General features: G+C 43.4%; 4 protein-coding genes and 1 long non-coding RNA gene across 16 annotated transcripts; 1 reads left to right on the forward strand and 4 right to left on the reverse strand.

Annotated features, from left to right (window-relative positions):
• Window positions 1-10,150: 10,150 nt before the first annotated feature.
• On the reverse strand, window positions 10,151-12,322 carry LOC144407983 (uncharacterized). Of its 2 annotated transcripts, XR_013467720.1 has the most exons (3): window positions 11,966-12,304; window positions 10,620-11,409; window positions 10,151-10,508 (listed from the first exon to the last, which is right to left on the reverse strand). It is a non-coding gene; the product is annotated as an uncharacterized LOC144407983 (long non-coding RNA). The 2 variants fall into 2 exon arrangements; XR_013467721.1 differs by lacking the exon at window positions 10,620-11,409 and having other exon boundaries at window positions 11,966-12,322.
• A 1,803-nt stretch (window positions 12,323-14,125) lies between these two features.
• frmpd2 (FERM and PDZ domain containing 2) lies at window positions 14,126-33,288 on the reverse strand. 8 transcript variants are annotated; one of them, XM_040177356.2, is made up of 29 exons: window positions 32,977-33,288; window positions 31,385-31,509; window positions 31,108-31,271; window positions 30,800-30,865; window positions 30,517-30,696; window positions 30,297-30,372; window positions 30,072-30,159; window positions 29,711-29,867; window positions 29,553-29,624; window positions 29,213-29,387; window positions 28,880-29,012; window positions 28,654-28,792; window positions 28,388-28,540; window positions 28,092-28,277; window positions 27,843-28,002; window positions 27,521-27,713; window positions 27,351-27,436; window positions 27,170-27,250; window positions 26,714-26,821; window positions 26,438-26,554; window positions 25,643-25,824; window positions 25,282-25,380; window positions 24,909-25,002; window positions 24,120-24,205; window positions 23,365-23,548; window positions 21,711-21,925; window positions 20,884-20,950; window positions 20,282-20,466; window positions 14,126-17,297 (listed from the first exon to the last, which is right to left on the reverse strand). In XM_040177356.2, exons 2-28 carry the CDS (start codon window positions 31,503-31,505, stop codon window positions 20,429-20,431), a joined length of 3,420 nt encoding a protein of 1,139 aa, XP_040033290.1. In that variant the 5' UTR covers window positions 31,506-31,509; window positions 32,977-33,288; the 3' UTR covers window positions 14,126-17,297; window positions 20,282-20,428. The 8 variants fall into 8 exon arrangements, with proteins under 8 accessions (XP_040033290.1, XP_040033291.1, XP_040033289.1 ...); XM_040177357.2 differs by having other exon boundaries at window positions 31,385-31,506; window positions 32,977-33,160; XM_040177355.2 differs by having other exon boundaries at window positions 31,385-32,559; window positions 32,977-33,137.
• A 5,878-nt stretch (window positions 33,289-39,166) lies between these two features.
• Window positions 39,167-54,178, forward strand: mapk8b (mitogen-activated protein kinase 8b). Its single transcript, XM_040176410.2, is given in 13 exon segments — window positions 39,167-39,358; window positions 40,551-40,731; window positions 41,727-41,856; window positions 42,314-42,372; window positions 43,975-44,113; window positions 45,481-45,646; window positions 46,612-46,683; window positions 47,618-47,800; window positions 48,429-48,553; window positions 49,257-49,320; window positions 50,094-50,171; window positions 50,567-50,587; window positions 50,590-54,178. Coding segments are annotated over 12 exon segments (1,431 nt in total). The 5' UTR covers window positions 39,167-39,358; window positions 40,551-40,609; the 3' UTR covers window positions 50,862-54,178.
• A 1,778-nt stretch (window positions 54,179-55,956) lies between these two features.
• arhgap22b (Rho GTPase activating protein 22b) lies at window positions 55,957-82,953 on the reverse strand. Of its 4 annotated transcripts, none has more exons than XM_040177174.2 (10): window positions 82,712-82,953; window positions 75,924-76,123; window positions 72,035-72,122; window positions 63,343-63,471; window positions 61,245-61,452; window positions 61,021-61,153; window positions 60,865-60,938; window positions 60,666-60,787; window positions 59,480-60,473; window positions 55,957-58,527 (listed from the first exon to the last, which is right to left on the reverse strand). In XM_040177174.2, exons 1-10 carry the CDS (start codon window positions 82,752-82,754, stop codon window positions 58,305-58,307), a joined length of 2,214 nt encoding a protein of 737 aa, XP_040033108.2. In that variant the 5' UTR covers window positions 82,755-82,953; the 3' UTR covers window positions 55,957-58,304. The 4 variants fall into 4 exon arrangements, with proteins under 4 accessions (XP_040033108.2, XP_040033110.2, XP_040033111.2 ...); XM_040177176.2 differs by lacking the exon at window positions 82,712-82,953 and adding an exon at window positions 78,967-79,071; XM_040177177.2 differs by lacking the exons at window positions 72,035-72,122; window positions 75,924-76,123; window positions 82,712-82,953 and adding an exon at window positions 68,075-68,414.
• Window positions 82,954-98,061: 15,108 nt separating this feature from the next.
• Window positions 98,062-99,686, reverse strand: LOC120819483 (uncharacterized). Its single transcript, XM_078103077.1, has 3 exons — window positions 99,551-99,686; window positions 99,145-99,406; window positions 98,062-98,605 (listed from the first exon to the last, which is right to left on the reverse strand). The coding sequence occupies exons 2-3, from the start codon at window positions 99,400-99,402 to the stop codon at window positions 98,201-98,203; spliced, it is 663 nt and encodes a 220-aa protein (XP_077959203.1). The 5' UTR covers window positions 99,403-99,406; window positions 99,551-99,686; the 3' UTR covers window positions 98,062-98,200.
• Window positions 99,687-110,066: the final 10,380 nt, after the last annotated feature.

A 110,066-nucleotide genomic window follows, 5' to 3' on the forward strand; every position in this document is an offset into this window, starting at 1 on the left:
TCCTCCAAAAAAGTAATAGTTCTGAGAGCTTTTTGAATAACGCTGGGTTCACATATGAAATTATTCTACATTTTGTTTATAGACATATATTGCATTCCAATATACGGTATAGCATGTGGGATTCCAGCATTGGTACATATATCACATTTCCAATGACAAAGACAATAAAACAAAAACAGTATTTTACAACACCACATGGCGTGCATTTCAGTGTGCCGTGGCAGATTTCCTTCATACAATATCTCTGGTCTGGTCTCAAACAACTTTTGCCTTCCCTGCACTTCATAGCTATTTGTTGATTGAATTGAAGATAAGTCATCCTCATGAATGCAGTTGTTGTCCTGTCTTCTGATGTCCACCACTGTTCAGTAAAATTCTGTTCAGTAAAATTTCTCAAATGAAATCACATTACACATTACTGTATATTCAGTAACTGCAGTAGAGCCCTGAATCCCATCATTTTGCTTTGATGATATGTGGGTTGGCTATTGTATATGGAATAACTCAAGGTTATCAACTTGGCCTTAGTCAGCCCAGTGGAGCCAATAATTATGGCAGTTTAAACATTTGTTGAAATAAATGACCCATCACTGTCAGCCCAGAGTGCTAATGTATTTGGTTCAAGCTAACATGAAGTCACCTAAAATTCTTTGCCCATTTTGACTATAGCATCAAATATACAACTCGGGCCCTCAAGATCCAATCATCATCCCAGCTTAACAATTTCCAGACCTTACTAAAAATGTTGTTACAATTACAGGTCAATAATCTGGTTTTATTTTTTTTGTGGGGGAGGTCTTTGAACTCTCCAACATTCCTTCATGGCCCCTGTAGCTGTAGCTCTCTCTCTTTCCTGACTCCTGGGGCCGGCTGGCTGGTATGAAGGGAGGGAGGGTGCCGTCGCTCTCGTTAGCATTTGGGTCGTTTAAAGCTGATTATATGGAGCTGGCTGTGCCATAAAGCTTCCCTTTATGAGGGATCGGCCGACAAACCGCACGTCCGACTGACAATATGACGGCTGTTGCCTGGCAGGCGGAACACAGTTCATTGGAATGTGAGTGTTTAAGCAATAGACAAATGACATATTTTGAGCAGTTTGTTTTTACGGCCCAGCCACAGTGTGTGTGTGTGTGTGTGTGTGTGTGAGAGTGTTTCCCTTTGATTTTGTCCTCACTACGACTCACTACTAACATACTTTTAGCATGAGCAGATTATTTTTTGTTTCTGTGTATTTACTGCAAACTATTTGTATTTGAGATGCTTGTTATTGCAAAGTAACAGTGGTGTGTATACCCGTGAACCTGGAGAAATTTGAGAATTTTCCTGTAAGGAAACCTGCAGGAGAGCGATCATCAGTGTCTATACACTTTTCCTCTCATGCGTTCTAGTCTAGTGTGCATGAAAGAGAGAGAGAGAGAGAGAGAGGTTGTGTTGTACACTCCAGGGCAAGTTAGCATTTATGTGTGCTGTGCCAAGGGCCCGGTGGGGCCACCCATGATGGTTGTGGCGCCTCAGAAAAACACAGCTTGAATCAAGAGCAAGACAAAAGCCATTTGAACCCTGCTGATTTTCTCTGCGAGGGGCCGGTAAATGGTGCTGTACTGTAAGTACAAACAGCACACAAACACACGGATCCACTCGCAGTACCAACCACTCTGAAGTCATACGGCAGGAATTCATGCTGTATATGCTACTGTTTTTGAAATGCATGTTATTTTTCCGCGGGTGGCGACATTAGAGCCTCAATATGCTGGTTGCTAAGGACTCTTTTAGTTATAGAAACAGTCAGTAGGATTTGTTGGTTGTGGTTTTTAAACAAAACTTCAAAAGTTGGCCCCTCCCCCGGCTTAATAAGGATTTTACGGTTCTCGTCATTGTGGGAAAATCAACCCTAGATTCCCTTTTGCTGTAAAATGAGCTTTTCCGCCTTGCGATATTTGAGTTATTTCGGAACTGCTCCGTCAATCTTCCTCCTGTGTGCCTGCTAACACTTGGGCAATTGGCCGTTACGTTTTTTAGAATTGAATTCCCAAATAAGTGGGATACTCCCAGGGATAATAGCAAATGATCATTTGTGTATTGATTGCCTTTTTTCCAGACAAAAAGCTAATATAACAAACTAAAAGCTCACAAATAACTTCTATTGAATTATATGTTAATGAAATGCTGTACAACAGGAACATTAAATTGACCAAAATCACTCATTGGAAAATGTGCAAACGGCATTGTAAACCCGTCTCTGCATCTAAAATAGAGGAAAAGAAACTGACAGAATTAAATTAAATCGTTTTTCTGATTTGAGTAAAATTACTTTTAACAGGGGGCATCTGTCTAAATGTGGGACAAAATGTGGGAGGCAATTTGTACTCATGTATTATTTGTTCTCTAATGATCTAAGACCGATTTTTACCAGATTCAAATAGTACTTGACTGCTGCAATTACAACATAAGAGCTGGGCTATTGGCAGAGACGTACGTAGAAGACATTTGTGATATTTTTGTCCAGCTCATATGAACGTTGTGGGATAAATAAATGTACAAAAGGTTTTCATGGCAGGTTTTCCTCAAACAAATATCAAAGTTTGAAGGGCGTGGTGCCAGCCAGCCGGGGCTTGCTTCTGTAGATTAGAAGTCCTTGTTATGTTTTGCATGTTTGGCTTTCAAGCAGTATAGCTACATTTGTTGTTGTTGATTAGGTTGATTTGAGGCAGGCTTGGGATGACAACCTGTAGAAACAAATAAACTTGGAACGCCAACAAGCATTTCAACAACAGCCACCATTATTGCAGCCAAGGACATCGAGAAAATATGCATCTAAATAAGTTCGACATCTTATAAACAGTATTTAGCGTGATTAGATACAACAAACCCAGGAATGTATGTGGATCATGCTTGGCTTCGCCCACTGAGGTTGCTCTGACCATAAACTTTGCAGTTCATATATCTGTATATTCTGATAAGACCCAATTCTGGGAAATTATTTTCCCAGAATTTACCATCCTCTTTGGAAGTGATCCGAGTCAGTCGGTTCAGTTAATAAGTCAATTTAGCTCTTTTGCAAGAATGCTCTTTTCCTCTTCCTAACAGACTTTAGTAATCTCTCATTGTGTATTTCTGTACATGTGTGTGTGAATAAATAGTTAGGTGTTTTTGTGTGACTGGATGCGTCGAAACCCCTGGCCCGAGGTGGAGCTCGCTCCAAGCCACAAAAGGCATGAATCAAAAACCACGGGAGTTCAATCTGATGAACAATAATGCTGACCGTAAATATAGAGACGACGACACACCACAAAAACACTTTGTTTGTGGGTTTACCCTTTGGCTTTTAAACTAGAAGGATAAAACATTTCTGCATAGTTATTATGCTATTACTGTATTTCAAACCTTTATTGTAGATTTACTTGGTTTTCCAGAAGAAGCCATTTGTTGCCATTCGGTTTTGTCCACTGCAAACTAAATGGACATAATCCATTACAATAACCAAAAAGAGACCTTGCTTATCCTTACTTCACTGTGCTGAGTTGTGTTTTCATATCAGTTCTCCATAACGTTAAGCTCTGCTTCCTCCCAGTCACCCCATGCACACAGGAAGAAATTGTTTTGCAGGAAATTATCCCCTAAAAACAGTTTTTATGTCTTCATGGATTTTGGCACATTGTGGATCCAAAAGTGTGATTTTCTTTCTTTAAAGCAAGCCTTTAAAAGTTATCAAGTCACTACCAAATGGGTATTGGCCCCGGATGCGGTGAAATAGTCCATGGGAGAGATGGTTCTTCCTGCACAGAGAGACTGAGGCTGGCTTAATACTTGATGTGAGGACTCAGCAGCACAGAGTGATTTAACCTGCTGAGTGAGATAGCACAACTGCATCAAGTCTCAACATGCTTCCATCATGTTCCCCCGCGGTAAACACGTACGTTTGTTTTCTTTCTTTGACGTTTCGACAAACTGTCGGTGGGCCTTGAATGTCGTAGAACAGGAGCTCTGTCCAGTAAACTTTTATTTAGCCTCCTCCCATCCAACACATTTAGTAACATCTAGTAATAATGATATTCCTTTTGCAGGTATTAGGTCATAAACCAGGGTATTTTTTTGCCGAAGTGGTTATGAATGACTTACGACTTATCCTGGAATATCACTTATAAAAACTAATGCTACTAGCATGCTAAAAGGATATAAAAAGCTAAGTTCACAGCTGGTTATCATACACACAGTATTGGATGACAGCTTGCAACCTTACTGCGAGTAACTTTTACCTGTTTCAGAAACCGTCTCCATGTATTCCTGATGGCCTTACATATGAACTATGTAAGTAAACGTCATGATAGAAGCTATTTCTATAGTCATTTTCCATGCTTGAACTTGAGGCCAGCCCCGGGCAGACTGCCTCCAGCAGTATATCAATATAACATAATTGTTTTGCCCTTACTGTATATCGAGGCAGCACTAAAAGAAAAAAAGCATTAACGCTGTCCACATTGACAAAGCAATCATTATTGTACGTCCATTCTGTCTGAAATTGTGACGTTTTATTCCCAGTTATGTTTTGACATTCATACTTGCATGCATTCCTTAAATTCATTAAGGGTTTTTTTGGGAATCTTTCTTTTGCCGGGACAGCAGTATAACGCAACGCAAGTTTAGTTTTTAAAATGGTACGTGAACCAAAATCTGTGTGTATTTCAAACTGCACGTTGCGTATACATGAGTAAATGGACTGTATCCCTCCCTGACACTGATATTCTCGAATATAAAATAAACAGCTCCAGTAATGTCTATTCAACATGGCTCTTCCTCTCCCTTTCTGTATTTGTTTTTATTACCAAGCCAGGAAAACCACAGTCTATACAATCTAGTCCATATCTAAAGACAATATATCCTGGCCTTCCGACTGGAGCGCCAACAAGGCTTTTGAATGGCAGGGAAGGGAAATCATGTTTTGTATCCCACTTGGCGGTTTGGGAGCTCAAAGGCCCTGGCGGAAATCAAAGATGTGTCTTTTTGGAGACAAAGATCATCTCTCATGGTCTTTTGTCTTCTGACAGGAAAAAGGATGTCTGAGTGTTGTGATTGATGAAAATATGGCAAGGATACACTAGGTTGAGAAGCATGCATACACCACACACAGACTTGCACACAGTCAAACAGATCTTTGGCTCCAGGAGAAGGCATCGACATACTGACCGTGGCGCATGGAGTCGAGTGGGTGCACCGCAAATCGCAGTATTGGCGTTTCGAACCACCAGGTGCTCCATGTCCCATGTCAAAGTGTCCTTCAGCAAGACACCTAATGCCCAACTGCTCCCATAGCGCATTTATGGCAGCCCACTGCTCCCATTTTGTGGGATAGGTTAAATGCAGAGAACAATTTCCTGTATGTGTAAAATAATACATAAAATAGGCTTTTTTTTCTTTTCTATCCATCACATAGAGAAAAAGATGAGACATTATCTGTAATGAAACGTTAGCCCCCACCAACCAGCTCAGCTGTGTGTCCTGTGGCATTGGTCTGGGAGGGAAACACACACTGTGAAGCTGGACAAGCATCAAAATTTGAGGATTGAATCTTAGTTGGTGAGAATAATGAAGTTTCAATTCAATTCATTTTATTTTGTATAGCCCATAATTGCAAATTACAAATTTGCCTCAGAGGGCTTTACAGTACACATACAACATCCTCTGTCCCGAAACCCACCATCGGCACAGGAAAAACTCCCCAAAAAATGAAAAAACCCTTCCAAGAGGGAAAAAATGGACGAAACCTTAGGGAGAACGTCAGAGGAGGGATCCCACTCCCGGGATGGACAGACTACAATGGATGCCATGTGTACAGAATGAACAATGTATAATACATGCAATTCCTATGACAGAAATGATTCAAGTAATTGTGAGTAGTAAGCCAGGCGCACAGCAGGACCACTGCAGGGGCAACCACCATCAGATAGAATCACAATCCACAGAAGCCTGTGGGGAGGGAGAGCACAGAGACTTTAGGAGAGGGTAATGTTGGTTTACGAGTACAGTAATATGATTAATATCTAAAATAATAATGAAATGACAGATGGAAGACTGATGGGAGAGCCAATCACTCACACACACAATGTACGCACTCCAAGCATGTTCACATTCAAACACACACATATACACAGCACTTAACATGCCTAAACAGGCATTCATAATTTCACTTTGTATTGATGCACATTTCTACAAACAGAGAGGCAATGGAAGTCTACTTTTTATTTCAATTTAGTGGAACCTCACACGACAACGTCCAGACCACTGAGCCACCGAGCGCGCTCACAACCACACAACGTGTGCATGGTGTTCGGGGCAGGGTTTGGAAGAGAGCTTCGCTCCGCCACAGTAAGCAGAATAGAGTGTAAATATACTGGACGCTGAGTTCCTCTCACCACTCCGTCATTATTCAACACTTTTTAGAGTTTGAAAACTAGATTCAAAAAGCCACTGCCCGCTCTGTTGTCGGCCTCCGAACACGGAGGTAGGGGTGTGGAAAAGTGGTGAAATGGGGTCGAGGAGGTCCGTGAGACGACAGGTAAGATCTGTAGTAAACCGTTAGCAGTTGATGATCAAACAGACAATGAAGGCATCATTTTCTCTGACAGATGTTTTCATCAGACTTTCGTCATGACTAGGTAAACTTGATGTACAGATTTTGGAGAAAAATAATGCATGTAATCTTTTCTTACAATATAATGCTGAAAATAATTACCATAAAAAAGATTATTTACCCATACAATACAATTACATTTTTCTGTAAAAAGATGGTGTGTTGGCCCTGGTCAGTGAACCGGCTCTCTGGTGCGGTCTGTGGAGACACAGTTGCAGTGGTGGACAGATGCCTGATATCGGCAAACACACAGGCACACGTATGCAGTTACAGCCCAACATCCAAGCAGACTTACCAAGAGGAACACACACACACTAGCAGGGTGCATTTTAGCAATCTGATGGTCTGTCTGCTCTGGTAATAGCCAAGAAGACACAAACAGAGGTAGACTGATTCATCTTTAATGACGGAAACAGGCACGCACACACACACACGCACAATGTGATGAATCAAGTGTACTGAACATAAAGAACAGATAATTTATTGGAGAATCCTCTCCCAGAACAGCAACAGGTTGCCTCAAAGACTCAAGCGATCGAGTCCAGTGAGCACAAAGGTTACTATGAAATAAGTCTCAAGCCCTGAAGGGGGGGGGGGGGGGGGGGTCGTGTGGCTTAAAGTCGACTCCTAGCCCAAGGCGAGACCCCTGATCCAACTATGAAGCTCTGGCACATGTAGCGCCATGTCATGTGGGCACAGGCTGAAGCTCTGCACTGCCATCTTCTGGCTCTGCACGTATCGTGCTAAGCTAACAGCCTCACCAGCATTCCCATAACACACAGTAATATCCAGATTTATACATCTCTTTAGTGTGTTGAAGTATACACCGTGAAGCAAGCTGCATTCCACATGAGACTATTTTTAAAAGTCTCAAAAATAACTTCATATCACTTACACACAGCAATGTAATAGTATTTTATCACAGTATGGGTATCTCAGCAAGCGGATGAGGCTCATATCTCCTGCTAATAGCATTTACATGCCGCTACTTTGCAAACGTGTTTTATCAAGGCTCACGTCAACGGCTAACATATTACAATTGTCTTTGTCAACCTAATAAGGAAAGGAAATTAAAGTATGTAATAATTGTTCCTGCAGATCTTACCAGACCATAAGCCAAAATGTTCACCGACTTAGATTAGATTAGATTCAACAGGGGCGACTGTGGGTGAGTGGGGAGCACGGTCGTCCTCCCATCAGAGGGTTGTGGGTTCGATCCCAGGCCTGGCTAACCCGCATGTCGTTGTGTCCTTGGGCAAGACACTTAACCCAACATTGCTCCTGTAGCTGCGACTACAGTGTGTGAATGGTAGTTACTGATGGCAGGTGTCACTGTGTATGGTTCTCCTGTCATCAGTGTATGAATGGGTGTGAATGGGTGAATGATGTCATGTAGTGTTAAAGCGTTTTGAGTGGTCAGAAGACTAGAAAAGGGTACTTTGGTACTTGTTGCACAGGGTACTAGTACAGAGGCAACAAAATGCAGTTTAACGTCCAACCAGAAGTGCAAAGTAGCAAAAAGTGAAGAGTATGTGCATAAAGTGTAATAAGTGAATAAATAGATATGTACAGTAAGAAATAGTTGTGCAATATGAACAGTAAGAAATGGATATACAATAACAGTGCAAATGTTCAGTGGCTGGAGGAAGGTGTGTGGCAGTCAAGCCAGGGTGGAAGTACAGTCACTGAGGGAGATGTGTGTGGGGGTGGGGGGCAGAGTTCAGAGTTCAGTGGGGGCAGAGTTCAATAGATTGACAGCCGCAGGGATGTCACGCTGTCACGCTGTTCCTGAACGGAGCACCCTGTAGCGCCTCCTAGAGGGGAGGAGGGCAAACAGTCCGTGGCTGGGGTGAGAGCTGTCCTTTTCGATGCTGCGTGCCCTCCGCAGACATTGCTCTGGACAGCCTCAATGGTGGGGAGTGAGGAACCGGTGATGCGTTGGGCAGTTTTCACCACCCTCTGCAGTGATTTACGGTCCGCGACAGAGCAGCTGCCATACCACACTGAGATGCAGTTTGTAAGGATGCTCTCTATGGTACAGCGGTAGAAATTCTCTACTTCATATTTATAATGTCTTTTGATAAATGTTTTTAGCTGATCTTGCATTACAACTAAATTATAATTGATGGGTTTAGCCTCTCATAAAACTCAATTAAAGTCACGGAAAGATGTAAAAGTTGACTATTTAGGGAGAAGCAGAAAACAAGTTCTGAACATTGATATTGTCCGATATATATTTCTTCTTCCTGTAGCGCTTTTTTTGGTCACTACCCACTCCTGATGCAAATATCTGGCTGCTGAATGCATATAGTACAGTTTTGATAGCTTCTTTCTCTGAAAACAGCTGCCTGATGAGCCTTGAAACGACCTTTGTGAGGCCTGAGAGGTGACAGTGAACCACAACAGTAATCCTTCTGCCAGACAGCAGAACAATGAAACACACTTTAAAGTTCAGTGAGGTGATGGGAGCTGCACATTCACATGATCATTTCCTGTGGGTTTATTGCTACAAGCAACCCCTCTTTTGACTGTACTTATGGGGGAAGTGGGGGGAAGATTCATGAGGGATTCACAAAATGCCGTAACGATTCGTTGTAGCGTCAAATTTGGAAAAGCAACGTGACACAGGTGGTGACAATTTGAGCCACAGGTCAACATGCATTATGCACACACAGTATTCTAAATTCCAATCTTCAACAATCTGTGCATCAAATCACCCGCTCCGAGCGCTGATTGAAACAAGATGGACGTAGTACTCGGAGGATGATTGAAAGATACATGGCAACAAATTATTAACAGGGATCCCTGCCAAAATGTAAAACCACTAAGGAAGGATCTTGAGTTTTACTGGGACGAATAAGACTTTTATGAGAAGTGATGGACAGATAAAGAGTTGAGCTTCACGACTCTGGTGTGGCCTACACGTCTGAATGGACACATAAAGTAAACAAATGAATGGGAGTGATAGAAGAGGAGGAAGAGGAGAATGGAAGAGAAAAAATAGAAGTGCTCTTGTTCCCTATTGCACATCTCTGCAGATGATCGCGTGGAATGCTGCTCCATCCATTTTAAGGGAACCGTGAAGCACACTGGGAGCTGCTGTGAGCGCAGAGACGATCGTTGGTTGGTTTACGATACGCTGCTGAGGGATTTATGCGGACTGTTTTCCTTGTCTCAAAGTCAGTGTTTTTTTTGGCTGGATGACTGAAATAAAGTTTGTGGTTAACACAACCTTAAGAACTTAAATAAACCATGCTGTAGTTTGTTTACAGCCAACCATAGATTTTTAATTGCTTTAGAAATGATAAAAGTGGTCTTAATTTGTGATGATTAACAAAAAATATCATTAACCCTTGTTAATAGACTTGCAATAATTCAAAAGCCAATGTAAAGGTCTGCATGTGTGTAACTTTCCCTCCTCTTCTGACAGACTGAAAGCACACACCAAACATTTCAATACAGCCAGAAGCTGTCTAGCAGTTTGAATATTTTTGGCATTTAAATCAGAGAACAAACCTCAAATTTAAACCTCAAGTCATATATTTGTTGGTTAAGATTCCAAGTTGGCAAAGTTGTAAATATTGCTGATCGTTAGCTCCTTCCCGTTAAAATGGTTTCTGTCTCTGGAGCAGCTGTCCGTAAAAAAAGAACAAATTTCTGAAAGTAAAACCTCAACCCGAGAGTGCCAATGGGTCCTAGGGGAGGGTTCTGGGATGGGGAACGTTGCCTTTGGGAGAAAAGGGGCGGTGTGATGGAGGGCAGGACGGACAGCACAGGGCTTGTAAAAGTTGTCTTGGGCTGATGTGGTTTCGCTGCACTTCACGGAGGCCGACGTTAACTGCTGCAGCGAGGTGGAGGGTCCGAGTCCGGGCTGTTCGTCCTGGACAGGAAGGAATGCAGAGAGAGATACAGAGACAGAGATTGCTGTTGGTGAGCCAGGTTCTGACTGCAGATGGGTGGGCTTCACAGTACGTGTGATAGTTGTACTGACCGCGTGTGTTCACGTGGCCGATGCCTGTGTCACCATACTGGCAGAACCAGCATTACCTTCACAGTGTCTTTTACAATAGCTTTTGCATTGCACAGAAACACATTTCTCTTCCTCTGTTGCTGCTGGATTCACACCCGAAGGTCAGCTTCATGCTCCCAGTTGTATTCTTAGTATTAATTCCATTTTGCAGGATCAGAGCTTTACTCATGCATTTGCTTGCTTTGGCCTTCCACTGTACATCACGATCATCACCTTAATTTATTTCCCTAACTTAATTTCCCTCACTTAATTTGTTTCTCCCCACATATCAGTGCGGTGCACTACATCAGGATCCAACCCATAAAATAGCAATGGAGTTGACCGTACTTCAATCGACAGCACAGAGCATTCGGTCCATTAAAACATTAAAGCGATCAACATGGCAGTAACTTGTTTTACCGAGCCAATAGCTGACCAATTCCATTAATTTACTGGACAGAGTCAATTATGTTTTTTCCTCATTCATTTTAGCAAAACTTTTGGAAGGAAACCCTTCCAATGTAAAAGCTTCCTTAAGCACTGTTATATGACAGCAATCACAAACAGAAAGGAGAATGATTACGTCACAATTTATCCATGGTATTTTTCCAATCACAGAGGTCAGGTGCTCATATATTATTCTCGTGCATTCTTTCAGTCTTCTTTCCCGGTTCTCCATTAAGCAGGCTGTACTGGCAATTAGAAATGTATTGATCTTGACAGCTGTTTTGATGGAGGCTCATCTCGTCACATGGCATGACTCATTTACACCCTAGGAAGAGGGGTTTGTGAGTGTTACATAAATATGAATATGCCCATTTCAAATAACAAATACAAAGTATTCATGTTACAAATCGTGGCATATGACATTATATGCATAAGACCCAGTGGACAATGTCAGTAAATTAGAGGGAAATACTCCAAATATTCTGTGAGAATACACCTCATGAAACACAGACGTGGGCTGATCATTTCTAAATCACATCTGGTCCCCAGGTTATACTACCCGTGCAAATAAGGGGTTTGGAAAAATGTAACTCCTTTCCTTTACACATCGTTATTAAGGAATTTGGAGAAATTACTTTTGACGCTGAGAACCTTCTCCTTCTGGTCATCACTGTAAGATCTATCTCTCATTTTCCAGTTACGATACTCCCTCGTTGTAAGTCAGAAACCCAAATACTGGGCCTCGAACTATGCAGAAAACCGGCGCCGGAGACTGAGCCTCTTTCCTTTGAACGATTGATCCTTTGCACAGATGGTTTTCCTCAGCAAAGAGTGAGAGCTAAAAAACCAGATTCAAGGCACGAAAACAACCTGAGACTTACCGATCTCTCCATCCTGCCAGGAACGGCTTGGGCTCGGGGGAGAATGAGCGAAGCAAAGGGCGCTGGCTGCGTGCAAGGAGCAATATACAGCTATTATCCCATTTTAAATGCTTTTTGGACAATTCAAAAACTCAAGGGATTACAACAGCAGAGGTATAGTTTGTAGTAAGTCTAATCTGCATCAACATGGAAACCAATGCCCTTGCAAATGGTGACTCAAAGCCTGAATTTGTTGTTGTAAAATGTTGTAGAAATATTTTTCAAATTTGGTGCTGCTATGTTTGTCACACATTTGACCACATCATAGTTTATTTTCATCTTCACTGCATGTTATCTAACTCCCCAGTCATTTCAGATCCTCCCAGATCACCAGCTCATTACCCTCACCTGGTTCTCCTTGCTCTCACCTGAAGCACATCCCCTCATCAGCCACTCACTATTTAAGCCCGTCACATTCTGTTGTTCCCTGCCAGATTGTCTTGTGTGTTTTGCCGAGTTTTCCAGCCGTTTTCCCAGTTACCCCGATTTACCTCTGTTTTGACCCTGCCTGCCTGCCTTTCGACCACTGTTATTATCGTTAACGAAAAAACGAAAACGAGGTGTGACTTTTTTTTCTTTTTTCGTTAACTGAAATAAAAATAAAAACGAGCCTTTAAAAAAAACATAACTAACTAGAGAAAATGTCTTTAGTTTTCGTCTTTGTCAATGCTATAGAATCTTCCATTTTCGCTAGAAGAAGAGCATTGGCAGAACAAGCATATACCTGACCGGTGGGCTCTCGCACGCCCATTTCATTGAGGCAGAGGTACTGTTTGTCTCCACTCTTTTTTCACAGCGTTTTTATGTCAGATCAGCAAGACTAAGCATAAGCTCAACCCAGTTTGTGAGGGATTGCGCAATCTGAGACGAGGCACAGCTCGTCGCTGCCTCACCGTTTCGCTGTTTCCTGATTGTTTGAACAGGACATGCGCAAATTCAGCGATTTTGATTATAATAATGCTCAAAATGATTGGAATCATGCAGAAATTACATTTATAGCACAGAGCACAGATCAGTAGAAAAATATTCATATATGCCACCAATTGCCGTTTGAATCATTTATTTTTGGGAAATAGTAACAGAATAACTACCCATGATTTAGATTAGCTATAGCTAACGTTTAATAAAATGGTGGATTGCTTTTTACCTATACGTTGCTTTGTAGCCAAAATAATCTCATGGGTTGAAGAAATGAGAGTAAATGGACTCAAATCAAAGCATTTGTTGGACTGACATGTTCATCTATAAAAGAATTTTGAACACTGAGATTAATGATACTGGCCAGTCCCGAGGTAATTAGTTTATAATACCACAGTCTTGCCAGTTTGAACCAGACAGCACTTATGGCTGGACAGTGGGTGAGTTTTTTAGACCGCCAAATTTAGTCGGTCATTGTCTTTTGTAGGTGTGATATATGCTAATGGTATTGCTAAATTTGAAATTATCTAGCATTGGGTCAGCTACCTACCCTGAATGGCTATTGGGTTGTGAGTGAGATTCGGTTAATTACAAACCTCAGCAGTCGAGTGAAGTAGAAAGAAGCCTTAACCGCTGATATCGTGACAACATTAAACTATTCATACTTCTAAAAGTCACGTCTCTTGAAGCTCAATGCAACCAAGAAGTATTTCATAATGTCCTTTAAACACTACACTTCACTCAGCTCATCATCATCTCCGTGTAGCACAACGTGGTGTCCGTCCTGTTTTGTTATGAAGGGTCACCACTCAAAATGCTTTCCAATGCAGCCCATAAAAGCCGGGATTGGAAGGCTTTGCTCAGTCGCACAACAATTTAACATTAGCATTGTGCATGGTTAGCAGAATGTAGTGCGCATGAGATAGCGGGTAGAATTGTTGCATCCCGAATGTGGATGCTCAACTAAAATGGCGCAGAGTCAACGCAGTGCACTAAAGAGGTAGTCATTTTGGATGTCTAAAGTCAAATGTTTTGCCCATATCAATCACTCTCAATCTGGGGGGCTAATATATTGGTGAGCTAACGTTAATCTTTACAATTTAGGGGGATTATGCCACTGTATGATAGTAGTTGGTAGTTATAAGGTTGTAACTATTTAGTAGACTGTGTCTGTGCATAAACAAAGAAACGTCTCCGCTTTAGTTTGGTGCAATCCTTTTAATTAGTAATGCGGAACAATCCACTCAACACACTAACAGGTGTAACTGACACTCCATCTCCACTGTGAAATCTAGCATCTTATTTCTAAGCAGGAGGACAGCTTGCTATCTTAAAATATTTGCAACGGAGATCACCAACTTTAACAGATACCACGGGAATACATTGTCATCAATAGATGTTTGATGAAGATTTCTTATTTTGACAGAGCCACGTTAGCTGATTGGAGGTGCTCAGCACTGGTGTAGTGGATAGGGACGCCCAGATGTAGAAGGGTGTAACCAAGTGTGATGCAGGGAGTTCCCAATAAAATAGATAAGCACGACACATATTACTGTCATCTTTACCAGGACAGGTAGATCCTACCTTAAAGTTAAATTAATATTTACTTAAAAAAGATGACGAAAGCTGCGAATCTCATCAAACAAAGTAATCACTGCACCTTTTGCCTTCACTCAAAAGCGTTATCAGCCCCAAGCAGTGAAAGCACGCCAAATCAACCATCTAACAACACTTGGATACTGTTTCTTGGTCTTTCAGACACATGAAGTATATCGGATTCCTGATGTCAAAGCGAGTCAGTCTTTCACAATCCTTTCCACCTCACAAACTGAGAAAGCCCTGGCTCGGGCTGCAGCTCGGGGCTCTCGGTTATCTCGTCAGGTTGTGTTTTGCTTTCCTGAAGGATGTGGGATGAGGATTTCCGTTGATAGAGCTGTTGAATTTCGTCAGGCGGCTTTCTCCTGGGGCGACCTCCCATACTGAACAATGTTGACACATCATGTGCTTGCTGTATATAACGCTAGCCTTTCCTTTGATTTTCCCCCATTACCCTAAGAGTGTGAGCATGTGCACACCCATTTACTCCTTCAGTCTATTCATCAATTCAATGTTTTGAATTCGCTTTTCACTTATTTTCGCCGACGTCCCCTCAATTACCTTTTCAGTCTCCTTTGCCGTCTTGTCTGCCCCAGAAAGGTAGAATTCTTTGAGCTGACTGCTCCATTAAAATGCGCAATTATCACTGTTTTCATTTTTAAATATCGACCATCTTGGTCAGGATATAATCATAATCATCCTTTCCCACTCGCCAGCAATAAGTCACATTTGATGATCTCCCCTTCACGTTTCCAATTTTTTTCCAAGAGTCCGTGCCTCTGGCTGGTTGGCCTTGCAGCCACGGTGATGGATTTGAGGCCCTTCTCAAAAACAACATGGCTTACCTTTAATCGTGGCAGTCCATTTTACACATTAGCACAATCAGTTTAATTGGGTAAATTGCTTAGCGAGAGGTGACATCAAAAGACGGAGGGAAAACAGCCCGGCGCATGCAATCATCCAGCATCCATTGCTGCCTCTGGACAGGCCAGTGCGTCACAGTAGCTGCAGTGGAAAATGTGAATCGCTCACAATGTCTTAATACAGAAAGAGGTCTTTGAGGTCTGCCAAACTGCATAACTGCCCATTCGTCTGGATGGTGTTTTTCACTTTATTTTGGGGGTGATGGAACTCTAGCATGTTGCTCCCGAGTATCTGTGTGTTGGAGACGCAGTAGAAAACAACGGATGGCGTTTAAGAGCCAGTTTCTTAAATGCCACATTGCTAATATTGAGGTAAGGACGAGGGCAGACCGGACCACTCGTTTGGATTCCAGTTACTGTATAATGCTGTTCTTTGTAAAAGTGTACAATGCACAGTACCATGTACCTCAGCATGTGGGTGGGAACTCGTCACACCCAGAATGTGTGCTCAAAGTTTGTCTGTGACATTATAACTGTGTGTTTAAGGGCAGACTGGAGACAAATCTTGTTACATTGTTCTGGAGATGATCTTGAGTAAGACTAAATGTTAGGTTTAGGCAGTACCAAATTGATTTTGTTTGTATTCTCACGTTAGTTGATTCGGCCAACATGCGAGTAACCTTTTAGACACTTTGATTGATTTTTCTCTCTCTCTGACCACCTACGAGAAAGATGTGCTGTTGAGCTGCCAATGCTCCACTTTCCCCCACCACCGGATCTGACTGAAGTTGGATGGACGGCTGTTCAAATCCCCACTGCAGAATGGACAGAGCAGCGGCCATTTCATGTGAATCATGGCCATTGCAAAGACCTGTAACTTTAGCAACGAAACAAACTTCATAACTGAATCAAAAGTGAGAAAGTTGCAGCTAAACCCTGGTGAGCTGAGTGGAGCGGTGGAGTTTGATTTATAATTCATAATAATGCCCTTTCACATTACAATTAGACGGAATAAATAATGTGCTTCAAAAAGTGCAACAATTAGGGGATTGAATTACTGGTCAATTTAATTGCAAAGAAATGGCATCAGAGGTGAGTGAGGAGTCAGCAGACGGTCACTGGCAGTATATGCATTATAAATAAAATTGGAAATAAAAGCTGTTTTAAGAAAGTCACCACAAAACCTCCTGCAGTTTGCAGCAGCAGAATGTTTGATTAGCTGTGGACAGACAAAGGGGAGCACACTCAGTCACGGGCTGATAGCATGGGCCTCCTGGAGGAGCTGACGACAAAAATCCAACGGCAAATGGCCAGTGCTCCCCTCTCTTAAAAAGAAAAATTATGCTTTTTGTTGTAGTATAACACTTGGCATATCTAACAGTGGCTCAATTCCAGCATATTAATCTGTGGTGAAGTACAAGAGAATAATATTCTGTTAGCACTTAATAAAATGTGTCCTGCTGTTTGCAGTCACCGGAGAGGCTGTAACAACACAATGCGAGTGGGAACAACCCTGTTTGTGTGCCAAATGCACGGCGAACGGGGTTATCCACACCCTTGGACTCAAACAATGAAACATGTTTTAAACATGATGCACATCTTGAATGCTGAACACTTGGCTTACGAGATGTAAACTGCTTGAATGCAAATGTTGGGTTTGTATCTTTTCACTATGGATCAACAGCTTTCTCTCATTTAAGGCTAAGGTGTCCTTTTTACGGTCAACTCATCCTTCAACCTCAGCCTCCCTTTGGTTGGAAATCCCTTGAGCACAGCAGGAAGATGGCGATGTCAGCAGACACGACCGGTGGGGGGAATCCATCTCTGCACATCTTTCGCTTATCAGTCATCGGCAACGTGCAGTGACCTGAGCAGAGGCTGCAGAGGTCGAGGCCGCGCTGTCCGTCTCTTTTGCCCTGTTCATGAATAAACAGAGGCCAGTGTATGGGTGTGCGTGTCTGTCAGGTCGATTACACACACACACCGAAACACACACAAGCGCTCAAAAAGCCCTGTGCCGACTCTACTGGCATAATTAGAAACATTTGGGATCATTCGCAAAGGGAACACAAGCTCTGATGGGATCCAGATGCACTACTGGGTTTCACTGAAATATAGGAACCTTTATTTACGAGGGGCCATTACTGGCTCCTCACCCAGGGAGGTGAGTGTGTGTGCGTGTGTACTGCTCGTTTTGTTTATTGCTGGATCATCCATATTTAGGTCTGGTTCAGTTTAATGGCTTTTGTTTCGGTGGGAGCATGTGGGGTTGGATCAGAGGTTAACCTGAACGCATAATACTGTGAGCCTAAATGAACTCGAGGAGACTCGAAAGCTGAAGTAGCTGCCAAAAGTTTAATAGGTAGAGAATTGACATTCGCACTTAAAGATGCAATATCTCCATATGTAAGGAACTTCTGTGTCCTCAACAATATTCATAGCAACCGTAAGGGGCTGAAGGGCAGAAGAGGGAAGGGAGGGATTGTACGTTCCAGCCATAAGCCTTCCACCTACTCCATCAGGGGAATTGAGATCAGGTGTGCCAGGAGACACACCTGGACTTGATCTTCTCATCAAGCAGTGGGTGCAAAAAGGCAAGGAGGGAATCCGTCGGCAAAGAGACAGGTTGGGAGAGGAGCAGTGTGGGAGCGCACCGATAGTGGCCCCGTCTGATTTCTTAAGTGTAATTTAGTTTGGTGAACGCGTTGGAGATCAACTGGGTTATCTGTTTTGTTTTATCACGTTGGTTTACTAAAGCTTATTACTTGATCCCATATGCCTCTGCCTCTTGACTGCTGCGCTGACATTTTTGATGGAATCCTCAATGCAATCCAGTTACACAATTATTTAACAATTTCTTTTAGCATTTGTATAATACATCTAATATCATAAATTATCCTTCAACCTACAGATTGAACATTTTTGAATATTTTTATATGTGTGTATACGTTAAGTCAAAATCCAGTGACGTATCACTTCACTGGAACACCTCTTTGTTCAATTTACCATGCATAATCACTACAATGAGTCAATGTTCCACCAGTGCACTGGATGCTTTTTGCCACACAAATGGATCAAATGTCACTTTCAACACTATGCTGCCGCCTCCTGGCTTAGAGATGAACTGGTAACAAAACATACAGCAGTGGTTTACTAAAATTAGACTTATGGCAACATTTTGCCTTGCATTTGCATTGACCATGTTCTTGTCCATCGTATGGGCATGAGGGAGGCTGGACAAGGGTACAACCAAACATCAGTAGATTCACTGTGTCCACCATAATCCGAAGATTTAGAGAAGAGAACAGGTAATTACCTTTTTTGACATTATAGTGCAGTATGTAAATGTTGACAGCAATTACTGTATGACATACCATATACTGTACCACAGTATATCAATTGTTGATATGGTCCGTGAGAACAATGCCATTAAACTGAGTGAAATTCAGCAGAAGATCATTGAGGACCATGTACATTTTGAGGGTATCAATAGTGTCAGCCTCTCTACCGTTGTTCGTGTCCTCAAGCGCATGAAACAGCTATACAGAGTGCCCTTTGATTGCTACTCAGACAGAGTCAATGGGCAAAGATTCCAGTATGTACAGGTTGGCATATATCCAGACACATTGAATGTTGATTACTCTAAGTAGTGATTTACTGTAGTGGCCTAAATCCTTTTTTTCCGTATAACTTACAAAACTATGTTTCTACAAAGGGTTTTTCAACTGGATGCAATGGAAATACCCCATGAATACATCTACATGGATGAAGCTTTGTTTAATCTCACCAAAAGGAGAAGGAGAGGACATAATGTGATTGGCCATCGGGCCATTGTTGGTGTTCCTGGACAGCGTGTCACATTATGTGCTGCCATCAGCAATCATGGGGTTGTCCACCATCATGCCAACCTGGGGCCCTACAACACTCACCAGCCCCTCATTTTCCTCAATCACATGCAAGATTCTCTGTTAGGGCAGTAGGATGAGCATCACATCTATGTTGTTGTTTGGGACAATATGAGTTTTCAAAGAGCCCTGCAGGTTAGAGTGGTTTTATGAACCAAGGTTTTACCAATCTTTGCCTTCCACCGTACTCCCCTTTCCTAAACCACATTGAGGAATTCTTCTCATGGCGGTGGAAGGTATATGAACGCCAACTTTACACTAGGGTAAATCTCCTGCAAGCCATGGGACTTGCCTGTGGTGACATAGGTGTGGAGGAATGCCAAGCCTGGATACGGCATGCCAGGATTTTTTTCCCCCGTCGCCTGGCCAGAAAAAATGTGGCCTGTGATGTGGATTAAGTGGCCTGACCCAGTACGGAGACATGATGCTGTGGCTGAGTAATGCACTTATTTGTATATTTTTGTACTTTATTCTTACATGGGCTTACTGTACACAAGTGGCAAATGCACAAGATTTCTGTTTTGTCTTCTTGTACAAGTGCTAAATGCACAGGTTTTTTTTTGTTTTGCAACATGCATTTAGCCTACAGTGAACAATAAACATTTATTTCTCCAGCTTCATGTCCTGAGCATTGTGTTATCTATTTTTCCACATAGTGTTTAGTGACTGTTCAGTAGAGTTTTAAATTTTGATTGACTCGGGGCACGATTTGACAACATAGTTCAGTTTTGAGGTGAAAGTTTGGTTTTGCAAGAAAAGTCTGAGGTTTTGTGAATGTAGTTTGAAAATTGGGTTTTGTGTTCACAGTTTGGAGAAAAGGAGAGCAGCTTTCAATAAATGGGTCTTAGCAATCGAGAAACTGTAATATGTGGCAATCACAAGAGGCGAAAATATGACAACAGTCAGAAAATCATACTCTTCCATCTGGTGATCAAAGGGACTTACAACAATGTTAAATCCCATCACCTCATGTCCCACTGCAGAACATCACTGACCTTTCAGCAGTATCGGAGTCATCATTAAGATGAGTTTAATGCAGTAGCCCAGAGACACATATCGTTCAGCCATCCGTCGGCCCCCATCACCACTTCCTGGTTGACACGAAGCACTGTGTTGCTTCTGAACATCCCTTGATGTTCCACTCATGTGTCAGTGAACTGATCAATGGAAGGAAGGATCCCTAAAGAAAACAGACAAATATGTAGGTGCTACCCAGTGGATAAAAAGCTGTACAGGGTGCGGACCCCAAAGGATGAGCCTCTTGGCCTTTACCTCCCAAATGTTTGACTTGTTTGAAAACAAGACCACAAAGAGGCTATAAGGAGCCCAAAAAAAAGAAAACAACCAGAGAGACACAAAGAAAATGCTAAGAGGAACAACATGACAACAAAGCAACTACAAAGTGACTCAAAATGACCACAAATGGACAAATAATGACAACGGCTTCCTAACAGGAAAGACAAAAACACTAACAAAGAATTACCACAAAGAGACGGAACTGATGAATTGTAACGTAATTGTGTCCTACTCCCATGCCCATTGTGACAGTGTGTGCATGCACTTTGCTGAATGAATGTGTGCGCATTTCTGTGTGTACCTGGAGCAGGCCGGCTGAGAGTCAGTCGAACCTCCGCCGGGGCATTCTTGAACAGCTTTAGCACCTTCTGCAGGCAGAAGAGAGAACTTTGAAGAGCAATACTACTGAAACGCCCCATGACCAGTGTACAACCCTTAATTAACAAAAGTAAGCAATTATCAGCCATATGATTAAATGACAAGAAATAAAAGGAAGCACTGTGAAGATTAATCCACTTGTGCTTTACTATTATATATGATGCCTATGTATTAGCATTACATTTTACTGTTGTCTAAGGTGGCTGTCAAGAGTTTCATTGCCTCAGAAAAAGACACCCTTTTTTATCTTAAATAGCTTGAAAATATATGATATCCAAAATTCCAAAATCTGGAGATTTTTAGTGGAAAGGAAGATAATCAAAATAATGCAATTAAAAAAATAAGGCAAGTGTAAAAATGTCAATAGTTACAGGAAATAATGAAATAACATGGAAATAATCATGTAAAATTACCAGTATCTCATTTCCACTTAACACAGTACTTAACTTACAGTAAGTAAATGCACCATTTTCATGCAATAAAATAACCATTTTCAAGTAATAACAAAACAGTTCAGATTGAGCAGGCCCATCGGCCAGTCAGAGGACCTGCGGTCCGATCCCTGCCGACACCATTTCAATACGACCTTACCACCTACCCATAGCCTTTGGTTTGTGAATGTTTGAATGCTAGTTTGTACTGCTTGGCAGGTGGCACCTCACATGCGTTATCTCTTCCACAGTCATGTGTCGTCATCATCATCATCATCATCATCATCATCATCATCAAACAGACTAAACGTGCACGTACTGAATAGGACAGCTCCTTGAGGGACTGGCCGTTTATCGCCAGCAGGACGTCTCCCTCCTGGATCTTGCCGCTCTGCAGGGCTGGTTGACCTGGAAAAAGCTCCTTTATCCGGACTAGGCTGCCAAAGTCTCGAGTCGGCGGATCAAGCTCGCACATTAGGAAGCTAAAGCCCAGGCTGTTGTCGCTTTTAGCCAGCGTCACTTCCTGGGTGTTCTCTGAGGGTTTGAGGTTGGTAGAACGTAGGTAGTAATGGGATAATGATAAGAGTAAAAACGTTGTAGGTGTATGGAGGTCAGGAGTTAAAAGAATAAGAAAGAGAAGGTGGAAGGGACGGAAATAAGCTGATTACTTGAGTTTTTTTTTAATTGATTTTGCCGCGATAAAACCTGAAGCGCTATGCTTTGTTTCTTGGGAGAGCACTCGAGCAGAAAACTGATCGATTACATTGTCGTGTCGCCCATGAGAAGGACATTTTAGCAGACTCCAGTTGTCTGCCTTAACCTGCTTGAAGGAAGGAAGTTATGTAATTTAATTTAAAACAAATCTTTTTTATATATTCATGGACTTTAAGGTCACCTCATATTTTCGTTTGGCTAGTAGCTGTTAACTAATAGTAGCATTGAGACTGGAGACTGTCCAAAGTAAAGAATATCAGCTAACCGGGGAAACTATGGACTGCACAGATAAATTGTTTTCGAGTCTTTGTGCTAAGCTAAGCAGGTGCTGAGAAATAAGTAGTAGTATTGGTCTTTTGAGGTAACTCTCGACCTCAGAACATTTTCTTTAATGAGACAAGACGTAAAAGTCAGTTTTCCAAAAAAATAGTTTTAAAAATTTTTTTTAATGAAAGGTGATATGCAAATACCATGTAATGTTAAATGAGTATCTTCGTGACCGTGGGTTTGCCTTTATTTAAGACGCTGCGCTACTTGCAAGTCGCTGTGATCTGGTAGATTGTCAGTGGATGTTCAGCGGCAGCGTGTGGTGTTCATCACGTAACGTTTTGGCTCGGGAAAATCTTGTAAATACAATATTCGTTGTCCTCAGCATCTATAGCGCTCGTACAGGACGTCATTGCGGCTAAACGGGTCTTTGTGATCTCTGAGAACTCTCTCCCTATAAAACGTTAATCTAACTGATATCGCTCCTTCATCAATGAGGAAGTGAGCTGCCCTTTTTTTCCGGGGGAGTGGCGAACTAATCTAGCAGCTAAAATTAACCTGCGCCGGAGTAGGTTCAAGTTTTTCGATGTGTTGCTATGGCGAGTTAGACAAACCTGCTTCGGGGAATCGGAAAGCCTGATCTACGTCATCTCAGCCTGAAAATTATCCGGCTAACTCAGTTAGCCACGTACGAGGAACAGGGCCCAGAATGACTTTGTTTTCTAGCTAGGGGGGTGGTTTTGTTTATTGTTTTTGCCTTTAAGACTCTGATGCCTTTTGCTTCCGTTCAGTTGTCTTTTGTATTAAATAAGTTGTTTACAATAAATTGTATTTACTATTGTTCAAACCTTGTGCACGCCTTATTTATCTCCGCCGTTCCACCTTTGCCAAGGCTACCTTTTTTTCTACATTTGTGCGTTACACCTGTGCACCCCTAGGCACGTTAGGCAGGCCATAAGGCCCTTATTGTACATGGGTTCAAAGTCACCTACCGTCAGTGACAAAGACGTAGTCCTTGGGCCGGTCAGAGATCACGGGTGGAGGAGCACTGATGGAGGAGCAGCTGTTGATCCTCTCCGGGTTGATGCTGGGATTGGATGCACTTCTAATGGTTTCTGAGCCAAAAGAGACCCTGAGCGGGTGTATCGGCACTCTCTCCACCACCAAGGTTACCAGCTAGAGAGAGGGAAATATGAGAATCTATTGCAACAGCTTTGTGCTTAGGGTACGATTCTGAAAAGAAGTTGTGCTAACGTTGATGCAGCTCAAACGCTTCACTAACATTTTGCAGTTTGCCCCTCCCTTTTAAGCTTCAGATTCAAAGTACAAAATGGGCTTAATGCCCATAAATCAAGGTCCTGTCAGGAGGGAACAGGCTCACAATGACGATGCTATCATTAGCTTGTATATTTTTAGCATTAGCCAAAATTGATATTACAGCTGAAAGTTTTGGACAATTGCAATTTGGACCTCACGAAGGTAGGAAAGGTAGGCATCGATAATAAGATTACATTTTTTTCTGTTGGTACATAAATGCGTATTGCAATGCATCCAGGAGTTGAAGCATTTCTCAAAGCGTAGATATCAATCTTCACGGTGGCGCTAGACGAGCATTCAGGTCGTCAAAGTCCCAAACATTCATCTTCTCTGAGCCATAAATGCGATTAAAAAGGGTTAGGGTTTATAGATAACCACTGGCCTCTAATGGTATTCTCACACTGACGTAATACAACGTGGCATCCTTTACCTCCCCAGTTTTACTGAGACAATCCACAGCCTGCCGGTAGGTGAAACACTGGACGCTAATACCATCCACCTCCAACAGTCTGTCCCCTGTATCAGAGAAGGTTTGACACAAATAAACCCACTCAGTAATACTTTTTCTCCTCCATCTCTTAATTATTGATTCCATACCTCTTGAAATGAACTCCCAAACTTAATGAGCAATGAATTATATTGACATGGTGTTACTTGCACTCTGGAAACTGCTATGTCACTGAAGAGGCTTTAAAATAAATCTAATTTATTTCATTTTATTATTTATTGTATGCTCTTAGTTCATTTCACACACTGAATGTAATGTGTTAACTGTGTGCCTGGCAGTTTTCTTTGCTCAATTTCAGCAAGAAGACACATTTGTCTGTCAGGACAAACAGGGTATGCCCCTCCGATGATCATGTGTTCCAGATGCTCAGGCGTTTCTCACTATCGAAAGTTTCAAAGGAATCAATGGGGAAGCCTCACATGACTATATCAGATTACACATACCGTTAATACATAACATTACAGGTCATTTAGCAGACGCTTTTGTCCAAAGCGACTTACATTACACTTTAGACCCATGGCTTTTTCACATTTTTGCCTGGGAAGTGTCTTGCTCAGGGACACTTCGACATGGAACATGGGGCAGCCTGGAATCAAACCAACGACCTTGTGCTTCCCAGCACACGTTCTCTAACCCCTGCGCCACGACGACCCCGTAATAATGCAGTTTGATAAGATTGTTCTCCATCATGTGGATATTTAGCTGCAATACCTGAACATACTCGTCCGTCTCTCTCAGCCGCCCCTCCCGGAACAAGGCTTCTTATGAAGATTCCTCCATTAGGAAGGTTATTGTTGACACCGCCCTGAATGATTAGCAATGAAACTGTAATTCAGAACATATCTGTGAAATGATTCCTGTTGTTTAGTGCTGAGGTGACCAAAGCAGGGAAAAGGGCAGCATTATGAAGGAAAAACCTCCAGATTGAGAAAAGAAGATTTGTGCCTCACTGCTTTATTTTTTATTTTTTACAGAATGTAGAGATTTGTCTTTCTCCAAATGTGTTCTTCCTTGTTGTTGGCCCTACTTCATACGTTGTCGACGTAAGTAAGTCCCCCACGGTCCCCATGTTTCATAAACTTACAGAGATGCTGATGCCCAGACTTCCTGATATCTTTCTGATCTGCACAGGGATCTCCTCGGGCTCCACACAGTGCAGAGGGGCCGACAGTGAGCAGCTGTCCTGAAACCAATAGAGACATTATGTTATAAAAACACTCACTTTAGTCCTATGTCTCAGTATGTCCATACAGCCCCCCCCGCCCGGATCCTTGCACCATACGGATTATTGGCAGATATTTAATAGAGAGAGACTAATTTATCATGGGACAGGTTGTTACATTGCTGGCGTTAATTCTGTTGAATTGATTAGAGATTATTTAGAATCCCTGAAGGGATCATTGAGTAAAGATGAAAACCACCTGAACTGTCAAGCATGACTGTACCTGAGCACCGAGGTCTCGAACTTCTCGGGGGACATTGAGCCGGTTGGCTGTCTTCGGCGTCATCATGGCCGAAACAATCTCGTCTAAGCTGTTGTGTGCTGATCGGACATCCGTCATTACTGTGGTCTGAGACTCGTAATGACGCATTACAGGAGAGCGCACATTGTTGGGACTGAGGCCTACTGTGGATGACAAAAGTCAGTTAACACTACGACAAAATCTATTTAAAGAGGGCGATGAGAAGGTGGTTATACTGCTCAGTCAAATGGTCCACAATTTGGAAAATAAGCTTATTAACTCACAGAATGCTGATTTCGTACAATTACACAGCCCCCCCTTAATTAGCTTAGCAATTAAACTGATATTTATTTTTTGCAACAAGTGTATTTGAAATGTATTTTTTTCCAGATTGCGCCACTATATTGGACGTGATATAAGCAACAACATTGTGATGCATGCTGTTTTTGTGAATAAAATGTAAAGAGATGGTGAAATTTGTCTACACCCCGTCAGCAACAAAAACTGACACAAACAAGTAGGATGATGATATGGAAAAAGAAAATGCTCTAAAATATTCTACATCTATCTATAACAGAAGGCAACTCAATACACAAAGGATAGCATGTTTGAACATAAAACAAGGGGGAAAACACTAAAATAGTGAAGTTATTAAAAACAGGAGTCTTGGAAAAGATAATTACTAAATTAAAACCCAAACAAATGAGGGCATGGGTCACAGCGACAGTAACACACACAAACACACACACACACACATTGACCTCACACACAGAGCACCTTTCGGCTGTGAGATTATCAGCTGCACTTCCTCTGGGCTGCTCTGCATGACCTCTGCTGCCTTACTAAAGGTGACGCCCTCCAGGCTGATGTGGTTCAGAGAGATCAGACGACCACCTGCAGGCAAAGGTCACTGTGAAATTGCGCCGGTGTCCGGTATCCGTGGAGTCTGAAGTCTTCTCCGCCATTTGTGACCCCAAAACCCTGTGCATTTGTTTCCTTCTGATGACACTTAATACATTGGTGCTCAGGGAGTAAGAATGTACACTTCTCTACCTGGTTGGATGCGTCCATCCTTATCGGCAGGTCCACCAGGCACAATGGAAGCAACAAAGATACCCAGGTCATAGTGGCCCACAGTGTCCTCTCCCACGATCACTACACCTGTATGAACACAAACCATGAAACTATTACTCATCCCTTTACATAATTTCTGTCAGAGTGCTTACATGATCTAAAACAGAAAAGAACTGCAAGGGATGTAAGCGATGTCCACTTTGTCAGCAAAGGGGTTATTAAGTTGAACATGTAAGTCTAGTCTGCCTCATTCATTGACTTATTATCTGGCGAGTTAGACGCTGTGGCCTCTCAAATATCCGGGGCCTAACTGATCAGTGTATTTATACATCCATGGTGCTATCAGTTGTAGTGGTGGCCTGTTTCTATACATTCAAATCTTTACTACTCCTCTATTTGATCATATCAGTCTTCTTTGTTGTATGACCAGCTTACCTAGGCCAAGATGTGGGTCTTTCTTTAGGTTAACACATAGGACTTCTCTCTCCGACGATGCCCTTTGTGTCGCTGGGGTTTCTGTTGGACGCAAAGCAGAGTAGCACAAAAGGAAAAGTTGCAGAGACGTTGATTGTGTTCGGTTTCTTTGGGCTGACAAGTCAACCAGCAGTGTGCTAACCTCTGAATGGTGGGGAGCCGGAATGGGCCTTAGATCCACTCTTCTGGGAACAGACAGGGGAACGCATTCCGGTGCTGCTGCGCTGACTGCAATAATAATAATAGATTTATTCTGTGCTGCTGAATAAACAAAAGTAACTAACATGTTTACTGCTGATGATGACTTACTACCTCTGCTCATTAAGCAGCTGCTGTTTAAGTCGCGCCTCGATCCGGGCTGTAACGTCATCACACAGCTTGTTCAGGGACCCACCCTGAGGCGTGGTCAGTCCGCTGTCGTCCTGCGGTGTCTCGGAGCAGGAGAAGGACTTGTGTTGGCTGCTGTGAGCGCAACACCCTGCGGCGTACTGCACAATGTTGTCCTCTGGAGGTAGAGAGTTAGTCAGTCTCTCCAATGATGTCTTCTGAGGTCCGCAGAAACTGGCAACAACACTCTACAAGATTTACAAGTCCAAAAGCTGGTTTTGGTGAGATGAATGGCGCGGCAACTGACCTGAGACCAGGCTGTGGCTGAGCTGACGGGAGATCATCTCATTGTTGAACTTGTGTTGGGCTGAACAGAGGTTACACAGATACTGGGCTATTTTCGAACTCTCTGTGATAAAGATGTGCTTCTTTTTGCTGACACGGCTCTCTACCACAAATTTACGCCTCTGTAGGAAGGAAAAGGCTGTTAGGGAATACCACACACGTAAAAATGCAACACATCTATTAGAAATTCAGTCCAAATCCCTCCACTGACATTAGAGGAGATGGTCGCTGCCTCCCTCCAGTAGAAAGTCTGATTGGTGGATCGGCAGCCATCTTTAACCTCGAAGACGATGACTCCTTTGGCACAAACTCCCAGCATGATCTCCCCTTCTGAAGGCCTTTTTTCACGAATCACACGGTGGAACAAAACTCCATATTCAGGCAACTGTTGACATACCTTAAGGGACAAACGGAGAGGGATGACTGTGTTTTATAATATTAACAATGGTTGTCACAATTGTACCGCTTGATGTGGATTTCCAATATCAAACTCCGGTATTTTGCCACCTTAAGGAACTCAAGCTCTGATTCGTCGGTGAGCATCTGAGCGTTGTTGGCGTGGAGGCGTAGTAGCTCCGCCTGAATGAGAGGCAAGGCGCGTTTCTCCATGACGCTCTTGGAGACATACTGGTTAGGGCGGTAGTAGTTTTTACCGTATACCTAAAGACAACGTGTCAAAACCTTTAATTTAGAGAAACTGGGCTGTTGCCCCTTAAACATTTGTGTCTATTAGATTAATTTGACGTATTTTGTTTCAATTTGTTGTGTACAACCTCCGGCATGCAGTCTCCGCACTCCGACTGCAGGGCCAGCGCTCCCAGGTAAAGAGCAGTCTCCTCATGGCAGGACAGTTGGTCCTCCAAAAGGTCCCTCCTGAGCTGGAGGTAATACTGGTGGCAGGTCTGCTTGTGCCTGACAGGAAAAGGTCACATTTAAAGGATTGGACTTTACAACACGTCTTTGTAGTAACACAAGAAAGAGCAAAAGAGCAATACTTACAAGAGACAAATGTCATTGACAAAAAATTTGATCCTCAAAAAAAGGACGAAGGTGGTTGTAGGCACTTTCTTCCAGCTATCTGGAGCAACTTTGGAAATCTTGGTGTCATTGTCCAGAAAGAAAAACTCATTATCTGCCCAGTGAAAAGCGGACGAAAGAATTCACGAGTTGACAGAAATAATGTATGATTTCTTATCTACCTACACAGGCGTTAAGGTGCACGCCTTTTTTTCCCATCAGCATGTAACGTATCAACAAATGACACTCTCTAATGCACAAGTGTCCAGGACCTTGAAAAAGACTCCCTTGCTCATCAAAATTAAATCTCTTTACCGTCAATATAGGCCAGGGCAAAGTAGAAATGTTCCACCAGATTGGAGTGAGCCACAATCATGTCAAAGATGTCCCCTGCACTGGACTTCACCTCACACTTGACCAGGATGCTTTGGCCATTTGGCATCACCACGCTCAGCTCTCTCTGAGTGGTGGGAGATTTCCCCTTTTTTGACTACAAAAGGAAGAAAAGTAAAGATAATAAAAATCAGATGGTTCCTGAATATGTCCTGGGTGACAAGCCATCCATGAAGATCCCCCCTTCAAACAGTTGTCAATCTGTCCCAAACTGTCACAGCAATACTTGCAATTTCTTTTTTTTCTTCTTCCCAGAACTCACCAAAATGGATCCAGGCAGCTCTAAGACAACCAGCGGCTCCTCTAACGTTCTAATAAACTCAGGACCCATGTCCTGCAACAGAGGACGAATTATAAAAAAAACACGTTGAGATATTATGTTATTATTATCACCTTACATTACATGATATAACTACTCACCTTTGCTTTCTTGTCGTTGAAACTCATTGTGGATTCGAACTGTGCGAGGGATCTTGAGATGGCTTTGCGGTTACCTTCCACGTATGGCGTGCGGGGGCTGCGGTTTAGCTGTTGCCAGCTGCCGTAACTCTCCCTGTGTTGACCTCCTGGGGGAATCCTGGGAAAATTGAGTTTTCCATTCTCAGTCTGACAGGAATTGAGATCTTTCACTTCGGACACAGTGGCTTAAACATCACATATCTCTTTTCATTCTCAACAGGGGGTCTATCTAATGTATCTTTTTGTGTTGTAAACTGTAAATGTGTCAATGACAATGGCCTGTGTGCTACAAACCCTCTGTTATAAGGTGTGTTATACCTACCCTGATGGCCCGTAAGAATAAGATGCACCGGAGAATGTTCTGGAAATCTTCTTGTTCAGCTCCCATGTTGAGTTACTAAAAGAGCCTCCTGAAAACAAGAATTGGTATGCAGTACTCTAATTTGGTCAACCCACCAATATTATGGCTTTCACACGGATGGTAAATGTCTTAATGAATGAATGCTGCAGCATGCACTTTAAATCTGACAGATAGGACAAGTCTTACTGTGCAATCTGTCCCTGATCAATTGACTGCGGTCTGTTAGCCGGGATCCATTTTCAGCCATGGACACATGATCAACCTGCAAAGACATTACTTTCCAGGTCAAGGAATCAAGCACAAAGTTGCTGCAATCAACAGCTACAAAATAGAACGTTAAAAAAAGGCCATTCTCCTCTAAGAAGCTGAAACCCAACCAACAGCATCCACTCATCCAGCCACTCACAGAGTTTCTGTAGACGTCTTCCACCAGCTGCCTGATGAGCCGATCGGCAGGAGGTAGCATGGAGGCCCTGTGGTGGAGCTCGCAGGTCTCCAGCACCGTCAGCAGGTCGGTCCGCCTCACCACCATGTCCTCGCACATGCTGAGCAGCAGACCTTCCAGCTCTGCACTCATCTGGACCGGCTGGGAGGAAACCAGCGCAAAAAAAACGATGGCTCATAGGCAAAGCACTAAGAATACTCCAGAATGATTGGGAGCGAGAAATTAAAGGGGGAGGAAAGTGTACCTGGTTTTGAGGTAGATGATAATCAACACACCAGTAAAGAGTCATCCCCAGTGAATAGACAACCATCTGAGGACAGCAGGGACACGGAAGTGATTCAGACTTTGATTCCTGCTCAAATGTGGCCTCCGGGGACTACTTTTGTGTGCTGAGCTCAAGCTGTTGACTGATTGGTGTGATTGAAGTCAACTTTTTACCCAATCTTAAGCCACAGCGCTATCCAAGGATACTGGAAACAAGTTATGTGGATCTGTCCCAACCCCCGGATTTGAAACCAGTTGCCAACGTCCTGACATAGCTGATGCTCTCACCTTTTCTGCTGAAGTCCTGGTGGAGGCAGCCTGCCCCTGCTGGATCTCAGGAGCTGTGAAGGAGGCCACGTCCTCGTACCGGGCACAGCTCTTGAAGGCCAGACTCCCGTTGCCTGACAGAAGCACCGAGCCTGGGCTCAGCACGCTGCACATGTTGCCCGAGCCTGAAAAGGAAGCACAGTACAAACTCTTGACATTGAATGCTGCCTGAGAAAAAAAGCCCTTTGTAATCAAACAGGTGTAACTTGGAGGGAAATTGGAACTGATGAGCGGTAACCTTTCTTGGAAACGGCCAGTAAGGCCTCAGTGGTGGCGAGCAGCAGACACCAGACCTCATCCTCATCCAGTTTTGAACCCCGGCCCTCCAACACTTCTGCCAGGGTCACAAATGTACCCATTCTGCTGCGACAGACACAGCAGAGACAGACACTTGATGCTGCAGGTGGAAAGACTGAACTGCCGTGTTACATGTGGGAAATGTGTTTCTGTTCTACTTTAGTTGCATTAATTATGCACATTAATAAGTAACCTGTTACCTGGATTAATACTGTTGTATAGCACAACACGGTACACTGAAAGATAAGCCGTGTTATTTCTTAACAAAGGAGCGGAATGTCATCATTGGCTCGAATCCCACCGCTAAGTACAACTGGCACAATTAACGTTGAGACGTCAGAGGTCGGCGTTTGAGATGGACAAGCTTAAGATTGAGTAAACTATCTAATTGTGAGACAATCCAACTGTTTTCTTTGCTTTGATCCTCGGAATACAGCAGTCTCTGCAGTCCACAACCTAGGTTTTTTCTAGTTCAATATAAAATGACCAAACATGCAGAATGGAAAGCAACAGCTCTCTTTTTGTTTGACTAGATTATTGAATACAAGATCAGAGGAAGTTTAAGTTTAAATCTTGAGACAAAAAGAAACATCATATCTGTACTTTGTGTGTGGGTTTTTTTGGTTGTCAGTTTACTCTTATATTCCACATCAACTTGTTCGAGTTCATTCTGTTTATTTGAGCTATTGGGATCATTTATGTCACAAAACAGGAAGAAGAGCAGCCTGATTAACTAATCCCTGATAAGTATTAGCATGGTTCTCGGCAACCATGGTAACCTACAAGGCTTTTTTAAAATAGTTTTACAATCAGATTAACATCCGGATGTTGCCCTCAGAAAAGGTCTAATTATAATCATCCGATTCCTTCTCATAGTAGAAGATACCACAAAAAGGAAGAATCTTTATTGGGTTTGATGTTTTTTTAATCAATGTTATTTAGTTGTCTTTTTCTGATGACTTTACTGCTTCGATTTAATTCAATTACTGTAACTGATTTAAATCCACTACTTTAACTGTGATCTGATAATCCAATGTACTTTTGATCCACCTGGACAACCTTGTCGGCAGGAATCAGAAGAGGTCTTCTTCACAGTAGACGTCTTCACTCGTATAACTGGAAAACCACATGTGTTACAAGTAACATGAAGGATGTTTCTGTTCCTACTACCCTGAAACCACAGCAGCAAAGGGAATTCAGACACCTTTCATTTAGTGCTTTGCCTACTGTTACACGTCAACACATATTGTGTGAAAAAGGACAATAATTTGAATTTATGCACACATAATCATATTAGTAATTACTAACCAGGTTTGAGTGTTGCTGTTTCTCTATTTGCTGTCTTGCACCCTTTTCCACTTCCCAAATGAAAATTGTGTTGTGACAAAAGCAGGATATAAAAAGGCTGCTGCATCTTATGCCCCTTCCAGAACTGTGTCTGCAACACATATCCCTAGGCCTATAGGTGCTTCTACGACTAAAAGTACAGACTACAAACATCACAACTTCATTTTGACACATAACGCAATGTACCTTATTTCATCCGGTTTCTGTAAAGACTCTGGTCAAGTTTCTTCATGCATCCGCCACTAACCTAACCGACCTAATCCTTCTTCCTCTGCTGCCATTCCACCCACCGTTCCCTCGTCCCGGTGTCCTACATGGCAGCTTGTCGCACACGGTTATTTCCTCATGGCAGATCAAACGGCCCCACACTAAGGACACATCAGCTTCGTAACGTCATTTGTTGACAACTAATGACGTGCAGTTTCTGCATTCTGCTTCATTTTCAACTATTTTTAGACCAGGGGACATAAGAACATAATTGGATTTGCAGGGCAAGGGAACGGCAGATGGGGCAGCAAAGGTCGAATTGACTGTGTTAATCGGATGCTTCACATTAATTGTCCCTCTTTTGCTACTAGCACCTCACATAGATTATGTTGATTGACTGATGCAGTAGACGTGGCTTGGAGGGTAACAAGATTACACTGTTTATATAACCTTTCTTCTCTGCTTGAAATATTTTTGAAATATGAGTAACATAATGTGTAAATACTCCATTCAGACATGTGTTCTCTATATATCTACATGCAATAAAGTATAGTATAGTAACTATTTAATGTCAGCCAGATAACTGGTATAGTATGTAGTATAAAGAAGCAGTGACTAAATTGTATTTGGACCGAAAACAAAACTCAATGTTACAGTTTCAAAATCTTCATAAAATATATAATTATTATATTATAAACTGGCTTCTGGATTTACCCAATAAAACTGGCAACTCCAAGTCGCAGGTTACATTAGCCAACCTAATGTATTCCAATAATGCATTTGTCACGGGGTGGACGATTGGGGACAATTCAGGATCAGGAATCAGGAATCAGGATCAGGATCAGGATCAGGATCAATTGCATGTTTTATTGATTGCATATATTTATGATTTATGGATTGCATATTGGATGATTTATGATTGTTTGCATGTTTGATCAACGATTTATTGTGTGCTTTGAGTTTTGGTTTGCATTGTGTCCTCAATTAACAATCGTCCCCAGTGACAATGTCGAAGTGTCCCTGAGCAAGACACCTAACCCCTAATTACTCCCCGGGCAAAAAAAAGCCATGAGCCATGAAAGCCAGACATTACATTACATTACATTACATATCGTTTAGCTGACAGTTTTATCCAAAGCGACATACATTACACTTTAAACCCATGGCTTTTTTTTAACATTTTGCCCAGCAACTTGGGGTTAGGTGTCTTGCTTAGGGACACTTCGACCTGAGACATGGGGGCAGCCGGGACTCGAACCACCAACCTTGCGGTTCCCAGCACACCCCCCTATACCCCCTGCGCCACGACAGATGTCTGAACCAGTGGACTAATTACGCGCAGGACTTCGCTCTACTGTGGTGATAAATAAAGACGGACTATTTTAGCTTCCTTATATATTTTAATCATTGTATTAAAATAAATATTTTGTATTAGTATTCCCGCCCCTGTCTCCTCTTGGGTCATTGTTCCACTGCTCTCCCCCCAAAAAACGAACCTTGTTTTTAATTATTGATAGTTCCTAGGGCTCTTAAGCCTAGTTTATGCTTCTGCGTTTTCAGAGCGACGCAGACGCAAGACCCCCCTGCGTGTCCCTTGCGTGCCTTTTCTTGCGTGCTTGCGTGCGTCGAACCATTTTTTAAGGCTTGCGTCGAAAGCGACGCAAAGCGACGCAAGCCTCCCGCAGCGCACAATGCTGCGATTGGTCTGCTATCTACATCCTTTACGAGACTTACAAACGTCGTTTTGCCGGTCGAGGGGTGAACAAAGTTGTGGAGGAAAATACGGGACAAATGTGACCGCGAGGAAAAGCAGCAGTGGCGATGCACGGGGCAATAATGTCTATCATAAATTAGTAAACAAACCAACGACTTCCACACACAAAGGCGTGACTCTCCAGGTCGTATTCGACAAAAACACGTTACTCCACCTATTGTTCTGACTGTGAATTGCTCTGCAACACTCGCAAGACTTTTGAACCTTAAATTGAAACGAGTGCGTCGACGCAACGACGCAGAGGCAGAAGCATGCGCCAGCCTAATCTAGGTGGCGGTGTTGGCAACACACACACTTTTTAAAAAACCTCGGCCGCTGACACATACAAAAATGGAGTGCCGGATATAATTTTGTTAATATTAACAGCAAATAGAAAAATATACTAAATTAAAGATCTTTATACAACGCACATTCAACACATGTATACAACGTTTGAATACATGCATTTATGTATGTAGTGTCTATGTATTTTGAATCCTCAATAGAAAAACAAATATATGTTTTTGTATATAGCTAAATTCGTAACGCTATTATATGCCGCGTTATTACGAAACGTTGCGAAAGCATCGCTTCCGCTTTACGCGGAAGGCAGTCGGTAACGCTCAAGCGCCGCTGAACGTCCCCCGGTCCTCATTGTGCAGCGGAGCAAACTGCTCAGTGTTTCGACGTCGCTGCTATGAAATGGCAGAATGTGCCTGTGTCGCGGAAGCTCAAAGAATAGCTTACATTGAGGCTACTCGTGTATTTCACGACGACCCAGGCCTGTTAGCGTGAAGGGAAGTGGGAGTGTATCCGGAGGAAAAGGGGATTAAAGAGCTGTTTTCTCCCCACCAACCGTCCCCCAACAAAACGTCCGGGTTGTGTCTCAGCAGGCAGCCAACGGCGACTGCGGGTCGACGCTGTTGGATTTAACCGGATAGGGGTGAGCTCGACGTTTGTCTTTTTATTTCCTATATAACATGGTAGACGTTGTTGTCAACAATGTCGGGGTGGGCGAGGGAGCGACGTATTTGGCGTTACCGTGACTTGGTGTTACTAAAGTATACACGGGGACTACCACAGCAGGACCGGTCCGGCCTAACTGCTAAAAGGCAGCCAGACGGAGCGGCTACACGTCTGTAACGTTAACCTCCCCTGTCACTGCTACACACACACATACGTTAGCACAATTTACACCGTATATCGTGTACCGGGTGCTGTTGCCAGTCCAGACAAAAATAGGAGAAAGCTTCAACCCACAACGCCGTGACCTCCAGTCAATGGTGATCGGTAGACGGGAGCCCCCTCCGGTAAACAAGAGACCAACGCACCGACGCCTTTGAATGCACCCCGTTTCCAAACACCTTCGCTTGGCGGATATTTACTGCTAAAGATAGGACCTGGAACGCGTGTCCCTTTGCTTGAAAGGTGGGCCTGACTCGAGCATAGGCAGGTTCGCACTTGTGATTATAATGTAGCAGCATCTTTGATAACGCAATGACGGCTCGCCTCGGATGGGATTCCGGTATTTGGATACACAGTGTGCATCACGAGCTGGTTGATCTAATGAGAGGTTTCGCGATCCATCGGATTATCAGCGATATGCAAAACGTAAACTGGGTTATCATAATGGTATTGGTGATACGATCTGTCTGACGTGTTCTGTTTGGTTCCTGCTGATCCCATACTGCACCGCACATTGCTGGCACGTTGTCTGTTTTTAAATAACCTTCCAAGAGAAGCAGTGGTCAGCCAAAATCACTGAGAAATTGAAAGTTTTACTAAAAGTAAAATGTAGCCTTCAGAGATGGAACTATGGGTTCTGGCCATAGAACTTTATGTGGAAAAACTGGGCCTATTAATCTGTGAATATTAGTTACTTTTCAAATCTTAAATGGTCAAACCACAGTGCTCACGGTATCAGGCTTATTTAAATGCACTGGGCAACTCTTTGTATCCCTGCAGGTCCTCTTCTTCTACCACACATGAGTATTAACTGGGATTTTTCCTATATAGGTGTAGTCAATGTTTTGGTAAAACACCACACCACACTGACCTGGTTTACAGAAACATCCCTGTCGAGATAACAAAAAAACGACAGCTGGTCACAGTTCAAAGAGTTGAAGGTGGGTGCAAGGAAATTTTCCTTGAGAAAGAATCAGTCGTCATCATGTGTCTCTGCACCTTTTCGGATCATGCTCAAAACCTCCTTTGCAACATGTGCTACTTCATTACTTGTTTTGCTATAATTGTATAAATCTTGTTTTGTGCCCGGACCTGACCTAGCTGTTCAAACAAGGCCCGCTGTAAAGATTTAGTCCTACAGACTATTTGTATCACGTGTGATGACATGAGTGTGAAACTCTGTGATGTGGCAAAAAAATAAAACACTTTTCCCCTTCATAGCTTTCCACATGTTATAACCTTAAGTCAGTGCTGTCGCTGTGTCGGTTAAGATTACCGAAAGCTAAAAACTCTTAAGTGGTTGATTCAAATCCTGAAAAATTACAACAAATTGTGTGAGCGGCATACTGAGATTAAACAAATCACAATCATGCTAGCATAAATAAATAAGAAAGGACACAATGGTGTCGTGTATGGACAGCTTGTCTGGTGCCACATAAAAAGGCAACAGCATGTGTGACGCGTTTATTGTAAGGGACATGGTAATGTTAATGTTTGTTGTGTTTTATATCATTTTGTAGGCCAATCCCCAAAGGCTAGCATCGCACTGGCTCCCTAGACAAAAAGCCAATGCTGTGGTTCAATTATTGGCTTCTTGATTATTTCAGAAGATAAGCTCTGTGGCAAATGCAAGTTTATTATACTTGCTTACTTGTTTTATTCGGTAGCAAAATCCTCACAAATGAATACCACTGTCAAAAGCTACGGTTTGGCTATGAACGAACGAAACGGTCTCCGGAGCACAGATACACACAACAAGGCTGTGATGGCGGACTCCACAGAGAGAAAGTTTTGTAGTCTTATTTAGCCCCTTTTTATCAACCGCGTTGTTGAAGACATCTAAGCTCGTCCGAACCAGACCTCATTTCAACAATGGGGTCAATTGCTTTGTCGTGTTTTATAGTTCGCACATCTTAGCTCAGATTGTCTGAGGCAACAGCTCAAATGCCCCCAGGCCGTCCCATCACACTAGAGGTGTGTTAGACAGCATGCCCGCTGGTATCGGCTCTCATCAGCAGCCATTACTGTGGCTGAATGCGTGCGTGATTCAAAGGTAAAACTAATGCAATCCCAGCGTAGACGGTCTGACACTTGTAGACAAGGTTCCTTCCTGTCTGGTGGTCAAAGACATCATTTCCTCACAGACGGGGACTTTAAAATGGAGAATTGTGGTGGTCGGTAAGTCTTTGATGGAGCCGCAACACGATGCCAGTGTGATATTGCAAAGTATTATCAGTAGCTCTAATTGACCTCTGACCACTATGTGCTCAATAGGTTACGTGCAGTTGTAGATCTGTATTTTTTTTTTGTCACATCTGCTTCACTCTTTCGCAGTGTGTTGGCATCCGGCCCTGCTTGTATCGCGGGCCTCCTGACGCTCTATTTGGGCTTACTGCCTGACACTCACAGTTTCCATATGCAGACCACAGATCCCCCCCAGTCGCACAGATCTCACAGTCACCCTGATGTGTGCCATTCCCTCTACAAACGGAAGAGCATCAGGTCAGGCGGGGTCAGCTGGCAGCTGTTCCTGAGATTGCAGTAAGACAAGGAGAAAAGGTGATGTTGTGATCTTGATGAGCATTGGTATCTGGCATTGTTAGCACATGCCCGATACTCAAGGTATACTGAAGGTACATGCTGCTTTTGCTTTGTAATATTGATCAGTTAATACTATAGACAACGTTCCAGCACGAGTGTTCCTTAATCCATCATCTTCTGTCTCGTTCCCCAGGTGATAGTTGTCTGATATTTATTAGCGAGTGACCAGGTGGGTTCCATTCTCCTTGGTTGCACGGCCCCACATGTTGAACATGTGGAGCTTAATTTCATCCTTTTTCGCAGCTTGGTCTCTCTCTGCGGAGGTGTCACAGGACCGTTTGGATTTGCATGGTGCCATGACAAGTGCCTCCTGTAGATTATTTATGATGCTGTTGGTACATGTGTGCTTCACATATTTGTCAAACTGCAAACCCAAATGGCACCAAGTGGTCTTGTGTTTATGTCGTACACCATTCAAATGGTTTCTCCAACCCCTTCAGAAGCATCTCGGAAGACAAATGGTTGGGTTGGGATGTGTTTGTCTGGGTGAATTTGTTTAATTACAGTGTTTCCCCTACCATTATATCGGGGGGTGGGGGGGATCTGTTCGCCCGACTACTCTCAAAACACTGAATAAGCTTTTGATTTAACTTCACAAAAATGTTTGTTTGTATTTGTGCACCTGCAGGAGTACGCGTTTCTTTTGTTTCTATTTCTTCACAAATACGGCAGCAGGAGCTGAGGCTCCTTTCATCCATCCCTGTGCGTCTGTGTGGTACGGCTCAGCTGCAGACTGCTGTTTAGTCTCTGCAGCGGGAGGACAGAAGGTGATTCGAGTGGGGAGAGTGGAGAGGAGACCAAGATTTAGAAGAAGCAGAAAGGGTAAAACAGGAGTAGAGACAAGCACAGGTGGATACGAGCGGCGCTCAAGTTCAATGTGGACATCAGTTTTTCTGCCGTGTAGAAGAGCAGAGCCATGAAACATGTACCTACGAGCGGGAAGAGTGGTTTAGCACCAGGGAGAAGGATACTGAAAGGAAGGTCTGAGTCAGCGTTAGTCAGAGAAATCCTGAGGTCAGCCGAGTCACGGTCCAAAGAACGTTCAGCTCTCGCCACAAACCCGACCTCCTCAGTGCTGTGCTCCAAATCCCACTAATGAGTGGTGGTCTTCAGACGCAGCATGAAACCTCGCTTCCCGCTTCTTGCTTCCTCTTTGGCTCGTCCCTCCGTCGCCCAGACCTTTAGGAGTCATAATACAGTGGTGATCATAACCGACGACGCGGAAGCTAGATGACATTTATACTGTGCCAGTGTACACACACACACACACACACACACACACACACACAAGCATGTCTGCATTTCAGTGCAGTCGATCACTGCCAGGAACTTGACTGAGTTCTCTCACAAATACACGCAAATTTGGCCGATAACTACACAAGATCCCCGCATAATTCCGACCCGAGTAGTGCTCGATACAATTAAAGAAGTAAATTGGTGATAAGCTTTCGGCGCCTTTATTGTGCACTACTTTGATTGACAGATCTATGTATCAGCATTGTTTAATTGGCTGTTGTCCTAAACGCTGGCATAAATTAAATATATTAGTGCTGGCCGTGTTAACTTGTTATTATTGTGCAACTCATTAATTCATTAACGAAGACAAAAAAATTCATCACACGTTATCCTCCATTCAAAAATTGTTGTTATATTGAAAGTCGGTTGCTTACTGGCTCTGAATGCACACAGAGACAAACCATGGGTCACAGTGAGGGCGAGACGTTGCTGATTATAGGCTTGGCAGGGGCGTCATCATGCGTCTCAACCAATGTGAGCATTTGAGGGACAATCCCAAGACTGCTCTTCAAGCTCACATCAACCCAAACAGAAGAGAAGTGGCAGAGCAAAATGAATAAATTAAAGAAAGCTCTATTTGTTGTTTTTATAAAAATCCCTGCATTCTTTTCTCAGTGTGGATGTTTTGGCGGCCGAAACCAGTGACGTAAAAGTTATTCTCTTTTCTTCTTTCATTGGTGGCAAAATGACCGTGTTGTCTTCTGTTCATGCATTGCAGGTCTTGAGAGGAGAGCCCCACTTGGACGCCCAGTCATTGCGTTCGTCCAAGGCTTCACCATGAACCGGAACAAGCGTGAGAAGGAGTACTACAGCATAGATGTAGGCGATTCAACTTTTATGGTCATAAAGCGCTACCAGAACCTCAGACCCATCGGCTCTGGAGCACAGGGAATTGTCTGGTAAGTCAAAGGACAACCAAAAAAAAGAAGAAAGTTACACAGCTCTTCAACTGCATTCCATCAGTGGCTGTGTTGGCTTTGGTTGTCATGACGATGCTCCCTTTCTTAGGTCACATGATGGCTAAATAACTTGCTTTGTAGGTTAACTCTTAGAGATGAAAAAGTAAGTGGACCTTGAAAATGTGTCCTTTTGTTTGTTCATGTAGATCTTTTATTAGGAGCTTGGCATGAATTAAAAAAAACATGTATACATTTATACATACATTTAAGTATACACAGTGTTTCCCACAGATCCAACGTCAATGTGTGGCGGCTGGGAGCTGACCGGGGGGTGAACGCTGAACTGGAATAATTCGTTCAATATTAATTTGTAAGACAGAACTTGTAACTGTAAATACAAAACAGGGATTCACGCCTAAACAAGCGCTGTACTAAATGCGCAAGTCTGCAACTTCTGTCAGCAACGGATTTTGCGGGGCTTGCTAAAAAAGACACGCAAGGCAGACGTGGTGTGCACTGAGGGGAGGGGCTGTGTGTGTGTGTGTGTGTGTGTGTGTGTGTGTGTGTGTGAGAGAGACGCGTGAGTGACAGACGGAGGCAAGTAATCAATATGCGAGGTAATGAAAAGGACGTTCATTAATAACACAACGTTTTATGTTTACCTTTACACTCGTGAATGTAAAGCAGTCCTGCTGATTTTGATCTGTTCACACTGATCTTACAACCAGACACATGTTTTCTTCTGTCATACCAATCCAAACAGTTTCTCCACGGACACTAGGGATGGGAAGTGGAGAAAATATGTAAACACCCATCAATATAATTCTGTCCCATCAAGCGTCATCCTAGAGTAAAGTCTCCAATCTGCTTACTGCTGACAAATATTTACATCAGTGGATGGAAGAAACTGAGCTGAAGGGAAAGTATTGGAATTCAGTTAAATCTGCACCAACTGCTTTTTTCCCAACTTTTTGCTTTCTCTCCCCTCCCACCAGCTCAGCGTACGACCATAACTTTGAGAGGAACGTGGCCATCAAGAAGCTGAGCCGGCCGTTTCAGAATCAAACTCACGCCAAGCGGGCCTACAGGGAACTGGTGCTCATGAAATGTGTCAACCACAAGAACGTAAGACCTCCAGTTGACATCTTGTCTTTTTCATCATGCCATTTTAATGCTGCCATACATCTATTTTACCACAACGCATCAGGGGTGGCACCTGAACAATTTTTGTTTGTTCGTCTGGTTGCTATGGATACAGACTCATCTGGGTTTGAATGGACATGGTTTTTTGTTTGAATTAGTCGATGAACAGAAGTCTCTGGACAATGAAAAGAACTCAATTGGAACAATTGGAACATCGTTGCAGTACTAGTACAGTACTAACCAGCCAGCTCACCTTGTTTGGTCGACGGATTAAAGCAATACTCATTCCTGCTCTTCTGTTACAGTTTAGCAAGCCAATGCAGTCGCTCCTCCTCGCCGGTTCAGAGGCGCTGGTGGCGATGTAGTTCACTCCAGCCCTTTGTCTCCCCTCCAGACTTGCAGATTAATAACTACTTTCTGTTCTCCTTCATTTCTGCAGATAATCGGCCTATTAAATGTGTTCACGCCACAGAAGACACTGGAAGAATTCCAAGACGTGTGAGTACTACTGAGCCCGAGTATTTGTCAAATCAATCCAGGCTGTGCCCTGACGGGGCTTCCATTAGCTTTTACTGTCAGGGGCTTGTGCAGCTATAACGGGTCTCTGGTTTCTGTGTTGTTCTGCTTTACTTACACATACTGCAGGGGTCGTATTTCACAGAGAACCTACTATACCTATTGTAAATCGACACCTTCCTGCAGGCTGTGCAGACCCTTTATAAGGTGTTTTTTTTAATGAAATAAGTGTACATATACATATAACTGACAAATAAATGTATATAATTGATAATGCAGGTTTGAAAACTGAAAACATGTATCACGGAACTGTGAGGGGCTTGTGCAGCTATAACGGGTCTCTGGTTTCTGTGTTGTTCTGCTTTACCTACACATACTGCAGGGGTCGTATTTCACAGAGAACCTACTATACCTATTTTAAATCGACCCCTTCCTGCAGGCTGTGCAGACCCTTTATAAGGTGTTTTTTTTAATGAAACAAGTGTACATATACACATAAAATGTATATAATTGATAATGCAGGTTTGAAAACTGAAAATACGTATCACGGCACACATTCTAAAAAATAAAAGTGTTTTAGTGCAGCTCATCTGCAATCTGTCCTACGTTGTATTCCTTTGTAAATCCTACATAGTGCCCTCTATGCTATGACCACTGATATGAGGATTGGGGCATGATAAACACCACGTCCACGTGAGAGGAAACTGGCTGTGGAAGCGCAGTGAGGGAAACACTGCACTGAGATGTGGGGGGGGGTGATGGTTTTACAGAGTATAACGGGAACCAACATGATTAATGCCGTCCTTCAGAAGCGCTCGCTCACTCTCGCCTGCAACGCTGTGTCTGCCCGATTGGAGCTAAGAAGGAAAGTGGACAAATCGTGCCAGAGGGCTGAGTAGATAGCACACAGTCTGAGGATGCAGGGTAATACTGCACTCTGAAGTGTTTGTGTACCCGAATGCATACTTACATTACAGAGTGCCCAACTGCTTCATACGTATTTGTATAGTATACAAGATATGTGCTTACTTTCGTCTTTGCACACTATCAAGGTGTATTGTGGCCAGTTAGGGTTTCTGACTTATTGGTGTATGCAGAAGTCTGGCTTCATTTGACGCAAAGCTGCGCGTCAACGTTTCTTTACGTATAACAATATGTCAGAAGGTCCTTACTTTGAGTAGAAGGACTGGAGGGACTGATGATGTAACAGCTGCCAAATAGCATAGTATCATCACAGCTTTTAGAAGAAGAGACATTACTGTCACTTCCTAAATGTCATAGTGAACCAGGCCTGCGTATGTGAGGCAATTAGAGTTCAACATGTAGCTTAAAGGCACACAAGGTTACTACACAAGTAACGTAAGTAAGATTTTTTCTGAGGGAAAATAACAAAAGCAATGCTGAATATCACAAAAGTATAAACTGTCTAAACACTATGGTCCTACTACTTCTTTGATCTGTCATCAATATATGTTAAATACAAGTGATATTGTGAAACTCCAGGGCAAGTCAGCATAGGCAAACTCTGCGTATGTAGGATCCTCTGTGCATGCATGTGCTTTACCTTGTGCACTCTGCTCACAGGTATCTGGTGATGGAGCTCATGGATGCCAACCTTTGCCAGGTTATTCAGATGGAGCTGGACCACGAGAGGCTGTCCTACCTGCTCTATCAGATGCTTTGTGGAATCAAACACCTGCACGCCGCCGGCATCATACACAGGGTGAGGCTCGCTCATGTAACACTCACAAACCTCTGCCAGTTGTCTCGGCAATCTCCATGGTGACGACAGGAGTCCAGGATGTCACTAACGCCGGCCCGACGTAATGCCAGACGTATGTTTTGCATAACAGGTTGCAAAGTGCCTTTGACAGCAATGTGTGGAGATAGACAAATCCAGTCCCTGCACTCATCGGTTTGACCCAGAAGAGACAGGATCGGTGTCTCCGGGGAGACGTTAGTCGCACAGTAATCGGGACAACTACACTGTGAATTTAAGACGTATTTCAGTCGTATTACAGTGTCACATAACTCCTAAAATCTCAAAGGATCTAATTTAATTTCCATTTATCAGTACCAGGACACAAGTTGTCAGGCAGCAGATCTATTGCGCAGGTTTTAATAACTCCGGTGCGTCTTACTTTTGAAACAACAGAAACAGGATGACACACACACACACCCTGAGGCGGTAGCAGCAGCACATTAAGGATCCCTCTTTTATGCACACACACACACACACACACACACTCACACTCACACAGACGCACTTGTGGCACACTGACTCCATTATACTTTTGTTTTATTTTTATTTATTTTTACTGATGCTTGAGTTGAAAAGCCCCTTCTCTAGAATACATGCCTTTTAGGATATGCTGGAGTTAGTGTTGCATTGTTTGCTAGCCAGTTTCCCATCGGGCATTTTGGTGACAGGTGCTGAAGGAGTCTGTGCAGTATTTTCCAAAACAGGAAGTGATCATCATGAGGACAAAACTGCTTCTCATGAAACTGCTGAGTATCTGTATAACAGTATCTGTTATAACTCATGCTAAATGCCTACTCCTCCAGCTAAAACATAATCTTCGTAAAAATAAAATAGGTAGGCCTCCTGTCTGCTGCTGAGTTGAGTGAATTTGAGTTGGCATCTTTATGTGTTGTGTATCTCCATTGGCTGGACCATTGCCTGGCCATTCTATCCCGACGGTACATGTGGAAAACACACAAGACGGAATGGTCCCTGAATTCAGCACCAGTGTGAGTGGTTCAAGTAACTCGGGGTGTCTTTTCCAGTAACTCATCTGGTAACGATGTTTGAAAGCCTTACCTTATAATTTGGGTAGAGTTTAGTCCTGCAGGGTAGAGCAGTGCAGAACACGAATGTTAAGGCACTCGACTCCAGGATCAGTTTGATACAGATCAAATCAAAAATATGACAAGGAAAAGATACGAGAAAGACCATCCTTATCATTCTTTGAACCCCCTTTCTGAAAAAATCAATCATTGTGGTATGGTCGTTTGTCCTTTCAGAGCAGAATGCCCCATATAATAAACCAGTGTCTGCTCTGTCTAAGCCTGGCTTTTAAACTCTCACAGGACCTGAAGCCCAGCAACATCGTGGTGAAGTCCGACTGCACGCTGAAGATCCTGGACTTTGGTCTGGCGAGGACCGCCGCCACCGGCCTCCTCATGACACCCTACGTTGTCACCCGCTACTACCGCGCCCCCGAGGTCATCCTGGGCATGGGATACCAGGCCAACGGTGAGTGGACAAGGAGGAGCTCCTTAGCTGCGGTCTTTCTCTCCCCCCAACCCTGGGATGTTTTTCATTACCTACCAAACACACCTGCACTCCCACACACTCTCCCTGGTGCTGTAGAGGTCACACGCTGGGGGGGCATCGGTGCGTTGTGGGGAACTTCCCCTCTGCCGACTCCAGTCCCCAGCAGGGCTCTTGCATGCTTTTGATGTTTTATTAAGAGGTTGTCTGTCGTGAATACAGGCTTGTGTGCATGCGTCACCAATGTGACCGGGTGCTCCTGCTCGGGACGTATCAAGACTATTAACACTATTACAGGAGTCCATTACCATTTAGGGAGACATCTTTATTGGCCATGTGCTTTGTGGAGGATTGGTAGCACTCTCACGTGGTTGGTTAAAGCTAAAGCCAGGAGACAGTCCAAAAGTAGCAAAGGGCCCTTCTTAAGCTCACTAATTAATATGTGACATTGTGTTGTTTAATGAATTGTGTGCTGTCCGAGGACTGCAGGAAATACAACAGGCATTAAGAGCTAGAGTATTTTACTCCGGACAGAGCCATGCTAACTATTTGTGTGCTGAGCTAAGCTAACTGCCACCTGGTTCTAGCTTCAGGTAGAGCGTACAGAGACGAGAGCGCTATCAACCATCCCATGCTGTTGTCAACAAGGAAAAGCTAAGAAGTGTATTTCCATGAATGTTGAAAGATTCCTGTGATAGACGTGACTGGGGTAAAAATAGTTTGACTTTTAGGTATGAAGTCAGATGCATAATAGTACAGAGGTCATGGGGAGGGTACATAATATTAATGCTGACTTTCTAACATAGCTCAGGAGGACCTTTATTAGTGTTGATACTGTTGAATGCTTCGTCCTCTTGACCCAAAAAGCATCGACAATAATTTCCTGCTGACATGTTGCATTCTTTTGCTTAATCTCTTCTCCCTCCTTTAACGCTGCGCTCATGTAGTGGATATTTGGGCTGTGGGCTGCATTATGGCAGAAATGGTTCGCCACAAAATCCTTTTTCCGGGAAGGGATTGTATCCTTGAGCTGCCTGAAGCAGTGTCTGGCATTCCTTAAGGAACAAAACACAGCACGCAACCGTCTTTTGTCTCCCCATTCTTTATCAAATGGGACCCGTGGAGATCCCCCCGAGCGGCTACGGAGATTCTACATATCTCTGATAAAGCGGGGCGCGAATGAAGGCGATTTAACTACAACTAATCGGGCGAGTGCAACGTTGCCAAAGTTCGCTTTGCATTTGGTACAAGCGCAGCATAAGAGGGCACTCCACTGCATGCCTCATTTTTTTGGTCATGTATCACACATGTCACCTGGCACTTTCCCCTTGTTTTTCTTCATGTTGTGAGGGTTTGTATTTGTTTCTGTTGTGTTCTTGGGTCCCGCATGCTAAATAGGTGGTTGTCATTTAATTTTTTCAGTTGATGTCTGGTCTGTTGGCTGCATCATGGCTGAAATGGTCCGGGGTAGTGTGTTGTTTCCAGGCACTGATCGTATCCTTAAGTTGAACCTCTAGTCGCCCCCCCCCCACCCCCCCTTCCAAATGCCATGGTGTCTCATCCTTTATGTTTCACATTTTGTTCATTTCCTTTTCACACAATGAGTCATTGTTTACAGAGTTAGCATTCATTTCTTTCAGGGGGCGAGCTGTGGAGGGTTTAGATCTTTAGGTGGGTGGGTGTTGCACACGTGTAATCAATAACACTAATAAGCCAATATATGCCAATATATGCCAATATGTGTTTCCAAAAAAACTCTGAATACATATATTCAGCATCACCCGAGGCTTGTGTCGGGCAACAGTTTCAATTGGATGTGATCCAAAAAAGCGTAAACTATGCATAGTCTCCATTTGGCTCTCTTTAATTATTCATCAGTACAGAACGTTACTCCCAAAGGACCGTGGAAGTCCAGACGTTCTTTGTTGCTTTTCTTAACCCTTGAACCGTAAGACATCGACCAGTGGAACAAGGTGATCGAGCAGCTGGGCACGCCGTCTCAGGAGTTCCTGATGAAGCTCAACCAGTCTGTGAGGACCTACGTGGAGAACAGGCCGCGGTACGCCGGCTACAGCTTTGAGAAGCTCTTCCCCGACGTCCTGTTCCCCGCGGACTCTGAACACAACAAACTGAAAGGTAACGGGTCCCGTTTGTCTGTCGTGGTGCCTCTGGAAGCACATGAATGAATGAGGGCGCAAATTCAGTGGCAAGAGTTGAGAAGGCATTTCCCGAGTAGTCCCCTCTTTGACGGGTGCAGCAATTGTCCATCCTGGATGTAAATTGCATGTGATGTTTTTATCACATCCCTCATGGCGTGATGAGAAATGAGGCAATCAATATGCTGAGAGCGGGTTTTTTATGCCTTCATATGCTTCCGGTTTACTCATTGAAATCGGAACAAAAGGCTTTTTAAAGGCTGCTGATTTAGAATTGATCATTGGGATTTTTTTAAATGGCTATTTAAAACGGGAACGAGGGAACTGGAGATGTAGCGCGGAAACGCTTACTCTGACCTCCTCAATTAACTGAGGCAGGAATATGTGTTCCACTTTCCCACACTGTTGATGTTAAACCCTCCTTCTCATGCATTATTCAAACAAGTTCTTTTTCACACTTCTGATCGGTCCCTCCCTACATCGTGTCTACCTCCAACATCCTGAAGCAGAATGTGCATCACATTAGCAAGACACTCCAAATGTAGGTAGAGTTGGTTGAAGCTTAAAGTTTACAATTTCGCTCTTCTTCTGCCTCAATGTCTTTCCAGCGAGCCAAGCCCGAGACCTGCTTTGCAAGATGCTGGTAATAGACGCATCAAAGCGCATCTCTGTGGACGAGGCTCTCCAGCACCCCTACATCAACGTGTGGTACGACCCGACTGAAGTGGAGGCAGTAAGTAGTCACTAAACATCTAGTCAGTTTTTTACTTTTGTTAATCCCTTCAAACGTTTAGTGTCAAAGTATTTTCCTACATAAATAAACAACTAAATCCAATACAAACTGAAGACGTTCTTCTCTGTATAATAGCGAATGTGTTTGAGGACAATTGAAACCCTTTTTTTTTGTCGATTTTGCCGGAGCTGAGGCAAATTGTTTCTCGTCTTCAGCACAAAGGGGCTCGTCAGAACTGACAACACCGCCTTGGAAAGTTCTGATTTTCTGAGATTTAATGCTTGAAATGAAGGTCGTTTGATCCCAACAACACGGTTTGTCGCATCTTTTCCCCAGAAAGAGGGTCGGCGCCCTCTGAAGCAGAACATATCAGCATCAAGTGGGCTCAGTGGGAGGCAGAGTTAGTGCAGCAGGATTCCATCTCGCACCAACAGTTAGCCGAGTCTGTGGGTTTTCAGTTTTAGAGCCGACACAGTGGCCACTGGCTGAAGATGTTCCGACATACTTAGAAACAGCCTCTGTAGCTCAGAGGCATCAGTCATTTGTGTGACCGCAACTCAGCTGGCTGAAAGGGTCAGGTGAATGTGTTAAAAGAACAAAAGGACTCAAAAGGCTGTGTGTGAGCATAATTTACCACAGTGTGTGTGTGTGTGTGTGTGTGTGTGTGTGTGTGTGTGTGTGTGTGTGTGTGTCTTTTTTCCAGCCGCCACCCGCAATCACAGACAAGCAACTGGATGAGAGGGAGCACACGGTGGATGAATGGAAAGGTAGGAAGGATCCTCTTCTCTGTAAAGCCCACACAACTACGTTTAATGTGATGCCGCTCTGTGCTCATCTTTTATTCTCCAATGGATTTTTCTAAATGCACTATACCAATTTACCAACGTCCAAGTATCTCATGCACATGTGTGCTCCCGTTTTTCTGTCTTCACTGCTGGGAGTTACATTATTTGCATCCAAGTCTTACAAACATTATAACGTCTCAATCTGGTGTTTAGTCGTATAATAACATAATAAAGTTGATCAAAAGAACCTTTATTACAGGTAGTATACGCACATAGGGAGCCGTGAGTGGATTAAAGATGTTTAACGGCATTTCAGAGCAAAATAATAGGATTTTAAATATCATTTTTATTTTTATATCTTCACATTACATATTATGTCACTCAAATGCGATTTGTAAACCAAAATGTACAGCAGAGCCATGATTGGCCCCTGGGAATTGCCACAGGAAAGAATTCAAACCTCCTCTTCCTCCTCGCTGCAGGCAGAGTGAGAATGACAGCAGGAGATTATCACACCTGGAGCGTGATTTGTTGTCTCCTCATCCCAAATCCACTGCTGGGAGGCATCTCATTTCTCATATCTTTCTTTCCTCAGAAATAGATCATCAATGTAAAATTATGTCAAAACGCTGACAGCACAGAATTGTAGTTTAAAATCCGGAAAAACCTGCATGGACGCCAGTGAAGTGCACCCATCCCCCCTTTCTTCTCTCCCCTTCTCCCTGTAGTAAATACATGTGTGTGGTTTGTTGCAGAGTTGATATACAAAGAAGTGTTGGACTGGGAAGAAAGGACCAAGAATGGTGTGGTCCGGGGACAGCCAGCATCCATAGGTTAGTATGCGTGCGTGTTAAAGCAAACTTGTTCCGCTGGTACAGTTGGTACAGTTCCAACGGGTATGTGTGTGTGTGTTGTTTCCATCAGGCTAAAGCTTGTTTTCCACTCTTGAACTCCTCTGTGTGTCTACTTATTTAAGGTACTTCCTTTGCTGGACTGCAGCATGTAGAGACTCATTACACCTTCTAGCACCCTGCTCAGGTTTGGTGTAGATATACAAGAGATAAAAGACTACAGAAGATCTTCATTAATGATCAATGACCATTTAAATGTCGTCATGATTTCTGATGTCGTTGCATAAAAGAAAATACTCAAACAAATGTGTGCGTGCGTGCGTTCTCACTCTCTCTATCAGCTGACCACAGGCCTTCTCCCGTATCTCACAGCACAGGTGCAGCAGTGAGCAGTGGCTCCACCAGCACCACCCCTCCTCGTCCTCCCACGACGCCTCCCCCGTGCCCACCGAGCCGCCCCCGACAGCAGTCTGGAGACTGAGTCCCACTACAGCCACCAGCTCCCCCTGTACACCCCTCTCCCCGGGCTGCTGCAGACGATTATCCTCTACACCTCCTCCTGGGCTGGGTCCCCCCCGGCCCTACACTGACTCCTGGCCCTGCCCCCTGCATTTGCCTCCCCACCACCCACTCTCTGTGCTTGTCTTCAGTAGCGTTGCGGTTAACAGCTAGCTGTTAAGAAATATTTTGATTTCTGAAAGGGCAGATTTTTTGTTTTGTTTTTCATTTTTTATTACAGTCGCAGTCTTCTTTTTTTTTTAATTAGAATTTATTTTCATTTTGAGTCCTAGCTGTAATTTATTGTGGTATTTCTTAATTTTTCAGAAACCTAAGACGATTCATTTTTATAATTTCACTACGTTTTTGACCGACAGTGAAAATTGAACAAAATATCTGTAAAAATGTTTAATGTGACCTATTTTTCTGTTGAACTCTATTTCTTTTTACTTGTAATCTACTGCTTCTACGACTTGCCATATAAATGTAGATTTGAGTTTGTGTAGATTTACCTTCGATACAAGTTTGCAGTGAGCCATTGAAACACGATTGAATTGACATATATATGGTCTTAGTGCTCCCCTTATCTGTTTTATTTCACATGATACGGATATTGTTTTAAGTGCATATGACATATCCATTGATGAGCTGAGATCTTTTAGATTTGCTTGTAAAAAAAAAAAAAGTATTTCTTGATTCGCAACTACTTCCTACATTGTAACATTTAATGAAAGCTTTATAATTGAATCCTTCACTTCCTGTTCAGACATGATAGGATTTCAAATTCATTTTTTACTCTTCATGTAATTCATTTTTACTTTGTACTTTTAAACTATGGGATTGAAAATGGCACAGTTGGGTGCCGCAAATTAACCTGGAGCTTTTGTCCGTGTTTGAGAGGAGCTTCACAGTAGCTGTTCCTCTGTAGCAGGTGGGGTGGAGTCACTCCGCAGGACAGGAAGTCCCGGCTGTGTCGTGCTCTGGGAGGTTCATGGAGACGGGGGGGTCGTGGAAGTGGAATGTGCCCCGGTCGAGCGGGGAGATGTTGAGAAGGCGGGTGAACGTGCTGATGGAGTTGCAGGGGGTCTTGGAGAGATGCTGATTCTGCAGCCTTATGGAACAGTGTTGAAAAAATGTTGGCTTCCCGCTTCCAGATCCTGTTATTAGTGGTGTACTTTTATAAATTTGGAAATTTGAGAGGAGATTTTCTGAAGGTTGGCTAAACACTACAAGAAGAAAATAACCTAAAAGTTAGCAGCACAAACAACCGGTTGAAATAACTGATTATTCTCACGTTATGCAATAATAGTGCCCTTTTTTTTTTTTTTTGTATTTTTTTTTCCCATGTGGAAAGTAAAAGTGCCTGTTGTCTGTCATCCATTCCTGAGTAAGTGGGAGGAAGTGTTTTCATTTGATGTAGGTTTTTATGGCATCTGGTTAACAATAGTAGTTTCCATATTGAATCGCTAATGTATGATGGGGTGGTAGTTCTCACAAATGTATTGTATATTTTTCTACTGGTTTGGCTCTCGCCCCCCACCCCCCGCTCCCAGCAGGGTAAGGAGGCGGTGACGTATGCGTCGAGATGCTCAAGCTTGTGCTGGAGTCGTTTCAGAAGAAAAGACAGTTTTATCAAGGTCTTTCATCAAAGTAAAAATACGCCTTTCTTTGCAGTGACAACAACCAAAATTGAGGCTAATAGCCTGGGTTTCTTCTCTTTGAGTTCTAATTTAATGTGATGATTGTCAGAGGGGCGGATGGTAAAACTCCCCCAGCGGATCAAACCACGTCCTCCCTGTTGGTGGCAGATACATATCCGACAGCCAGACTCAAACCCTCAAAGCGGTGACGCTGAGGAATATTGAACGTATTAAGTAACCCCTGTGGTACTAACCCAAACAATGCTCAGACTTATGCTACTCAAGTCCCAACAAGCCATATTAGCCAGACGCTGTCTCCGCCGCTCGAGGAACGGCTTGTCGACTTTTTAAGATCACGAATACCGTGGTCACAAAGGAAGAAAAGAAAGGAGCCCATGCTGTTTTAAACTCTTAACTTGTCCTGCTCACCTTCCACGCAGCAGCTGTGTTGTGTAGCCCCGCTATAATTTTGTTTCTGGGGTTGCAGCACTCAAACCTTACATATTACATATATGGAACATATTTCCATATACGTACAGTAGCAGTCTAAAGTTTGGACACACCTTCTCATTCGGTTGAAACTTTTGACTGGTACTGTATGACCATGCATCAACTCTTTTGAGGAAGTAGTAAATTAACAAGCACACATTAGCTTCACCACTGAGCTATGCAAAACTTAAAGAAAACATAACAGTTTGGACCTCGGAACATGCTCAGCATTCAGTCACCACAAACTTAAGAAGGCAAGTTCAAAGCTGGTCAAGTTCAAGCCTAAATTCACACGATGCATGGTCTGCAGTCCCACGGCTGTGACTCCACAGTGTCACATCTGTAAGGAGGCAAGAGCAGCAGTTGTGACATTGCTGGCGTGGATCCATTTCTCATGTTTGATTAAATAATCAATCAGAAAATAATCGTTTGTTGGCTAAAGTGCCCTTAATTTCCTCCGGCCAACATTAGTGGCTTCTATTGGACTGTTTTCTTGTTAGGTTGTTGCTTTTAAAAAAAAAATCCAATTACTGCATCCTCCAAACAGTGTAACTCTGATTTAATTTGGCTTTGATGAACTACCTCACGCTGAATTTCTGCCAGTTCATGCCAGCATCTACATAGTCGCCTGCATGAGCTATCGAAGACGTGTGAATAACAGATTCCATTATTTATTTATTTGAAAGTGTACTATTTGTCGGTTTCAACAGACTTCTAGTTTTGTACATTATGTATACTTCACCTAGAAGTAAGAGAATTGTTATGTGTTTTTCGTTCCTTTCTTTTGGAGGGGGGAGGGTTTTCTTTTCTTTTGAAACTAAATGTGCAATACCTTCAGCAAACTGTGCTAGTAGTGTGTGATAGGCCTAGCCTCTGTTAACTGTCTCCTGAAGGTAAAGAAAATGTTTGGTACTGTCAATCCATGTTTTCCTTTTTTTTATGAATAAGATCAAGTTTAGTCCGGTGACTTGTTAACAGTCATGCTGTTACGTAATCAGTCTTACCCACCCAACGGGTCGGTCGGCCTAACTCCTTGAGGCGGAGATGAGATGTTCTCCAAGTCTAACGAGGCTGGCAGGTCTTCTGTTGGGGACGTGGTCAGGACAATAATGTTAATGAACCCAAAAAAGACAATTGAATACCTACAATAAATCATTATATGTACTGTGCTGGTTTGTTATGTTTGTTAGTGAATCCAGCCATGCAAGTAGTTTTAAGAAATCCTGGATTTGCGTGTCCCAAAAAAACCCGCAACCAACAAAGAAGTGCACTACTAGAATACATGCACTGGGATCTGATGCCACCTTTAAAAGAAACAAAAAAAATCATGTACTGCAAATAAAATAAAAAAATACACTTTGATCTGTGTTTGATCTATTTTCTCGGTAGTGACCATTTTCATTCAATTGGGTAGGGGAATATCAGATTATTAAAGGAGATGTAAATGTGGTTAAAAGAAAGGGCATTGTTGTTTGGAATGAAATGAGCAAAAATAACTAATTTTGTTCAACTTTTGCGTGATATCTCCGGGGCACCTGGATACAAATGTCCACTTTAACTGAAGGACAAACTGAGGAGGTTTTCTCTTTCACACTCACACTAAAATAATGACAGCGATGATAAATATCGGACGGGAGAGTAAACACAGAATCTTATTTCCTTTTGATGGCACTTAGGCTATAGCTCTTCGTAGTTTGGCTTTCTTGAAGAAATTGTACTTAATGAATGAATGTTAACTGAATGGTTTAAGCCACACGACCACAGGCAGCAAAAAAAGATTTCCCACCAAGCCTTGGTGATTTTAAGTACCACAGACTGCAGCAGGAGGTTGGTGGTACATTTGTATTTACTAGGGGTGTAACGATTCATTCACTGAATCGATTAATCGATTTCTATTCCTGCGATCCAACTGAATCGATCTGTGCTCCGCAAATCGGCATTCCGGACGACATGTATCGATTACAAATCGATTGAAATGGTACATAATCGATTGTATCGATACTTGGAAACTGCACATTGGATTTAAGTACAAAAACGGTATGGATGTGTCATGTGTGTTTGTTTTTTTAGCACTTTAGACACGTTAAATGTTACTGTATTCAGTCTGCCTGTCTGTGACGTCATCAGTACGCAGCGGCAGCCGCGCGAAACTCGGAACAACAACAAAACACAGCGTGGAGGAGACGACTGCGAGCAAGACATTTACAAACCAATTTATCGATCCAGCGCGTGGAAACATTTTGGCTTTTGCAAACGTGGAGGAGGAGTTCCAAATACGCGGAGTTCTAAATAAGTCGGTCGCTGTTTGTAGAATATGTAGAAGCCAAATAAAAAACACGGAGACACGACGAATCTTTCCAGCCTTCTACTAAGGCGCCATGGGATTAAACAACGCCGACAGTCAGGCACCTCTAGCAGCGTTACCGCTGCAGCAGCAGCAGAAGGTAACTCCAGCTCTGCAGACACCTCAGGCCTCGCCAGCACGAAACTCGGCATCACAGTAACAATTGCCAAGTTTATCTGTAAAGACATGCGACCCTACAATGTGGTTGAAAATCTGGTGTTCTGTAAATTGATCCAAACATTGTGTAATTATTGTGTAATGTTTACATTGAAAATGACACTTGATTCAAATAAAAGGTTGATACATTTGCCATTAATTGTTGTTTGCTTGTTTATGATATCCATAATTAATTTAAACCTGATTTCCTTACAAGAAACAACAGGGATCTCGGAAACTTTGCCTGCACTGTCCAGTAAAGTTACTGAATCGATTTCAAGTCACTGAATCGAATCGTTCGTTCTAAATTAACCCAGATCGTCCATGAATCGAATCGGCAACCATGAATCGCGATTTGAATTGACTCGTTGTTAAAATGAATCGTTACACCCCTAGTATTTACACATTACATATCCAGGTGAAACAATTAACATCATTATTAAATATATTTTAACATATTTTACTGGTAGTGCTGCATTAAACTGTTCTCTTGAAAAAGATCAGTTCTTTAAACTCCAAATTCAGTCTAAAATGTAGAATTAATAGCAATATCCACTGTTTGAATTCCTGTCACCTACACCTTTAAGCAATTAGATCATGCTTCTGTTTCACTGTCATGCCATAGATTATTGATATCTAATTTAAACTGTTTTTTATCACCTTTATTTCCATACATGTTAATTCATTACAATAATGGAGATCTATAATAAATAAGCACCATAGATAATCGGTAGAGCAGAAAGGAACATTTATCCTCAGTCATGAGACGTACACAATAGGAAATAAATGTCCCGTTGATGTTGCCCTAGATTTAGACCATCAAATTGTGTGCTGGAGGATAATTACCTTGTAAACCTGTGCAATAAAAGATTGCAATGCATTAGCGTTGCCTTTGTTTCTTTACAAAATATAAAATGGAAACAATACAGTCACATTGTCCACCCAAAAACACACTTTCACTTGTAATTAAACTTTGTGTCACGCCCTGTAACTAAGAAGCATCACTTCAACCACATTCTTCTGATTGGTGAAGACATTTCCAACAATCTAACGACATGCAATCCTCACAAAAGAGATATATAATACATCACATTGGTAAGTAAGACAAGAGATTAAGACCATTGGAGTCAGGGATGCAGGTCAAAGAGCTGAAACCCATCAGCCATTAACATTTTCCCCTTTTCGCTCTGGTAGTCGTTCATATATATTTTTTGCCTTTTTTTCATAGCTGGTTTCATCAACAACATTACATTCACTAAAGAGATACATTCTTAATTCAGAACTTCCATTCAATTCACAATTCACTTTTACAAGAATTGGCACCTTCAAGGCAGATCAAGTTATTCAGCTGTTGCCATAATACAAACAACAACAATGCAGCTACTGTGTGTACTACGGGTGAATATATTCACTACATCCCCGGACAAGCAAGCAATGCTACATTTTTCCTTTTTGAAAACAGTTCCCTGAAGGCACAGGCAGGAAACTCCATTGTTTCTATGAGGGCAGTGCTCAGCTTCATGTGCCAAAACCAACATTGCTTCTCTTGGCTGCAGGCCGTCTTGGTCACAGCGAGAGAACAGCTGAGGCGGTCCAGCTTTGGTATTCACTGTGTACTGCAAAGGGCCCTCACCTACCGGGCCACGTGTCCTGGGCAGAAAATGCTTGGAGTTTTGTCCCTGTTGCATTATCTGTACATCAAAAGGTACAGTTGACATCTGTGCGGGACGGAGGCTTTGCCATCGAATGGACGTGGAGGCCATGCAGATGGTGACGAGGTGCAGAGGCACTGGAAGGGCCTGAGGAAAAAGAAGGTACGGAGACGGCTGATGCTGAGGTTCCCATCCCATCACAGCTTTTTGCACCGAGAAGAAACCGTTTGGAAACTCTAGATTTCTAAACCTGCTTTTGTGTTTTACGATATGCACGTTTGATTCTAAGACGTCCAGGAAAACACATTCTGCAGCACGCATACAGGAGAATAAATGCAAGTGGAGGAACTTCTGCTGTACAGTTTATCGGTCAGTTTACTCTGATAAAAAACCACAGAGACACAGGTTGTGAGATAGCTGAGAACCCACCTGCCCCAAAAACGGATGCAGGGGATTTAAATGTGGTTTCCGATCCATTTCAGCAACATTTTCCTTTCAGAATACGTAAACCTGTTAGTCTAGGTGGTTCACTAAACTTCTTGGTAAATGAAATTGCAGTGAACCCAAGTTCAATTTGTCTGAAATGACTCAAAATGAACAGCATTGCATTTTGGGAAATGCACTTATTTCCTGTCAGGTTTGAATGAGATGTTTGATATGGCTCTTATGTCTGTAGAATGCTTATGGGTAGGAGCGCCTAATGCCCTGGTTTGTCTAGCCATGTTCAGCCATCTTCACAAATATCTCAACCACACTAAAATCTCCCTACAAAATATTAATATATCCAATAGAATTAGCTAGATACAAGGATATATTATTACGAATTAAATATACAAGATATAACATGTTATCAAGTTATTTTTACTCATATTGTTAAGCAAATAGCTTTCTACATATTTTCACACTTTTTGTCCAACTCTCGTGAAGAAAGAAAATATATTTGCCAAAATGCATCAAAGCTAAATTAGTCCGCTGTCTTTCTGCATCAACACAGCTTCTCAGGAGTTCATTCATCAAGTGTACTGTAATGTAGTGATTAGAGAAAGTCAGTGCTCTCCAGGCTAGGGTTAGGTTGCACCAGTCTGCAGGCTCCTGTACCTGAACAGGTCAAGTACAGGAGAGTGATCATGCGATCACAAGGGACATCTCCTCAACTCCATTTCAAGCATGCGTGAGAAACTTAAAACTTGCTTGGTGCTCGATGAAGACGAATCTGACGAGGGCAATGGAGTCCGGGTTCCTTTTATTTTCTTCTTTTCTTTTTTCTTTTAGAGGACCCACTTTCCCCCCCAAAAATAAAAATCCTGACCTCTTTGGCCCACAAACCGATGCCGTTTTAAATATCGCTAGTCCTCGTCCCCAGGGCCAGGTCTCCTAGCGTGGAAAAGAAATCCTCCATCTCCTTCTCCAGGAGACTGTTCCGATTCTCGGCGTCCTGCCGCGCCCGCTCCGAGTTCCGTAGCTTGATCTCCAGCATGCGTTGCTTCTTCCTCTCCTGCTCCATCTCCTGTTCCAAGCACTCCATCTGCGCACACAGAGCCGCACTGGACTCTTCTAGTCTGAGGAGACGCAGCAGACCACGGAAGCAGAGTAGAGGTCATTGACCTTCACACATTACATTTTGTTGACTTGACAAAGATGGTGTCATTTCTATGTTTTTCTAGATAGAAACGACATCATCTTAAAATAATTCTCAGAGAATTAGAACCGAGTCGGTAAAATGGTCGGTAATATCTTACCACCCCCCGTCAACAAATGACTCGAAGGGACAAAACCAGTTGAAAACTCTTGCCCTAGAGGGGTAATATCCTTTTCACCTTTTTTCACCCTTGACCCGTCTTCATGGTGACAGTGTTCAATTTACTCCTACTCCTTAAAACAATCATTATTTTTTATTATTTAAGTACTTAAGTTACTAAGGATCAGTTGACATGACATGAAAATGACCACTCAGTCTATAAAAAAAGTTGTATAATTTCTTCTCTATGGATCTACGTGGGAGAAAATAAGCTCTGATGAGTTATTGCAGTTATATCCTAGAGCAAGGGTACCCAAGTGATCAATTGCAATTGACTGGTTGTTTTGGCAAGGCAGTGCCAGTAGATCCTGCCATTGATTAAAAAAATTACGTCACGTCATGGATGCAGGGTCAACCACGGGAGCTAGCAGAAACTAATGCTAATGAGCGATCCTTGCTTACTAACGTATATGTTTAGTTTTGTTCAAAAGGGACCCTGGCTGACTCAGAGTGCAATTCATTGAGTAAAGTGGCCGAGAGTTTAAAAGTTGTGGACAAACATATATGGTAAAGTGTGGGAAAAATAAAATGCATTGTTGGTGGGGTTGATGGGGTGGATCGGGTTCAATCTCTGTGTTTATAAACATTTTGCTTGGTAACACATGTTGCCAAAATAAGCCAGTCTGTTGCTATTGTAGAGCAATGTTGCTCTTTCATACACCAGGGAAACAAGCCCCATGTTACACATGAGAGACATGAACCCCCAAACTCACTTTTGGATCCTGATCTCGTACGTCGTCTTCTGTTTCCTCAACTCGTCCTTCAGACCCTCCACCAGGCCGCTCAGCATCATAGTCTCGTCTCCGTCCTCGGACGTGACGATGGAAGGCAACCCGGCGGCCGTGGACGCTGCATTCCCATTCTCGCTGCAGGCCGCGCTGCTGCCGCACAGCTCCATGGCCTCGCAACTGTCCTGCTCGGAGCTCAGGTCTGTCGTCAGCCCTCCGTCGGTCTCCCTCTGCCTCTCCATCCACTCAGCTCGCCCCCCGCCGTCTCCCCCTACGCCGCAGCTCTGGTTGGCTGAGGGCTCGCTGCCCGAGTCTGGGACGGAGATCTCGCAGGAGGACGTGGACCACGGCGTGCTGGTGACGCTCGGGACGCTCCCCATGCTGGAAGAGGAAGTTACGTTGTCGTAGGTGGACAGCCTCTGCGAGGAGCCCGTGGAGTCCCGGTCGCGGGCAGACCGCTCGCCAGACGACGTGCGCCGGTGTCCCCGCAACGAGGACAGACCATTCATCAGCCAGTTACCCCCACCTCCTCCCCCGCCGGAAGGTACACTGGCAACATCGGCCATGGAGCCGCCTCCGCCGCTGCTCGGCTTGCCCGAGGAGCTTTTAAAAGAGTACTTCCAGGAGGGTATAGTCTTTGCTTGTTTACTCGGGCTGACCACAGTCTCTCCTTTTCCAGACGGAGAGCCCAGCTTCGGTCCAGGGTTCAGGTTCGCGGTCTGGGTGGGAGAGACGGCCGCACACAGTTTGGCATCCAGAGATGAGGCACTGCTGTGCAGTTCTTGGTCGAGGTTGGACACCGGGCAACTCTGGAGGTCTTCCTCTGAGATCCAGGCTCCCAGGCTGCGATGCTGAAGCTGAGGCCCCTGGGCAGAAACTTCTGTTTGGGGTACGCTGGAAGCCTCCTGGTCCCTGCCTGAGTAAAAACGGTTGTGTTCCCTGATGAGGATTGTCATCAGGTGCTGGACTAGGGAGGTGCCTGTGGATCGCAGTCAGACAAGATATTATAAATGCAGTGTTATCCAGCTTGATAAATATACATTTGCCAATACTACAAGGTGTAGTTTGATGAAATTACATTGTGGTGTGGAATTTTGAGTACACTTTCCAGTTGGTTTGCAGTAACTTGAACCATGAATTCAGCCATTACGTCAGGGAACATGGCCCGTACCTTCCATGATGGTGACCGGGTCCTCGATCTTGGGTCGAAGAATATTTGGTCCAAATACTGTGGCAAGGTTCTGGATGCTCATTTTGTTCTCACTGGAGTGGGACTGGACCTCATCGAGGAATCTGAGCAGATAGCAAAGTTAACATTAGAAACACCCTATTCTGTAGAGCCGAAAACACTGTGTCATAAAAATACATACTTGCATATGTACGTGAGGAGATTGTAGTTAGGGATAGGCAAAGTGTTAACTTGCCTCCCGAGCTCCTGAACCCCCTGACAAAAGAGTAAACTTCTGTTAGTTAGACACACACACACACACACACACACACACACACACAGTGTCTATTACACCCACCTCCTCCTCATCTTTGGCCAAAAGTTGTGCACAGTTCAGAAAGTCTTCGTATTTGGAGAAGGGAATGACCGGTTCAGGCAGCTCTCGCAGGTACAACTTCAGCAAGGATGCCACTGTGTGGACGTCTGTGTTACTGCAGAGGGGGCAGATAGGAGGGGGGGGGGGGGTGTAAATGAGTCAGCTATTGGTTTTCTGAGTATCTTGCCAAAGAGAAGCCGGTTTACCTGTCCAACAGAGGCTTATCGCCGCAGTCAAAGGCCTCCTGCAGCTCTTTCACCAGGTTGGCCTGTCCCGGCATCCGAAAGAGACCCTCCTCATCCAGACCCCTCTCCCTGATGAAGTCGACACACTGCTCCACCAGCAGAGGGGCCAGCCGGGGGCCAAACTTCTTCTCATACTGCACCGTATCCTCTAAACGCTGACCAAATATCCCTGGGTACAGATGGAGCACACACCACGTTGGTCCATACGATTATTTTCATCCACTAAACGACACTGGGCTATATCCATCTGGTAAACGGGGGTTGGGACAATTGATCATATTTAAGATTTTTAAGGCTTTTGAATCTTTAATTGGCTCAGAAGTCCCCGTTAATTGTTACCTGTTGATTGGCTGCAGCCGTCCGACAGCTCGCGGTACTCGCAGTAATTCATTGAGCAAGAGCCACACAGCGCGGCTCTCATACACCCCTAACACACATTTTACCAGATCCAACCACTCTGGTTCAGGCATTTGACTCCGCCGGGGGATCGAGCCCGCGTGACCGTACTCCCGCACGGCGGTAACGAGCTGCGGACCAGAGAACCGGCAGGTGGTCGCTCCGCGTGCTGCTGTTAACGACGGGCTGCGCGAGCTGGCGACGCATCTATTCTAGGCCGAGGAACCAGTGGACGGACCCACCTCCCGGGTAAACATGAGAGACAGGCTGTAAATATGAGCCGCCCAGCAGGGGGGGAGCTACAGCATTTAGGGGCCCAAACCACCCCAGCGCTGGGCCCCCAACCCATGTTTACAATAACAAGCGGCATCAACTAAACTGAAGTAACTTGACAGTCAGGCCTGAAAGAGGATGAATTAACTATTTGGATGACAAAATATTTGAGAATTATGGGACTATTTTGGAAACTTTTTTTAGAAACAGAGAATATAACGCTGATGAATCAGCATGAGACACAATCTGTGGCGGACCTTAAAGTAACTTAACAAAGGATAAAAGTAGCAGCTACTCCATTTGATGACCACTCTTTTGCCGTCATTTGATTCAGTGTTGATAAGAATATTAACACACAAATATTGATAACAAATTAACTGGTAATTTCAAGTAAAAATAAAAAAATGTTGTCCTCCCCTTAACAGCCTTTTTCTGCTTGCTGTAATGGTTGGACGTTCCTTTGGCCTACAAAACTTGAAACTCCCAGAATTTGACATTCATTAGTCACAACTAACAATGAATACAAATCATAGCTTTAGTAGTTGGCACCATGTTCCTCCTCTGCCAAAAGAACTCCAACCTTAAAAAATAAGTGTTGATGTTAAACACAACTGTATATAACCGGTATGTTATTCCACAATTGCCTCCCTATTAATATACCTTCTCCTTTGTAACGTAACACCATGCTGTTCAGCTGCTCCTTGAGTCCCAGTTTACAACCACACCGGTCTCGTTATATTTCTGGCCTCCCATCAAGTACACCAGATAGACAGCCAGACCAGAGTGGACAAGGTGAGAATCAACTACAGGCTCCCCGGTGCATGGAGGACTGTAAACTTCTTAAAAGTCCAAGACACTCAGTTTGACTTTTTTCACTCTTCATCCTCTATTTTTGAATTTCTGGAATAGATTGACTGTGAAACATGATCACATGTCCCCAGTCAGGTACAGTAGTCGCACACTAGAAATAGAGACATCGGGGTGAGAATTTAGTGCCGGGTAAAGAAATGAGACAGTAAGGTGGCACTTTGTGTGAGTCACACTGTCTGATATATGGACACACCAGAGAAGTGGAATTGTAGACTTTGCGGCTGAAGCCTACAAGGAAAGGAAATGAAATCTTCCTCTCTTAGGACAGGGCTTCCTCTATTATTAGTTATATAAAAGATTTGAGTCAGTAATATTCTGTTCTTTCAGTAGATGGACATCATCTTTCTTGTTTATTTCGGTATGTTGTTCTTTCAGGCTTCCTGCTTTCCATATCTTGTGTCAGAAAAGTCTACGGTTTTAATTGTAGCCCATTCCATCAAGGTCAGATGGGCTCAAGGATGAAATTTCTTCGCCATGCTCATTGTGTTTCTCGTGTTTCAGTTCAAAGGTTTAGATTTACCTCCTCCAAATGGTGCCCAGATGACTCGCCGTATGGCCTTGACCCAGTCATCCATGTCCGTCTGTGAGTTGGCCATCAACAGGAAGGACTCATGGCTGATCGCCGCCCGGTCCTTCTCCCCTGTTCCACCTGGAGGGAGAAATGAGGGAGGGAGGTGAAAACACAAGAGGTTATTATTTAGGAGTGGGGACAAAGACTTGTACACTGAGTCAAAATACAAGTTTAGCAAGGCGGTGAGAGATGCTAAATGACTGTACTCTGAGAAACTCCAACAACAGTTCTCAGCAAGTGACTCTGCTTCAGTTTGGAGAGGCCTCAAACACCTCACTAACTACAAGCCAAAAACCCCCCACTCCATGAATGACCTCCGCCTGGCAGACGAGCTGAATGAGTTCTACTGCAGATTCGAAAGACAATGTCCTGATCCCATCCCCCACAGCTCCACCAACCTGCCCCAGTCCCCCTCCCCTCCCTCCCCCAGCCCATCAGGGGCTGACGCCTCTTCATCTATATCACCTTCCCCTCCCCCACCAGCAACGACCCTCTCTATTCTAGAGAGAGACGTTAACCGGCTCTTTAAAAGACAAAATCCCCGGCCCGGACTCCGTTTCCCCTCACACCCTGAAGTATTATGTTGAGCAGCTGTCTCCGGTGTTCACTGACATCTTCAACACCTCCCTGGAGACATGCCACGTACCAGCCTGCTTCAAGGCCTCCACCATCATCCCTGTTCCCAAGAAGCCCAGGATCACAGGACTCAATGACTACAGGCCCGTCGCCCTGACCTCTGTAGTCATGAAGTCTTTTGAATGGCTAGTCCTGACCCACCTGAAGTCCCTCACCGACCCCCTCCTGGACCCCCTGCAGTTCGCCTACAGAGCCAACAGGTCTGTGGACGATGCTGTCAACATGGCCCTCCACTACATCCTCCAGCATCTGGACTCCCCAGGAACCTACGCCAGGATCCTGTTTGTGGACTTCAGCTCTGCCTTCAACACCATCATCCCGTCTCTGCTGCAGGACAAACTCTCCCAGCTGCACGTGCCCGACTCCACCTGCAAATGGATCACAGACTTCCTGTCTGACAGGAAGCAGTATGTGAAGCTGGGGAAACATGTCTCAGCCTCTCGGACCATCAGCACCAGTTCCCCCCAAGGCTGCGTTCTTTCCCCTCTGCTCTTCTCCCTGTAAACCAACAGCTGCACCTCCAGTCACCAGTCCGTCAAGCTCCTGAAGTTTGCGGATGACATTGGACTGGACATTGGACATTGGACTGATCTCTGGTCTGACCATCTGGTGTCCTGGTACAGTCAGAACAACCTGGAGCTCAACGCTCTAAAGACAGTGGAGATGGTTGTGGATTTCTGAAGGAACAGAGCCCCACCCTCTCCCATCACCCTGTGTGACTCCCCCGTCACTATTGTGGATTCCTTCCGTTTCCTGGGCTCCATCATCACCCAGGACCTCAAGTGGGAGCTGAACATCAGCTCCATCACCAAGAAGGTTCAGCAGAGGTTGTTCTTCCTGAGGCAGCTGAAGAAATTCAACCTGCCAAAGACGATGATGGTCCACTTCTACACGGCCATCATCGAGTCCATCCTCTGCTCCTCCATCACCGTCTGGTACGCTGCAGCCACAGGCAAGGACAAGGGCAGGCTGCAGCGTGTCATCCGCTCTGCAGAGAGGGTGATCGGCTGCAATCTGCCGTTCCTGCAGGACTTGTTCGCTTCCAGGTCTCTGAAGCGAGCTAAAAAGATCGTAGCCGACCCCTCTCACCCTGTTTGTGCCCCTTCCATCTGGCAGGAGGCTGAGGTCCATCAGGACTAAGACCTCCCGCCACACCAACAGTTTCTTCCCGTCGGCAGTCGGGCTCATCAACAGAGCCCGGTCCCCCACTGTCTGACTCTGACATTCCACCGGTCACTCCCCTTCATACTGCACATGTCACTTTAACTGTCATTTCTCACTCGTTACTTTGTCGTCACTCATCACTTTGTCGTCACTCATCACTTTGTCGTCACTCGTCACTTTGTCACTCGTTCGATAGTGCACTTTATTTTTTAATATTTTTTAAACTTTTTAAATATTTTTAATTTTTAACTTTATTCTTATTTTATACTAACCCATAGCCTTATTCTACTAACCCATTGCATTAGCATTTCATTTTATTTATTACATGTGCACTGCTGTCTTGTTGTCTATTGTTACACTGTCTACTGTCCCGCACCAACCGCCAAGACAAATTCCTTGTATGTTTGACATATTTTGGCAATAAATGTTTCCTGATTATTGCCAAGAACACTATTATCATAGAAAAATAGCTTGAAAAAGAATCATAAAATAATTGGCATTTTAAAAAACTGGTCTCTATGTGTTAAAGTGCGGTACAAACTAGTCCCTCAGTTTTCAGATTTTAAACAAAACTAAACCACAAATAGGATGGGCATCAGATTAAAACCAAACCGTCTGTGAAGGTTTCTCACCACTAGATGGCAGAATCAGCCTGTGCAGTCTGTATATTTGTACTCATCAAATGATTCCGGCACCATTCTTTTAAGGCATTTAGCTGGTGATCCCCAGCATATTTTCAGCAGTGCAGACGTGGAATGAGCTTCATTGCCTAAATTATTTTGACTTCACAAACATTAGTGAGTCCTGCGCAGCCACAACACATGAAACCAAAATTGTGTGAAACATGATCAGCTGCTCCAAAACTGCATTAACACCGTATTATCTCATCTTGACCCCAACCCCTTTGTCTTCTGCTGCACATTAAACAACCTGGAGAATCTGTCATGTGTTTCCAGTTTGTCATTAGTGCCATTAGTGTTGCATGGTGTTGTTGTCCCAATCATTAAGCTGTGAGGAGGCAATCCAAATATGAACAGTGGCGGCATAAAGCCAAGCGCAATCATCACCCAGCTTCACAAATTCACACGGCCCTGATGAACAACACTGTGGTCTCCTGATGGGCTCCAGTGTGAAAATAGTCAACAAAAGGTTTATTAAATGCCTAATCACTGCACATACTGTATATGCACAGCAGTAGCAGCTGGTGGATTTTTCTTTTTTCAGTTTTGCAGATATCTTATATATATATATATATATTACCGGGTATATAATCCAAATTTCAAAAACACAAACATTGACAAATTTGTCAAATGTATTTTTAATATAATAAACAACAAAGAAACAACAAAGAATTATACTTTTTTTTTCCTGTCGCTCACGGGGCCACGCCCCTATGCCCTCTATGGACCAGCTGCCACTGGTGCACAGTATAATCTGAAATTATTTTGCATTTTTTAAAAGAGGCCAATTAACATACAAAGTGGACGCTCAGACATTAAGGAACCACGGTACGTCAAATACCTCCACTTCAAGGTATCAGGCTCTGATAAGACATAAAGAAGACGTAACACTTATGGGTTGACATCCTTTCTCATGGTGCGAGAGGTAGTACAACTTTGAATATGTTAAACCCCCCTCCTTGGTGCATCGTTCATAGTCTCACTAGGCCAGTCCTCTTCCTCTCATTCACTGTCCAGTAGACCATTAAGTAGTCGAGCACATAATTAAAGCCTGCCTTTGTTCTATTACTTTTTAGACAGAACGCCAATGTGATGTAACCTGGTGAGCTTTCAGATGTCGTACTACTGTTGAGCCAGACTGGCTGCAAAGTCACATGCATGATTCTCGGCCCTTACTGTGTAGCATTTAGGTGCTTTATAAAAACGACTCTGCAGTAACCATTCTTCTGGCCTTGCAAAATGTATGCAGTTTAAGAGCGCTTAGTGTGGGTTATGTTCCTCAGGTACCACCCTCGTTAATAATGTGATTGATGGGGGTTCGAGCCCCAGCTGCTCCATGTCCCATGTCGAAGTGTCCCTGAGCAAGACACCTAACCTCTAATTGCTCGCTGGGAAAAAAAGTTTTTAAAAAAGCCTTGGGTTAAAAATGCAATGTAAGTCGCTTTGGATAAAAGCGTCAGCTAAAAGACCTGTAATGTAATGATTGAGTGCTGTGAATCAGCTCAGGCTTTGCTACCTATGAGCTACTTATTTTTGGTTTGTATGAGACATATGTACACATGTATTTTGATCAAAAAGTGGGACGAACATTCATGAAAAATTGATTTTTAAGCTTGAGTACTTGTTTCTTAACAGAATGTTATAACAGCATAGATGGGATTAGTTTTTAATGGACGGTGGTAGTAAAATGAATCTAATGATGAAAGCTGTTCGGGAAACACAATGAAACGGTGTGAAGTCACAAAAAAACAAGACAGACAAATGTGAGTTTTTCATTCAGTAAACACTGATGTCGACACAACAGGCTACAGCCTGCTAAGTCGTTATAAATAGCTTGGAGTGATAGTAGGATCACGTGATACTAATTTTCAGAATATGTAAACTTCTTAGTAAGTAATTACTAAACCGAATGCTACCTCCTTTCATCCATCCTCACATTCAAACTTTTTGCATAAGTAGGGGGGTTACTGCCAAACTCTGCACATAAAGATTTTGTTGAAAGGTCCAATAATCTCAACAAATGGCTTTTCTTGCAAAAAAAGCATTGACGAGGAGCCAGGACCTTTTAATACCACACAAAAGAAGCCATAAAAAACAAGGTTGTATATCAGATGCTTGCATCAATCTCCAAGCTACTCACGAGTTCTGACTTCAGCCTAAACAGCGCTTGTAAAAACTCTCCAGCATCAGTTTCCTGTTACCTTGGAGATGTTGTTTCTTCAGTCTGTCCAGTTTGCAGCACACAGGCCCCATGTCTGGGTGAGTGGGGCAGGGACCGGCCAAAAGCTGCAGCATGAAGCGGCTCCTCCGTCACCACTACGCCCGCTTGCAAGCAGGTCAGCTTGCAGGTAGCACTAACGGCCAGAACTGGCCAGTGAGGCATGCTCAACGCCAGTGGATAACCAAAACCCGTCAAACGAGTCCCACTCCTCGCTCATTCACTCATTTATTCTATCTATTCATTAACCGTTTTCTTTTGGTTTTATTTCATTCAGCAGTGTGGGCAGCAGGTCCGTTCCCTCAGCCCCCCTGGGGAGAAGCAAATCCCTCAGGAGGAATGTAACAAGGATCTTCTCTCTCTCTCTCTCTCTCTCTCTCTCTCCCTCCCTCCCTCCCTCTCTCTCTCCCTGTGTGTGTGTGTGTGTGTGTGTGTGTGTGTGTGTGTGTGTGTGTGTATGTGTGAGCAGTGGCGGGAAGATGGGTTGTCCTCCGATCTCTGCCAAACAAACTCGTACGCACACTCACAGAGGGAAAACAGACCATGCCGTTCAATCTCTGTCAGATACGGGCCGTGCAGAATCTGGTTTGTTCATATCTGAAGAATACTCCCATAGGCTCCATAGCTTCATCTGAACTAACTAACAGACACAGGCATACTTTTGAAAAGAATTTAACCAACAGGCAGGAGGTGCCACAGGTTGTAATTGATCAGAATCAACAATGGAAATATACTGTTGAAATATTTTGGCAATCATACGTGGACAGACAAAAAACATATATCCTGTTCTACCTATAAAAATGCCATGTTTCAGCTACAAAAGTGTTATTAATCAAAAGTTCAAGAAAACAAAACGATTCCTGCCTTCTCATGCTGGAAGACGAAGTTAGAGGCTCAAAACAAAACATTCTCATTAATATGAGAAATATACAGCTTTTATTTAGTTTTCTGCATTTGTCTTCATAATGTAAATAGTTTGGCAGTGCTCTTGAGGTCTTGAGACATGGGGTCTAATATCAGCCACCAGTAGAAACATGTATAGCTCTAAATCACCAAATCACCACAAGTAGTGAGCTACAAGAAAAGTGAAAATCCCTCTGACGTGAGCACATGCAGACGTCCTTTCCTAACCGGAGCTGGTGTGTGACCTACTTTCACAGACAAAGGATAAGGAAGGTACCTTGAACAGACAGTGTGTCACCATCCTGCCTGAAAGTCTGTGCTGATAGCTGGCATCCATCTTTAGTCTGATCTTCTGATCCTGATAGATCACTGACCCCGCGTCCCCTAGCGCTTCAATCCCTCCACTGTCACACAAGTCCCCAAGAAGCCCTCCATCACAGAATCAGATGACCGTTGCTCTCCTACACTACATGCATTCATTAATTTCAGGGTCGACGTGGCGCAGGGGTAGAGAGGGTGTGCCGGGAACTGCAAGGTTGTTGGTTCCAGCTGCCCCATGTCCCATGTCAAAGTGTCCCTGAGCAAGACACCTAACCTCTAATTGCTCCCCGGGCAAAAATGTAAAAAGCCATGGGTTAAAAATGCAATGTAAGTTGCTTTGGATAAAAGTGTCAGCTAAATGACCTGTAGTGTATTGTAAATGTGTGCAAAATGTGTCCCCACCTGCCCTCCATTCAGGACGTATACACCTCTGGAGTCCGGAGATACGGGGGGAAGAATCCCTGTAGAACAGTCACACCCTAAACACAACCTGTCGTAACTTATCCCCTCAGGTGTAGGTGCTGAAGATGAATCGATGTCCGAACAACCAGATACAGGAACTTCCACAATAAAAAAGGAATGTTTTCATGTGTTAAAAAGTCATTAAAGGGCGTAGTGTGTTATTCTTTGTAAAAAGTTAAATAAAAAAGGGGTATTGAGTTGAAAAAGTAAAATCGAAGAAAGTCACAAAATATGTTGTATAACAAAAACTCATTCTGAATTCATTTTAGCTTTCCATTAAAAATAATCACATTCTTTGGTTTTACCTTTAGTCTGCTTATTTGTCTTTGAATACCAATAATCATGATACATAAGTCCCCATTCAAAAGACGTTACTCAACAGCAAAGTATCCAAAAGTCCTTTAAGCATTTCTAGTAAGACATTTGTTCATCAAACCTCCAGGCACGAAATTACAATGTGTCTCGCCCGAGGACATGTGGAGCCAGGAACCAAATCGCACAACCTGACATCCCATCCTTATTAAACACTAAAGAGTCAAGGACTCATCAAGAAGCCTTCAGAGTCACTCCTCATCTTATCACAATGACTGAAACGTCTCTGAGTGTCAGCCTTTTCTCTGGCTCTCCTTTTTGCTCCCCCTGGGGAGGGAACAGAAGCACATGAGAGCGGAAGGTGTAAGGGAGCTTCAGTGCTTGTTGAGCTTGTTGCTGATTAGTGTTGGCTCAGAGTTTCCAATAAGCTGCTGCCCCTCTGTTTGAAGCTGTGTTGCACAGTAAAAATTGGCTGTAGATGTGAGGAAAAGGCTGCAAGACATGACTGGACACCATAATGACTGTCTTAAAAACGGGAGGAAGGGCCATCCTCTGTGAAGCATTACTTTTAACACAAAGTGAAGTCTCAAAGTCTATTCATACAACAAGGGGTGGGTAAAGCCGATTACATGGAGGCAAAAAGGAGCAGAGGAACTCATGTGGTTCTCCCAGAGAGGCCTAGAAATCTAAAATGATCAGCATCAATTTACCATGCATGGAGAGTAGTCATTTAAACCCTAAAGGTTTCATCAGGTTAATATGAACATGCAAGTCCTTAACGCTTTGACCCGCCGCTTTACCTTCATCAAGTGCATCCTTGCATCTTTCCCCCACCTAATCACCCTCCTCTCCAGCTGACTGTGTCTTCCCTCCACCCTCACCGGGGGTTCTCACCCCTCTGCTATGTTGACTGGCCATAAACAGAACACACAGGCACTCATGGCTCTGTGGGCCTACTCCAAACACAAGCAGAGACCTTGGAGCAAACAGGAGAGGAGAGCCGGACAACCGGGCTGCACGACCACGGAGGTGCCGTCCCGCAACGTTGATCGAAAGACTTGATTTTAAGATGAAACGTTTAGTTCTTGGGTTGTTGAATGGTGGTATCAAAATAAAAGTCCTTGAGATCCTTCCATCCATCTTTTTGCTGTATGTTTTCCTTAACACTGGTCAACACCTGAAGGCATTACATCAACGAACATCAAGAAGGGAGCCGTACAAGTTGAGTGGGAACGATGGGGAGGTTGTGGTTGTAAAACTACTTTGTAACATATGAAGCTGGACAGTTCTGAAATCTTCCAGCACGGAGTGGTGGTGGAGTGGCTGCTTCATTTCGTATTTATTTTATGTCACTCCTCATAGGAATTGTAAGCTAGGAATGTGATACTCATACTTGTGAGACCCATCGCTAGCCCTACGGTCATGAACCTTAAAATAAGGAGATTAACCACCACAGAACATTATCCTGGGTTAAGAGTGCTCTCTGCTGTCTGAATACTGAATAGCAACTTCCTGTTTCAAACAGATTTTTTTTTTTCAGAAATGAAAGAACACACAATATATAATTTAGTTTAGCAGTGCTTGTTTGCATGTGCTCTTTAGCACTTTCAATAAGTGCATATCGCTCAAACGGCACCTTTTATTCCATATTCTATACCAGCTGGGGTTCCTCCATTTACATGCACTTCTACTGCCGTCATCAGGCCCACTCTGAACATTTCTCAACTTTTAGTTGAGGAATGTGATTCGACTGAAACCACAGGACCTTTTACCAAACCCATCCATGTGTGGCTAACATGTATTTGTATGTACAGTATACAGTACAGTACAGTTGTACAGTAAGTTATCAAGTTTACAATGTGCCAATATCATTCATACTGCAACTATAGCATAGAGGTAATTCACAGTGAAGGGCGGATGCATGGGAGGAGCAGGGGGATTTCACCTGGTACAATCTCAAAAAGGTGTCTTCCTGGCTCGTCTGGATTAGCTGTGAGTTCGTTGACCTGGCATCCCTGCAGAGGTATACAGCCCTGAAACAGAGAGAGAGAGATACATTCAAATATGAAATAAATGTAAAATTTCCTGTCTTCTGCTCCTCCTCTCTTGTCTTTTTATTACTGTAAAAACGTTAAAGCATACAGGATATTACGTCACTTTAACGGAGGAGACCCTTTTCTGCCGGAATAAGTCCACTTTGTTGTTCATTTTTCCTTCCTTCCTTCTTAGAATGCCGTGATTTTGTATATTTATTGCATTTTAAACAAATGTTATGAGTGAATCTTTGACTGAGGTTTAAACTTCAGGAGCTCTACATCCAGGACCGTGATACTGTTCTATAAACTGTCCCTCTCTGGCCTCTTCTTCTCCTTCATTTCTCTCCTCCCCCTTCCCTTATGTTCACCCTTCCTATTTCTCCACTCTTAACCCATCTCAGATTTTAAGCAGCTTCTCCTGTAATTGAACAGGGACCCACACAGATTATCAGAATACATTGTACATTAAGATCAATACCCATTTAGCCCTGAGAACCGACGCCAAGTAAGCGGTGAAGAGATGCCAGCGTCTGTGGGTCTGCCCCGTTAATCTGCACGCTGGAATCCTCCATCAGACGGGCAGGGGAGTCTTCCAAAGAGGATCGGTCTGTCGCCAACATTAGTCGTCATGGCAACAAATGGAAGGGGTGGGAGTGGTGCATGGATGGAGCACAGGGGCAGGGCAGGAACCTGGGGGGGAGGGGCCTCCCAAGGGGGCTATGTGCTCGGAATAACACAAGTAGCTGGCCAGGGATACATTAAGGAGGAGGCAAGACGTCAGCCGAGAACACAAATCACGTAGTAAACAGTATGAGATGAAAATGTAGGATTGTTGGAAGAACTGCAAATAATGTCATGTCAAGAAGGGGGGTTTAGACAAAACAAAACTATGTCTGTATCGTTTGTACAATAAGTTGGGTGTATGACATGTCAGTTGAGATAAGATGACCGCTCAGGATATGAAATCTGTGTGAGGTGTATGGCCGGTGTCCAGAAGGCCACTCATGTCTCATGATGATCAGATGTATGTTTCAGGATAAAGAACATAATGGTCCTTGTACAACATTGTGCGTGCGCAAGACCTTTCTGTTTATCATACCTTATCCCAGTATATATGTGGGGGCTGGTAAAGAAGACCTTCAAGTAGCCTTGGCGCATGACTTGTATGTGTGTCAACTCTGTCTCCTGTTTGCAAACATTAAATGTCCTGTTTTTGATGATTTTACACTGGTGTTGAGTATTAATTTTTCTAACAAGGATAGATGGCAAAGGTTGTCCTTCTATTTGCCTCGGTCTGATGACGGAGGGACTTTAAAGTAGAGCTCACGCTCTTTGCCGCTCTTTGTCAATATGAAACTGCCTCTATTACTGAGCCTTTGACGAGCCCCAAACCGATGTAGACACTCCCAGTTTTAACCTGCTTTGCCCATAAACAGCAATCAACATCCACATTCTCTACACCAGTGACGCGCTGCTATTGACTGGTACAATGTGCGTGGGCCGCTAATAGAGACTCATAAACAACTCAGACTACCCCTGTTTAACACACACCATCAAGATTTCCATCAGCTGTCTCCTCACAAACCTGAGCCGACACTGGACCCTGGTCAAAGCCGCAGCAGTAAACCACTAAAGAAGTAAGATGAGCACACCAGAATCAGCGCTCACCTCCCCAAGAGATGGCTCTCTGCAATGGTAATACTTCCAAATGAACAAGGTTGTCCAATAATGTGTAGCTCAGTATGTCAGGACCAAATTCTGATGCACTTTGCCCAGAATCTCTAAATCTAAGGGACAGAGCAGGTAATGTTGTCCCTCTGATTAAATGTGATTTGTAGATCTGTTAATTAATTCTCCTCTGGTAAATAGGAAGTGTTGGGCTTCATGTGTCCTCATTTGTAGTTGTAGAGAAAGAGCGGTCTATAACATGGACAGGTCTCCTAAGCAAGATCGCTCCACCACCAAAACTGCATAAGTACTTTTTGTCTTTAATGAATTGCGGCTGGATTCTGATGTGCTAATGATCCACCCCCCCCGTGTGTTTGTCTGTTACATCTATCGATTGTCCGATAAGTGAAGTCCATTTGCTGTGCACGGGGTTCATCCCCACAAGATAAAAAGGAAAGGACAACCTGTATGGATCCTACCTATAAGTATTGCTCCACCTTCAACCAATTAACACATCCTTTTATCTCGATACGGGCATGTGTGTTTGGGGGTGGGGGCTTGGGGGTCTGGTCTTGTTGTTCTGTTGCAGTGATTTGCAACATAACCCCTTCAGTCCTCCCCTCAAAACCCCCCACGACTCATGGTCTCTCATTTTCCATCGATTAGAAGATGAGAGAGAGAAAAGAGCCAGAGTGACACTTCCTCACACATCCTGCTCTCCAGGAGTGCGGGGGGGTTCTGTGAGTGTATGCACATGTGTATGTGTGTGTGCATTTAACCATGCGTGTAACTTGAATCTACTGAGAGGTGCAAATCAATATAGGCCGGATGAGTATTGGCAAACTCTGATTAAAGACAGTCTGCCAAAGCCTTCTGTCAGTAGTTCCCCATAGAATGGAGACTGTGAGGAGGAGAACACGTCATTCTGTGTGTAGAGTGGGTACCTGTGTGTGTGTGTGCTCGATTGACTCAAAGACAGGGAGGGCAGACTCCTGCCGCATACATGGAACCAACAACAGCCATGCAATGTGAAGACTGATCAATAAAAGTGTCAGGTATTCAGCCAGAAATATAAAGAAACGATTATTACGCAGTAAAGGCTGTGTTTGTGTGTGTGGGTCACAGACCTCCTCCTGCTGTCTTTTGTTGGATTACTACCATGACCTCATGTAATGAAGCCTGTCAGCCACTAGGACTGCCCATCCCAACATGTTTTTTATGGGGGGGGGGGGGGGGGGGGGGGGAGTGAGCAGCCAGCAAGAAACATCCCGCTTCAAAGGAGCAGCGGGATCGATCAGGGGTTTTACTCTGCAAAAACTTTCATGATGGTGTAGTAGTGGAGCACATACTGCAGGATTTTCAAATTAATTACATGCCAAAACTTAATAGTAAGATAATTGGAAAATTAAATACGCATATTTGGATGCAGTGAGCATGCCGTAGAACAAACAATCTTGTACATCTGACCTTATTCTGGAGACAGTCTAAATAGAAAGTCAGATTCATATAAAGCTGAATCCAGTAAAACTTCTGCTGCATATTTTGAGAGCATGGAGTGTTAATGAATGTTGTTCCGCTGGAACACTTTTGAATGGAATATAAAAAACAAGAAAAAAAGTATCCTTGTCTAGGCCTAGAATACCATCAACCAATCCAGCTACTAACAGATCAGTCTAAAATTTTAGTTAATGTACCCTCGAGCCACTGTAAAGAAGCAATGCGCTGCAGATGTTTGTAAGATCACTGCTTTCGAACTCCATCTACAGATTTATTTACATTTTTAAAATTAGTAATCTTTAGTCCCGACTGTCTACTCCTGACATCACTCGAGTCAAAAGGCATCACACTCGCTGCTCCCCCCGGAGCCACAAAGAGCTTTAAACAACTGCTTTTAAAGGAGATAGCAGGGGACCACCGGTAAACAGACATGGATGTGTAAAACCTTTTTAGTTGTGAATTTCGACTGCTCCTATTATAAGACATTATCAAACATGACACATTCTCTCGTAGAAATATGGCAGTCCTCCACATATTGGGAACCCTTGAACCTAATTGTCTAAATGTAATCACACAAGCCAGGGAGCAATGACTGCTTCGTGGTCGACTCATTGGCCCGCTGAGCTCAAACACCTGTGGTTTGGTTTCTTCCTCGTCTTTGTAGAAGAAGAGCTGATCCGAGCGCAGCACGAACCAGCGGAGCTGCCAGTTCTTCATGATGCTGCGCTGCTTCTTCAGCCAGCCTGCTTTCAGCGCCCCCTCCTGGAGGCTGGGGGAGGCTGGCCGGCATGGGCCCCGGGAGACTTCAGCCATCACCATGCTCTTGGACCTGGCTACAAACACACATACACACGAAAAGGCTTTTTAGTCAGTGTATGCACAAGCAGGCGTGCCGCGAGGGACTGGACGGGTTAAAGGTGATTGATTTGGTGGTTCTGCTCGATTTCTTCCGTTGCATTGGCTCGTGTCTTTTCATTTTCTCCCGAACAGAAGCTTGCACTATCCCTCATTGTGTATGCTTTGCCAGGCACTTCTGTCATGAACACACACAACCTTCTGCCCCGGGCTGAGACGTCTCTAGATGAAGGCGGAGTGGGACCACAGAGAGGCAGCAGACCCAAATAATAACAGAAAGCAGATAAAAAAGAGATTGCTCTGGGGGAGGGCACGCTGCACACACACGGGCACACACACAAACACAGACACAGCCTCAGGTGACAGGCTCTCCTCCCTTCTTTTCAGAGGTGGTCGGGAGAGACTCATTGTGTGTTGCTAGCAGATAGAATGGTGGAGGCGTTTGAGTGGGGATAATAGGCCCACATGGGACCGACTGACTGGCTGGCTGCCTGAACCATCCTCAACAAACGCGTGTAACCTGAGCTCAGTCAAGGACAGGTTTAACACAGAGGGGGTGGCAGCTCCAGAGCCATGTCTCAATGTGACATCAGTTTTGTCTCTGCAAGGAGTCCTTGTGCAGCTGTGAAAAAAAAAGATTTAAGAGTGTGTCATTTTTTCTAAAATTTGATCATGATATTTGACCATTTAACACCTCAGTCATCAAAGATAAAACATGGCAGACAAAATAACATGGCATAGATTTTGTACAAAGGAAGTTGTTTACATTAAAGTATTTACATTAAATTACAATATATGTGTGTAATGTGTTTTTTTTTTTTGTCGAATAATCATATAAACTGTTTTCTCAATGAAGAACAGAGGTCCCTCCATAGATGTTGCAATCTAGGAGGCACAATGGAAGACTCAAGTGTATCTGCACCCTTCTTAGTGAGCAATGGCTTTCAACAAGGTGGAAATTGTGTCTGTTCTCTTGTTCTCATGTTCCTAAAAATTAAAAAATAAGAGCCTAATACTGGATGTATGGCAATATTGGCTCATGACTTAGTAGTCATGTCTCTAGTGCCGACTCACAGCAAACACTGGATGATGATCAATGTAATGATCATGTAAGGCAGCTGACTTAAAATACATCATAATGTCTTCAAATTATGTTACTTTAGGGATCTATTGGGTTCATACGAATGAGAAAAGACCACACAGCTGAAACGAGAGCTACCGTCTCGGGAGGCAGAAACAGAGATGCTATTTGATGATAATAATTTATAGAAATCAATTGTTCAGACATTCTCCCTGCTGATGTGTATTACACACACGCGACACACACACCCCCACACAGATGATCAATGTTCTGAGGGGCCACAGTGAAGAAGGAGTGTGAACAGGGAGGGGAAGAAAAATCAATTTTTCTATTTTATTGTCTCATCTCTTACTCCAGCCTACAAATAGCCTGAAGGAAAAGGCTGAAGTCATTTTCATTTCACTTCCCAGTTTGTTCAAGCCTGTTGATCCTCAGAGCTGTAGCTTTTTTATGTTACCAAAGTGGTATGTTTTGGTGTAATGGTTTTTATACGTCAAAAAAATGTAAATCATCTTGCACATTGCAATAGGCCAAGTAAAAACGGACACTTCATTATTCATAAAACAAACAAAACTACTCACCTAAGATATCAAAAACTATTAAATAAAATTCCAAACACAGCGACAGCTTTAATTGAACGGATTGCTCATTTAGCTAGTTTGCTCATTTCTTTAGCCAATGGCTAGTTATTTAGTTGGTCAAATATATCACTCTAAACAAGTACAAAAAGTAGTTCTGCACTAACCCCCGAGGACAACATCTGTCTCATAGTATGCTGAATGCTGCATTCCATTATCATTGAGCTACATAACTACATAACATACGGTCATCTTATTAAATGAGGATGTAAGAGCATTGACTGCAAACATAAAACCTTGCACTCTTTTCTCTGTTTAGCCTGTATTCTGCACTTTGGCTTACCTCGTTTTGTCATTGTGTGAATTCACACGATGAATAAACGAGGTAAGCAGTTACTTCCACAGTCCTTTCCCCCTCCATCTGACTCGCTCTGATTCTTCTGTCCCTCCTTACGTTCAGCGCTGCTGGTCCTGTTGAATCAAAGCTGTGTTATTACCGAGAGCACAAAGGGCACACAAAAAGGATCCCTATTCTCATCTCTGGCAGCTCATCTGATAAGTAGAATAAATTAGTTCAGGAATTAAAGGCACATATCCATGAGATATTTGAAGGTACAATTATTTCCAGTAATTTTGCAAATGATAATTTATGCATTGTAAAGATGTCTTAATTGCCTTTTGCAAATGGGCTCATGCCTTGTTGGTGGTTCTACATCTGCCTGTAAGCCTTAAATAAGGTGTGTTACATTTTCAAGCAACAACAAGCTAATGTTGGAGCTCTCTTGGCTGCGGCCAAGCTATACTGACCATATATGAACTACGATCCAGTGTAAGGCAGATAATTACTCTGCAAGCATACATGTGGCGTGTCCTGTGTCGTGTTTTTCTAATGCATGATATCTTTTGATTACTAGGGTTTCAAAGAAAGGTCACACAGCAATTCTTAGAATCATCTATTTTATAGAAAATCCAAAATTCAGAAATTTGACCTGTGTGATCCTCATCATTATCTGACTCCCACTGCCTCCCTCTCTCCCCCGAGTGAGAACACCCACCCAGATACCGGCCATTTGCTAGTGTCTCCATCTGTGTGAAAGAAACCCCAAAATGCTGACTGTGTCTTTCTCTTTCCATCATCCTCGCAGCTGAAAGCATCACTCACCTTCTTCCCTTTTTGACTCGTCTTTCTTTCCTCATCACATGACCACCTTCATGTCTTTCAATCCATAAAAGAACACCGCTGTTCAACACTTCCGCTGTCTGGATTTCACAGAGAACGAAATATACACGGGCTGATGAGTCATGCCTGAGTCACAACCCTTTTTTTTGAGTATGTGTATGTGTGTCACTACCCAACGCGCCAGTTTGGACCGATTTCTCGGAGTGATTCAGATCTTCCTTCTCTTGGGTGGAGCTGCTCTGTGGTCACTACAATGCTGTAAAAAAGGTATTTTACTTCATGCATAATTACTGCAATTCACCTAAACAGAGTGTGCTTTGTGGCTCAATCAGTTACAATGATAGGTTACTCAACATTATCTATTCCTACACGCGTTTATCATGACGTACCGCAATGAAAATGAACCTCATTGGCCATGGAAGAGTCATTGTGGGTATGGAGGGATGTTCGAACCTTGCTTGGTGGGTGGTGCTGCTGAGTACTTCACACTTTAACTTCACTGACAATTCAGAGGATGAAACTTAAATGTGAATTAGCAGAGTAAGACACAAAAGGCCGTACAGATTTCAATTTGAGGGATTTTAAGTTCAACTTTGGTTAAATTCTACATGCACTGTTAATAAATATGAAGTCATTTTAACATGGTAAATGGACTGTACTTGTATAGCTTTTTTCTTGTCTTCCGACCACTCAAAGCGCTTTAACACTACATGACATCATTCACCCATTCACACCCATGACAGTAGCTAAACCCTAACCCTAACCCATACACAGTGCCACCTGCCCATCAGTAACTAACATTCACACACAGTAGTCACAGCTACAGGAGCAATGTTGTAGTGTCTTGCCCAAAGACACATCGACATGCGGGTTGGAGGACGACCGTGCTCCCCACTCACCCACAGTCGCCAGGGCTTATGTTTGCGGGAACACAGAAACGCAGAGTCCAAACCAGAGGAAGCTATCGTACATAATTAGCTGCAGGTTTGTTTTTTACGGGAGTTGCGTTTTCCTTTAAATTATTTCATTGACATTTCATGACACACTATACTATCATAAGCTGGGGTTCTAGAACTTGTCACTACGTGAGGTTCTGCACCCGCTTAGCCAAATGCAATCTGTTCATGATTTATCTGTCATAGGAAGTGACCAATGAAATGAGACAATTATTGAAATGAAGACAGTCCAAGTGCCTCTGTCCAATGTAAGTTAGGTTACTCTCTCTCTCTCTCACTCTCTCACACACACACGAACACACACACACACACACACACACACACACACACACACACACACACACACACAATGCCCCTGTGATATCACTTAATGTAGTTTGGAGATGTACTTCTATCATCAGCAGGAAATAGAAGTATGGCTATCGTGCACATCACAGAGGAGCCAGTCCATTAGCATGGCGATGCAGGTATACTCCACAGTAGCTAGACAATACTACGTTGAGGATTAGATCACATACACACAAGCGTGCAATTCAATTTCATTAATCTGGTTGTTGTGTGGTGATTTATGGTTTGTGGAAAATGGCAGAGAGAGTTACAGGTGCATCAGTGCACAGCTTCCAGTTAGCCTATCACTGTTGATTCATGTGTTAACCACTGTGTGTGCGGGTTTGCGACAGCTCTCTTTAATGAGCCGGAGGTGTGGCCAATAAAATACAGCCCGTATGTGAAGACTGCAGTGGAGAGGAACCGATGCACACAAATGCGCATATCCGTTCATTTCTGTGCATTTTATCATCTTTTTTATCGTCGTCACATGCTCATTAGCCGAGTGTACCAGTGTGTGAATGTTTCATCCATGCGGCACACTCTTCGAGCCTGCAGTAACTGGTCGTGAGGGTGTTCATTTATATGCCATGGAAAGGCGGGATGTCAGGGTGCTGCTACAGGACTTTGATCACAAAACCATGGCAACGCAGATCAGAAAGACACAGCGAGAGAATGAAGCAGCTGACATGTGGGCAATCAAAGCTGCCATGTATGGCATGTATGACCAAAGAAAAGTGCAACGAAAAAACATTACACAGCTTTAATATGTAGTTGGTTGTGGCATTTATTAAAGCACAGATGTCACAATATACCTTGGAGCAGATATTGACGATACCTTCATTGCTAGTTGGAGAAAGGCTTCTACTGGCATCCTAGATTAGTGGTGTTTTAGCCAGAGAGGCAGTTCCAATAATGAGGTGCTCTGAAAGAACAGCGTAATCTCACAGTAATTTCCCTACTGGCTGGGGGCGGATCCAAATAATCATTTGGGAAATTATGTTCAAGCAATATTCCCACGTTTTGGCCAAAAAAACACATTTGCTTTCTTGGTTTAATCAGAATATTGTTAACACTCTCCGTTATATGTACATTTGCATTTCTTTGGAGAATAAACTACCAACATTTATTATTCTTCAAGTGGAACTCAGTGAAAGATTAAGGCAAGAGAGGCGGTAGTGTCACAATGTAGCCGTTTTAGCTAACCTTAGGAGACAGTTAGCGTATCGGTGCCCAAAGTCAAACATAAGCTTATAAAAACTATTTGTAAGCTTGTGAGCTTTTAACTGGCCTTCACCTAACATGAATATCACAGCTATGCCTATCAATAGAGGAAAAACATTTCTCTTATTGATTCATCATTCATCTGAGTGTCCTCTTAGAAGCAGACAGGGTTGAGTCGTCTAGAATGTCTTACGCTCACTGGTTGGTGTTGTGTCCCTCTCTTGACCTGCTTTAATCGTGGCTGAGTATAAACTACACTACTACATCGGCCACATTCCGTCAGCAGTGAAGGCGCGATCGCACAAGGCATGCTGGGAACGCTTCTCATACAGATTCATAGGTCCACTTTACTCTCTTCACTTTTCAGCGTGTTATCAGAAATGCAGCAGGTCAAAACCTCAAACAAGTCAATACAGTTACATTTTGGATTTAAAGAATGTTTTGTGCATATGGCCGTCTGTAAATGCTAATGAAACACTTAACAAACTAAAAAATGTACCAAAGACAACTGGTGTTTGTTATAATAATTTGACACCGCAATCAATTAAGTGCTAATTTACAAGATATACAGCGTGCATCACACCTAATCATTGAGCCGGTTGAGTCTGTTTTCAATCTATGCAAATACAGATTTAATCCACTTTTCACGGCGCTCCAGCGAGGAGGATTCACACACATTCTCTCCATTCTCAGGAACTATTCATTTAATCCTTATCAGATCCAGCTGTATGATTGCAGTCATGGAGATTAGTGCCATGGATGTAAACACACATACACATGGACTTATTCATACATCCATACACTACAGATACATACACACACTGTACATGTACTAGTATGAGCACACACAGCAGCAGCTGACACCAGTCTGATAGCGATGAAACAAGAGATGCTGCGCACTCCTCTTAACAGAATTGGCACCAGCAGCGCAGGCCAGCTGTAGTAGAATGCTAATGTGCACGGGTGCTTCCATGCGTGGGTAAACCTCCCGCTTCATTCAGAAATATATGTGAGAGGAATAGATGGAATGGGGGAAGAGTGTTTCTGCAGACAGGCTCTTGTGTAAATTCTGAATTCTATGAGATAGAAAAAGCACTTTATTACATCACCATATATTTGTAAAAGTACATGTAAAGCATAACTCATACATCCTCTCATCAGATGAACCAGATGCAGTGTTGATGCAGATGCTGTAGATGTGAAGGCAAATTGAGTCCTACCTCTCCTGGTCTGTCTGATCTTTGGGCTCAGCATGGCTGTCATCGCTCGTCCACGCGCTCTCCTCTCCGCATGTTCGTGTACCTCCACGCACCCCACCCCTGTCTCTCCCTCTGCCTCTCGGTCCTCCTCTTCTCTCTCTGACCTTCTGCAGTGCGTCCGGCAGCTAAGGGGGCGGGGGAGGGGAGGGGGGTTGGGTGAGCGAGAGAGGGGAGGAGAATGGAAAGAGGAGGAGGTGGTGAGGAAGAGGTTGGAGGAGGGGGAGCTACCCCTTTTATTTTCCCTGCACACACGCCCAGTGCCTCCACCCATCCCTGTTACATTATTCATATCGCTACATTCGCTTTGGGTTGTTGATGGTGGAGGAGGTTTCTCTTTTTTGGGGGGAGGGGGGCAGGCCTCCCACCGGCAGAGCGTGGTCCTCACCAGCTAAAAGATGCCTGGTTTTTAAGTGTTGTTATTTTATGTTTTTACTGTTTATTTTATGTTTCAGGAAGCCCTGCAATTGTGTAAAGGGGATTGAAAGGGAATGGGAGGGGTGTGGGTGATCCCACCCCATCCTTCTGCTCCTAATTAAGCTGTGGAGGTCTTCAGCTTGTCTCCACCTCCTTCATTTTCACCCACATCCTTCCTCTGCTCTCTTTCATTTCCTTGCTGCATCTCTCTTTAGCGCTCCCTTACAACACTACCCTCATTTTTGGTGTATCTTTCCATTCTCCAGCCATCACTCTTGCCACATTTCCTGTTCCAATTCCCAATTCCCAGTCTCAATTCTCTATTTTAACCTTTTAATTACTTCCCTTAGCCATAATCATGGCTGTCCAAGAAAGACGCTTCTAAGTCGGTGTGGGGAAATCCGAGCTTGTCCCGTAGGTTGTAATTACATTCTTAAGGCATTCTGTGGCACAATGATAAAAATAAATACTCTTCCTTTTCTATAAAAGACAATGCCATCCCCTTAGTACAGTGTCCTATAATTGATACAAGGCGGTGCATAACAGTGTGGTTTGCCTGGTAGCAAGGGAAGTTGTAACTAAAATAAAAAATAAAGTTCATTTTGGCACCTTTTTAATTCATGTTTTTAGTTTGAATTAGTTTTGTAGTTTTGTTTACGTTCTCTGAGTATTTCAAAGCTGCACCCTTTTTATTGCAATTCATAGTTTTTGCGTAGTTTAGGTCTACTTTTACTGTGGAAGAGTTGCTCTTAGTTAACAAATGCTGAATAACATTTCTTATTTCTTTAAAATCACTTCAACGTTCTGTTACTGTTACCATCATTTTATTTTATAAATCTATTTTCTTTTATGTTCTCATTGAATCCATTGGAATAAATTTCTACATCTTGACCGTAGTTTGTCATAATCTTGTCAGGCTTTCTCTTGTTAAACTGTCTTGCTTTTGTTTTTCTTTGCATTTTAAAGCATGTGGTGAAGTATATTTTTAAAAGTGCAGTATAATAAAGTTATTATTATCATGGTTGGAAACAAGGGCGTAACCACGCATTCTTTTGAGGGGTCGAGTCCCCCCAAATATTGAGAAAATACCAATCTGTCCCCCACCAATATACAGCAGAAAATATGTAAAATAAATGTTCTCCTTTTACGAACCCTGTCAATGGATTGGTCTCTTGTTATGTCTTATCTTTTTTTTATTATTTCCGTTTGTTAAGAAAAGCAGTGTGTGAATCCCCCTTCCTAATTGTACACTGATTTCGTTTGAAACCAACTTGCGTTGTCAGGGTTACCTATCACTTTTTCGTCAGTCAGTTGAGAGCAAAAAAAGTAACTTGTTGGAGAGGAGATAGAGTAATGGAGGATTTGAGGTTACCTAAAAAGCGAAGAAAACTGGACCAGCAGCCAAGCATACGCGTTTTTTATCAGACAGTAAGTAACTTGATACTGAGTTAAATGTGTAAGCAAATAAAACGAGTAGCCTCGTAAAAGTAGAATATTAAATGATCGATCATGAAGGTCAGTTGCTGTTCTGCTAAAATTGTCGTTACAATGCAGGCAGCACAGAGAGACAAGGAGAGGGACAGGCACGCTGAACTCACCAAAACAAAGTGGACGGGCAGTTACTGTACGGAGAAATTACATGATTCCTTTAGATGTGAATTTCAATGGTCAATGTGGTCCTTGAAACTGTGTTGTAAATGTGCGAATTGTCATATTGTAGGCAATGCACTAAACAAAAACAATATATAGGGAAAGAAAGGCATTTGCACCTCCCCCGATGTCTAAACCATGGTTACACCCTTGGTTAGAAGCCTGGATTAGGCCTAATCCTGGGCTCTAAATGGATGCCATCATCTGAAAGCAAAGTAAGTCTGACATCGACAACCTTTGATGTTTGTTAGCATTAGCTTACCTTTATTTTTAGGAAACTTTGTATGTTGGGGTAAATTGATTTTCCCAACTACTTTGTTGGCACATTTCTTATGTTCTTTTTTTCTGTAGTTTAATTTAGTTTATACTACAATAGAAATATCATTAAAATGATAATGTCATAGACAAAATTGACAAAAACAGCTAATTGAGGCTTGCTAGCCTTTTGACTAGTTTACAAACTTCTTCTAACCTGTTCCCTGTAGTTGAAAAGTCGATTTTGATGCTCCATCTTGATGCTCATTACATCTTAGTAATTGAGTTTGTTATACCACATAAATAATTCACTGGCTATATCAAACCGAATTATAGAAAATAAGTAACACAGGTAGATTAACTATACGCATCTTTAATATCCAAAGTAATACTCTTCAGTCATTTTATCAGCCTTTAATATTTGAGTATCAATCATCAATAAAGAAAACATAGGTATCATTTATGTAAAACCTACTAACCTCCTCTGCATTCATTTGTCAACTTAACAAATCCTGTAGTAAATATACCTTTGTTAAACAACTCTTTGTTACTTGTCAACAACCAGCAGCGTCAGCTAATGTTAATCAAAATTCATAAAACAATGTGCAACTTATCCATAAAGGTTGTAGAATAACACAATGTAGTAGTTCAACCAACCATTTGCAATCTTTCATTTAGTCATTTAGTTCTACAGTAAGTGGGAATAAATAAAATGAGTTAAAATATTTCAAAACGCTTCATTGTATTTAAGTTTCGGTATCCAACGTAGACATGTCCTGCTCTCGCTCTCCAGCATCAGAACTGTCAGCATCAGAACTGTCATTGCTGTTTGCAGCTGTGCTTCCCCGCTCCTCCACTGTGCAGGAGATAATAGCCTTAAGTCCTGCACTGCAATTGAATCAGAGCTGGCCTCACAACCACCACAGCTGCTCTCATTACAGCGCAAAGAGGGAGAGGGGCTCAGATGGGTTGGAGGAGTGTGCGTATGTGTGTCTGTGTGTGTATGTACACACAGGCTAATAAGCTTAGCATTAAATGTGAAGACAGATCTACCGCGCGCACGTGCACACACACATGAAATAGAGGCAAAATGAGGCTGACAGAAACAGAAACAGAGAAGCTGAAATTAAATAGAGAAAGAATGCATTAACCAATTAATAAAACTACACACACACAAACACAAGCCGTTGAGTGCCACTGTTTGGTCTAAGGCTGAGGTTGGGTGAAGCAATGCGCCCCACCAAGATGGCTCTTGTTATTTCCCTGTATAACCAAATAATCCTCGGGATGTTATCACAAAGTTGGATGTTCCACAAAAGAAAAAGAGGCCAAAACATGACAACACATGGACGTTTGAAAGCACACTCAGAGATGAATAAGTGTTGTAAACTACAATATAATATTAATTGGCTTCATTGAAAAAGACTCATCCTGTATTTTGGTCAATCTAGCGCAGCGCCTGTTCAGTGAGTGCAAAGGCGCGCTACAGATTTCTCAAATAACCCTCATTCAATGTTGTCTCCAAGTGAAGAAGAGTTTGGTGGCAATGTTTATAATTGTAGTATACCAGTAGTATATTCTTTCGGCTCTTAAACACCATTAGAAGTCTAACTTACTTCTTCCTCTGCAATCCAACCATCTACCTTGTGGCTACACCTCAGCTGTGTCTGAGCTACAACTAAAGCTACCAGATAGCAAATTATAGTGAGAAGCTTAAAGTTATATGCTGGACGTCAGAAACGGGATCTTTGGAATTTTGGGGCTGAGCGGCAGCTTGTCCCGTCACACTGTGAAATCCCATTAGCCCCGCGGCTAAGGGAGAAGAAGGGAGAGCTTTGAATAGGATCACTTTAAATGACATCCAATATCTTTAGCCTCAATTACTATTGGTCATTATTATCATATTTCAATAACTATAGCAGAAGCGACATATGACTCCTCTTTTTAAGATAATAATGAAAGGATACGTTTTAATACTGTTGTCACTGTTGTTGGGAGCGGCTAGGGGGTCGTATTATGTTACTAGCAAATGAGGAACTAAATTATGGACATTAATAGAATTATTAATAATCACTAAGATACTTCTTCAGAATAAATAAATAACGGGGCACCACCCTGAGCTAACAGGGACCAATAACCAATACTATAAATCAAGTCTCATAATTGATATCCACTCCTTGAAAGTGAAGATGTTGGAAGGATTTAAGTTCGAGCACTGGCAATGTATGTCAACTGTCACCACGATATAAATGCACAAGTAAACACAGGAAAACAGTTCTTTAAAGTATAACAGGGTTTATTAACTCAAAGAACTACTGATCAAGATCACCTATAACTGCAATCAACAATCCCCATAACACTTATTTTAAACCTACTCACTAAACAAACAATCAAAACCAGAGTGTGTATGTGTGTGTGTGTGTGAGCACAAAGGGAGGTGCGAGAGGGAGAGACGAGGGGGGTGCTAGGAAGGAACGGCGGTGGGGTTGCGCGCAACAACAAGCGGAGTGCCGATTATCACACTAGGGGGCGAGCGAGAGCAGCGCGGCGGAAGTGAGACATTTAAATCAAACCACCGAGGAAGACGGGAATGCTAGGCAGTCTAATACGACTACTCTACGCGAGGGGCGAGCGGGAGCGAAATGCAGGGAAGTGTTCCACGTAATTAAACAACGAGGAAGACAATAATTGCACTGCTATGGCAACGCAATCTGTTGCTAGGGACCACGGCTTGGAAAAAGGGGGGGGGGAATACGAGATTCTGACCCGCGACCAGCGGAACGTAGATCAGCAATGTGAATCATTATGGTCGGACTTATGTGTGTGCAGTTACGGAAACCAACGATGTGGCTCGCGATACGAAATCAAATCACGGCCGAACGGATCTCGCGGCGGAGACCCGGGAGAAGCGATCTAAGATCGAAAAGAAAATAAGGAACTATTTTGACCATGAGATATCATTCAACAGCGTAATACAGTTGGCACTTTCAATCCCTTGCGGCAAAGCGTATCACAGTATCGGATCCACAAGAAATATTACGACATTTGCAGGTACACATTCTAACATAAATCAAAGGTAGCGGATTCGTTGATCCGGACTATATCGTACCACGTTTTGATTGAACAAATCCAATAAACATCAAGTTTATATAAACACGCTAAATTAGTCTGCCCAGAAAACCAGTCTCTTACTGTTTGATGGGTGTTGCTCATCAGCTTCCAGCTGACTGAGGAAAGTTGAGCTCCGCATAGGGAAACTCAGTGGGCAAAGGCGATTTAGAACTCGTTCTGAACAGAGGCGGTGGGGGGTCAGAGAGCAGCCGTCCCTCCAGTCCTCCGGGGTGAAATGGAGATAAAATCAAAAAGCGGTTTTCTTTCGTACATCCTCTTTTTATGACTAAGGGGGTCTGGACCCCCTCGCAGGGCTCCTGTTATCAGCCCCTGGCATCAGGTCACGGGGGACCCCTATATTTTTGTGTTTTTCCTTTGTCCTCAGTGAAGAAAAACGTGGTACCTCACTAGAAAAACTCAGTCTTCTAGTGAGCCATGTTTTTGCGGGACTATCAGATACAATCCTCCAGGAGGCAGTAGCGCCAGTGACAGTACTGGAGGCTACCACCCTACTAAAGGAACTGCCTACTCCGTCGTCCAGGGCCCGACGGAGTACTCAACTCCGACCTAAAGTACAAAGATACGCGGGACATTGCGAAGTTGCTCAACGCTGTGCTCTACATAGGAGTGCCCTCACACACATTCCTAGAGAGCCGGACCATCCTGATACCAAAGAACGATAACCCAGCGAGCCCTGGGGAATATCGACCAATTTCGATAAACAACGCCTATTGCTGCCTATACCGCCTACGCCCTCGGATCCACAAACCTATGTGGCGACAACCTCAGAATGGTGAATGGTGTACGGCAGGGAGACCCTCTCTCCCCTCTGCTGTTCAATCTGATATGTGAAGTGAATGAAGCCCTGACCAAGGCGGAGGCCATAGGCGTAAGGTTCAGAATGTGCTCTGGATACCTGCTCCAAACGACCTGTTTGCCTTAAGTAAGCAGGGCTTGCAAACAAAAACTGACGAGGTAACATCCTGCCTAGCCAAGGCCGGTCTGCGTGCGAATCCTGACAAGTGCGCTACCATAGCGATGATAGCCGATGGAAGGAACAAGAAAGTGCTGGTCGACGAGAGACCATGCCTCGCTATAAGTGGCGCAGAAGTCCCGGGCATGCAGCCGACCCAACTATACAAGTACTTGGGAATCAAGGTCAGCACAGTGGGAAAAGTGCAGACACCGGAAGCTCGTATATGAGACATGTTGTCTAACCTCCGGAGGGCCCCGCTCAAACCACAGCAGTGCATGTTCATCATGAAACATCACCTGGTCCCGAAGATAGGCCATCAGCTGGTACTGCAGAGGGTCACAGCAATTCTTCAACTTTTCTTAGCAACTTCTCTTAGGAGAGAAGAAGAAGAGGGGAGAGCTGAGGCTCCCCAAGGATACGCCCCTGGGTTACTGTACATCTACGCCCACCCAGCGGACAGAGGACTCGGCGTCCCTTGCCTACGTACACCGATCCCGCGTCTCAGAGCGATGCGGATGGGCAAACTAGCCGAGGCAAACAACGATGACATTCAAGCACTGTTAGGCCACCCGGACTTCCAGTTCTTGACCAGGAACGACCTGCTGTTCTTCCAGCGTGTGCACATAGGTACCAAAGCCAAGGAAAGACAGTTCTGGCCAGAAACGCGGGCCTAAGCAACATCGGGGAAGTGCCGAGAGCCAGCCGATGGGTTATGGAGGGATCTAGACTGCTATCGGGAGCCAATTACATCAAGGCCATGAAGATCCGGGGCAATCTGTGGCATACCCAGGCAAGGGGATCCCGCGGACGACCCATGGACACACCGATGTGCGACGTGGGATGCAATGCAAGGGAAACACTGGGCCACCAGATCCAAAGTTGCACAAGAACGCACGATGAGCGAGGGAAGTGCCACAACACCGTGAACGACTGGGTCTACCGTTGCCTCGTAAAGGGGGGACCAAGATGCACGCTGGAGCCGCGGATACCAACACGCGAAGGCTAGCGTGCACTGCGAAAGGAGTGGTAGTTTTGGACACTACCATCATCGCAGACTCCTGCATCACCACAATAGCGGCCGTGTTCAGTCAAAAGGTTGACTACTATCACAAGAAGGACATTAGGACCTGGATTGGTGGTCAGTGGAATGCGAACCCCACAGCAATAAGGTTCGGAGCGGTGGTACTGATGTGGAGAGGCGCATTACCTGGCCGATCAGTTGCTGGAGGAACTTGGCATGTCCAAGCAGGACAGAAAGCTACTCGCGATCAAAACGCTTGAGGGCTCAATAGGATGTGCGGAAGGAATTGCAAGGCAAACACCCCACAAGGAGGGCCCTACCCTGAGAAGGACTTCAAAGAACAACTAGGGAAGGAAAAACAGGACGCGAACCCCCACCCTAGAATGAAGGGTGCAATAATATCAAACCCCGATTGGAAAAAGACTGCCATCTCGTTTGTCGAAACCAAGGTCAACCTCCCTTTTAAAGAGGAAAGAATGGATCGCAATGATGATATCATAATATCGATGTCTGAGTGACTGCAAATAGCAATGGTTGTTGAGCGTTGGAAAGCCAACTACCTTAGAAACTGTCACATTGTGGGTTTGTTTCCGGTTTCCTGTTTTATTTTGTATTTTCCTTCCTTGTTCTACCTGGGTTAGCTTCACTTCCTGCCCTGCTGTGTCAGCCCCTGTGATTGTGTCCTGTGACCTGATTGTTCCCACCTGTGTCCAATCACCTGCACCTTCCCAGTGTATTTATACCATGTGTGTCTCACGTCCGAGTAGCTGAAATCGTACTCAACATGCCTCAATACGTGGAGCAAATTGCAGAACATAAACCCCTTTTAAAGGAAAATGGAACTTGTGTAGCATGCAATGTACAAAATGCTACCGATGATGAATATATCCTATTTATAAGTGATAAGTCACTGAGAATGAACCATGCTTGGAATGAATCCACAATGGTGAACCCCTTTTAAATAATAAAAACACAGGGTGATTAAAATTTTATATAGGCAGGGATGGGCTTTGCAAAACAGACCAGTGGGTGGCTACTGAATGTGTCACCGTTGATTTAGCATTATTTATGGGTTGGCATGGATTGGCAGTGATGGAATGTGATATTCAAATCAGATTTTTTTCTCTATAGACCTATTAATGTGACCCGATCACACAAGGCCAAAAATTAACTAGCAACTGCTGTACCAAAAATACTGATTTAATTGACGCAATAAAGGAGTTTCAATATAAGGCTTTAATGAAGGTCATAATAAAAGGATGGATCGAATAAATCATTAAATGAAGCAAGACAATGCAAGCATTATAGAAGTTAGGAAAGTTATTCATAAGAGGAAAATTAATTGTCTGAAAATTACAAACAAACCACAAACAAACCACAACGTAACAATGTAAAGCAAGCCATGGTGACTTAAACCACACAAAAATATACACGCAAGAGGCATAGCACAAAGCCCTACAAGACAAATGAAAATTACACATTATATTAAGTAGTTAAAAGGCACACCAACATCAAAAATGACCTGTAATGTAATGTAAAATTAAAAAAAAAAAAAAAACTGATTTGGCTCTTGTAAACCAACTGCTGGCTACTTTTTTATTTTCTTCTTTCCGTCAAAATACCTTCATTCAACTTAAAACACCACCGTAATAACTTTTTGCCTTTTTGCATATGGATCCATTAAAACTATTACAATTTTCATTTCAAGAATAAATGGGCATCCGTCCTTAACAAGATATCAAGGTCAAATTCACAAATAAACATTCCTTTCCAAAATAAAAGTCCTATTCCTTTCCCGGGAGGTCTATGGGGTTATTTAAACTATGCACTAAAAGGAATGTATCATGATTCTAGTTTCATGTTTAAAATCATGCTGGGACATGTGCCACTACCCTGATGTTAAGTGTGTCTGTGGAAACAAAAAAATAACATAGGCTAACATACACATAAATTATAATGATTATGGATTTTACATTATTGTAATCCAGATTTCACTTTGTTAAACATTTTCTCAATTCATGTTCTAGAAAATATCTTATCATTTATGTATTTCAAGGGAATAGAAAACTACACATAAAATGACCCACAATGATTATAATTTGTAAAACATTTAGAATATATTACATCTTTAAAAAGGTATTTAAAATACAAATAACTAATGAAGTGTTCTTTATATATATACATGGTGCTTTTCTGAAAAGAAACCACAAACCTAAATCACCACCCACAATGAATTTTAGATATGTTTCATTTATATATAGCATTTCTAGAATAAGCCGGAAAAGAGAATCTCATAGAATCAGCAGCATAGTAAAGCACTGCCAAAACAAACAAAATCTGTGTGAACAATAAAAAGAGCTGCAGCCACAAACAAGTATATTGAAACAAAAAAAAAAGAGCTGCAAAGTGTTCACACACTGCGCGTTTGCACACTAACACAACATAGAAAAGGGGGCGCTCTCCTATACAGTTGGATGTTACTCACCTTTGTGAATTATCTTAGTGTCCATGTTTAACTTCTCGTTTGTTCCTTCCCAAAGTAAAAGTCCACTCTGGCCCATGTCTTTCTGTGCCTCTTAACATTTTAAGCTGAACGCAAAGCTGCAGTAAAAACTGCAGCAGAGATTGTCACAAACAGCAGTATTGTTTTGAAAAATATGAAGTATGTAAAGTAAGTAAAATATGAAAAAGAGTCCACAAAAAACTAATGTGTTGTTCCAATACCTGTAGCCAAGTCTTGATAACCACCTCCCTTATATTCTACATAATATATGGATAATCAGGAACTTCTTGTCCTAAAGTGATACAGAAAAATTAATTCATGCGTTTGTTACTTCTAGACTGGATTACTATAATTCTTCAAGCTGCTCTTGTAAATCTCTTAAGCCTCTCCAGTTGATTCAGAATGCTGCAGCACGTGTATTAACAAGAACTAAGAAAAGGGATCACATTAGTCCTACATTAGCTTCGCTGCACTGGCTCCCTTTTAAATCAAGAATAGAATTGAAGGTACTTCTTCTCACCTAAAAGGCACTTGTGAGGCACCGTCTTATGTTAAAGCGATTGTAACACCGTATTGCCCTACAAGGCAGCTGCGCTCCATAGATGCTGGTTTACTTGTTGTTCCTAGAGTTTTAAAAAGTAGGATGGGAGTCTTCAGTTATCAAGCTCCTCTTTTGTGGAACCAACTTCCACTTTCAGTCTGGGGGGCAGTTTTGGTCAGCTCATTTAAGATAAAGCTTAAAACCTTCTTCCTCTTTGATATTGCTTATAGTTAGGGTCGGTTCAGGTTAGCCTGGACCAGCCCTCAGTTAAGCTGCTATAGGCCTAGACTCCTGGGGGACTTCTTAGGACACACGCTCCTCTCTTACTCTCAGTCTCTCCTTCTACCATAATCCCCGTTTTAGTAATGCACATCGCTAATTCAGCTTCTTTCACAGAGTTTTTTGTGCTTTCTTGCCTTGCAGGTCTCCGTAGTTCGTAGTTCTGTCTGGACCCTGATCCTCACTCCTGCCTGGCCAAGTGGACACCTTCCGCTTCTATCACCATTAATATTCCTATTTCTATTGCTGTAAACATAAATGCCCAGCACTAACTTTGTTTCTCCTAGAATATTTGTGCTTTCTCGCCACAGAGGTTTCCATGGATTATGGTTATACCTGGACCCTGTTCCTGGCTCCTACAATGGCCCTGTTGACACCTGCTGCTGCTGCTGCTATCATTATTATTATATAAGTATAATCATATTACCATTACTGTCATCATAAACCAAAATGCTACGTTATAACCAATTCTTTTTTGCATGATGTACTTATATGCATTGCAATCTCACAGCCTCTAACCCGTATGAATCGTACTTTGGCTAACAGGCAACGTGCCATTGGTGTAAGTGATTCTCACATTTGGTTCATTGAAAAAATTCCGTGCCTCAACAGTAACAGTCCACTGACTGAGGCTCACTGACGCTCACACCCTTAGTTAGAAGAAAGAAAATGAAACTGCTGCTCATTAAGAGAGTGTGAGTGATTGAAGAGACGTACAGCAGGCATTTGTTTTCCCTTGAGGTCTGCCTGTCTTTTAGTCTGTCTGTCTGTCCCTCTCCACCCCCTTCCGTGCTCCCATTACCCCCCCCCCCCCCCCCCTCCCCTCCTCTCCTCTCCCCCAGTAGTCTGTCACTGACAATTAGCAGAGGGCTGTGACTTCAGCCCCTCGTGGTTATGAGAGGAGCTGGTAGGACAGCAGACTGTGGCGTATACAATATGGATGGAAGACTTCTGCCTGTCTGACTGTGTTTTCATCTCTTTGTCCAATTCAGTCAACTCAGTCCTTTTGTCGGATTCGAGATTTTGGGAACAAGCAATTTCAAGGAGACTAGCAGTCTGAACAAAATGAGTTAGGAAGATAATAGTGTTGAGTCCTTCTAAGAGTCTACAACGACCTCCTCTTAGCTGTAGATTCAGGAAATTCTGCTGTTTTAGTGCTCTTAGATTTGACTGCTGCCTTTGACACTGTCAACCACTCTATCCTTTTATCCCGACTCAAGCAAAGTGTTGGCATTACATGTATAGCCTTAAAATGGTTTGAATCCTACTTGACAGATAGGAGTTTTTCTGTCCACATTGGTAACTGCTCTTCATCTGTTGCCCCTCTGTCCTGTGGGGTCCCCCAAGGTTCCATTTTGGGACCAATGCTATTTTCTCTGTATATGCTGCCCTTAGGGTCCATTTTTAAAAAACACAACATCTCTTTCCATTGTTTTGCTGATGATGTGCAAATTTACTTGCCTGTAAAAAACAATAAGAAGGACACTATCAAGCCGCTGATAAACTGCTTGAGTGATCTCAAAGTATGGATGGATCAGAATTTTCTCTGTCTTAATGACAGTAAGACCGAGGTTGTTGTGTTTGGACGTGCTGAACATCTCAGTGCCTGTGTAGATACTCTCAGTATTTTAGGCTCCCAAATTCGTCCTTTTACCAGAAATCTGGGAGTGATTTTTGACAGTGCTTTTAAACTTGACAAACAGATTAGTTCTGTTGTCAAAACTAGCTTCTTCCAGCTGAGACTTCTGGCTAAAGTCAAGCCCTACTTGCTACGCAAAGACTTTGAGAGAGTCATACATGCATTCATTACGTCCCGCTTAGACTACTGCAATTCACTGTATGTTGGGTTGGATCAGTCATCCCTTCGTCGCTTGCAGTTAGTCCAGAACGCAGCAGCTCGACTTTTGACCAGGACAAAAAAACGCGACCACATTACACCGGCTTTGGCCACCCTCCACTGGCTTCCTGTTTGTTTCAGGATTGAATTTAAAATTGTATTAATTGTTTTTAAAATTTTAAATGGGTTGTCGCCTTCCTACTTGTCGGAGCTCTTACATGTCCACACACCTATCAAAGCACTGAGGTCGTCTAATCAGATGCTCCTCGATGTGCCTGGATCCCAGTTAAAAACCAGAGGTGACCGAGCCTTTTCAGTGGCTGCTCCAAACCTCTGGAATAGTTTACCTATCCATGTAAGAACAGCTCGGACCATTGCAACGTTCAAGTCCCTCCTTAAAACCCACTATTATTCATTGGCTTTTAATTCTAGTTGAGCTTTGATATTTTGACTTTGTTCTTCTCTACTGTCAGTTATTTTGTATTGTACATTGTGCTCTGTCTGTGTTTTATTGTATCGCTGCTTTTCGAGCTTGTTAAGCACTTTGGTCAACTGAGGTTGTTTTTAAATGTGCTATATAAATGAACTTGAACTTGAACTTGAACTTGAGTCTATAGCTGCTGCTCCACTAGCTTACTCATTAGCTTTGAACATATTTCTCATTGGTTTTAGTTTAAAAGGTGCAGGGCATTGGCCATTGGCTAGCCAACTGGGCACGCTCACGTGCAATGAAATTACCCCGAGGCCATCCTAGCAATGTAAACATTGTAAAGTATATAGAAGCTCTGATTACGACACACCTGTGGGTGTCAGCAGAGCAACTACTCCACTACATCTTTACTATATCTCTACAATGCAAATAGTTATTGGTGCTTTATCAATGCTCTTAGTGTTGCACAGACAACCAGAGCTGAGAAATGAATTCTCTTTACTACACAAATATCTAAAAGGACCAAACTGCCTCTTTGAGCTTCTTGTTTTATTCAATATAATGACTCCAATGGCCCTATATCTCAGCCAATAAAGGACAGCGCTATGCAATCCAAATGAATTACATTCTATTTGTGGCCATATTTCTTTGCCTTCACACACTCCTGTTTCGTTCATTCTGCCTGCCTGTTTATGTTTGGGTGATTGACCTACGTAGAGCCGGTGGGAGGATGGAGAGATTGATGGGCTGGCTGAGGAAAAACAGCAGGGAGAAACCTAACCTAAGGTAAATTAGTTTACCGTAACACTGACAATGTCCGTGTGCCCGGTAGCATGGCCCAAAGAGCATCCGGCTGTTCAGCTATCAATACAACCTTTTCTTTTGCTTCTGTTTTTCAAAGGCGAATGAACAGAAAGGTTGAAATTGTGATCATCCATACTTATAGCTGTGATTTTGCATCATTATAAGGCATTGTGTATTTTTCTATATCGGCTTTCGCTGTGTTTTTCTCACATTTTACCATATATTGGTCAGTCTCACTATGGGAGTCAATAGGCCGCTCCCTTCTTAATGACTGCATTTACTGAGATCTTCATCCAGTCCACTCAACACTTTTCAGATCGGCAATGTGGTAAACCGAATGAAATGATCCTCGGAGGTTAGTCACTGTTTTCACAATGGCCTCCATCGTCTTGAAATAATGATTTCTAAGACAACAGACGAGTTTTGTGGCGATTATATCAGCAGCCTTTTGCTTCTCAGCTGGGAAAGCCAGGCACTTGAACGTTAATACGTCCCGTAAAGTGACTCATGGATGGAAAAAGAGGACTGCTGTTTGATGTAACTGAACAGAGATGGCTGTTGAGACCTTTATCCTGAAACATTGTTAAACAGTATTGGCAGACTACCCATGGGCCAGCAGAGCAGCTAATATAAGCAGCTACATTTTGTAGGAAACGTCTCCGCTGCATTAATTGACAACTTCAAAATGAATGAAATAATGAGCAGAACCTAATATCTCCCATTTGTCATCTCAGCAGGAGAAACAGCCTGATTTGGCATTTTAATGGAGTTTAATTCTATTCTTATTCAAGGGTTTCAAAAGCCCTTGGTTGTGCAATTCATTCCGATTTAAACACAATGTAAAAAATTCAATTTGGATTTGTGGTTATTTGAAAGGTAGTAATATTACAATGTATATTATTGGACCATTTAAATGTCACTCTGTAAGCTTTGCATAGACTGCACGGCTGTGACTAACACTTCATTTCCTATCTTGAAGATTGCACAAGATTTGCAGCTTAACCCTTTTTTCTTTTATTAAAATACTTTTGCATAAACACGTAATCCTTGATGGTGGCCATTAAAGATACTGTCACATACTGTCATTTTTTATCAAAGCATTCAGAATCAATAACATCAATGAGATAAGGGTGGTGTGACTGAGGTATTGGCATTTGTTGCTTCTGGTAGTCTTTGCTGCCCTCTAGGTCGAAGGAATTGTACACGCATGAGTTCAAGTACACAATATCTGAACATGATATTTACAGTATATTTTCCTTTCTGAATTTGCGTGCAGTTGAAACATGCATGTGGCCAATAATTATTCAAATTATACGTTGACTCCACTCTGCATTTTAATAAAAAAATGTTAAAAACACAATTGAAGTACTGTTGAAAATTTGAGTCAAAAAAACAATGAGTCTTATTTTCTTGTGAAGACACTTAATGGACACCTGCTCCAAAAAAATACATTCATAACTGTATTAATGCATCATGTACATTCTAGTGGTTGTCTGAGGCTTCTTACTGTATGTGTATGCAACATATTACAGGTTTCCTATTGAGGGTGCAGTACACTTGTTTATTGAGGTCTATTGAGGTCAAATAAAAGAACCCAATTTCCACATCTCCTTCTCATCCCCCAGTCATTTATTTTTGCTCATCCCTCTCAGTCTGGCACTTCTGGAGGCAGGCCTCACACAGGGCGCTCTCTTTGACCAGATGAAACCTGCTCTCGGTCGTCATGGACTCTTGGATGGCCATCCCTTTGACGACAATGGGGTTCCTGTCCAGCTTGACCGTCTCCAGTTTGTTCATTCTGGAGAGGCATCCGGGGAGGAGGGTGAATCGGTTGTCGGAGAGGCCGATATGGCGGAGCTCCTTCAGCGCGCCAATGGAGAAGGGAAGGTCGTGCAGCCGGTTGATGCACAGGTTGAGCGTGCATAGTTTCGTCAGAAGGCCGAGCTCCTTAGGGACGCTCGTCAGGCGGTTGTTGCACAGGTTCAGAACCAGAAGGTTCCGGAGACGGCCGATACTCTCTGGGATCTGCTCCAACTGCAATAAAACAAAAAGCACATACTGTAGTAGACATACTCCTCAGGGAGTGTATGAGTTGATTCATTCACTAATTGTGTACTGCATGAAAAAAAAACCTTGGTATAAACAGTGAGCACAGATTATTCAATCATTTGAGGTCCCCATCTCTTGCAAGGGCCATGAGATAGATTCTGGTCTTAAAGTCTTTTAGGACCTGTTTTGAATGTCTACTAACTAATCAATGTCTACTATACACAGTATACAAAGCATAACAGTAGCACACAAACAACAAACCTATCATATATCCCAGGAAAATCAAAGGAATGCTAACTTGCATAAACCTTAAAAACTATTGAAGCCCACCATCCCACAATGCAATACTGTCCCGGTAGGGTGAACACTCCGAGCAGTGCAGACTTTGTGTACACATTTCCAGGTATATTTCTATCGGACCACCAAAGCTCCTTCAGAGCAACGTAAGATATGAAATAGTTGTTTGGTGTTATATATTAATAACGTAGCCTTTTGAAGCGTATTTTCCTAAATGTCGTACTCACATAGTTGCTGTGCAGATCCAAAACACTGATGCTGATGAAACTCTCAATGAAGTCGGGGACCATTGTGATCAGGTTCCTGCTCAGGTCCAGTTCATCCATCACACACAGCCCCTGGATGCACTGTGGCACCACGGCGATCTCCTTAAAACTAAGATTTAAACGACGTCTTCCATCCGTCGTCAGCTCCACGCAGCTCTGAGCCACTTTCAAGGAGATCTTCTTAACTTTGGTCCTTTGGCTTTTCTTCCCCATGGTCATTCTGCTGTGGGGAGGTACAGTAAAGTGGAAAGAAAAGGTTCATTCAATAACAACAAGCCAGGTGGTTGTTAGACAAGGAAATAGGTGACATGTTGTGCAGCTGCTGTCCGGCAGACAGACTCGCTTGGGATTTGTTTTCTGTTGTTACCAGGCAACTGCTGTCGGCTCTCAGCAGAGTTTATGTCTGTACAGCAGGACGCTTTACTTCTCCCGCTGTCTGTATTCGAAAGACAATTTAAAACATTACAGAAACCGTTTCTAGGAATATTGTGTTTGAAATAATGATCACATATAACGGTGTTGATGTTGTTGACTGTCTAAATAATAGTGAAAGCCTTTTAGTTTTCAGGTTTGCTCAAAAAGCAGTATTACTAATCTGCTGATGGCATAGATTATTTTCATGAGCTAAATTGTTTGTATGCTTGAATGATGATATATATATATATATATATATATATATATATATATACACAGAGAGAGAGAAAAATCTTACCAATCGTACCAAACTGTGTTTGTAAATATTTGTTTATTTAATGGATCCCCATTAGCTGATGCCTTAGCAGCCGCTAATCTTCCTGGGGTCCACAGAGAGGACAAAATAGTTTTCACTAAGCTTTGATATGATTGCAGCTGTGTGGCTGTAACGGAACTGTCTTACGCGCACAGACGTCTGCCGGGACAGTCTGACCAGCGACTCAGCGATCTAAATTTATCCTAATGCATTTCATACGATGCACTTTCACACAAAACCCCACGCAGTACTTCCCAACTACCAGTAGGTGGTGCTGTCTTTTTACTCTACTTTGAAATCATCCCTAGTGAAGCAGCTCTGCAATTAGATTAATTAATGTTGTTTGCGAACAATTAGAGAGGCGATGTAAACAGTGCTGGAAGTCATGTAAGTCTTTCGTATACCAGCAAGTCGTATCAGGTGCATAACATCAGGATAAACAGACAAAGACAAGCTCTTTTTAAATGCACAATGTCTGTTCAGACATGGAAAATGTGCTTAGTTTGAGGAATGCGACTATTGACCCCTGTCCCCACCAGCTTTGTATCTCTTTTGCACATCCACAATATTGTCATTAGCCAACGAGTGGGAGGATATTGATCAATTTGATTGCTGTGGTTCAAAGATGTGTATCAAGCTTTGTTTCAAAGCAGTCCACTGCATTAAGCCACATGAGGCCACATGGTTTTTGTAATGTTTTATAGCTCAGATACAGATTATCATCACTGAAAATCTCCATTACTAAGGTCTACTTAAATGGTAAATTATAAATGTAAAAGCAGTTTCTGATTGATTCCTCACCTTCTTTGCCATAATTATTGCAGAATTTTGTGAGACATGCATTAACCAAGCTAAAATCAGGTCACTTATGATACCACATCAAAAAGAGTATATTATTTGCTTGTAAACGCACACTTGACTCATGCCGATAAATATAATCACCCCACCCAACGGGAAAATGTGCTTGGTTACGGGTTGGATTCCACTGTGTCTGTCAAAGCGAAAGCAGGCATGCAGACTGTGAAAAATGTTGCCACAAAATGCCATACATTTGCTAATGTTAGACTAAAAACAAAACCCTAACTCAATAAAAAGATGCTAGATGTGATTCCGTTGAGTCATAACTTAACCCCTTTTTAACTGTTTAGAGTTTAGTTTGGGTTTGTTGGTACTTGTGAGACAGTAAAAAAGCTTTTCATATTCCGTTGAATGGTGGGAACCATCCATCCATCAATCCATCCATCCATTTTCAACCACTTATCCGGGGTCAGGTCGCGTGGGCAACAGCTCCAGCAGGGGACCCCAAACTTCCCTTTCCCGGGCCACATCTACCAGCTCTGACTTTTGCGCTTGTATCATGCTCTCACTTACTGTTAAAACTTGAAACAGCATAGTCTACCTTAAACAGCGGATGGTGAGGTGAGCAGCTCCGTGAGAACAAAGTAAACCGTTGTATGTGAGTTGTGTACATTGTGAAAGAAGATGTATTTTGTGTCATAATTTACAGCATATCTGGAGTTTTATGAGGATCACGAATTTGATTCTTCCTCTCCAGCATGCTGCAGCACACTTTGTTTTGTTCATTTACTATTGTTTAGTAGATTTATTCCAAACAAGAGCAGAGCTGGTTGCTTTGCAGACATAAGTGATAGCTTGGTGGACGTGTTTAGGAAAACTGGCACCACGGCGGTAGAGGCATTTGTGTGTGTGTGTGTGTGTCTAAGCTGTGAATGGGGGGCGGCTGCCCTCTAACTATGTGACCATTGGGTCGTTTTGGCCTTGAACTGTGAGTTCAAAGAGCTCCTTTCCTTTCTCAAAATGTTGTTCACGTTTCATTCTGGAAAGCTTAATGGGGACTTGACAGAACATTCACTCGGCATTTGAGAATGTGTTTTTGGGGGCGGGTGAGTCTATCAGTCATGTGGTAGTTGTTTGATTAAGACTAATGTAATGCCAGGATTTTTGTATTTTGGACATCTGCAGTATCTTTGACTGTTTTAGGGCTGATTATTTGACTAAATAATAGGCAAGGTACTTACATACTTACAGTATGACTGGCCTTAATGGATTTCACTAATTCACCAGACATTTAGCAGTGTGTGCTATTGACAAAAAACCCTCTTCTATCAACTTAAATTTAAGCGAGAATTGGTATCTACTGTACGCTCAGTGCATTTTGAGAAGAACCACAATGAAATGTCCCTTGCGGCCTACACGGTAGAGAATGTCTGCGATTGGACAACACGCCCATGAGTTTAACTATTTTTGCATGCATGGCGTGTGTGACTCTGGAAATGCATTATGCTTCTCAGTATCGAGTGACAACATCTTGTAAATGGGATACTGTTTGTCTAAGAACACTGATTTCCATTGCCGTTATCAAGCATTGGTTCTGATTCAAGCAAAATAACATAATCTTCCAGGTTATTGTAGAATGATGTCATTGTTTAGAGAACCCGTTGTCCTTTACCGTCCGCCAAGCTCCTTGGGTCATTTCTTGGAAGAACTGGACATTCTCCTGTCCAACTTCCCTGAAAATGGCCCTCCGCTCATCCTCCTGGGTGACTTCAACATCCAGACAGAGAAGTCATCTGACCTCTTCACCTTCACCATCACCTACTTTCTTCTTTCGCTCTGTCACTCAGTCCCTCACCTCCTACTCACAAAGCCGGCAATCACCTTGACTACATCTTTACTAGAAACTGCTTTACCACTAACCTCTCTGTAACTCCACTTCATGTGTCTGACCACTTCTTCATCTCTTACTCTCTCCCACTCTCTATAACTAACGACCCTGCCTCATTGACTGACTCTGTACCTGTTCGTCGCAACATTCGCTCCCTCTCTCCCTCCTCCCTAGCATCCTCTGTTCTATCAGCTCTCCCTTCCACCGACTCCTCACTCTTACATCCGAATGCTGCGGCCGAGACTCTCCTCTCAACGCTTTCCTCCTCTCTAGACTCTCTCTGCCCTCTGACGACCCGACGGACTGGCAAATCCCCTCCGGCTCCGTGGCTGTCTCAACCGGTGCGTGCCATGAGAGCCACCATGCGAGCATCGGAAAGGAGATAGCGTAAATATAAACAACCTGACGACCTGCTTGAATTTCAATCTCTTCTCTCCTCTTTTTCTGCTTCTATCTCTGCTGCCAAAAGCCCCTTCTACCAATCCAGAATCAAATCTTCATTTTCTAACCCCAAAAAACAATCTTCTCCAACCTCCTCGAACCCCCTAGTTCTCCTCCACCCTTCTTCCGGGTGACTTTGTCAACTACTTTACCAAGAAAATAGCTGACATACGCTCCTCTTTCTCAAACCCACCTCCTACTTCTACCTCCTCCTCTATCGCCCTCACTTTCCTCCTTCACCCTCCGGTCTCCTAACCAAATTCTTACCCTTGTAACCTCTGCCCGTCCGACCCCATTCCATCACATCTTCTACAATCTATCGCACTTGACCTTCTTCCTTTCCTCACCTGTCTCATCCACAATGCCCTGTTATCTGGCTGTTTTCCCAATTCTTAAGAGTTAATCCTCTCCTGAAGAAACCTACCCTCAACCCTTCTGAAGAAAACAACTACAGACCGGTCTCTCTTCTTCCCTTTTTGTCCAAAACTCTTGAACGTGCGATCTTTAACCAACTCTCCTCCTATCTCCACCATAACAACCTCCTTGACCCCCACCAGTCAGGCTTCAAGGAAGGCCATTCCACAGAGACTACTCTCCTTGCTGTCCCAGAGCAACTCCACACTGCTAGAGCCACCTCTCTCTCCTGTCCGCATCCTTCTGGACCTCTCTGCTGCATTTGACACAGTCAACCACCAGATCCTTATTTCCTCCTGTTACGTCCCCAGATATCTGGGTTCGTATAATGATTCTGATTCGGGGATTACTTGTAGTTGCGTGTGTGTGTGTTTTTCAGGTAGGATTGGGACCCGGAGCTCCACCCTCCTCGTCAGTGGTTGCAGCTGGCTGGGCTCATTAAAAAGCCCAGTTTTGGACCAGTTCGGGGCGCTGCATGCTTGCTGCATGCTTGCTGCATATTCCCTGCATATTCCCAGCATATTCCCATATGTTGCCTTTGGTTTGTACCCTGTGTGAGGATATATTCAATAGTGTTAAATAACTTGTGTTTCTTTTGGAACGTGTAGCAGCAGGAGGGAGCAATTGTTTGTTTGTGTCATTTGATTAATTATTTGTTTCCTCTTTTGTTCACAGGGAGTGGGGAGTAGATTTAGAGCTACCCCGGGGTATACATCACGCGTAGGTTTACTTCTCTGTCTAGAAACACCAGTTTAGACCTGAGCGGACCACCACCTGTAAGTTTGGTTAGGGCGCCTTGACCGTGTGCCAGGTAGAGTGTTTTCAATTGGGGGTTAGTACAGGTTAGGGGTGGGGACCTTTTTGTTTATTTCTTTGTTTTGGTCCGGCCAGCCCTCCCCTTTTCCCAGAAAGTTATTGTTTATTTATGTGTTTATTTTGTTAGATAAAAGCGTTCTACTGTATTTGGTGTTTGTCCTTTTCTCGCACCGCGACTCCATACCCCTTTTGCTGGCACCGGTGGGCCGGAGCAGTGGGTTGTCATGTTCCCCTCCCTTTTTACATTACATGTCATTCAGCAGACGCTTTTATCCAAAGCGACGTACAATAAGTGCATTCAACCATAGGGTACAAACTCAGGAGAACAAGAAACAAGAAAGTGCAATTTCCTCAAATAAGCCAATTTACAATTTGCTATAGATGAGTGACGTTATAAGTACAATTCAAGTGCTACAATTTGTTAGTCTTTAGTCGAGGTAGAGTCTGAAGAGGTGTGTCTTTAGTTTGCGGCGGAAGATGTGAAGGCTCTCTGCGGTCCTGGTGTCTTCAGAGAGCTCGTTCCACCATTTCGGCGCAAGGACAGCAAAGAGTCGTGATCTAGTTGAGTGTTTTGCTCTCAGTGAGGGAGGAACGAGTAGTTTTGCAGATGCAGAGCGGAGAGTGCGGGTTTGGATGTAGGGTTGGACCATGTCCTGGATGTAAGCTGGACCCGATCCATTCACAGCACGGTACGTGAGCACCAATGTTTTGAACTGGATGCGGGCAGCCACCGGTAGCGGGTGAAGAGAGCGGAGGAGTGGAGTAGTGTGGGAGAATTTCGGAAGGTTGAAGACCAGTCGAGCTGCTGCATTCTGAATGAGCTGCAGAGGTCGAATGGCTGTGGCAGGGAGACCAGCCAGGAGGGAGTTGCAGTAGTCCAGGCGGGAGATGACAAGAGCCTGAATCAGTACCTGCGCTGCCTTATGAGTGAGAAGGGGACGTATTCTCCTGATGTTGTAGAGCGTGTATCTACAGGATCGCGTTGTCGCAGTGATGTTGGGAGTCAGGGAGAGTTGGCTGTCGAGTGTGACGCCGAGGTTCTTAGCGGTCAAAGTGGGCGTTAGCACGGAGTTTCCAAAGTTGACTGTCAGGTCCTGGGTAGGCGAATCTTTTCCGGGAAAGAGAAGTAGTTCAGTCTTGTCGGGGTTGATTTTCAGATGGTGGGCGGACATCCACTGAGAGATGTCAGTAAGACAGGCAGCAATCCGAGCCGCCACATGGGTGTCCGAGTGAGGGAAGGAGAGAATTAGTTGGGTGTCATCGGCATAGCTGTGGTAAGAGAAGCCATGCGAGCGAATGACAGCGCCAAGAGAGTTGGTGTAAAGCGAGTACAGGAGGGGACCCAGCACGGAATCCTGAGAAACTCCAGTAGTAAGAGGACAAGGTTCCGACACAGATCCTCGCCAGGTTCTCCCGCCTGCTACTTCTCGCATGCTAAGCGAGCGCTCTACCATTTGAGCTAATCCCCCACTTTTGGGAGCTGGAACGTAACAATTGGGGGCTCGTCCGGGATCTTGGCACCCCGCTGCTCAGACCACCCTGTGGTTGGTGATTGGGGTGTGGTGTTGGGGTGAGAGTAAGGTTTAGTTTTTTTTTGTCTTGCCTGGTAGTTTTTCCTGTCCTTTAGTTTGTAGTATTGGTAGTTTGTAGTGTTCGTTGTGCACGTAATAGTGCAGGGTTATGGTTTGAGCATGGCAACTTCTTCGGATGTGGCAGGCTTTATTTCGGAGCCCTCGTTGGGTTCATTGGTTAACCTGCGTAAGGTGGATTTGTTAACGCTAGCGGACCACTACAATCTTACAGTTGAAAAGCAGGCTCGTAAAGAGAAGTTGGTAATGGTGATCAAAAGCCATTCATTGAGTCTGTCTAGAGCAGGAGTTATGGCTGTGGAAACAGAGGATGAGAAGGATGAGGGCCCTGTAGAGAATCTCTCACCAGCAAGGCCAAAGGGCAGTGTTGGAGATGGGGAAGCCCCAGTGCCTCAAACTCTGCCAAAGTATGCACAGTGGTCTCCTGAGTTCTCAGAGTCTGTAGAGGTTGCTCGGCTAAAGTTGAAAACGGCCCGGCTGGAAGCAGACCAAAAAGACAGGGAAGACAAAAGGATGTATGAGATAGAAATGAGAAAAATAGAGGCAGACAAGGAGGCTCGTATTCACATTTGACGAATGGAGCTTGATGCTGAGGGATCTTCTCACCCAGTGGGTAAGACCGGCCATTTTGATGTGGGAAGGAATATTGCGGTGGTTCCCCCATTTCGTGAGTCTGAGGTAGACTCTTATTTCTCTGCCTTTGAGCGGGTAGCTGCTGCTCTGCAGTGGCCAAAAGATGTCTGGCCTCTACTCTTACAATGTAAGCTAACTGGGAAGGCCCAGGATGTCATGGCCTCTCTCTATAGAGGACAGTTTACATTATGATGTGGTCAAAGCTACCGTTCTGCGTGCCTATGAGCTAGTGCCAGAAGCTTATAGACAACGCTTTAGAAATTACAAGAAAAAGAGTAGTAAAACATTTGTTGAGTTTGCTAGGGACAAAGAGTCGTTGTTTGACCGCTGGTGTGCAGCCAATAAAACATCTACTTATGAGGCTTTGAGAAATCAGATTTTGCTGGAGGATTTTAAGAACCACTTACCTGAAAGAATTGTGATGCATCTTCGTGAAAACAAAGTGGCGACGTTGAGTCAGGCAGTGGTCCTGGCCGATGAATATGCCTTAACGCATAAAACTGTGTTTACAGCAGGACATCTGTTTCACCTGCAGCTGGTGCATCACGCTCTTCAGACCCTCCTTCAGGAACTTGGTGTCTCAGGCTCTGCTCTCTCCCTTCTCTCGTCCTACCTCGATGGCCGCACCTACCGGGTAACCTGGCGAGGATCTGTGTCGGAACCTTGTCCTCTTACTACGGGGGTTCCTCAGGGTTCCGTCCTGGGTCCCCTTCTCTTCTCGCTCTACACCAACTCTCTCTGCGCTGTCATTCGCTTGCATGGCTGCTCCTACCACAGCTATGCCAATGACACCCAACTAATTCTCTCCTTCCCTCCCTCGGACACCCAGGTGGCGGCACGGATCTCTGCCTGTCTTACTGACATCTTTCAGTGGATGTCCGCCCACCATCTGAAAATCAACCCGATAAGACTGAACTACTTCTCTTTCCAGGAAAAGACTCTCCGACCCAGGACTTGACTGTCAACTTTGGCAACTCCGTGTTAACGTCCACTTTAACCGCTTAGAACCTCGGCGTCACAATCGACAGCCAACTCTCCCTGACCTCCAACATTACTGCGACAGTAATCCTTGCTCCGAAATGGTGGAACGAGCTCTCTGAAGACACCAGGACCACAGAGAGCCTTCACATCTTCCGCTGCAAACTAAAGACACACCTCTTCAGACTCTACCTCGACTAAAAGACTAGCAAATTGTAGCACTTGAATTGTACTTATAACGCCACTTATCTATAGCAAATTGTAAATTGGCTTATTTGGGGAAATTGCACTTTCTTGTTCTTCTGAGTTTGTACCCCTATGGCTGAATGCACTTATTGTAAGTCGCTTTGGATAAAAGCGTCAGCTTAATGACATGGTGGATGCATGGACAAGGTGACCCTGAGACAAGCTATTTTTCCTTAGATCTGCTCGACAAAGATTCCCACACAACAGCTTAAGTGAATCATACTTAGAGGTGATGATTAATACATCTTGTGAGGCCTCATTACCAAGTTGTTTCTGTAAAACAAATCCAAGTGTAAGACAAATCATTTTTAGAAGAGCAAACATAATAGCCCACCACTATTTGTAATAAAGGGCACCTTATATTTAAACAAATCAGAGTTTTTTTCTGTGTTCCACCTACTGGAACTCTTCCACTCTTCTAAAGTTGATGACTGGACTAAGAGTATTTATTTCCAAACACACTGGATTGGTTTGCAGGCCTCTGGCACTAGACCGGTGTGTCTGGTTGATTAGTGGTGTGTGAGGACCAGGCCTTAGAGTAGCAACGTTTACTTACAGTGCAAAAGCGGAAGAAGTCACTTCTTTTATGTTTGTTTGTGGATTTTTAGTTGGGATTTCCTGTGCATTAAAGCACAGAAAAAGCACTACTTGCATCGGCCTCTCTTCTTGTCTTGCTGGATGTCAGTGCCGCGTTTGACACTATTGATTATTGTATCGTGTTGCAGAAACTAGAACATTTGAATACTATTAAAGTAACCACACTCGGCTGGTTTACGTTGTATTTTTGGGATTTCCCTGTTTGTGTCTGTAAACGTTGAATCCTCAATGACCACCTATGTTGGTCAAGGAGTCGCACAAGGTTCTGTACTTGGACCGATTTTATTTAGCCTGTATATGCTTCCTTTAGGCAATGTTATCATAAAACACTGCATAAACTTCCATTGTTAGGCAGACGATACTCAATTGTAACTATCGATCATGCCAGACGAGACAGACAAGTTCTCACAGGTTGTGGTTCTATCTGGACCCTGTTACTGCCTCCTGCCAAAAATTGAGTCCAAGTTCTTACAGAACATCCAGTTCCGAACCTCATATAATCACCACTTCCTGTGATTTCCACTGGCTGGAGTCTTTTATTACGCACCCCTTTGCCTCAAGGCTTGTGTAACTATGCATTACTGTCATCACATCGGATGTGTTGTGCTTTAGACTGTGTGTCTACTACGCATTGCACATCTGAGGACTGAGATGATGGCGTGCGATGAGCGCAGACCAAGGTTATTATCGTTAACGAAAACTAACGAAAAAACGAAAACGAGGTGTGATTCTTTTTTTCGTTAACTGAAATAAAAATAAAAACGAGCCTTTATAAAAAAACGATAACTAACTGAAACTGTATTGTGTCTTTACAAAACTAACTAAAATAAAATAGAATTATAGAGAAAATGTCTTTAGTTTTCGTCTTTGTCAATGCTATAAAATCTTCCATTTTCGCTAGAAGAAAATGGCAAGAGCAATGGCAGAACAAGCATATACCTGACCGGTGGGCTCTCGCACGCCCATTTCATTGAGGCAGAGGTACTGTTTGTCTCACTCTCCACTCCGTGTTTTTTCACTGCGTTTTTATGTCAGATCAGCAAGACTAAATAGGTTCTAAGCATGCGCTCAACCCAGTTTGTGAAGGATTGCGCAATCTGAGATGAGGCACAGCTCGTCGCTGTTTCCTGACTGTTTGAACAGGACATGCGCAAATTCAGCGATTTTGATTATAACAATGCTCGAAATGATTGGAAAAATGCAGAAATTACATTTATAGCACAGATCAGTATTATATATTATATATGCCTCCCCATCATGGCGTCAAAAGTCGGTAGCTTACCTTGACAAGCTAACGGAGAACGCCCAACCCCCCTTCCCCGAAACAGCTAACCCCAGGCCAGGCAGTAGCAGCATGATGGAGCACGAGACAACCGTAGGCCAGAAAACACTTCAGCGGTGCTTCAACCGGCGACCCGATAGCTGTTGGGCAGTAAATACGCAGGAACACCACAAGCGGGAGGAAGCATTGGTGCATATGTTTATTGAGACTGGGATGTCTACACGACTGTGTGAGTCGATTGCCTTCAAAAAGTTCAGCACTTCACTGGAACCAAAATTGGTTGGTGAGTACCAACAGTGATTTGCTCTGAAGCCACTGAAATTAATGCAGATTGCCTTCAAACAATGCTTTTCTGCCCAATTAGCCTACATCAGTAGCCCACAGTTTGAAATAAGCCTACTCAAAATGTTCACGCTGGGGTCACAGCAATTTTCCAACCCAAGTAAAATACACCTGTAAGGTATAGCCTAT

This window comes from Gasterosteus aculeatus, chromosome 5 (assembly GCF_964276395.1).
Source record: "Gasterosteus aculeatus chromosome 5, fGasAcu3.hap1.1, whole genome shotgun sequence".
In the NCBI taxonomy this organism is placed as follows: Eukaryota; Metazoa; Chordata; class Actinopteri; order Perciformes; family Gasterosteidae; genus Gasterosteus; species Gasterosteus aculeatus.

What these genes read in the sequence shown, in the direction of transcription:
- frmpd2 (XM_040177356.2), bottom strand. Translation starts at nt 31,505, where the DNA reads ATGGGTACATTTGTGACCCTGGCAGAAGTGTTGGAGGGCCGGGGTTCA. An exon ending in CCAGGACTTCAGCAGAAAAG is followed by an intron (nt 30,866 to 31,107) that starts GTGAGAGCATCA and finishes TGCTGTCCTCAG; the next exon opens with ATGGTTGTCTATTCACTGGG. An exon ending in TGCCCTGGCCTATATTGACG is followed by an intron (nt 29,013 to 29,212) that starts GTAAAGAGATTT and finishes TTCACTGGGCAG; the next exon opens with ATAATGAGTTTTTCTTTCTG.
- arhgap22b (XM_040177174.2), bottom strand. Translation starts at nt 82,754, where the DNA reads ATGACAGCCATGCTGAGCCCAAAGATCAGACAGACCAGGAGAG. An exon ending in CCTTTTTGAGATTGTACCAG is followed by an intron (nt 63,472 to 72,034) that starts GTGAAATCCCCC and finishes TTCTCCCTCCAG; the next exon opens with GTGGAACAGGGGAGAAGGAC. An exon ending in TACGAGATCAGGATCCAAAA is followed by an intron (nt 58,528 to 59,479) that starts GTGAGTTTGGGG and finishes GCGTCTCCTCAG; the next exon opens with ACTAGAAGAGTCCAGTGCGG.
- LOC120819483 (XM_078103077.1), bottom strand. Translation starts at nt 99,402, where the DNA reads ATGACCATGGGGAAGAAAAGCCAAAGGACCAAAGTTAAGAAGATCTCC. An exon ending in TGGATCTGCACAGCAACTAT is followed by an intron (nt 98,606 to 99,144) that starts GTGAGTACGACA and finishes GTTTTATTGCAG; the next exon opens with TTGGAGCAGATCCCAGAGAG.